Genomic DNA, 144,179 nt, shown 5'->3' on the forward strand with positions numbered 1-144,179 from the left:
CAAATCTTGCAATATATAAAATTTCAATATTTTGACTTTTATTTCTTTTAGGGGGGGGTAGAACCACACCTGGCAGTGCTCGGGGCTCACTCCTGCCTCTGTGCTCAGGGATCACTCTCAGCAGCATCAGGGGACTATATGGGGTGCCAGGGATCAAACCCAGGTCAGCTGCTTAAAAGGTAAGTGCCCTGGCCACTGTACTATCCCTCTGGCCTCTGACTTTTATATCTTTGTGGATCAGATTCAGCTTCAATCTTTTGTCAAGAATATTACAGCATTCCTATTACATCTCATCAGGCACTTGTACTTTTGTGATGTGAGTAGAGATCCTTCTCTCTGGGTGCAGATGCTGTCATCTTGACTAGTGGACTCCCAAGTTCCGGTGAGCTTCCTGTCACATTGTCATGTGAATTTGGGACATTGACAACAATCAGACCACCCAGATTTATAATTTCAATCGGTTAGCAAAATGGTGAGGTTCTATTTTTTCTTTTCTTTGGCTTTTTGGGTCACACCCATCAGTGCTCAGATTACTCCTGGCTCTGCACTCAGGAATCACTCCTGGCGGTGCTCGGGAGACCATATGGGATGCCAGGGATCGAACCTGGGTCGGCAGTGTGCAGGGCAAATGCCCTCCTCTCTGTACTATCGCTCCAGCCCCAAAATGTTGAGGTTCTAAAATCCACCATTTCTTCTTTATCAGAATTCATCTGAAAGGAACTTCCTGCCATCAAATGGTTCCTGCCATCAAATGGTTGGTTACCTTGTGGAATATTCATACAGGAAACAGTGATGAATGCTCATTTCTCTTTATTTAGCGCTTTTTAGAATAAGCCAGTTCCCTAACATCTTCTGAAGGTTTTGTTCAGAAGGTTTTGTTTTCTTCAAATCATTAATACTCCTGGATTTTTAATATATCTACTGACTTTCAATCCACTGCAGATTTATTCTTTTAAATTTGTTTGCCTTTGACCTGGAGGAGTGCAGGTCAAACACACATATCAACCATGAATATGGTTGAGTCTTTGATTGCTTTCTTTCTGACCTAAGATCTTGGAGCTTTTCTCAGTTAGATGGGGAAGCAGCCATGTTTCCAAGGAGCCCTGGTTACTTGTCATGGGGAGTGGCATTTGGAATTGCCACTCAAATGCTTATTTCTAAACTTTTACAATAGAAATACATTCTAGTTTTGATTTTGGTGCCTGGGCTTTATATATGTGAAATATGTATACTCAACCATTCAGCTATGTTTCTGGCCCCTGGAAATGATGTCTGGTGGAGGGTGAGGTGGGGCTGTTCTCAGAGCTTACTCCTGGCTCTGCACTCAGGGATCACTCCTGTTGGGGCTAGGGATGCTGGAGATCGAACTCAGGACAACCACATGAATGCAGATCCACCACGTGCAAAGTGGGTGCCCTACCTGCTGTATTATCACTCTGTCCCCAGAAATATTTTTTAAGGAAGTATTTCCTGAGCTAATAAAAAAAAAAAGATATTGGTGGGGGTGGAAGGTGAATTTTGGTCAACGCCCACATACAGAAGTGCTTGGGGCACCATGCAATGCTAGGTATCAGACTGGGGTTGGCAGAATGCAGGACCAGCTCCTGAATTGTCCTATCTCCCTGGCCCCCAGCAAGTGCTAAATGCTTTTTCTTTCGTTGTAGGCTGCTCTGTGGAAGCCCAAACCTTAATGAGCAGATTTGCCGATTTCACTCTAGATGCTTCCTCGTAGCTAGTCTCAGTCTCCCCCTGTGTCCGCATGTAGCTCTGGGAAGCAACGGTTACTGTCAGCTATCATGAGCAACCGATTTTCTGCCACAAGCAGGAGGAGACAGCAGATAGATTTGAAGAGCATGTTCTGATCAGCATGGGCTATAGGAAAGGAAGGACAGATGGATGGGATAAGGGGGAAGATTAGCAGATTGTGCTGGGTGTCCTGTGTAGGACCCTTCAGCTTCTGTCTATGCCCCAACTGCGGGTTTGATTATAGGCAGACACCAAGGAAATGAGAGGCTGAATGGAGGTGAAGATTGAATACTTCCGGGTCACTATGTTTGCTGCCACTCCACACCTGGAGCCTCCCCTCTGCTCCTGCCAAAGCAGCTCCCCCAAACAGCGACCTCTCCCTCTCCCTCTGTCCCCCCAGGCCCTGCAGGCTAATGATTCTTGCTGTAACTAGCCCCCAGGGATGCCGCCTGGTCCCTCAGCCCTGCCTTGGCTCTTTATTAACTTTTTCTCAAATTACAGTTTGTATGTGCCATCTGCTTCCTGCTGGGACCCAGGGCAATGCACAAGTGGGCCAATTAGGGCTTCAATTACTGAGAGATTTGGTCGCCTGTATTGCATGGTGGTTGTTAGGGTGGAAGGTGATGGGTGAATTTTAGGGGTGTGTATGAAGTTGATTTTCTGCATATTGGGAGAACATGGGGCTAGCAGATGTTCCTGGGAATGTATGATGTCATCAGGAAAGTTGTGGGGAGAGCCCCACTGATAGCTCAGTGGCAGAGCACCTGACATGCATGCATGAGTCCCTGAGTTCAGTCCCTGGCACCTGGCCCCTGGCACTGACTGCACCCAGGAGCACTGCTGCTGGGGATCCCCTGCACCACAAGGAAGAATGTAGTCACTGTGCTCAGCACCCACGTGTGTGTGCACATCATAACTGAACTATGTTACCCAGGTGAGCACCACAGCTAAGAGTGTGAGCACCACAGCCAAGTGTGTCATCATCACAACAGTGAAAAAAAAGAATGGGAATGATGGAAAATTTTAAAGAATTTTAAGTTGTAAAGTGTTTTGTTTGTTTTTAGGCCATACTCCACGATGCTCAGGGATTACTCAGGAATCATTCCTGGCGGTGCTTGGGAGACCATATGGGGTGCCAAGGATTGAACCCAGGTTAGCTTGTGCAAGGCAAATGCCCTACCCACTGTGCTATTTCTCCAGCCCCAAGTATTTATTTATTTTATTTATTTATTATTATTAGATCACACCTGGCTATGCACAGGGGTTACTCCTGGCTCTGTACTCAGAAATCACTCCTGGCAGTGCTCAGGGGACCATATGGGATGCTGGGAATAGAACCCAGGTCGGCCGCGTGCAAGGCAAATGCCCTACCCACTATGCTATTTCTCCAGCACCAAGTATTTTTTTATTTTATTTATTTAGTTTTTACTTTTTAGATCACACCTGGCTATGCACAGGGGTTACTCCTGGCTCTGCACTCAGGAATTACTCTTGGCAGTGCTCAGGGGACCATATGGGATGCTGGGAATAGAACCCGGGTTGGCCGCGTGCAAGGCAAATGCCCTACCCACTGTGCTATCACTCCAGCCCCAAGCATTTTTTTATTCATTATCTTTTTTATTTTAAAAAATTATTTTAAGGTGTCAGTCTATCACTTCACTTGAAAGAATAAGCATACTAGGCCAGAGTGCTAATACAGCGGGTAGGGCATTTGCCTTGTACAAAACTGACCCATGTTTGATCCCATATGGTCCCCCAAGTCCCACTAGGAGTGATTCCTGAGAACCAAGCCAGGAGTAAAACCTGAGCGTCGTCAAGTGTGACCCTAAAATAACAACCCAAAATCATATGAGAATACTAGGCCAGAAAGCTAGTACAGGGAATAAGAAACGTGCCTTGCAAATTTGCAAGTTGGTCCTCTGAGCAGTGTCAGGAGTGAGCCCTGAACACAACCACGTGTGGCCCTAAAACACAAAATATAAGAAGTATGAGCATATTCATAAACTTTGAGGTGTCCCAGCATCAAAGAAGCTGCTTCATGTGGCATAATCTAGTTCTCCCCAGAGGTATCCGGTCACACTGTCCCACCTCTCGCTTCCCCAGCCATCCAGGGAGCTCATGTTCCAAGGGGTACATCTGTGAAGAGCTGGAGAAAGGTGGGTAGGGGAGAACTTTTAAAATAATTGGTAAATATTGTGTGGAAATAAGGCAAAAATGTGCATTTGTATCAGATTTGCTGAAGAATTTTAAATTTTGTTTTGCAATTTGTGTTTGGGGAAAAAATTATTTGTCAAAAACACTTTGGCCTTAAATTGCAGATGGTCATGGTCACGGTCACGGTCCTCCCGTTGTTCATCGATTTTCTCGAGCGGACCCAGTAACGTCTCCATTGTGAGACTTGTTACTGTGTTTGGCGTATCGAATACATCATGGGTAGCTTGCCAGTCTTTGCCGTGCGGGCGAGATACTCTCAGTAGCTTTCCAGGCTCTCTGAGAGGGGCAGAGGAATCGAACTCAGGTTGGCCATGTTGGCTGCATACAAGGCAAACGCCCTACCCGCTGTGCTATCGCTCTAGCCCAAATTGCAGATACTTATTCTAAATCTCATCTTGACTTGTCTCAGAAAAAGTGTAACTGTGTAAGAGTACATGCAGGATAACTCGCTGTCCTCAGAGCTGCTGCCTTGTCTCTGGAGAACAACATCCCGTTCCCTTCAAGCAAGGAAGCCCAGTGGGAGCGATGGAGCAGGTGCATGCTAGAAAGATGATTTGCTGGGAATTAAAGATGTTTCATACAAAGTCAGCACAGGGGCCAGAGAGATAGGACAGGCGCTAAGGCACCTTGCCTTGCATGCAGCCAACCCAGGTTCAATCCTTGTACCATATATGGTACCAAAATACAAAATACAAAACAACAACAAAACCTAAAGTTATTTCACATATATCTAGAGAACAAGGACTCTGTGCCAGGCTGTTTTCACTCGGGGTACCCCAGAGGGGGCCAGGTGAGAGCTGGGTTCTGCACCCAGTTCTCACCCTGAGGTACCCAGCCCCGGCAGCCGACCTCCACCACCCAACAGCCGTGCTTCATAAGACACTTCATACCTATTTTCGAAAATTACCACACCATGTTTGGTGGAGTTCAGACAGTAGGCAACAAATCAGATATATACATATATATATATATTATATATATATGTATGTGTGTGTGTGTGTGTGTATATATATATATATATGCACTGCACTGTCCTCCCATTGTTAATCGATTTGCTCGAGCGGGCCCAGTAACATCTCCATTGTGAGACTTGTTGTTACTGTGTTTGACATATTAAATACGGCATGGGTAGCTTGCCAGGCTTTGCCGTGTGGGCGAGATACTCTCGGTAGCTTGCTGGGCTCTCTAAGAGGGGCGGAGGAATCAAACCTGGCTCTGCCAGGCAGGTCATGCGCAAGGCAAATGGCCTACTGCTGTGCTATTGCTCCATTCCCATATATATGTATATGTGTGTATATAGATAGATAGATAGATAGATAGATATAGGTATGCCTTTCAGAGAGCCTGGCAAGCTACCAAGAGTATACCGCCCGCATGGGCAGAGCCTGGCAATCTCCCCATGGCGTATTCAATATGCCAAAAACAGTAACTATAACAGGTCTCATTCCCCTGACCCTGAAAGAGCCTCCAATCATTGGAAAAAATGAGTAAAGAGAGGCTGCTAAAATCTCAGGGCTTGGACGAAGAGAGACATTACTGGCTCCCGCTCAAGTAAATCGATGAACAATGGGATGACAGTGATATCTAGAGAAAAACTTGATAGTTTTGGTTTAGCTGCTCCAGAGGATCTAAGAACTTCCTATCATTCTTTTTGTTTTGCTTTGTTTTTGTTTTGGGTCATACCCAGCAATGGTAAGGGTTACTCCTGGCTCTGCACTTGGGAATCACTCCTAGTGTGCTCAGGGGATCATATGGGATCTAAGGGATCAGACCAGGTCAACTGTATGCCGAGGAGGAGGCACCTTCTCTGCTATACTATTGCCCTGATCCCAATTTCCTATCATTGTAAACACTGAATTTTTTTAATGTGTACTTTTTTTTTATGAGCTCTACCAGGTAAGCTCAGGGCTCACTCCTGGCTCTGCACTCAGGGATCACTCCTGGTGAGGCTCAGGGGACCATCCTGGGGTGCAGGGAATCAGCCCAGGCCAGCCACATACAAGGCAAGTGCCTGCCCACTGTAGTATCACTCTGGGCCTGGCCCCATTCTTTGTGACAGTATTTCTCCAGGCTCAACTCAAAACCACCTGCATCAGAGTTGTTAAAAAGGCCGACTAATAGGGCCCTGTCCAGTCTGCATAAATCTCCATTTGTTTTTCATTTGGGGGCCACCATTGGCAGTGCTCAGGGTTTACTCGTGGCTCTGTTCTCAGGGATCATTCCTGGTGGGGCCCAGGGGACCATATTTAGTGCTGGAGATCACACCTGGGCCAACTGCATGTAAGCAAGTACACTGCCCACTGTACAATCACTCTAGCCCCATAAACCTCAATTAAAAAAAAAATTGTTTGGGGGCCAAATCTGACAATGCTCAGGGGCTACTCCTGGTTCTGCACTCAGGAATTACTCCTAGCAGTTCTCAGGGGACCATATGGGCTGCTGGGGGATCAAACCCAGGTCAGCCACGTGCAAGGCAAGCACCCTACCCGCTGAACTATCTCTCTCTGGCCTTCAATTTTTTTTTATTACATTTATTTTGCTTTTTGGGACACACCTGACAATGCACAGGGGTTACTCCTGGCTTTGCACTCAGCAGTTTTTTTTTAAAACCTCAATTTCTGAGGCCCAAAGAGACAGAGCAAAGGCTTTGTGTGTGAGAGTCTGGGTCCAATCTCCTGTACCACTTGCTTTTCTGGGCATTGTAAGCAGCTCCCAGCACCACTTGCTGTAGCAAAACGAAATAAAACAAAGCCTCAATCTTTGGAAAAGGGGGATATAGAATCTAAACAAACACCTGAATTCCAACCAAGTTGTAGACAGAGATAATGAAAATCTTAGTGAATCAGCTAGAAAGCTGGATAAAATGTAATGAAAAATTTAATGCCTAGTTGAGTTTACAAGCAAAGAAAATAATCAATTCCAGATCAAATAGTGAACTGGGGCATTTGTCTAGCTAGCGATCTAGGAGCTCCAGATTTGTTTTATTTTGTTTTTTGAATTAGAATCTGGGGCCAAAGCAATAATACAGCCAGTAGGGCATTTGCCTTGCATGCAGCTGACCCAGGTTCATTCCCCGGAATCTCATATGGTCCCCCAAGCATAGCCGGGAGTAATTCCTCAGTGAAGAGCCACAAGTAACCCCTGAGCATCGTTGGGTGTAACCCCAAAAGCAAAACAAACAAAAAATACGTAGAATTTATGCTTCATGCAGATTTCCCAGTTTTTATCGTTGATCCTTTTTCTGTTCCAGGGTCCCACTCATGTTTCATTAAGTCATCAATCTCAGCTCCTCTTGGAGGTAACAATTGACATTTGAGGGTTTCTTTTTCAAGGGATGGTGGTTGGGGTTTTTTGTTTGAGGCCATGCCTGGTAGTGGTCAGACTCTATATCTAACTCTGTGCTCAGCAGTGATCCCTGGAGGGACATGGGGACCTATATGTGATTCGAAGGGGTCAGTAAGATCAAGCCTAGCACCTTCAAGCTGTTTCTTTTTTTTTTCTTTTTTATAAATGTATTTATTGAATCACCGAGAGAGCAGTTACAAAGCTTTCGGGTTTAAGTCTCGGTCATACAATGATGAAACACCCGTCCCTTCACCAGTGCCCATTTTCCATCACCAAAACCACCAGTATACCCCCCATCTCACACCCTCCCCCTACCTGTGGGGCAGATGATTTCCACGTTACTCTCTCTCTACTTTGATTGCATTCAATATTTTGACATCAGACCCACCATTATTATTTGGGATTTTACCCTAACACACAGATCTGCTGAAAAGGCATCCATACCTCCCAGGATGGGAGATGCATGTTGAAAGTAGACTATGGATCGAACATGATTGCCACTTAATGCCTCTTTTGCAGACCATAACACCCAAAAGGAGAGAGAGAGAACAAAAGGGAATGCCCTGCCATAGAGGCAGGGTGTAATGGGGGGATGGGGGTGGGAGGGATACTGGGATCCATGATGGTAGAAAATGGGCATTGATGGAGGGATGGGTATTTGATCATTGTATAATCAAAACCCAAGCACAAAAATTTGTAAGTCTACAACTGTACCTCATGGTGTTTCACTAATAAAAATTAATTTAAAAAAAAAGAAAAGGCAACCATAGACAATAGTGGCCGAGAGACTTTGGAATTCCGAAATTTAACAATTAATTCTGGAGGGATTTCTGCCCAAACCTGCTGGGTTCCGAGATTTATTCCTGAGTCTCTGGGATTGTGCCATTAAGCAGCTTGACCAGGAGCCAGAGAGGCCGTTCGTGGGCAGCAACTCGGGGTCTCTTTGGGGTGGGGAGGAAAGGGCCGGTTTCACCCCCCATCCCGTGAGGCCCCGCGTGTCTTGACACTGGGCCCAAACCTGACTGTCCAATGGCCTCTGGAGGATGACAGCCACCGAACCGCCAGGGGGAACAGGCCAAGGCATGAAACCTATTCCCACCTGGGGTGGCCCGGTGCCAGTAGCCTACTGTGGGGACCGGATGCATTTCTGCCAAAAGCCACTGGTTTCTGAGATTTGTTTCTGAGTCTCTAGGATCATGGCCATTTAGCAGCTAGATCAGGAGCCAGAGAGGCTGTTCGTGGGTGGTGACTCACGGTCTCATTGGGGCGGGGAGGAAAGGGCCGGCTCCATCCCCAATCCGTGAGGCCCAGCGTGTCTTGACACTGCGGGCCCAAACCTGACTGTCCAATGGCCTCGAAGATGGCAGCCACCGAGCCACTAAGGGGGAACAGGTGGAGGGACAGCACCTTTTCTTCCCTGAGGTAGCCCAGCGCCGGTAACCTACTGCGGGGACCGGGTGCATTTCTGCCAAAAGCTGTTGGGTTCTGAGATTTGTTTCTGGGTCTCTGGGATCATGGCCATTAAGCAGTCCAATCAGGAACCAGAGAGGCCTTGCCTCCAATTATTTAGCTGAGCTGGAGTTGCTTTGTTGGTGTGTCTTCCACATACTTCACTTTTGGCTGTTTACTTTCTTGGTAAACTTGGCCCCAAGTTGTTGAGGTCTGGCCAAAGGCACAGCAGCAATTTTGGGGTATCTAGAAGTCTGAAGGCACCATAAGGCTGCTAATGCACTCACCTCAACAGGTACAGACTGACATGCTGGCAGCACCATACCCCACTGTTTCTATTTTTTAAGACTCAGTTGGTAGGAGATGCTGTAATGACCTGCATGAAATTGAGCCTTGGGTGTGTTGGGACAGGAATCTGCCATGGGTCTCTCTGACATTCCCGAACTTTCCACCCAGTAAAAATAGTCCCCTAAAGATGAACATGCTGTTAAAAACATGAGGGAGGGCTGAGAGATAGCAGAGCAGTTTGCAAGGAGCCTGTCCGGGTTCTATCCCTGGCATCTTATGTGGTCCCTCAAGTCCCACCAGGAGTGATCCCTGAGCACACAACCAGGAGTAAGCCCTGAGCATTGTTTGGTGTTACACCTCCCCCTAAAAATAAAAAATAGAACATTTGGGAACAGTTTAGCATGAACAGTAGATAGCAGATACAAGCAATAAAATTAGGACTCCCTGACAATGGAATATAGAACTGCATGCTTAAAAACAAATAAACAATTAGTAAAACTCAAAACATTAATTAATAAAAACATAACAGAAGTACCGGACTCTGAATAAAGAAGCAGTTTGAAAGAAAATACAACTAATAGAATTCTAGGAGGGAGAAAGTAGACTAAGCCCAATAAACAGGTTAAACCAGTATTTTTTGGGCCCCCTGTGGGGTATGAGTGGGTGCTGGTCCAAAGGTCTAACCCACTTTAAGAGGTTGAAAGTCACTGGGTGAAATAGCGCCTTCAACACAGCTGAAGAAAGAAGTTAATAAAGTAGAAGGTGGATGGGTGGCCACCACATAGACTAGCACAGAGATAGAGCAAAGACTACAAAAGGGAGGTTAGAGGACAGAAAGGGTAAAACTGCCTTTGGTAGTGCCAGGGATCAAAGCCAGGGCCCCGTGCTCCCAAAGCTCCTACTCTGATGCTGGGTCACATCCCCGGCCCAATAATGTTTTGCTTTTGTCTTTTTGTATGTTTTGGTTTGGGGGTCACACCGGGTGGTGCTCAGGAATCACTCCTTGTTGGTGCTTGGGGGACCATATGGGATGCCGGGGATGGAACCCGGGTTGGCCACATGCCAAGCAAGTGCCTTCCCTGATGTACTATCTCTCCCGTACCCTCCACCTACATACAAGCTTTGATAAATGTACCTACTTCTAAATATGTAAAGCAGAAGACAGAAGTTTTCCTTTTAGTCCTTTCCATCCCCAGAGGCAACTATTGGTAACCATATCTTAACATGTTTATAAATATTCTTCTGGTTGAGTTCCTGGTTTTTTTTAAATCCAAAGTAGCAGCACTTGAAACAAAATTGATACTGACATCTCAGTCATGAAACAGTATAGAAACACACCCCACCCACCCACAGCTGCCCCCAGCTCACTGTGGGGGTCTGGAGTGTCCAGGACCAAGGTCTTAGCATAAAAGCTTCATCTGATGGCTGGAAATCACTCTTTTGATCCAGTTACCACATCCACATTCCAGCCAGGGAGAAGGTGAAAGAGAATTTTCCTTTTCATTTAAGGGCATGGTCCAAAAGCCTGTATTGCTTCAGGTCAGACACTGCTGGCTGGAACTTGGCCACAGGGTCGCACCTACTACAAAGGAACATGGGAAAAATAGTCTTTAGCTGGGCAGCCATGGGCCCAGCTAGCTGCAGGGTTTCTTCTAATAAAGGGAGGTTAATATTGGGAGAGAATATATTTTAAAATATTTTTTTAATTTTTTATAATTTTATTTATTAAATCACCATGAGAACAATTACAAAGCTTTCGGGTCTAAGTCTCGGTCATACAATGAAACACCTGTACCTTCACCAGTGCCCATTTTCACCCCCAAAAACCCCAGTATGTCCCCATCCCACACCCTTCCCCTACCTGTGGGGCAGATGATTTCCACATTACTCTCTACTTTGATTACATTCAATATTTTGACACCAGATCCACCATTATTCTTTGGGATTTTACCCCAACACTCAGATCTGCTGAAAAGGCAACAGTAGACAATTTGTTTTCTATTGCTAGTTATGAATTACATATGATGTCCGTGGCTGAAGTAGTGGCCGTGCAATTTTGAAATTCCAAAATTTTAGCAATTAAATCTGGAGGGATTTCTGCCAAAACCTGCTGGGTTCCGAGATTTGTTCCTGAGTCTCTTGGATCATGGCTATTAAGCATAAAATATTTTTAAGGGGCTGCCCACCAAGAGCAATCTCCAAACACCATGCCCACAGTAGCACTGCTGGCTGTTGCCCAAAACCAAAAACCAAAACCAAAATTTTTGGACCTTATTTCCTGGACTGGAGGACATACTTAGCATACAGGAGGCCCGAATTCAATCCAGCATCTCATGGTGCCTGAAATATGGCAAGGAGTAACCCTTCCACCCCCAGAACTGAGTCAAGTCAGGAGTTGTGCCTGAACACAGTGCATAATAAGCACACTTTATTTCCAGAAATAAGGAACTTATACAGAGTCTTTGTCTTAATTACAAAGAGTCTATGATATCTCAAAGTTTGAAGAATACCTCAAGATGGAGACTAAAGTGAAATAAGAAATGAACTCAGAACCCAGAGAGATAATACAGCACACAGTCAACCCAGGTTCAATCCCCGCACACTTTATAGTCTCCACCCTCCAGTCCTGCCAGGAGTAAGCTCTGGGCACTGATGGGTGTGCCCCCTGAAAAAAATAAAATAAAATGAACTCATACAACAAGACAGATGACTCAAGGAACTGAAGAAAATGTGCAAAAAAAATCTATAATTGGGCTCGAGTGACAGTACGGTGGGTAGGGTGTTTGCCATGTATGCAACCGACCCAGGTTTGTTTCCCAGCATTCCACATGGTTCCTTGAGTACTGCCAGGAGTAATTACTGAGTGCAGAACCAGGAGTAACTCCTGAGCATTGCTGGGTGTGACCAAAAATAGTCATAATAATAATAATAACAAAATTAACAATGGTATTGGAAAAGAAATTTAGCAATCTGGAGAAAGCCCTTAGAGATTAAAAACGTAATTGCAAGAGCTGGAGTGATAATACAGCGGGGAGGGCATTTGCCTTGCATATGACTAGCTGGAGTTCAATCCCCAGCATCCCATATGGTCCCCCAAGCATTGCCAGGAATAATTCCTGAATGTATAGCCATGAGTAACCCTTGAGCATCTCCGGGTGTGACCCAAAAAGCAATATATGTATATATATGTTATTATATATAAACACAATAGTAATATAATTATACATTATTACTATTATATACACTATTATAACAGTAGCACTGTAGCACAAAACCCGTTGTTCATTGATTTGCTCGAGCAGGCCCAGTAATGTCTCCATTGTGAGACTTGTTACTGTGTTTGGCATATCAAATATGCCACGTTTAGCTTGCCAGGCTTTGCCATGCAGGCGAGATACTCTCGGTAGCTTGCCGGGCTCTCTGAGAGTGGTGGAGGCATCAAACCCGGCTTGGCTGGGCTGGCCATGCGCAAGGCAAATGCCCTACTGCTGTGCTATATAATAGTATAATAAGGTAAAATGTAATATAATAGTAAAATATATACACATATGTATGTAAAATAGACATAGGTCCAAAGATTGTTCAATGGACTCAAGCATGATTTTCCTGCAGTAACCCAAGTTCTATTTCTAGCACTGCATGGTCCCCTTAAGTGATGTCAGAGGTGACCCCAAAACAAAACAAAATAAAACTAAAGTTCAGCACAAAGGTTGGAGGGTAAAGTTGGGAAAAGTTATTAGGTAATAGAATGGTGACAACAAAACAGAAAGAAATAGAAAATAGAGGGGCAAGAGTGATAGAAGAGTGAGTATTGCACTTGCCTGCATGCAGTTGACCTGGGTTTCATCCCTGGCAACTCATATGGTCCCCCAAACACCACAGATGTCATCCCTGAATACAGAGCCAAGAGTAAAGCCTGAGTGCTGCTGGATGTGGCCCAAAAAGAGAAAAACGGAAAATAGGAAAAAAAGATAAGAATAAGAAAATCAGTGTAGGAAACCCATCACTAGCTAACAATTTCTGGAAAGAGAGATAAAAGAAGATAAAAAAATTATTAGAATGATAAGATAAGTTTCCCAGTATCAAAGGATAAGTTCAGTTTCCACACATACTCATTGGCAGCACAGGGAACAACAAAAGCCCCACAAAATTCTTCATCAAAAATATTAGGACATGGTAAACACTTGCATGTGTGAGGTGCAGGGTTTGATTTCCAGCACCTCAAAAACAAAAATTCTATCACAACCCTAAGCCCTCACAGGACGAAGGTGAACCACATGGGTGTGAGAGCCCAATGGGTTGGATGCAGGCTTTGCAGATGAGGGAGACCTGGGTTTGTCCTAGCACCACATGGTTCCCCGTGCACTGAGCTGGGAGTAGCCCCAGATGAGGTGAGTGTGACCACAAAACCAAAGCCAAATGAATCAAAAAACAACAGCAACAATAACAAAAGACAACCTTCAAAAGCTCAGGTCACAGAGGCTGGAGAGGTAGCACTGTGGGTCAGGTGCTTGTCTTGCATGGGAGGGTTTGATTCCTCCGCATAACTCATGGTCCCCTGAGCCCCACCAGGAGTGATCCTTGAGTACAGAGTCAGGAGTTAACCCTGAGCCCAGCCTGGTGTGGTCCCCAAACAAGTAACAACAAAAACGACCCAGGTCACAAAGGAAAGGGGAACTGGAATGTGAGTGGCCCTTTCCAGCAGTCACTCTGGAAGTGATAGGGAAGCAACAATCCTGAGATCCTGAGAGGTAAGTGAAAGGGATTTCCTGGGAAGAAGAATGATCTAGTCAAACTCTCAAGTAGAAGATGAAATTCACAAAGTCTCCAGATCCCATCTCTTCTGCATCCTACTGCTCAGGAAACTGGGTGAAGAGGTCAGAATGGGAGCAGCAGTCAGAACGGGGAAGATGGGCTGTCAGGATGGAGGAGGGGACGCGGCCAGCACTCACCCAGGACGTGGCGATGGTCAAGTGCTGCAGAGAGAACTTCCCACCCCCAAATGGATCATTCACAAGTGCAGTCACGGTCTCAGTTCTTCCAGAATTCCAGAACTACAAGTAGGGACTCCAGAAGAGGGCTGAAAATTCAAATAGAAGTCAGCTTAGGAAAGGATTTATGGTAGGTTGAGGGAAGTCTAAACAAATTAAAAATGGAGGTGATTTTTATTTTTGTACCACATCTTGGTAGTGCTCCAGGTTTACTCCTGGCTCTGCACTCAGGACTTGGTAGATGATATGGGGTGCCTGGGATGGAACCTGGATCCATCCGGTGGATGCACCTCCCACCTGGTGCAAGGCAAGCACCCTACCCCTCTGTACACAGGCCCCTGAAAGGAAGCTTTAAACTCAAGAATTCTTATTACAAAAAATGGACGCACCTAATGTTTAAGGATAAAAATGTTGAGTTTGGGGGGCTGGAGCAACAGCACAGCAGGTAGGGCGTTGGCCTTGCGCGCAGCCAACCTAGGTTCGATTCCCAGCATCCCATATGGTCCCCCCGAGCACTTCCAGGAGTAATTCCTGAGTGCATGAACCAGGAGTAACTCCTGTGCATCGCCGGGTGTGACCCAAAAAGCAAAAAAAAAAAAAAAAAAAAAAAAAGTTGAGTTTCAAATAGCTACATTGAAAGGGTGGGAGCAGGGAATATGTATTTCTGATGAGGTCAGAGTGGTGACTTCTTATTGTGACAATATGGTTCAGGAGTTGGCAACTGTGGTGACTTTCCAAATCAGTAAGGTGGGAGCATAGGAGTTTACCAGAGCCAGTGGCTGTTTCCCTGGCCTGGTTCTTCATTTCTGCACCTCCCATCTGGAGTCAGATTATTCATCCCAACAACAAGTCTTCAGGCGAATATAAGGACTTTTTATATTCCTTTTTCTCCTAGAATAAATCCTGAGAAAGGGAACCCAAATACTGAGAAACTTGTATGTGAAGCAAAACGTTCTGATACATCTAATCTTTTTTTCCTTAACACCAGACTGTGCTCAGTGGCCACTCCTGGAGGGACCCTGTGGGTTGGCTGGGAATCAAACCCAGGTTCGGTGGATGCAAGGCAGGTGCCTTCCTCGCTGTACTGGCATTCAGCCTCTGGGTGAGTCTGATGGCTGTCGTGCATGGCGTGTTGTGATCAATATCATAGACATTAATACGGGTGTTAGTATTGATACTATCAGTATCATGGATGTTGTTAAAATCGTGGGTGTTGTTAATATCATGAGCACTGTTAATATCACTTTGGGGACTCCTAGCTCCCAATTCCTTGGGTACGAGCTGCGCACGGCATCTGTGCACATCAGCACCCAGGCTGGCAGCAGCACGGGACCGCCCAGGTGGGAGCGGCCCTTGGAAGTTCGGGGGTTGGCACCTGGCAGAAGCCGGACGACGGCCGGAACCTGGAAAAGGGGCCTGGGATGGGGCGAAGAGGCCGCCAGGGCTGGCGGGGTCTCGCAGTTAGTGTGCGTCCGAAAGGAGACAGATGCCCAGCGAAGCCGTTTTCCGCGCGGGAGGAAACGGCGCGGGGTGGGGTGAGGGGAGCGCGGCCCCGTGGCCAGCCCTGAAGCCGGTCACCGTCTTGGTGGGCAGCGGGCGCGGAGGGAGGCCACGGGGGTGGCACGTCTTTCCAAAATGGTAGCGCAGGGCCGGAGAGACAGGACAGCGGGGCAGGCGTGCGCCTCGGGCTCAGGCGGCCCGCACGGTGCCCCAGCGCCGCCGGGTGTGGTCCCGGGACACGCAAACAGCTAGGAAGGGCCGGCGCGAGAGCGCAGCCGGGCGCGCTGCGACCCCCGGCTCCACACAGGCCCCCGAGCCCGGCCAGGACTGGTCCCCGAGCCAGAGCCAGGAGTCGGCTCCCGAGCACCCGCCCCTCCAAAGCACCCGAAGCCCAAACCGAGACCCCCCGAACGGACACCACGCGGCGTTAGAGCCCGGGCCCGCCTCTGCGGGGCAGCGGAACCGGCGGCGGCGGGCGCGCGCGGAGGGCGGGGCCGGCGCGCGGGGGCGGGCCTGGGCGCGTTCCCGGCCGGGCGGGCGGGCGCGCGCGCGCGGGCGCGGCGGCCGCGGCGGCTCCTCGGCCGGGTCGCGCCGGAGGACGGGCTTCGGGCTCCCGGCTCCGGGCTTCGGGCGGCGGCCGGGCGGGCGGGCGCGCGCGGACCAGCCGAGTGGGCCGAGACTCCAGGCCCCGCGGCCGCCTCTCGCTCGGCGCCCGGCGCCCGGCGCCCGCCCGCGCCATGGCCGCGTCGCCGGGCTCCGGCAGCGCCAACCCGCGGAAGTTCAGTGAGAAGATCGCGCTGCACACGCAGCGGCAGGCCGAGGAGACGCGGGCCTTCGAGCAGCTCATGACCGACCTCACCCTGTCGCGGGTGAGGGCCGGGCCGGCGCGGGCGGGCCCCGCGCGGCGGGTGAGAGGTCGCGGGCCCGGGCGGCCGCCGCGCGAGCCGCTCGCCTCGGCAGCGTCCCGGGGGCGCGGGGGAGCGCCGGAGAGGGGCCGCCCGAGCGGGGAGGCCTGAGGGGCGGCTGGCGGGGGCGGCCTGAGGGGAAGCGGCCTGAGGGGCGCGGCCTGAAGGGGGCGGCTGGAGGGGGCCGACCTGAGCGGGAGGCCGAGGGGCGGCTTGAAGGGGCGGCCTGAGGGGAGCTCTGACGGGGCGGCCCGAGGGAGCGCCCTGCTGGGGAGGGTCTGAGGAGGGCGGCCTGAGGGGGGCGACCTGAGGGGGGCGGCGGGCGCGCGGGAGGAGGAAATTGTCCCGAACCCGGAGGTGGCTGCGGCCCAGCCCGCGGGGCCGCCGAGGCGGGTTCGGGGACCAGGGCCCGGACCCCCCTCGCCCGCTTTCCTGGCAGCTCCGGCCAGTTGCGCGGGGCGAGTTGCGCAGGCCGCGGGGACTGGGGGGGTCGAGCCGCCACGCGCTCGGCCCGGCGCGGGATGGGGAAGCCGGACACCCCCTCCACCCCAGAGCTGACCTTGAAGGACCGCGCGAAGATGGGGGGCACCTGCAGATGCTCAGCCGGGGTCTCCCCGGACCCCCCAAGCTGCAGTCGCGTCGGGGGAAACTTATTGAATCTGTCGCCAGACTTTCATGACCGGGATTTCACCGAGGAGCACGATTTTCGCGTTCGTGTTTTTAAGTTTGCGTCGGAAGTGGAGGGGTTTGAAATCTACGACCCGGAGGCCGCCTCCACAGGGCAGCTCAGTTGCTGCGGGGTGGCGGCCCCGTCCAGTTGGCACCATGCCCTGTCGGGTCCCCACCTTCCCACCCTGGCCATCACTTGCCCTGTTTTCCCAGAGTGAAGTTAAGGGGGTTGTGGATGGGGGGATGTTTCTTGTATTTTTCTGTCACACGGAGAAAATTAGAGACCAAGAAGGTGGAGCAAGGTTGCAAGAGAAAAACATTTCTTGTGCCCTGAGCTTGTAGCTCTCTTCTGACTCGCATTGAAATTTGTGGTTTCTGCAAGGCTTCCCGGTGTGGAGGCCGACTGTGCTGTTATGTGTTCCACACAAATATATAGGAAGCCTGTGCTTGCACACACACATACACACACCGACTGTGCTGTTATGTGTTCCACACATAAATATATAGGAAGCCTGTGTTTGCGCGCACGCGCGCGCGCACACACACACACACACACACACACACACTTCCTCTGATGTGTACTATGCACTCTAGGTTGATCCAGCCTGATGTGCAATTCCTGAATCCCCTTTTAAAACACCTCTGAGACATGAGGCCAGTAGTAATGGCTTTCAGAAGCAGCTTTTTTTCTTCCCATAGATTTTTCACGTAAATAAATTTGATTGGGTCAGAGAGACAGTGCAGCCTTGCATGTGGCCAAGCTGGGTTTGATCCTAGCACTCCGTATGACCCTGAGCATAACTGACTGTGCCCCGCCTCGCCCCCCCCCCAAAAAACCAAAAAAGGTAAATGAGTTTGATTGTGCTGGAGAGATAGTTCAGAGGTTAATATGCGCCCCTTGCTTAGGGCTTATTTTGGATTGATCCCTAGCATCACATGGTCCCTGGAGCACTGAGCCAGGAATAACCCTGGACACTGATGGTGTGACCCAACCCTCCCAAATAAGTTTATTACAAATATGTCTGACATAAATGTTCATTTTTGCTTGAGCCTGATAGAGCCATTAACTACAACACATGCACAAAATAAGTTAAGATTTACAAGTAAAACGAATTCAAGTAAATGACATCCATTTAATGAGCATTAATAAAAATGATCCTTTGGTGAACTGAATGGGTTCTTTCCATGTGAATATAGCACTCATCTCTGATATGCTGATTCTCTTGATTTTATTAAGAAAGCCATGGCTCCTGCTCCATTTTTGTTTGTGGTTGGGGCCACACCAGCAGTGCTCAGAGCTTACTCTTTATTCTGTGCTCAAGGATTGTTCCTGGCTGTGCTTGGGGACCTTATGCAATGCTCAGTATCTAACCCTGGTTGACTGCATGCCAGGTCGAGTGCCTTGACCCCTGAACTCTCTTCCCAGTCCCAAAATCACTATTTGACCACCATTTTTCTCTATTTAAATAAATTTGATTGGGTCAGAGAGACAGTACAGCCTTGCATGTGGCCAGGCTGGGTTTGATCCTAGCACTCCGTATGATCCCCTGAGCACAACCGACTGTGCCCCCCCCCCAAAAAAAAAAGGTAAATGAGTTTGAGTGTGCTGGAGAGATAGTTCAGAGGTTAATATGCGTCCCTTGCTTAGGGCTGAAAAAGTATCACGCCACTTTCTTAAAGTTTAAGAAATCTAGGTATACAGCACATCATTTATATTTTAATTCTGCCTATTGTCATCTCTGCCCGTTGAAAGTAAAATAATAGTGTTGGCTTTATAATGTTTATAAACTCAGAAGCAAATGCTGCGTTTGCGTAGTAACTCTTCTTATTTTAAGACTTTGAGGGTTATTTTCTTAATAAAATCCTCAAACCAAAGTCATGCAAAGCTCACTTACAGATCTCCAGGCATATAATAGTTAACCTTCAAAGGGACAAAGATTCCTGATGGAAAATTGTCATTTTGTTCATTATTGGTAACCAGATAGATGGCACTTATACTGCCTGCCTGCGGCTGTCATGCATCTTGGTGGGGCAGATGAGACTTAATCAGCCTTTTCCCTCTCTGAGCCAATGTTGGCTTACTACGTCCTTCTCTACATAACTTTAAATCGGTCTTCAGAGTTGGTTTTGCCCAGTAGGTGAGAAGAACTAGATTTGGAGACTTTCACTTGAGATTTAAAGGTTCAGGCTTATCAGGAATAGTAGTAGGGACATTTTGTGAAAAGAAATGCTAGAATTGGGTCAGTGATGTTACCTGGTATGGTGAAAAGAGGGAATAAAGTGGAGGTTTAGAAGCTTTTCCTTTGTTCACTAATTTGTCAGTACTTGAGGGCCCATGTGATTAATGTATGTATTGGGAGGAGACTGAAGACATGGTATCTTGCTCCAAAGAGCTTATTAATTTGCTCTGCAAATTGGTGTGTGCCAGGGGTAAGGAGGGACACTGGGGATACAGTAGTGAATAAGCAAAACAGTATCTAGTTTTTAGAATTTAAGGGTGAAGACATTGATTTGATGTAAAAGGAGCATTTTGATGAATATTAGGAAAGAGGAAGTAGATGGTATGATGAGGTATCATCCCTCTCCTACAGGCCTAAAGAATAGGGGAGTGGAGAAGGGAAGGGAGGTGCATGCGTGTATGCTGAACACACAGGTTTTAGACACAGGGATCAGGGGTTTGTGCTGTTTGTAAAGGGATGGGAAGGTGCTTTGATTTAAGAGCAGGTGTCACAGGAATCAGATTGTAGACGCAGGATTTGGGACTTGATCCTCAGGACAATGGAGCCATTGAAGGGATTGCACTCAGGGAGATTTGTAATTTAACTGGATGCTTCTAAGTCCAAAATGGTGGAAAGAAGGATTGGAGGTGGCAGAGAAACTATGTGAAGATTCTAATAACCTGGAGATGTGATGTGGTGGTAATAACAGGGAGACAGGTAAAAAGGTTGGTACTGTTAAGATAGAAAGGAAGGACCAGACTTGTGAATGGGGGAGGTCATTGAGGGAAGATTTGAGAATGGTCCTAACTTTCATTTATTTATATTTTGGTTTGGGGTCACACCTGTGATACTCAGGGGTTATTCTGGGGTTCTGCACTCAGGAATTACTCCTGGCAGTGCTCGGGGGACCATATGGGATGCTGGGTATTGTTCTGGCATTGATTGTGTGCAAGGCAAGCGCCCTCCCCACTGTACTATTGCTCTGTTCTGATGATCTTTTAGACTTGAGCCATTTTAGGCGGGAGCACATTGGAACTGTGTTGGTAGTGCCTGTGGGGCTTGTAATTAACAGTACTGCAGATGGTGGTTTATATGTTTCTGGAGCTCCAGAGGGAAGTGTAGGCTAGTTATGTAAATCTGGACATCTTTGTGTGTAGCTGGGGGGGAGTTGATTTAACTGCTTAGGGATTGTTTCTAGAAGAGATGTTGCAAATTGATTACCTAATTTCTAACTTGTGTGGGTTTATTTTTTTGTGGGGGTAGGGGGTGGGAGGGAAGGGCAGATGTTTTTTTTTTCCAAAAACAAAAATGAATGGCCAGGGCAGGAGTGATAGTACAGTGGGTAGGACACCTACCTTGCACATGGCAGATCTGGGTTCTATCCCTGGCATCCCATATGGTCCCTCAAACCCCACTAGGAAGTCATCCCTGACTGCAGAACCAGGAGTCAGCCCTGAGCACAACTGGGTATGGCCCGAAAGCAAACAGGAAGTATGGCCAACAATGAGTATTGCAATCTTTCATTCAAATCTAGACTCTGGGACCAGAGAGAGAGTTCAACAGGTTGCAGTTCATGCTTTGCATGCAAGAAGCCATGATTTGTTCCCTGGTACCTCATGATTTCACAGCAACATCAGGAGTGTCTTGGCAGGCCCTCATACTGCTTATGGTCCCCAAGCAACACCAGCAGCAACTCTTGAGCACTGAACCAGCATTGTGCCCAAGCACTGCTGGGTGTGGCCCTCCAAAATAAAACATAGTTAGACTGGCTTTTGGGGTCGGGGAGCTGTGTCTACTCTCAGCAGTGCTCAGGGTTTACTTCAGGCTCTGTGCTTGGGAACACTCCTGGCAGAGATTGGGGAGCTACAGTATTGGGATTGACTGTGTGCCAGGCAAATGCCTTAATCCCTGTAGATAACTTTCTGCCCAGACTCTGGCTTCTTTTGAAAAATAAGACCATCTAATAACTCTCACCTCATCTCTAGTCATTTGCTTGGGGATCTGAATAGATTGGCTGCTCATACTGGGTAGGACATGCGTGTATTCTGATGCTTACTCAGTCCTCACCACTCCCTATGGTGTTCCTCGCAGCAGATCCAGGCCATTTTGCTTATTGCTTATTTTCTGTGCTTGGCACCTGTAGGCATTTGAGTTGTGACCCCTGCTAAGTGAATCATGAAGAGGGCCTAAGAAAAGCTCCAACGGCTCCACCATTCAAAGGGGAGGTAGAGGAGGAAACAGCAGAGAGTACTGAAGAGCAAGTAGTGAGGTAGGATTAGTAAGAGGAGGAAATGTCTACCAGTTGAGCCCATGCTACTGTTTGGGTCTGACAAGAGAAGGCCATGTCCTCCAGTTTATCATGTGAAGGTCATTATGAACGTTGGTGAGGGCCAGTGTTTTCACAGGGTGTTGGAAGTTGTGAGACACTGAGATCTGCAGGGGAGGAAATGAAGATTGCTTTGAGTACTTGCTAAAACGGTCAGTTTTGTTGGTTTTGGTTTTTGGGTCACACCTGGTGGTGCTCCAGTGCTACTCCCATCTCTGCTTTTGAGTTGCTTCCAGTAGTGCTTGGGGGACCATATAGTTCCAGGGATGGAACCCAAACCTCCTGTGTGAAAAGCAAGCAGTCAGTCGGTGGAGGTATTTCTCAGACTTCAGTACATTCTGCCTTGAAGGTCACCTAGTTATATTGCAACTCCACAGGACAAATTCAGAACACGAATCTGAAAATGTAAAGTTGGCTAAAATACTTGGGAATTAGTATTATTTTCGTATTAAAGGAAACATAAGTTAGTTATGGGGTACTGAGGTCTCTGAGAGAGGAGAAGGAAATGAGAAAGATTAGGTTCAGGCTAAATACTAATTTTTCTGTCTTTACCAGGCATGTTGCTGTTCTTTTTTCATGCATCACCTCATGTAGTTCTCTCAGAGACCCTACAGAATCTGTAGCTAGAAAGTTCCTTATTTTGCAGATCAGCACACTGAGGCTGAGAGGTAAACTTGTACAGTGGAATCTGAGGGTTGGGATTTGACTATGGCCCTACCATTGAATGTCTCCTTGGTCAGCTCCCTTTCTCCTTTTTTCCACATTTGTAATGGCAGCACTTGTTGAAAACACTTTGCTTTCTCCATTGAATTTCTGTGACATGTTTGTTAGAAATCAATTGGCCATAATGTATGGGTCTATTTTTGGACTCTCTTTTGTTCTATTGATCTATACTTCTCTCACTTTTGACAATAACACATGCTTGAATTACTATGACTTTTTATTGTCTTAAAATGAGGCATCTCCGTTCTCGTAACTTTTCTTATATTTTTACAAATTAAAAAAAATTTCTCCCTTTGTTGTTGATATAGCTGAGGGTCCCACGCAGTCCTGGCTGTGTTGCTTACTGGAGCTTGTACCTTTTTTGGTACTTACACAGAGCTGTCTGTGATAGAGCCAAAAACTACTTCTAGTACTGTGGATCACAGACACCAGAGTTGCCAGGATCATTCTTCATGCATATGGGGAACCAGGGATTTGAACTCATAACCATAATATGCTCGCAAGGCAGTTACTCAGAGCCACTGCACTATTTCTCTGTGGGCAACTTTCTTTCTTTTCTTTTTTCTTTTGGGCCACATCTGGAAATACTCTCTGGAATCACTCCTGGTGGGGCTCAGGGAACCATATGGAATGTGGGGGAATGAACTCTCCTTGGCCGCATGCAAGGCAAGTGCCCTATTGGCTGTACTATACTCCAGGCCACTAGAGCAACTTTCTCTTTTAAAAAATTACCTTAGGGGGCAAAAATATAGTACAAGTGATAAGGCACTTGTATCTCACTGATCCTGGTTTGAATTTCTGGTGCCACCTATGGTGCCCTGAGCATGACTAGGAATCACTCCTGAGCCTAGAGTGAGGAATAACCTGAACACCATTGAGTGTGGCCCCCAAATAAAATTAATAATAAAGTAAAAGAAAGAAAAAGTCAATTTTAACTACTTTAGTTTTCACATATTCAAGATTTTAGAATTATTTTGCCAGTTTCTTTTTCTCTTTTTTTCTTTTTTTGATCACACCTGGAAGTGCTTAGGAGTTACTCCTGGCTCTGCACTCAGGAGTTATTCCTGGCCGTGCTAAGGGGACCATATGGGATACCAGGGATTGAACCCGGGTTAGCTGAGTGCAAGGCAAACACCCTACTTGCTGTACTTTGCTCTGGTCCCAGTCTTGCCAATTTCTATGAAAAGTCATGCTGGGATTTTGTTTTATGATTGTGTTAAGTATTTAAGACTTTTTTTTTTCCTTTTTAAGGCTTTCTAAAAGGAATTAGTGATACTTAGAACCCATTACTTGGAGACACTGATGGAAATTCCACTAACATGTTGACCCAGGTTATTTGATGAGGCAAATGTGGAGGATGGATGGGATGTTAAGTGGTAGCTCATCTCACGCCAGACTGAAGGAATAATAGAATACTATATCTCTGACCCCAGTAATGTTTTGAGAAGTTGTCCAGAGCATTGCATTATACATTCCACATAGTCTCTGTTCGTTGTCTCAATCCTTAGGTGATTGTCTTGATTTTTTTTTGTCACTTGTAGTGGTGTGTGTGGGGGTCTCTTCTGGTGGTGCTCAGGATCTTGTGTTAGGGATTGAACCCAGGCCTCTTGCATGCAAAGTATGCCCATAAACATATCTATTGTTGTTTTTGGGCCACCTGGTAGTACTTAGGTCTTACTCCTGTCTCTGTACTCAGGGATCACTCCTGGCAGTGCTCAGGAGACCCTATGTGGTGCTGGGGATTGAGCTAGGGTCGGCCGCATGAAAGGCAAGTGCCTTAAATCCTGTACTATCTCTCTAGCTTCCGTGCTCAGCCCACACTGAGCTGGCTCATCATCACATTATAGTCTTTGTGAAGCTGAAGTAGACAGAAAATTTTGGGCAGCCACATGGGGGCTCCAGGTAACAAGCTCCGGTCTCTCGGTTTCAATTCCAGAGCTCTTCTGCTATAGTGCAGCAAGCTTTGAAGGCACACCTAGCTAGATTTAGAACATAACTTGTAGGGCCTGACAGTAGCTCAGAGGACGAGAGTGCATGCTCTGTATGTGGGAGCCACAGGGGCCACATGTTCCCCTGAGCACTGTTGGGAGAAACACTTGAACACTAAGATAGAAGTAGCTTCTGAGCACTGCCTCTTGTGACCCCAAAACTGAAAGAAAAAAAAAAAAGACTAGAGTGTAGCTTGTTGAAGTGTCAAGGCTTTGGGGGAGTAAGTGTGGACATCTTTGTTATAGTAGCTCTGAAGGCAAGAAACTATGACTAGTACCCATCTTAGTGAGCCAGTGCCTCTCACAGTTCTAACTACATGCAGTTGAGTTCTAATGTGAGTGAATAAATGGATATATTGATGGGGAAATCAAGCTATGGGGAGAAATCAAGGAGGCTGAAAAGCAGTGTAGAAAACTTTTAATGCTAGAAGGGCCAGAGGAATAGTATAGTGGGGATGGCATTTTTCTTGCACGTGGCCGAAATTGGGATTTCATCCCCAGCATCCCATATGGTGCATCCACCACCACCAGGCATAATTCCTTAGTGCAGAGCCAGAAGGATCTGGCCCAAAAAACAAAAAAACAAAATAAAAAAAGGAAAATGTTAAGGCTAGAGTCAAATGCTTCTGGTGAGTGTTTTGAGAAGGTTAAGATCAAAGCTGTGAGTATCCTTTTTAACTTTTTTTAATTGTTTGCACTCCTGGGGGGTGTCAAACCCTGGACCTCATATATGCAAGACATGTGCTCTACCACTGCATCACACCCCTGACCTGAGTCTTTTTCTTATAAAAGTTGATAGATTGAAAAAGGTCATCATGTTCTCCTTCACATATTTGACTCTCAGGTCTGGGTTTGGATTATGGATTATATTACTATCTACCAGAATAGTATGTTTGAGAAATTAAATACTGTGAGTAGGAAGAATCTAAGATTGCCAAAGGTTTTGTATTTTTTTCAATTTTTATATATTTTATTTTCATAAAAGTAGTTTACAGTAGTTCATTACAGATAATATTCAAACACCAATCCCACCACTGAGGACCTTCCCACCACAATAAGAGGGAAGTGTGTGAAGGTTGTTGTGTTTTATTCTGGAGCCATTTAAGCCTGTATATAAGAGAATATAAGCAAGTATGTTAAAACCAAATGTGGGTTCACAGCAATAGTACAGTGGGGAGGGCTTTTGCTTTGTATGCAATTGACCCGTGTTTGATCCCTGGCATCCCGTATCCCTGTCCTCCAAGTACTGCCAGAAGTAACTCCTGAGTGCAAAGTCAGGAGGAACCCCAGAGCATTGCTGGGTATGACCCAAAAAGAAGCAAAAGAAAACAAACAAACAAACAAATGTGTGCTACTTTTGGCATGTAAGTGGGCTAGAGTATAAGAGATCACATGGCTGCGAATGCGGCTGCGTGCTCCAGGAAATTCTGTGGTGCTCTCTTCTGAGAACTTTAGTTTATAGTCTCTGGGTCTTGGCCACTTATGAGATAACATGGCGCAGGGGGCAGTTTGTGGGTGTGACTGCCAAGCTACTGGTAAACTGGGGAGCTGGGAGGGAGGAGGCACAGTCCTGATCCTAGTGGGCTTGGAGATCTCAGTCACAGGTCCCTCATACCTGGATTTTTCTGCCGGTTCCCTCTTGGGTGAGGCTTGTTGGAGCATGTGGAGAGTGGCCTTGAGCATGGTGGCGGTTGGGTTCTGGAGGTTTTCGACTGCTGGGGTTCTACTTGGGGTGGGGAGGGAAGCTCAACCTGCCCCCCTCCAAAGTGCCCCAGTGAAGACAGCCTGACATGGGGTCAGGACATTTTCAAGGTTTTGTATTTAAAAAAAAAACTTGGGGGGGTTGTATGTCTATACCTGGTGATGGCCAGGGGTTACTCCTGGCTCTGCACTTAGGAATCACTCCTGGTGACGCTCCAGGGACTATATGGGGTCCTAGAGATGGGACTTGCTACATGCAAGGTAAGCGTCTTACCTGCTGTACTATCTCTCTGGCCCCAGGTTTTCTGTTATTTTAAAACTTCCAAATGAGTTGGAGAGAAAGCTCAGTGTACTGGAGAACATACTTTACAAGCCAGGAAAAACTTACAGCAAAAAGGCATTTTAGAATGAGGGATTTTTTAAAAAGTCTGCTTATCATTCTCTCTCTCTCTCTTTTTGCATTTTGAGTCACACCCAGCAATGCTTAGGGGTTACTCCTGGCTCTGCATTCAGGAATTACTCCTGGCGGTGCTTGGGGATGCTGGGGATTGAACCTGGGTCAGCCTTGTGCAATGCAAACACCCTACCTGCTGTACTATTGCTCCGGACCCTCATTCTCTTTCTTTACCCTAACTAACAATAATATCCAATGCCAGTGAGTTTCTTGTGAAACTGTTTTCTCATATATACTTAGATCTTTTGAAAAAAAGTTTTGGTTGCATGTGTTTAGAGCTGTTAGATGCTCAGACTTATAATCACTCTTTAGAATATGTCCTAAAGAAATAATTCAGAAGAAGAAATGTTATATGGTCAGTAAGAATTATGTTTTGTAGATAGGTTTGATATAAGCATGCAGGATTGTGCATGTGTTGTGATCACAAACGAGCAGCTTTTATACATAGATGTAAATGAAAATATGAGACTGGAAAAGAACATAAGAAAGAAAAGCATTTTATGTTAGAGTCACATCAGTCACTAAGAAATTTTTTTCTTACCATTAGAGATTATGCCTGTATGCCTACAAATATACGGTAGAAACCTGGCAAGAGATCCTTACCATCGTGTTATATGAGGCATTTGCAACATGGGCAAATTCTTTCCAAAAATAGACTAATCAAAACACAGAAAGCACCGGAAACCTGAAGGTTTTAAGTAGAGAAGAAATTGAAACTGAGACTTTCACTCTTGAACCGTTTCACTACAAAACACCATACTTTTAAGCTTCTTTCAGATCCCTTGCTGACATCTTTCAACAGTCTTGAAATCCCTTTGTTTCCAGGTTCAGTTTCAGAAACTTCAGCAGCTGCGCCTCACACAGTATCACGGAGGATCCTTACCCAATGTGAGCCAACTTCGGAGCAGTACAGCCGAGTTTCAGGTACCTTCTGATCAAGGTTTTCTTTGAATTGAGACAAATGTGAGAAGACAGGCAAGAACTAAACTTAAACAGCTCATATCTTGAAAAATAAATTGAGTCTGAGAAGAGTTCATTGCTGTTCTGTACTTTGCCTCTTTCCTGGTTTCTGCAGCACAAGCTTTTGTCATTTCACAAATGGCCTAAGGAAGCAGTTGCTAATAGAAAAGTAAGCCAGGTGCATCTGTAATGGAAACTTTTCTAGTATATTAGAAGGGGAAAGAAACAGATGCAATTAATTTTAATGCCCTGATTAGCTCAATATATCTCAAATGTCATTTCAGCCTATAGCCTGTTTGAAAAACTTAATGAGTTAGTTTATATTCTTTTGGGGGACAGATATTGAAGTCTGATGTTTTTATACTATATTTTCATTACTTTATGCCATTACACTCTTGGACAGCTGTGATCTAAGGCAGCAGTAAATGTTGTGGGTAGGATACTTTCATAATATTTGTCCCAGCTTTAATCATTTTTCTTCAAGGCAATATGAAATTAGACTGCCTTTGATATTTTAGGATCTTAAAATTAGGAGACTATCCTTCAAACAACACAATTTAAGATTTGGTGTCAAAGTTGAGATATAAACTATGATTTTTGTTTGTTTTTGTTTGGGGGCCACACCTGGCAGTGCTTAGGGATTTCTCCTGGCTCTGCACTCAGTGGGGTCACTGGGATCACACCTGGAATCACTCCTGGCAGGGCACATGAGACCTATAGGGTGCTGGGGATTGAACCCAGGTAGGCCTTCCCCCACTGTACTATTGCTCTGGCCCCTAAACTTTATGATTAGACATACATCATTTATTGGCATGCCTTGCCCCTTTAAAAGTACTGTCTCTTTGTTTGAAAATGAGGTTCACTTGTTCAATGATGTCCAAGAGACTTCCATTTGAACATGCTAATAGAACACTTTTTTTTAAAGATTTTATTTTCTTTGTTTTGTTTTGTGACCACACCTGGCAGTACTCAGGGGACCATGTGGTGCCAGGGAACATTTGCATGTCAGACTTCCTGCATGCAAACCCTGTGCTAAGTCTGTTGAGCTATCTCTCCAACCCCTGCTCCAAACATAGTGGTGTTTATAGGCCAGGGATGTAGCTCAATGGTATAGTACTTTCCTTGCATATGTATGAAGCCCTGGGCTCAAATCCTAATATCACATTAATTCCCAAGAATTGAGCTAGGAGTAGCCCTGAACAAACCAGGTTTGGCCTAAATCTAAATCCGTTCCTGTTCTCCCCCATCCCACCAAATAATAATGGTGTTTAGAGCAACCTAAACGTATTTGTGCCTTGTTGCACTTGAATACAATGTTTTCTGTAATATAATGACATTGAGAGCTCATTATACTATTGCTTATATTAGCAGTATAGTCTTCTCTTCACCAGAGAAATATCTTCTGTTAGCCTGTCAGATTCAATATACATTTGAGATAGACCTCACTTTATGCTGGATTTCAGGCTTCAGAAAAGAGCATAGTTGAAGCTTGCTGAGTTTGGGATTCTGATTTTGTGGTAGGTACCTTATGACTGAGAGGAGTACTGAAATTACCCTATGTCCCACTCATGTTGCACTGGGATGAAGTGAAGGCCTTGTTAGGATTCTTTTCCTTGAATACTATTTTTCTTTGAAAAATCACAAACTTAGAAAGAAGTTGCAAGTATAATACAAGTAACTTTTCTTCTCCTTGAAAATAAGTTTTCACCTAATGTTGTGTCAACCCCAAATATTTCATTGTGTATTTCCTATAGCACTAGCATTGTATTACATAAACAAAATAGAGCCATGAAAATTAGGAAACTAATAAGACCAGGGCACCTTGTAATCCCTGAGCAGCACCAGGTGTGTCCAGAACATACAAAAGGAAATTCACGGTGATCGTTCTAATTGGGGGTTGCTTGGTTTTTGGCCTCACCTGGAGATGCTTAGGAGTTTCTGGATCTGTGTTCAGGAGTCACTCTTGGTGGCACTCTAGTATCACTATATCACTCTAGTATCACATAGTGATACTAGATATTGAACCTGGGCTTCTCAAATGCAAAGCATGTGCTCAGTCTTTTGAGCATCTTTCCAGCCAACAGTGTTCATTCTTTGTTCATTCTTATATTTGATCCATTCAAATCTCACCAAGTCTCACCATTACTGTCCTCTGTGACACAAGGATCTGGCTCAGAATCATGTATTTAGTCAATCTCCTTAATCTCCTTCAGTCTGGGAAGAGTTTTCTTTCATTTTTGACGTCGAAAAAATTGTTGTTTATTTTTGTGACCTTTCCACTTTTGAAGATTACAGTGCAGTTATTTTTTTGGTCTTTCTCAGTTATTTAGTTTCAGATTATGCACCTTTGGCAGGAATTGTGCTGTTCCTGCTGTTACTGTATTCCATTGTGTGATTTTCATCTGTCCTGTTACAATTGCTGTTCAATAACTTAGTTAAGTTTGTCAGACTTGTCCCTTCCAAGTTACTCTTTCCCTACATAATTCATAAATATTTTGTGAGGAGATACTTTACCCTGATCAAGCATTCAATTGTTTATTCATATATAGTTTTATAGTTTATTTGATTGTTTATAATTATAATTTTTACTATTATTTTGAGCCTCATATTATCTTTGATTAGATCTAGTAGAGGCCTCTTTCCAGGATTCTTGACAAACTGAGAAGAAAAGGGAATCCCAGAATCTGCACAGGTTTTTCTTAAGGTTAATTTTTGTTTGTTTTTAGGCCACACCTGGAAGTGCTTATGTTTATTCTGGGCTCTGTGCTGAGGGATCACTCCTACTGGTCTTGGGAGACCATATGGGGTGCCAGGGATTGAACTCAGGTCAGTTGTATGCAAGGCAAGCACGCTACCCGGTGTACTATTGCTCAGATTTTTATATTAACCATTTAAGTTCAGTAGTGTAAATTACATTTACATTGCTGTTGCAAGCATTCTGAATTGTTTATCTTTTAAAACTGAAACTCTGTCCCCATTGAATAATCTTTCCATTTCCTCCTCCAGCCCCTGGCAACTCTACTGTAGATCGTCTCTATGAATATGAGGACTCTGGGGATCTCTTATAATAAGGGAAATCATACAGTACTTGTCATTTTGTAGTTGCCTTACTTCACATAGCTTAATATCCTCAAGGCTCATCCATGTTGACCTCCATGTGACAGGATTTCCTTTTTATTTTTTTAAGGATGAATAATACTCTATTGTGTGTATATGCTATGTTTTATTTCTCTCTGTATCTTTCTCCCTCCCTTCCCTTCCCTCCTCTTTCTTTCCTTTCCAGCCACACCCAGTGGTATGAGCTTATTCCCTGCTGTGTACTCAGGGATCACTCCTCATAGTGCTCCAGGTCCTGTCCTTTTATCTCTACTGCCCAACTTTTCTCTTTTTATGTATTGATAGATATTTAGGTTACTTGTACCTCCAGGGTACTGTGAATAGTGCTGTAGTGAACATGGTGTACAAATATCTCTTTGGAACATGCTTTCCTGGGGTTAGGGTTGGGCTGCTCCTGAGGGTGCTCAGGACTACTCATGGCTCTGTGCTTGGGTACCATATGTGTGTGCGGATTGATCAGCTGCATTCAAGGCAAGCACCTTCCCCCTTACACTGGCCCTCCAGCCCAAGAACGTGCTTTCTTTTCTTTTCGGGGGGGCGGGGGATGTGCGGAGAGGCTGGGAGGGGTTGGGGAGGTGAAGTGGAGATAGCTGGAAGGGGATTAGCTGCACTATGTGATAATTCAGTTTTCAGTATGTTTGAGGAGCCCCCATTCTGCTTTCCACAGCAGCTGCCCCCCTTCACACTCATACCACTGGTGTCCAGAGTTAGAATTTTGTCAACACTTGTTATTTTCTGGGGTTTTGTTGTTGTTGTTATTGTTTTGGGATCCTACCTAGTTGTATTCAGGACTTATTCCTGACTTTGTGCTCAGAGATCACTCCTAGTGGTGCCAGGAATAGAATCTGGCTTGACTCTGTGCAAGTCAAGCACAGTCTCTCTTTTTGTACTCTCTTCCCAGCCTGTATTTTTTGTTTTTGTCTTTTTTGGGGGGACTGGGGAAGGGATGCTCCCAAGCACCACTTTGGGTGATTCTTTGTCAGCTGGGCTGACAACTGCCCGAGTTGTGTTACTGCTTGGACCCTGTAGTGCTGGGGGTCACCTGGGCCATCTGGTGCTCAGGGCTTATTTATTTATTTATTTTTAGCAATCATCCTCACTATCTCATTGTGGTTCTTATTTGTATTTTCCTAGTGACTAATAGTGTTAAGCATCTTTTTATGTGCTTATGTTCTGGTGAAAAACTATTCAAATCTTTCCCCCAAATTATCGGAGGACGGTGTCTGGAAGTCAAATCCAGGAACTCATGCCTGTCTGGCAAGTGCTGTAGATGGACCACGTAGATCCCTGACTGAGTTGAGTGCTTTTACTCAATTTTTATTTATTTTATTTTTATTATTTTTTTATGTAGGAGTACTGCTATTTTTCCATCCACTGATAAGGCTGATTGAATTGTGCATGAACTCCACTACTCAATTTTTAAATCGAGTTATTCATCTTTTCATTATTGAGTGTGAGAGCTTTAAAAATATTTCGAAGTTTATTTCTCTATTTCTTGTGTGGTTCTGGGGAGGATAGGGACACACCTGGTGCTGGTGGGGCCAGGAGATGCTGGGATTAAGCTCCAAACCTCACACCTGTAGGCACCTGTGCTCTACATGATCAACACCCCAGCCCTGGAGACTGTTTCTTTCTCAGATTGTAATTTTGTAGATATTATCTCCCAGCCTGTGACTTGTCCTTTCATTTTCTTAAAGTCTCAAAGTGCAAAAGAGCAGAAAATTTTAACTTTGATGAGTTCCAGTTTATGGGTTTTATTATCTGAGATTCTTCTTTGCTTGTGTTTGGGCCACACCCAATGGTGCTCAGGGCTTACTGCTTACTCTGTGCTCAGGGATCACTCCTGGTGTTGTTTGGATTGAACCCAGTGCTTATGGTGTGCTGGGATTGAACCCAGTTTGGCTGTGTGCAAGGAAAATGACTGGATGTCTGGAGACATCTCTGTAGTAAACTAATCCATTCTGAGATTCATTTGCAAGTCTCTGGATCAAGGCCATTAATGCGCTGAAATGGCACCTGGAGGCAGTTCATGGGTGTGACAGCCAAGACCCCAAAGGGACAGGAGATGGGAAGGGACAGTCCCATTCTCTCCCCCCCCCCCTTGCATTGTTTTCAATCTCTGGTCCTGCGTACTTGGGTTTTTCTTCTGGAAGTTTGTGACTACTGCTGGTTCATTTGGAGTAGGAGTAGGCAGAGAGAGAACACCTGCTCCATCTCAGGTGCCCAGGTGAAATCGGCTCGGCAGAGGGCCCAGAGAAATCTCCATTGAGCTGCTGTCTTCCGGGGTTCACTGCTGGGTCTCTGGATCAAGGCAGTTGATGTGCTTAAAAAAATTCTCGTATCTTTTTGAATATATGTGTGTATGTATGTATATATATGTGTATGTATATATATATATATAGTAATTTCAGATCACACCAGACACTTCTCAGAGGCTGCTCCCAACTTGGTGCTTTGGGTTTGCCCTTTGAAGTGCCAGGGGACCAGGCATTCCAGGGGATTGAGCCTGGGCTTCCTGTATGCTAAGCATATACTGGAGCTCTATCTCCAGCCCAAAAGAATCTCAATCTCCTCTTTCCCTCCCTCTTTTCCCTTCCTCCCCCTTTCCCTCCTTCCCTCCCTCCTTCTCCCTCCTTATTCCTGGCTCTGCACTCAGGGATCACTCCTGATGTGCCTCGGGACCAGACCATGAGATGTCAGGGATCAAACCCACTGTCATTCTGGCCCCGTGTTTTCTATTTTTATTACTCTTAAGTTTTATACTTAGACGATTGTTAGTTGATTGTGTGTGTGTGTGTGTGTGTGTTGTCCAGTGTGGCTGAGAACTGTGTGGTGTTGTCCAGTGTGTGACGACTGTGAATTACCGTGTGAATGTTGAACTGTTGAGAGGAGTTCCTGCAGCATTGTCTTGATGCTTTTATTGAAATTCAGTTCACCTTCTGTGTGGTTGTTGATTCTGGACTTTTCCTGTTCCATTCATCTCTGTGCCTGTTATTTTGCCAGTGCCTCTCTTGATTGCTTTAGCTTTCTAGGAAGGCTTGGAATTATGGAGTGGGAGTCTTCCAACTTCTTTTTTAATAGTTGCTTTGCTTGTTCTAGTTCCTTTTTAAAATCCATAAATTTTTAGAGTCAGCTTGTTGCTTTCTGTTTTTTAAAAAGCTGCTGGGATTTTAAAATGGGTTACAATTGAGCCTGTACATTAAAGTAGAAAGAGTTGGGTCTTCCAATTCATGAACATAGTATAGAAGGACAAATTTTGAGTCAAGTTGAATCACTTATAATTGTCTATTTAAACATAATCCTTTCTTAATGTGTATTACTTGGGAGTTTATAAAACACTTTCACATAAGATTTATTTGATCTTTGCCCTAACAGTTGGCAGACATAGTACTGATGTTTATTTGTGGTGCAGGGAAATAGTACTATTTTAATATTGATTAAAGACGATTTTCTAAATTAATGTTCTCTTCCTCTAACCCATTGGTTCCTTGTTATATACAAACACAGACTTATCAGATGAGTAAACCAACTCAAACTTTTCCAAACTGCTTCTGATAATCCTTAGCAAAGGGCGGAGCAGTAATCAGGACTGGGTTACAGGCAGGGCCTGTCATATGTACAGTGAAGACAGAAGAGGAAATAGGTATTATCTTCTCTAAGAACTCAGGCTGACTCATTAGGGAAGAGCTCATCATTCTCTGGCCTGTTCCAACTATAGTACCTTGTTCACTACAAGGTTTGACTCAATTGTGAGGTAGCTGTGTAGAGAGACAGATTCTTCCTGTACATGCCTAGCTGGGTATAGTTGTAACCTTTCCTTGACTTCCTGGGGTGCTGAGGTATGACTGTAGTGCTAGGAATTGAACCCGGGGCCACCCACATTCCAGGCAGGTATTCTACCACTTGATCCACATCTGTAGCCTTACAACTGTAGGATTTTGGTTAAATTTTGGCATTCAAAATAAAAATAAAAGCGAGTGACACCATTAACAAATCAAAATAGCTAATATAAAAATATACTTTATAATTTATTCTTTAAAAATCTAAGATACATTTTGGGGACTGGAAAGATTAAGTAAGAATTAAGGCTCTTCCTTTGCATGTAGCAGACTCCAGTTCTATTCCTGACATTACATGGTCCCCTAAGCTTCCAGGAGTAACCTCTGTGCAAAGAACTGGGAAAACACTAGAGCACTGCCAGGTGTTATTCAAAAACCCAGCCCCTCCTCCAATAAAAATAAAAAAGCTACTTAAAAACTAGTAACTTTAAAAAAAAAATAAAAAAATAAAAAAGCTAAGATGCCTTTTAAACTATTCATAAACCATTTTAAAAATTGTGTGTATTTTGCTTTAGTTTGTTTTGGGCTTCACCTGGCTGTGATTGGATTTTATTCCCAGCTCTATGCTTAGAGATCACTCCTGGCGGTGCTGGGGGACTTTTTGGGCTGCTAGGGATTTAAGACAGTTCAGCCGTATGCAAGACAAATACCCTACTCACAGTACTATAGCTCCAAGTGTGTGTGTGTGTGTGTGTGTGTGTGTTGCACTGAGGATCAGACTCAGCTTTCCACATCCGCAACCTATGCTCTACCTCTGAACCACATCCTCAGCCTCATAGCAACATTTCCCCCCTATTATAAAAGTGACACTTGTATTATTATAGAAAACAGGCAACATTCTTATTCACATTTTGGCCATTTTTTTTCCCAAGAATTTTGCTGTGACTATACCTTTTTTTTTTTTTTTTGGTGATGGTGGGGGACACACCCAGCAGTGCTCAGAAGCTACTCCCAGGGAGTGTTGGGAGGGAGGTGCTCCTGATAGCCCGTGAAGGATCATTTAGTACTCAAATTCAGGTCTCCTGAGTGCCCAGTGGTCTTCATTGAATGCTGTCAGCTCTGTGCCCTGGCCTGAGCAGTTGTATGCAGTCACTGACCCCTCATTGAAGGAGGGACTGCTCTGCCCTATGCCCTGGGTGACCACAGAATCTGGGAGACTCCTGGAAGAGTCTCCTCAGAGACCTCAAACAGCCTCTTATACCATCTGTGGTCTTCAGGAACTCTGTCTCTACCTTTACCTCTGAGCTCCCCAATCCTCCTGGCCTTCCTCATCACCATCTGTTGTCTCCTGGAATTCAAGTAGCTCCTTGCTCTAGATCTGCTTCCTTTAGACCCTGCCTGGGGGTAAGGCTGCTGGTGTAATGTGAAGTGCGGCAACTTGCTCTCTTGATCTTTATCCTTAAGATTACTATGCTGATTTTTTTAAATGTAAAATAGGGTTAATATTTATCCATATGATAAACTGAGATTTTGGGAGACATAGAGACTTTGACCAAAGGATTTGGGAGCTGCAGTGAATTAAGGGATATAAGTTATAAAGATAACTGATTTCTTCCTAAGCCACTAACTAAATTTTGTTGGTATGCATTCATTCATCATAGTTAGTGGCTTTTGTGGGCATAGTCATTTACTCAAAAAAGTGAGAGGGAATTTTGTTCCAAGGTCATGACCCTTAGCCAGCCCTGCTCTTGAGTGCAGCATGCTCTTTGCCAGCCCTGAAACACTACCCTTTAATCCAAATACAGTTAGATGTGTTGAGATAGGGCAGTGACCTTGGGCTTCTGCCTGCGATTTAAAGACCACATTCACACATTCTTTCAGCATGCATTATTTTCAGGGAAGATTTTCCCTGTCTACTACTATCTTTTTGTGTTTTGTCTTAGTTTCTTTTTCAAAGAATGACTTTTCTTCTGGCCTTGTCCGTAAATTCTCTCTAGATCTGTGCCGCCCAAACTCCATGCACTTTGCATTTATTGTTCTCTGTGTTTGGTTTGCTCACTAGTCTGCCTTTGATTTTAACTTCCAGCAGCCCAAGGAAATAGTGAGAAGCACAGAAAGCTAGGAGCTTGCTTAATAGCTTTGGAATGTGCATCTGTCCTAAAATAGGAGCCATCACCCAAAATACAGTTGTCATATTTTTAATGCGTATTTGAGTTGTGCTTTTCCCCCTTCTTTTTTATCTAACCATATGTGTTGAAGAAATTAGAGAATGAAAGAGAAAAGGAAACCATCCATGATTCCTGGGAGTTGGGCACAAAGACCTTTGAAATGATAAAAGTGGCAGGGATGTATTGGCCCCACACACTGAATTAGGAACATCTGCGACCATGAAAACTTGAACAAGAGAATTGGCATCCTGCCGCTTGTATTCTTCCTTTGACATGCTACCAGTTATTCCTGCAAAAGAGGCCAGGGATAGCCTGGATACTCCAAATAGTGTTTACAAAATCAAATTGTAATCCATTCATTTAACATTTCTACAAAGGAACACTAGGAAGAGATGGGGACTTCTCTTGTAAAAACCAGTGTTATGTTTGAAAAAGAAAAACTGTGGGACTGGAGAGATAGTACTGCAGGTAGGGCACTTGCCCTGCACGTGCCTGACTGGGGTTTGATCCTCCCGCCTCCTATATGATCTACTGAGCACCTCTAGGAGTAATTATTGAGTGCAGAGCCAGGAGTAACCCCTGGGCATCATTGGTTATGGCCCAAAAACAGAAAAAGAAAAGCTGTTCAGGACAAAGGTGCCATGTTTTGCCTTAAAATAAAAGTTTGAGGGACCAGGGAGATGACTCAAAGGACTAGAGTGCATGTAGGAGGTAGGGGTCCTGAGTTTAATTCCTGGAACTGCAAGGTCCCCTGAATATCACCAGGAGTGATGTCTGAGCACTGTTCCAGGAGTATTTCCTTGAACACTGCCAGGTGTGACCGCAAAACAAAAGCAAATGAAAACAAGAAAAGCTTTAGGGCAGGGGCTGGAGTGATAGTAGAGCAGGTTGGGCATTTGCCTTGCACGTGGCCAACCCGGGTTCGATTCCCAGCATCCCATATGGTCCCCTGAGCACTGCCAGGAGTGATTCCTGAGTGCAAAGCCAGGAGTAATCCCTAAGCATCGCCAGGTGTGACCCAAAAAGCAAAAAGCAAAAAAAAAAAAAAAAAGCTTTAGGGCAATACAGAGACTGCACAGTGTGTCAGTCAAAGGCTATGCTCTGAATGCAGATCTGGTCTCTGCCATTTTCTAGTTATGGGACGTTGGGCAGAACTCATCCAGCTCTTTCCTTCCCCCATGATTTCTCACCTGGACAGTGAGGGTTGGGGCTGGGAGCAATTACATGCCCAGCATTATTATAGGGGTGCATGTTGGAGGGTTCTTCTGACTCCTATATGCTGCCACACCATATTTCTTCACCACCTCTTGCCACCATGCACATGGGGTTCTGGCGCTGTCTCTTCCACCCAACTTACCACTTGTGTCTGGAAGCCACTGCTGCACAGGCTAGAATGCAGTGGCCTCTACCAGTGGGCATGGGAAGTGCCCTGTGTAGACCTGCAGTGGCAGATACTGTGTCCGTGCTGCTCTTAAACTGAGGTGTCCCCACTGTAGTACTAAATCTCTTTTGTGGGTTGTGTCACAACAGGTTTTTCTCATGAATAGGCTACCAATGCTTAGCATTATTGTTTGCTTGCTTTTGGACCATGTTCTGGTGATTTTTAGGGCTTTCTCTTGGCTCTGTGCTCAGAGGATCATGCCTAGCAGGTTCAGGGGACTCTATGGGATGCTGGGGGTTGATCCCAAATAAGTTGTGTGCAAGGTATATGCCTTTCTTACCCACTGCTCTCTTTCTCCCATACTTACCATATTTCATTAATTAGAAATGACCATTCCATTGTTTTTTTTATTTTCATGTATTTTTCAATACAATTTTAATACAAATATAACATGCATTAGAATTTATAGTCATTTCTTACATGTTGGACATTTTTGAAGGTTCCAGTATTTCTCAGTTAAAAACAACTTAGTAAAATTACATTTATTTTTGGTGTTGGTCATCTGTGTTTCTGATCACAGATTCCATGGGTAGAATTAGTTATAGAGTAGAAATGTTTATAAGGTTATGAACACATGTGGCTTTGTTGCCTTTTAGCAAAGATTTTTTTTTTTTTTTTTTGCTTTTTGGGTCATACCCGGCGATGCTCAGGTGTCACTCCTGGCTCTGCACTCAGGAACCACTCCTGGCGGTGCTAGGGGGACCATATGGGATGCCGGGAATTGAACCCGGGTCAGCCGCGTGGAAGGCAAACGCCCTACCCGCTCTACTATCGCTCCAGCCCCTAGCAAAGATATTTAACCTAACCATTTTTAAAATTTGGCCTCTAACTGATTTGAATGTGTGTTATCTTAACTACAGGAAACCCTTAGCCTTTGCAGATCTAACATTCCAACTGTTGACTATTCAAAAATGAATCCAAAGTTCATGACATTAAGTCATTTGCATATTTACGGAAGCAGAGAATTTAATTCCGGGCTTTGAGACTGGTGTGCAAAGTTGGGTCCATCCCTGGATTGGCAGATGATGAAGGCTACTCTGCACACACATATTTCATGGCTTTCTGCAGAACTTCTCATATACTGCTTTACAGTTCTGTAGTCTTTAATGTTGAGAAAATGGGAAAGGCTGTTAGTTTAAGGTGTACAAATAAATAGAAGTGTATGACAGAGATGTGACTCAAGAAAAAAGAACATACAGATATTATATTATGAATAGATTTGCAAAGTCATGTTCTCTAATTTACTTGATAGTATGTGTTCACTTGTCATTTCTAAAATATAAACTAAAATTTTTTTAGTTCTAACTAAAGAAATTATTCTAATTATGAAATTGAAAGAGCCTCTGATGCATCACCGTTGGGAAGGATGAGCAAGGAAAGGCTACTAAAATCTCAGGGCTAGGACAAATGCAGACATTGCTGGTGCCCACTCGAGCAAATCGATGAATAACGTGGTGACAGTGATAGTGATATATATATGTGTGTGTGTATATACATATATATATATTTGTGGTTAAGTAGGATGCCTAAATATATAGAGATCATCACAGAAGGGCTACATATACTTTACTTGATTTAATTTCGTTTTTTGGCCAACCCAGTGGTACTTAGGGGTTGTTCCCAGCTCTGTGCTCAGGGCTGCCATTGGTGCTGGGGGCCTTAAGATGTAATGGATAGATAACTGGGGTTAGCTGCATGCAAGGCAAGTGCTTTGATTCTTGTATTATCTCTCCAGCCCCCCTTTTAGTTAATTTAATTGGGGGTTGGAGCCATACCCAGCAGTGCTGGGGTACTACTTCCAGCTCTGGCTAGGGTGGTGGTGGGGGTGCTTCTCGTGGGGTCCAGAGGATCCCTGAGGTTCAAACCATTGTCGGCTGTACACAGGCAAGCACCTTAACTTCTGTAGTTTTCTCTCTGACTCCTAATTTTAAAAGATCTTTGTATTTTGGTGAGAATATCTTATACTATAACTAGGAAAGAAAATATATAGAAAACAATTTGATCAGAATGTAGGTGCCTTAGAATAAACAAAACAATAGAGGCGTTGCTGAGACCACTCCCACGTTAATCTCTGCTTAGTCTTGTACTTCTAAATAGAAGCCCCCTCTTGCCAGGCAGTTCCTAACATCATAGTCTAAGAGTAGCTCCTCCCCCTTATTTTTTCCCTTTGGGAGTGGTGGGAGGAGGAGGAGGAGACCACACCTGATGGGACTCTGGGGCTACTCCCAGCTCTGCTTGCTCCCAGTAGTGCTTGGGGACCTTGTGGTGGTGGGGATTGAACCCGGGCTTCCTGTATGCATTGTGTGCTCTCAGTCCATTGAGCAATCTTTCTGGTCTCCCCCACTTGTTTGAACCATTCAGCTTGATGTTGCTTTCTCTCCTTGGGCAGCAGGGATGGTGGTAGCTGCATTTGCCTCCCATCTGTCCCCAGAATGTCTCTTGCTTTTATTTCCCAGTTCCTTGGCAAACTGTTACTTAGAGTCTAGCATCTACCCTTTTCCTCCCTCTTCACCCTGCACCCCAAATGTCAGACACAGGCAAACTGGTACTGTTCACTGGAAGGAGTTGTATTTCTGCGTGCCTGGTCCTCTTCTACAGTGCTCTGCATGTGGCCCTGTGCAGTGTGTGAGAGACAGGGAATCAGCCTTGAAGGTTCCTTTTGATGTGATTTAGGCAAACATGGGTCCGTTTGGTTTCCGCCTTCCTTTGTAGCCTCTTCCCCAAGGGCCCCACCTGCCAGCCTCTAGGACCAAACCCAATTTGAGGCAGATAGCTGAACTGCCTCACACTCTGTAATTTGGCCTCTAGTACCACTGTTGGCTTTGTGCCCTAGTGCTGATAACTGGACTCCTGTATGCCTGTGTGGTTCTTGGGTGCCAGATTTCCACGGTAACCTGCCTAATATCCCGGTGCCTTGTTTTTATCTGCCTTTCTCCCAAGGGCTGAAGTCCTGGCCTGAAACACAGTGACCAGTAGATTTTTCCTGATGACAACAATCAACTTGGCCTTTCTGATTGGGTCCCAGCGCCCTAGATTTCTCGTTGTCGGGTCTGCCACCGGGAAGCCCTTTATCTCAGTAAATGGCAACTCTGTTCCTTCAGTTACTCAGTCCAAAACCTGGAGTCCCCCTCAACTCCTCACAACTCTCACATCCCACATCTGAGCTACCACAAATTCTTGGTTCTAAATTTAAAAATGTGTCTCAAATCTTGAGGCCAGAGAGATAGTACAGCAGGATGGAGCTCACCTTGAACGCAGCTGGTCCAGGTTCTATCCCCAGCATCTCATATGGTCCCCTGTACACTCAGGAAAATTTCTGAGTGCAGAATCAGGAGTAATCTCTGAGCATTCCTGGGTGTGCCATCCCCCCAAAAGGAAAGGAAAAATATCTCAAACCTGACCACCCTAGGCTGAGCCCTACCTTCTCTGCCTGGATTCTCACAGTAACCTTCTGACTGGTCTGCTGACTTCTGTCCTTGGCCCCTTCAGTTATTTTCAGCAATGTCATCCCATTGATCCTTTTGAAGATGAGCCAGATTTGATCTCTTTTCTTTGCACGTCACTCAGTAGAAAGCATTGCCTACAGGCCCCGGTTACCTTCTACTTGCACCTGCTACCTGTCTTTGCACACTTCCTCATTTCATGCCGGCCATATTGGCCTTTTTCTCTGTTACTTTAGTCTCCTTTATAATCTTTTTCTGATAGGAACGTTCCCTACCAGATACCTGAATGTCTTGCAACCTCCCTTGTCTCTTTATCATATCTTGCCCATTAGCGAGAGATGGGAACCATTCTCCCCATTTTTCTGCTTAATTTTTTTCTCCTCCTCACTGTCTAATGTACTCCATTCTTTCTTATGTGTTTATCTTATTATATTTTCTTTTCCATTAGAATGTAAGCCCCATCGGAGCAAAGGCCCTTTGGTTCAGAGCTGAATTTTCTGTGTCTGGCACAGTGCCCGCCTGAGGTCTGAGCTCATTAAATATTTGTTGAATGAATGAATCAGATAGCTGAGTACTTGCCATGTGTCAGCCCTGCTCCAAGAATTTTATATGTCTTTTCTTGTCAACTTCTCACAATATTATCTCATTTGATGGTATTTTTTAAAAAAAAAACATTTTTTTAGTTTGGTTTTGGGTAACTTCTGGCAGTTCTCAGTACTCCTGGCTCTGTTCAGTAATCACTCCTGGTGGGCTTGGGAGATGTATGGATTGCTGAGGATTGAATTCAGGTCAGCCATGTGCATGGCAAATGCCCTGCCCACTATTCAATTGCTCCGGCCCTATTTTGATTGTATTTTTTTTCTTTTTTTTTGGGTTACACCCCGAGATGCACAGGGGTTACTCCTGGCTTATGCACTCAGGAATTACTCCTGACCGTGCTCATTGGGACCGTATGGGATGCTGGGAATCCAACCTGGGTCGGCCGCGTGCAAGGCAAATGCCCTCCCTGCTGTGCTATCACTCCAGCCCTTTGATGGTTACTTTTGACTCCTAATTTGCAGTTGAGAAAGTGTGAGTTTAGTTAGACAGATTTTAGGACTTGACCAAGAGAATCTGAGCCACCACACAAATAATTGAATCGGGGCCGTATTAGAACGACCAGAGACTTTGTTATTGGACAGATCTCTATTCTGATCTGAGCTCTTAGTATCAGTTACATGGTTGAATTAAATCTTTACAAGGCTCAGTTTTCTCAGTTTTAAAATATAAACGTGGCTGTAGCGATAAGGGCGTTTGCATTGCACACAGCTGACCCAGGTTCAATTCCCAGCATCCCATATGGTCCCCTGAGCACCGCCAGGAGTTATTCCTGAGTGCAGAGCCAGGAGTGTGAGCATCGCTTGAGTATCACTGGGTGTGACCCAAAAAAGGAAAAAAAAAATATATATATATATATGGGCTGGAGTGATAGCACAGCGGGTAGGGTGTTTTCCTTGCATGCGGCCGACCCGGATTCGATTCCCAGCATCTCATATGGTCCCCTGAGCACTGCCAGGAGTGATTCCTGAATGCAGAGCCAGGAGTAACCCCTGTGCATTGCCAGGTGTGACCCAAAAAGCAAAAATAAATAAAACATAAACGATTTGACCCTCATGGAACATCATGTGTGACATCATGCATGAGATCAGGAGTGTGTGTCTTCATGTTCATTTGCTCCAGAACTTATGCAGATGACTTGTTTCGTTTTGTTTTGGGGCCACACTTGGCAGTGCTTAGGGCTTACTCCTGGTTCTGCTCTCAGGGATCACTCCTGGTGGGCTTGGAGGACCATGTAGGGAACTCGGATCAGCCACATGCAAGGCAATACTGTACTATTACTCTGGCCTGTAAGGGGTGGCTTTTTTCTTTTTTAAAATGAAAAATGGACTATTTAGATTCTTCTAGGAATTTTCTGTTAACAGATGGACACTTTTTTTTCCTTTTTGGGTCACACCCAGCAATGCTCAGGGGCTATTCCTGGCTCATGCACTCAAGAATTACTCCTGGTGATGCTTGGGGAATCATATGGGGTGCTGGGAATTGAACCTGGGTTAGTTGCGTGCAAGGCAAATGTCCTACCCTCTGTGCTGTTCGCTCCAGCCCCAACATTTTAATATTTTTTAAAAAATTTTTTAAGTTACAAGAGTTCTTTGAACATTAGAAATCTATCTCCTTATGTGTTACTAATAGTTTTCTTTGTATTGTCTCCTGTCTTTTAATCTTATTTTTTGTTTTTATTTAAAAATCTATCCTTCTAGTTTATTAAAGGTGCGGTGTTCTGGGTTGACTAAATCAATGAGAATATATATTGGATGTTGGGGATTGAACCAGATCAGCTGCATGCAAGGCACGTGCCCTACCCACTGTGTTAATGCTGCAACTCCTGAATGCAGGTTTACTAATTCAATATATATTTACTGAGCTTTAGAATTGGTGGTTGTTCATTCTGTTGGGGCAGCTCTAGATCCTGACTTTCTGTGTCACGGATGGTCACTCTCAGCTGTGGTTTCAGCAGATTCTTGAAAAAGACTTTTCAGAGTTGAGTATACCCAAACACTTTCCAAACTTTGGCCACATAATCAGAAATTTCAAATGTGTTCTGAGATTTATAGGCCTGGCCCCAAATGATCAGACCTTGTTTCTTCTCTGTGGGCACCCTGCCTGCTTAGTCCAGCCTGAACTGGGTTGAAGATGAGCACCTCAGGTCTCTCTTGTGCAGTGAACGGCACAGTAGCGTCAGAAACTGCAGGTAGAATTCAGGTGGCCAGAGCTTGGGCATCTCATTGGCAATCCTGTGACTTCAGTTCCAGCTGTACAAATCCTCAGAGGGTGTGGTGGAGCAGGAAGAGCATGGAAGCTACTTGCTCCCTCCCTGGGTCCCGTAACATTTGAGTCTGAAAATACAAGTGGCCTTGAATGACTCACCAGTGCTTTTGTATTCACCCCACAGATTCAGATGCAGTAAGTGGAGGGTCTTAGACAAGAACTCCTTGTGTTGTTGTTGTTGTTGTTGTTGTTTGTTAAGGGGCCATGCCTAGCAGTGCTCAGGGGTTACTCCTGGCTCTGTGGTCAGAGATCACTCCTGGCGGGCTTGAAGGACCTTATGGGGTGTCAGGGAGCAAACCTAGGTTCGCTGCATGCAAGGCAGTTGTTCTACTCACTGTATGTCACTCTGGCCCCTCGGACAAGAACTCTTATACACCACCTGGTAATAGGTGCAACCAGTGAATCTCTCATGTCTACCCAAGTCTTGTTTCCAGAAAGAAGAATTGTAATTCTCCATAGGGCTCTGCTCCCTGTGTCCACTACCCCCAAGTACACAGTTCTCACACTCTGGTGTGAGTCAGCAGAATGGTCAAGAGGACAGTCCCTATGATCAGACTACTTTCCCCACTCATGGGCATTGGGACCCATACAAGATCCTTCACCTCTTCGTGCCAGAGCTCTCTCCTCATGAGAGTAGCCACAAAATAGTACCTAACAGGCACTTGTGAGGATTAAGTTGTGAATACATGTGTGTCCTTAGAACAATGCCCAGTGGAAGTTATTGCTCAATAAGTATGGCGAAGTTCCTGGTACAGACGTAGCTCCAGTTGAATAAAATACTAGAAGCTGGGTGCACTCCTCTCTAAGTGTGTTGTTCACACCTTGTAGCTATTGTTTTCCCTTCTTCCATTGGAGCTTCCCCTTCTAAGACTAGAGGAATGAGCTTTGGTTGTTTCTACAAAGGTTTTCAAATTGCAGAGCAGTTATGTCCTGCTTATTCTTCACTTGAATAGATGAAACAACTTCTCCTGGAAGTCCCATCAGCTTGTCCTGGCTCAGCCAGACAGTATGTTGACATCCCCACCCTGTTTGTTTTCCAGAAAAGCTGAGCACAGACCTGAGAGAAGCTGGTCTGGGGTGAGGGAGGGGGTGTGGTGTAGAGCCAGCCTCAGGACTGCTTCCATTTCTCTGGGTTCCTTTACCACCAGACGCCACGTGAAGCTAAAGTGAATTAGTAGGAAATAGTCTTCTTATCTTTCTCCTTGAATACAGCCTCTGCTCCAAGTCATAAGAGGGAGAAGAGGCATGTTGAAAGCACGACTGTCTCTAATGGAACTTCTGAGTTCTCACAGTTTTTGACAGTAGAGCTATCCAAAGTGTCCCAATTCCCTGAAAAATTTCACAATACTCAGGAGTAAGAATTGGTTCTTGTGTTATGAAATAACCAGTTTTTATAGTTTAAATGTTAAAATGAAGCTTGAGTTGTTTATGATTGCTTTGGACAGTTTCCAAGAGCCAGGATAACATCTGTAGAAGATTCTACACAGGCCTCAATGCCAGACACCAAAGTGGTTCCCTGTTCAAAGACATCAGTCTGTGTTTCAGGGAACTCCCTGGGTGTAGACAGCAGCCAGCTGAAGAACAGCCCAGCTCTCTCCTGTCTAAACCACAGCCTCCTGGGTGGGTGGAACTTCACAAAGCTCTCCTACCCGCTTTCCCCTGCTGCCTCTGTGGGGGTAGGCATGATGTGACCAACAAACCCAGCCATGGGAGTGTGAGGAGAAGCAGTGTGCTGTATGTCCTGTGTCTTGAACACTGCTAAGTGACTGGATTCAAACCCAGGTTTATCTTTTCCAAGCCGTTGCTCTTATTTTGTCAATTAAACAAGTCTAAGTACACAAAGTCGGTTTGTTTTCAGTTAGGAAAAGTGTATTTCTTCTTTTTCTTAGTTTAGACAGATGCCTTTTTTGCTGGTCTCCTGGGACAATCAAAAGTCCAGTTTACTGGACTTTTTACTGAGACTTTTCAACAGATTTTTTTGTTTTGTTTTTGTGTATTTGGGGTCATATCCAGCAGTGCTCAAGGCTTCCTTCTGGCTCTGTGCTCAGGGATCACTCCTGGCAGTGTTTGATATGCATTCCTGGGTATTGAAGCTAGGTTGGCTGTATACAAAGCAGACATCTTACTCTTGTACTTACTGTCTCTCTAGCCCCTCTGTAACTTTGGTTTGTGATGTTTCCTTTCATATTATACTCAGTTTCTTTATTTCCTTCACCACATGAGAAGTAGTTTTGCTAGTTCAATCCCCCTTTCAGCCACAATCAGTATTTTCTTGACTCTCTAGATGTCTATCCTTGGTTTATTCTTTTTCTTTTCTTTTTAAGTCACATACCCAGCAGTGCTCAGGGATTACTCCCGGCTCTACACTCAGGAATCACTCCTGGTGGGGTTGGGGGGTCTACCATATGAAAGGCAAGCACTCTACCCTGCTGTACTAGCACACGCCCCCCCTCCCCCCACACACACTTAGTTCACTCTTTCCTTTGAATTAAGATTTTTTACTTTGGAACTTAATCAGGAAAGACCCAGATGGAAAGGCTAGAGCCAGAGTGGCAGAGGGATCAGTTACTAAAAGGAGGAGGAAGCCGGGCTGGAGTGATAGTACAGCCGATAGGGTGCTTGTTTTGCAGGTCTTTGCCAACCTGGGTTCAGTCCCCGGCATCCCATATGGTCCCACAAGCACATCAGGAGTAATTCCTGAGTACTAAGCCAGGAGTAACCCCTGAGCATTGCCGGATGTGTCTTCCCCTCAAAAATAAAAATAATAGAAGAAGAATCAGGCCACCCCAAAGGTTGGCATGAGCAGACAGGTCATTTAGGTTGTGGTTCTCTTCCTGGGGCAGCTGAGGAGGACAACTGAGTCTGGGGATGCAATGGCCTGAGGAACCCAGAATCTGCTTTAGAAGTAGAGCCACACTTACCTCAGACTCTCTTGAGCCATCTCAGCAGTCCTGAACCAGCTCTGTCTGGGACAAGTTGTGGGAGTTGTTTAGAATTAGCATAGAACTCTTATTCAAATAACTCAGAACCGAGTGAATATTAACAAGGGACCAGTTAAAGGAAGCATAACCTAACTATGACTACCTGCTAATTATGGATGACTGTCATTTGGAATAGAGATCTTTCCTGTTTACCACCTGCGCTGGCAGATGAATCCAAGTTTTTAGGGCCAGAACAGACTTTGTCGCTCTTTTGTTTTATATTAGTATTAGAGGACAGAAAATTGAAAGCATGAAAAATTAAATGACTGGCTTATTGTTTCGCAGCTTCTAAGTGGCTGATGCTTGAGTCAGATTCCAAAGGTTTTCATCCAACCTAAAACATTGAACTCAGGCCCCTGCCCTTTGTTTCAAATGTAATGGGAAAGGACATTTTTCTCCCTGCTGCCGTCCCCTGTACCATACGTGCATCGTGATCACTGTTGCTGCAACTTCCCCATCACCACTATAGGCACAGGGGCTAGCCTAGTACCTCCTACCACCAGACCTTGTTCTGGAGCTTTTTCATGATTTGGTTTTTGTTTTGGGGCCACGTGGGGTGGCACTCAAGGTAACATGTGGTTCTGGAGATGGAGCTGAGGGCCTCCCATATGCTCAGCTCCATCTACATTTTCTGATCTTCCCAGTGACCCCAGAAGTAGATTCTGTCACTGTCTACAGGGGATGGCAGTGAGCAAGAAGGATTAAGCAGCTCTCCTAGTTCCCACGGCCATAAATGGTCAAGCCAGATTTCAAGTCAGGCTCCAATTCTGGAGTTGGCTCGTAAACTGCTGATGACCCTTCCGGCAGCCTTTTTGTTCTTTTGTTGGATTACTAAAACAGGACTGTTTTCTCGAATGGAGAAGCTGAAACCTGTTGAGGAAATTCAGCCAGGGTATTTCTTGAAGAAAAAAAAAACATTTCCTTGTTCTCCATTTGTTAATCCTGTGACATCATCAGGGCTGGTACTGACTTTGCTTCGCTTCGTGCGAATGAAGTGCAGACAGCTCATATGGGCTGTCTTTACATATAAAACTCTATATAAAGCTGTTGAAAGGACCAGAAATCTGACCCTCCTCTTGGATTCTCTGCTCTTTGATTTACCTGGTCCTATCTGCCTGTGCCATCTTCCCTCCCCACCACCACGCATAGGGAGAGACTGAGAACTCCAGGCATTCCCTGCATTATTGCAGTCTTCTCTTCTCTTCTCTTCTCTTCTCTTCTCTTCTCTTTCCTTTTTCTTTTGGATTTTGGTCCGTTCCTGGTGGTACACAGAGGCTATTTCTGGCTCAGTGTTTGGAGGTCATGCCCTCCAGTGATGCTTGGGGACCATATCTGGCAAACAAAACATGTGCTTCAACCCTTTAAACCATCTGCCCAGTCCCTGACTTCTGTTGATTATCATCTTTCATTATGTTCCCTGTCTCACCCACCATCTAAATACCTTGACTATGTAGTTAGTTTTCAAGTTAACACTTACCCTTTGGACTTGTCTTTATTTGCTATGGACAGAAAAATCAGGACATCTTTTGGGAGTATGTCTGGTTGTTCTAAATGATGACAACACATGGACCCAAACAACGAGATGCCATAACTGGAGGGGTTAGTGTCTGGACTCAGGGTTAGGCAGCTTGGGTTCAAAGCTTGTCCCCACCCTTCATGAGCCTTACATTCCAGAACTTGAAGCTTTCTAAGCCAGCCTCTATTTCCTCCTCTTCAGATGGGAGTAATCATAGTTTCTCAGATTGCTGTGAAGACTCAGTGAGATGATATGTATGAAGCATCTCATGCTATATCTGGAGCATTGCAAGTGCTAACAAAAATTACTTATTAACAAGGAAATGATTTGGGGCTAAAGCGATACTACAGCAGGTAGGGCTTTTGTCTTGCACACAGCCAGCCCGGGTTCGATTCCCAGCATCGATCCAGCCCAGCATTTGATTCCCCTGAGCACCGCCAGGAGTAATTCCTGAGTCCTGAGTGCAAAGCAGGAGTAACCTCTGTGCATTGCTGGGTGTGACCCAAAAAGCAAAAAAAAAAAAAAAATTTAAAAATAATGATTTAGTCATTCTGCGATTTAAAAGAGAAGTTTGAGTTGATACTCAAATGTTACTAGGGATAATAAAATTTGTTCTTATGTGCTCTATTAAAGACATAAATTGGTATATTTTTTTCAGAGCTACTTAGGAGTATGTATGAAATGTACTAACATATTACTATTGTTTAATGAATTATTTTGTGATACTATCCTAAGAAAAACTCAAGAGCTTGGGGCTGGAGCAGTAGTATAACAGTAGGGTGCTTGCACTTACACACTGCTGACATGGGTTCAGTCTCTGGCACCCTGTACGGCCCCCTGCACCTACCAGGAATGATCCCAGTGTGGAGAGCCAGAAGTAAGCCCTGAGTGTTGTCAGGTGTACCCCCGCCCCCCCAAAAAAGAACTCATTTGAATAAAGTAAGATATGTCTGTTCAGTATTGTTCAGTATTATTAGCACAGAATAGGAATAGCCTCTGAGCACTGCTGAAAGAGGCCTAAACCCCCTCTGAGGTAGTATGGTGACCCAGACAGGCAAGACTGCTGCTTGGTGGAACTTTAGTTCAGTGGGAGAGCCTGAGGAGAGATGTGATGAGCCCAGAGAGGAGACAGAACCCAAAGACCCTTCTCCTAACTCAAATGCACGTTGGAGGTGGAAGGCCACGAAGGCTTCCTGGATGAAGAGGTATCTGAACAGGGAACCACGGGTTCTGTGCATTAAGATTGGAGTGGGTAGTAGTTGAATAAAAGAAATAGCATTTAGCAGAGCTCGGTATGAGAGAGCATGTCCTGTTTGAGGAACTGGAAGTTTGGTGAGACTGGAACATAACTTAATCTGAGATGGGGGTGGGGAATAACAAGGCTGGAGAGGGAAGCAGGAACCAGATCACCACAGGCCTTACTTTATTATCACGGACCTTAGATTCTGTCTAAGGGCATTCTGTGAGGTATGGGAACGTATGTACTTATTTGCTTCCTTTGTTCACGTATTATTCCAAATTTATTTTTATACAAAATGTTGGTCATGTTGGGGTCAGAGCAGTAGTACAGCAGATAGAGTGTTTGCCTTGTACGTGGCAAATCCGGTTAAATTCCTGGCACCCCATATGGTCCCCTGAGCACTGCCAGGAGTGACCCCTGAGTGCAGAGAGAGCCAGAAGTATGCCCTGAGCATTGTTGGGTGTAGCCCCAATAGAACAAGAAAGCTATGCGTGTATGTCATAGAAACTCAATGGTAGAAAGCATCTCCCTCAGTCCCTCCCTCAGTCCTCATCCCTTGAGGTTCCTCCTGCTGTTTCTTTTGCACCCTTCTGGAAGTTTTATACATATATACTTTCTCTTATATGAATAGAATCCTCCCATGTGAAATAATTTCAGCCTCAAAAAATGTAAGTTGAGGGGACTGGAGAGGTAGTAAGGCATTCGCCTTGCACGTGCCTACCCTAAAGACAGATACCATTTTTTTTTTTTTGCTTTTTGGGTCACACTCAGCAATGCACAGGGGTTATTCCTGGCTTTGCACTCAGGAATTATTCCTGGCAGTGCTTAGTGGACCATATGGGATTCTGGGAATTGAACCCGGGTTAGTCTCATGAAGGTAAACACCCTACCCACTGTACTATCGCTCCAACCCCAAGACAGATGCTTTTTTAGTGGCTGCAGTACATCCCTTAAATAGTTTCCCTCCATTCACTTAATCATTTTTTTACAGAGGTGAAGTGAATAAGTTAAAAAGTGAATAAGTTTTCACTCTTAAAAGCCAGGCTCTGCAGTGACTACTGTTGGTTTATAGTTTGGGTGTTCATGTAAGGTCTCTGAAGGATGTTTCTAGGAGTAAAATAGCTGAGTGAAAGGGTTTCTACCTTTTCAAGTCAGGTAGCGGGCTAGAGAACTAATATAGGAGGTGTCCTTGCCTTGCATATAGCCAACACAGGTTTGAATCCCTGGCACCACCAAGCACTGTGAGGAGTGATTCCTGAACACCACTGGTGTGGCCCAAAAATAAAAACAAAAGATGGATGGTAAGGTAGATATTAAAAAATGAGTCCCTATGAAGACAGCTGTAGTTTTGCTTCTGTAGTAATAAAGCATTTTGATTCTTTTTGTTGTTCTTTGGCCATTTGTATTTTGTAGACTCTACTTTTAAGTCTTTTGCTTGCTTTCCTATTGAGAACTTCTTACTGGTTTCTAGAGAACTATTTAATGGATTTTAAGAACAATCATCTTTTGGGCTGTAGAGCTGTTACAGTGGGTAAAGGTGCTTGCCTTGCATGCAGCTTACCCAGGTTTGATCTCCAGCACCACTTTGATCTATTGAGCACTACCAGAAGTGATCCCTGAGCACAGAGCCAGGAGTAAGCCCTGAGCACAATGGGTGTGCGCTTCCCCCACCCCACGCCACCTCCCCCCCCCCCCCCCAGCCACCCGCCAAACAAATCACCTTTTGAGTATCTCTTCACTGTGTAACAAACTACCACAAGCCTCAAACTCAGTGGTTTAAAACAATACACATTTGAGTAGTTCTTGTGGTCAAAGTCTGATTATGGCTTATCAGTCTTCTCTGCCTCAGGATCTCAGGATGCAGTACAGATACTGGCAGAGACTGTGGTCTCATCAGAGGATGACCTGGAAATGTACTTCCCAGCTCTGGGTTGGCAGAATGAATTTCCTGTGGTTTGGGAGGGACTGAGGCAGCAGGGCCTCACCGAGACTGCGCCCAGGTCCTGCAGCCGCCACACTTCCTGGCTCTGTGGGCTCTGTAATGCAGCCACTTCCTTCATGACAGCTTATTCTTCCAGGCCAAGTGAACGTCTCTTTAGCAGCCTGCATTAAGACAGAACCTGTTACAGTCTCCTAACATCATCAGGCATCATCAAACCTATTACTGTTGCCATATCCCAGTCTTGCCCACCTTCAAGCAGAGAAATACAGAGGTGTCGAGTGCCAGAAGTTTCAGGACGTTGGGACACTAGAACGTTCATCTACCACGACCTGCTATACACATTCCAGATACTGTTTCAGTCCAGCAAAAATTATTTTTTCTTTCTAAAATTTAATTTTGGGGGCCCGGAGAGATAAAACAGTGGGTAGGGTGCTTGCCTTGAACATAGCCAACCTCAACCCAGCACCCCATGTGGTCCCCCAAGCCTGCCGGGAGTGATCCCTGAGCTCAGAGCCAGGAGTAAGCGTAAATATCTCTGAGCACTGCTGAGTGTGTCCCCCAAAGTGAAAACAACAATTTTTTTTTTAATTAAGGCACCATGATTTGCAAAGTTATTCATAGCTGAGTTTCAGGCATACATGTTCTAGCACTAATCTCATCATCAGTGTCAACTTCCCTTCACTAGTGTTCCCAGTTTTCTTTCTCTTCCCCTCCCCTGCCCCCCCCACCCCAGTCTTCCTCCTTGACAAGCATGTTTTCAAGTTTAGTTGTGGTAGTTTGGATCTCATGCTTTCAGTTTGGCTGGTTCTGTGATTCAGATATATAGATATACCACACCTCTACTACAGCGATGTGTCTAAGGTCCTGCCCTGCCCCTGTTATCTTCCAACTGTGTCTTCTAACTTCCTCCTCAGTATTTTTCCTTCCCTGTCTTCATAACTAGGGATCAGGGTAACCTTGGCACCCTTCTTTTCATACCTTGCATTCCTTGTACTATTATTCTATGTACCACAGATGAGAGACCATCTGGTATTTGACTTTCTTTTGACTTATTTTGCTTAACATGATATCCTCCAATTCCGTTTAGGTTGCAGTTAATTGCATGATTTCATCCTTCCTTGAAGCTGTATAGTATTCCATTGTGTATATCTACCACACCTTCATTATCCATCCATCTGTAATTGGGCACTTAGATAGCCTGCAATGAATAGTGGTGTACATAATGTCACTTGAAATAATATTTTTATTCCCTGAGGGTAGATACCAAGAAATGGAATTGCTGGGTCTTATGGCAGCTCTAGTCTTACTTTCTGAGAAATCCCTAAATTGTTTTCCAGAGGGATTGAGCCTGAGAGTATTTGGCCAATACAGATTGTTCTCAGTTTTTGTTTTGATGTTATGTTTTTTTGTTTTGGGGGTCACACCCGGCTATGCTCAGGTGTTACTCCTGGCTCTGCACTCAGGAATTACTACTGGTGGTGCTTGAGTTAACATAAGGGATGCCAGGGATTGAATCCAGGACTGCAACATGCAAGGCAAATACCATATCCAATGTACTATAGATCTGGCCCCATTTTGTCATTCTCACTGGTATGATACTCATCATCTTCTTGATTTGGATCTCCCTGATAATAAGTGATGATACGTACTTTTTTTTATGTGCCTGGTGGCCATTCATGTACCTTCTTCAGAGACATGTCCTTTCATTTCCTTTATCCATTTTTTTTTTTGCATTTTGGGTCACACCTGGTGATGCACAGGGGTTACTCCTGGCTCTGCACTCAGGAATTACCCCTGGCAGTGCTCAGGGAACCATATGGGATGCTGGGAATTGAACCTGGGTCAGCCACATGCAAGGCAAACGCCCTACCGTGGTGCTATTGCTCCAGCCCCATCCTTTATTCATTTTTTGTTGAGTTTTTGTTTTCTTTGAGTTTTTTATATATCTTGGATATTAATAATTTATCTGATGTGTTAAGTGCAAATATTTTCTCTCATTCAGTTGGGTGTCTTAGTTTTAGCTCATCTCTCTTTTGCCATATAGAAACTAATTTGATGGAGCCCCATTTATTTTTGTTCTGTTGCTGTTGCTAGTGGAATCATGTTACTGATGATTTGAGGTCCAGATCTTGGTGTGTTCTACCATTAATGGTGGCTGATCTGCATCAGTGGGTGTCATTCTGATCTGAGGGAGCTGATTGATCATGTCCTTTCTTCAGATTCTCACTAGTGCAGACCGATGAAGTAGCCAGTGGAGGGGTGGATTTATTACTGGCCACTCAGAATCACCAAGGCCTCATTGAGTGAGGCTCAAGGCTAAGTAAGGATGGGTTATTGCCAGCCACATGCGTACTTGTCCTGGAAGTGTTAGAAGTGGATAGCTAGCCTGGCTCATCATCCAGTTACTGGTCAGAAACTGGAGAAAAGCCCACTTTTGGTATAAGGGGAAGACCCTACCCTCGTAACAGGATGCAGTGTGAACTGACCGGCATGCTGTTGGTGGCAGCTCTCTCCAGCTTCCTTTTGTTGTTGGAGAGCAGCGGGCACACCCAGTGGTGCTTAGGGTTTATTCTCAGCTCTGTGCTCCGTGATCACTCTTGGTGGGCTCAGGAGACCACAGAGGGTACCAGGGAGCAAAACTGGTTGGCCCCATTACAATGCAGACATCCTCCCCACTATCCTATCGCTCTGGCCCTTCAGCTTCCTTTCTGAGTGGTTGTTTCTCCTGGCTGTAGTTTGAAGGTAAGAACTTGTAGATACAAAGAAAAAGCTCCTCCTCAGGAATTCTGCCAGTTTTTCTATTTGGTTGACAAGAGGAATCCAGGCTAACTCTAAGTGGGGGTTTCCAAATAAGCAGCCATTCTCATTGACAGTTTTAACTTAAGTTAGATGGTCTTGATCCCTTGGGCCTCTCTGTTCATGTTTGGTTGCTGGTTCCTCATGGAGAACAATTGGTTTTATAATGACGAATTTAAATTCGTCATCCGGACAGATTCTCCCCAAGGGCATTTTAAAGCTCAGCCTAAAGGGAACACATACCAAGAGTAGCTTTGCAGGGCAGTAGGGGGAGGGAGTAGCCTGCCTGGGAAAATGGTCGGTTCCTATCTCCAGGCCTGGTAGAGGCGGGACATCTTGGCGGGTTGCTGCTGTATTGCTGACCTGCTACAACTTTCTGACTCTCGAGACTGTGACTCCAGAGGGATGTGCTTTTTCATGAGCAAGTAGCCAGTTGAGGAAAAGTACCTTATGCTTTTTGAAATAAAAACCTTAGACTTTTTTTTAAGCGCAGTGTGTTTTAATTAGAATTGCCCTGTGTTATTATATCTAAATAAATATTTCATATTATTTTTATCACTCCCCAAAAAACATTTTCTGGGCCAGAGAGATAGTACAGTGGGTATGGCATTTGCCTTGCATGAAGCCCATCAGGTTTGATCCCTGGCACCCTTGTGGTCCCCCAAACTTCGCTAAGAGTGATCTCCATGTAGTCTGATACCTTTTCCATTTGGCCTGCAGTACCTGCCTCACCGATAAGCTAGAATTGAGTTTTCTGTGAAGAAAAAGGGTGGTTTTGTCATTCACATGTAAAACATATACAGTTTATAGATATCTTTAGTAATTACAATCTCCTTGAGTTTACAATGAGCAAATTGCCAAGTCTCACACTTAGACTCATTTCGTGACTAAATATAGGCTTAGTAGGAATATGTTTTTAGTTTATTATGACTGTGAGAGAGATTAAGGGTTTCAAATTAATCACTAACTTAATGACATATCAGTAGGATGGTATATCTGCTGAACTAGTGATACTGCAAATACCTCACAGTTAGAGATCTAGTTAGAGGAAATGATTTTCCCCCAGGAGGTAAGGAACCCTTTCAGCTGTTTAACCAGGTGCAGTTTTCAGATGTGATTTGAGGCAGGTGGCAGATACAGCAAGATACTTGAGAGAGACTTTGGCCCATGAGGGTTTGAGAGCATGGAATTCTCTGCCACTGGCTACTGGTTTCTTCCTGGAAACCCACAACTACTTCTTGGAGAAGATTTACATGTCTTATTTCATCCTAAAAGGAGTTTTGCTGGGATTGGAGTGATAGTATAGTGGAGAGGGCATTTACCTTGCACTCAGCTGACCCAGGATCAATCCCAGGCATCCCATATGGTCCCCTGAGCACTGCCAGGAGTAATTCCTATAATTCCTGAGTGCTGAGTCAGGAGCACCTCTGAGCATTGTAGCATGTGACCCAAAAAGACAAAAAAAAGAGTTTTGCTTATAATCATTAGCCATGTCACCTCACTCTATTAGCCACCCTGATACCTGCACACCCAAACTGATTTGCCAGCCAGATACTTAAGGATCAGTCAGGTGCTTACAAGCCTGAAAAATTGAGAGCTCCTGAGGGCTCCTTGAAAGTGGTCATCCAATCCCTAGTCATACCTTTTGTTTTGGATGGACCTCCTTCCTCACAAAACCCAAACACAGGAACTAGAGTTGGCTAGACAGTCTACTCACCAGCTCAGGATCACTGAAACCCTCCCACTTAGCCTCACTGTTGAAGTCCATGCTATTTACCAAAGGATGTGGTAGGATGACCTTACCTGGGTAAGGAGTTTCCTGATGCACACCTCCTGAATCCTCTTTCTCATACTTAATGGATTCCTCTGCTTTGGCAGCCTAGCGAAGTACTGCAGACTGTGGTTTAAAACAGAAACTTGGGACCAGAGAGGTAGCTCAGTGGGATGAGTGCATGCTGTGCATATGAAAGGCCCAGGTTTGATCCCTGGCACCATGTGCTTCCCCTGAGCACCATCAATAGCCCTGAGTATAGAGCTAGGATTAACTCATAAGCACTACGAGGTGTGGCTCTAAAACCTAAAAAAAAAGTAGCTGAATAAATAAGTTAATAAATGCAGAAAAACTTACTTTTTCAGAATCCTGGAAGCCAGGAGTTCTAATCCCCAGTGTTGGCGGTATTGGTTTCTGGTGAGTTAGTGTTCTTGTGCTGGCCTCGCATAGTCTTCACTGTGTGCAAGCACTCCTGGCATCTCTTTCTTTTTTTATAAGGACACCAGTTCTGTTGATTTAGGGTTCACCCTATGACCTTCCTTAGCCTTAATGACCTCCTTCAAGGCTCCATTTCCATATAAGGTCACAATGGAAATAGGGCTTCAACATAGGAATTCATGACACAAGTCATTCCCTAACATGTTGTATTCCTGGGACAAGGCAGCTTTCACATATATAATCTAATTGTGTCTTCTCTAGATGTCTGCAAGGGCACTACCAACATCATGCTCTCCATTTTCCGGAGAAGGAAAAGAAGTACCTTGTTATTAAGTGGAGGACCCAGGACTCAAACTGTTTCTCTGACTGTAAATCACATGTTCTTTGAATCACAACATGGAATGTTGGCATTACAACGTTAGAAATGAAATGCCATCTATTTATTGGACTAGTAAATGTAAGGATTATGAAATATATGGAAAATTACTTATAAAACAATGTGAAGTGTAAAAATTAATCAGACCTTGAGAGATAGAGATAGCTCAACAGACTGAACACATACTTTGCATGTAGGAGGCCATTAATAGATCCAGACTCTACTGGGGGCAGCCTGAGCACAGAGCAAGAAGTAGCCCTCAAGCACTGCCTGGTGTGACACAAAAGAAAAAAAAAAAGAGATAATCATAGAAACCTAGGTAAATTTGTGAATACAACCATGTAAGAAATTATGGATTGAAAAACTGACTGAAACTTGAAATATTAGGGGAAAATGAATTATTTATTCTTTAGGGTGGCTTTTTTTTTTTGGCTTTTTTAGAACACACCCGGTGATGCACAGGGGTTACTCTTGGCTCTGCACTCAGGAATTACTCCTGGTAGTGCTTGGGAGACCATTTGGGATGGTGGGAATTGAACCCAGGTCAGCCATGTGCAAGGCAACCCTACCCACTGTGCTATCGTTCCAGCCATGGGTGGCAAATTTTTTCCCCATTTTTTGGTGGGAATGCCCACTAGGCCAGCCTTTCTGGAAAACAATATGGACAGTCCTTCAACAACTAATATTGAGCTTCCATATGATCCCACAATACTGCTTCTGGGAATATATCCTGAGGATGCAAAAAAGCATAGTAGAAATGACATCTGTACCTGTATGTTCATTGCAGCACTGTTCACAATAGCCAAAATCTGGAAACAACCCAAGTGCCCTGGAATAGATGACTGGTTAAAGAAACTTTGGTACATCTACACAATGGAATACTATGTAGCTGTCAGAAGAGATGAAGTCATGAACTTTGCCTATAAATGGATAGACATGGAGAGTATCATGCTAAGTGAAATGAGTCAGAGAGGGACAGACATAGAAGGACTGCACTAATTTGTGTAGTATAAAACAACATAACATGAGGCTGACACCTAAGGACAGTAGATACACGGGACAGATAGATTGCTCCATAGCTGGAAGCCTGCCTCATGAGCAAAGGGGAGAAGGCAGCTGGAATAGAGAAGGGATCACTAAGAAAAAGATGGCTGGAGGAATTGGTCAGGATGGGAGATGTGTGCAGAAAGTAGATAAAGGACTAAACATGATAACCTCTCAGGGTCTGTATTGCAAACCATAATGCCCAAAAGTAGAGAGAGATTATGGGGAATCATGTCTGCCATGGAGGCAGAGGGAGGGTGGGAAAGTGGGGGTATACCAGGGATATTGGCGATAGGGAATGTGCACTGGTGGAGGGATGAGTGTTTGATCATTGTGTGATTGTAACCCAAACATGAAAGCTTATAACTATCTCACGGTGATTCAGTAAAATTTTAAAAAATCCCTTTTTTTATATTAAAGATGACTTAAGAAATATATTTTTGTTTTGTTTGTTTGGGGGACATCATACCCAGCAGAGCTAAGGGCTTACTTCTGGCTCTATGCACAGTGATCACTTATGGCAGTACTCAGGGTCCATATACAGTGTTGATAATTGAACTGGGGTTGACTATGTAACCACTCTACTATCTCTCTTGCCCGGGAATTGTATTTTTTTTCTTTTGTTTGTTTTCGGACCACATCTGAGGGTGCTCGGGGTTTGCTTCTGGCTCTGCACTCAGGGATAACTCTTGGCAATGCTTGGTGGGGACCATATCTCGTGCCAGGGATCAAACCAGGGTGCAGGTACATGTAAGGCAAACACCCTACCCACCGTACTATCTCTTTGGCCAAGAATTATATTTTTACATTACAAAATCTTAGCTTTCAGTAAGCTGGAGGTTGATAGAAACTGAAAAATCACATGTCTGTTTATGATTTGGGGGAACCCAGTGAGTTTGGCCAACTAGACAGGCTCTTTTGCCATTAAACCCACTTTCAGTCCTGAACAGTGGTTCTAACTCAGTTTCTCAACCTTTTCCCACTGTGGCCCCTTCCTAACTTGTTTCCTTCCTGTGGCCCCCGTCCTACCAGTTGACCACCTTGTCTCTTGCTATAGCCCCCATTTGTGTGATTTTCATTCGTGGTTCCCTTGGACTTTGAATCCCCCATTGAGAAACACTGTTCTAATTCACTTGATGAATAGGGCATGACTCTCTCTTGAATGGAGAAGGCCCAAGCCTGATAGAATTTGGAGTAAGAGCAAAGGCCACAGGGCCAGGGAGCTGGAGGTAGGCCAGCATGACAGTGAAACACAAATATAGATGTAAGCAAGGATTATCCCCCCTTAAACTGGCTCCCACCTCTAATGCAGGCTTGGTGCTGGTAGGGATTAATGCAGAAGTGGTAAATATAAGTAGAAGATATACATGTAACAGAAGTTTAGGATCCTTTTCAAGAGGCTCTGCTCTTAGAAACCCCTTCTGAAGACCTCCAGGTGCTGTGTTCGATTCAGACCTCTCAGAGGCAGGCCATTGGTAGCTTTGCTTCCAGCATCCAGATACATTTAATACTTTGTATTGAATATCTGATCATATTACTGAGAATCCTTGTTTGTTTTTCATCCTAAAGCCAGCTGTTATCCACCTTCTTTTGAATCATTCTGACAATAAAGTGTTCTGTGGGTCTGCATTCTCTGAATTGCAATAGATAATTTTCTTCTAGGCCCAGAAACTGTCCCTCACCAAGATACTAGGAGGTTTTAATTAAGTTTTTTCTTGAGGAGTTACAAGATTTGGATTACAAAATAAATTGGAGTTTCTGTTTATTTTTTTTTTGGCGGGGGGGGGGAGCGGGAGCCACATTTGGCAGTGTTCAGACCTTACTCCTGGCCCTGTGTTCAGGGATCACTATTAGTAGTGATCAGGGACTCAAACTTCTCTATCAGCTGCTTACAAGTCCAGTGCCTTAGCTGTTGTTGTAGCTCCCTGGTCTCAAAATTGAAACTTTTTTTAAAAATTTATTTAATTTTTATTAGGAGACACCATGAGGTATAGTTGTAGACTTATATATTTTGTTCTTGGGTTAAAATTGAAACTTTTAAACTGATTTAGGCAGGCCATTTTATCAACCCACTTAAGAGAAGTAGGAGTAACTCCAAAATCTAAGAGAAAATCAGTTTAGCAAAGAGAAATTAGCCGTCAGTTCTTACCTTAGGGAGTTCTCCTATTGAAAAAGAAAAAAAGTTCTCCTGTAGAGGATGCATTGCAAAGTAAATCAAGCACTTTATATAGAATTGAGATTTCCTAAAAAAACAAATGTTTTCATTTTGTTCACAAACAAAGCTGGCACTGTGTTGTATACACATCATCCCATTGTGTGACATATAATAGGTCATTCTAGGATTTGGTCATTGACAGTCAAAAAGATTTCATAATGCCAATATCAAAAAGGGTAAGAAAGCACCTGAGTACTCTTAGCAGGACTTTGGATTTATTGACCAGTAATTTTTTGTTTTGTTTTTGGGTCACACCTGGCGATGAACAGGGGTTACTCCTGGCTCTGCACTCAGGAGTTACTCCTGTTGGTGCTCAAGGGACCATATGGGATGCTGGGAATGGAACCTGGGTCAGCCACATGCAAGGCAAACGCCCCACCCGCTGTGCTATCTCTCCAGCCCCCTTGACCAGTATTTTTGATTTTTCTTGAATCTGTTTACACTTTGATTTATTTATTTTTGCCACATCCGTTGGTGCTCAGGGATCTGCACTCAGGGATCATTCTTGACAGGGGTCAAGAGTTCGAACCCAGATTAGCCATGTGCAAAGCAAACACCCTCTGTAACCCCCTAAAGTCATATTGTACTATCTCTCTGTCCCCTAGATCTAAATTTTTTTGTTTTGTTTTTGGGCCACAGCCAGCAATGCTCAGGAATTACTCCTGACTCTGTGCTCAGGGATCACTCGTAGAGGACTTGGGGGATCATATAGAGTGCTGGGGATTGAACTCTGGTCAGTTGTGTGCAAGGCAAACACTGTACTATCACCCAGCCCCCAGATTTGAATTTTTAAACATTGTTAAGTCAATTAAAAAGAAATTGAAAAGGCCTTGTGCAGAATGAGAAGTCCAAGTCTATGCATGCCATTTTATTTCTGCAGCCTACCTATATTTTGGGGCCAGAGCGATTGTACAGAGGGTAGAGCGTTTTCCTTGCAAGCGTTCAACATGGCCGACCCGAGTTCAATTCCTCCGCCTCTCTCGGAGAGCCTGGCAAGCTACCGAGAGTATCTTGCCTGCACAGCAAAGCCTGGCAAGCTACCCGTGATGTATTCGATATGCCAAACACAGTAACAACAAGTCTCACGATGGAGACTTTACTGGGCCAGCTCGAGCAAATCAATGAACAATGGGAGGACCGTGACTGTGACCATGACCTATATTTCTGAGTACTAAGTACTGTAGGTATAGTTTTTTGTTTTGTTTTGTGTTTTTTTAATCTAGGTACTTAAATATCTTTTAGAGCTGGAGATAGGAACTTGCTTTGCTTGTGGCTCACCTGAGTTCAATTTCTGGCATCCCATTTGTTCCCCTGAGCCCATCAGGAATGATCACTGAGCTCAGAGCTAAGCCCTGAGCACTGCTGGGTGTGGCCCCAAAACCAAAAATTTGGGGGGAAAAAGCACCTCTTTTACCTTTCAATTGTATGTTCTAGTTTCTGAGATTTGGTATTTGACTATTGTATTTCCCTGACTTCGCACCTTCTCCTTGTGACAAGTCTGTATAAATCATACTTTGAACATTCATTGTAACCCACAAAAGGCAATTTGTAATTATAGAGGAACAGTTTCATGTGCTTCATTGTTTTATTTACTTTGACTCAGAGTCATATATATACTAGTAAAATTATCAAACCAGTCTTTTCTTCTGTTGTGTTCAGCTGTACTTGCTGGTGTGTGGCAATGGTCTTGGTCACAGGTCAACTCATTTTTCTCTTTACAGCCATTTCACCAGGCAGACAGCGTGCGAGGAACCCGCCACCATGGCCTGGTGGAGAGACCATCCAGGACCCGCTTCCACCCCCTTCACCGGCGGCCTGGGGACAAGCCGGGACGACAAATATCCTTTTTCATTGTCTGAGGGAAGTATGAGTTTTAAAATGTTTGAAAGGGTTTCAGAATTTCTCTTCCCTGCAGCTCCCCTTTGACCTCAAAATCTTTGTTTTATCTGATGAATGGAGGCAATAAAAATAAGTCAATAAGAATCTAGAAACATCATGCAGCCTGAATTTGGATAGGTCACTATAGGTGGTTCCTTTAAGAAAGCATTGGTAAAACTCAGCTCAATGAAATAACCATACATAAAGAGCATGCACTTCATCCTCATGGAAAACTTTCTCAGCATTTCCCTCTAAAATTGGCAAAAAGTCAGAGTTAAATCCAGCTTGAATCAGGTAAGGAGATTTAGTCTAGCAAAAACAGATATACAAATATATGATTTATTTTTACTTCTATTCACCTACTGACCACTGTTAGAACTTACAGAAGAAATTTCATATGCTTTTCCATTTATGGAATTTCAAACTCAATAAGTGACAACTAAAATATGAAGCCGGTATTCAGGAAAGTTCTTAGACAGTGATGTACTTGTACATCAGGCCTTATGCTATTAAGTTGAAATAAAGAAAAAGAGGTTGTAAATTCATCTGACAATTTTATTCAGTGGATGCTTGTCTGGGGCCAGAAGGGTGGACTTCTGGGAGAGCAGCTCTGAGGACCAAGCCCTGAAGTCTGGTGGGAAGTCAGATGGAGAGTCACTGTGGCAGGAGGGCCTAAACTCCTGCTTCACTATTCTCTGCACACAGGGCTAAAGGGAGGGGGAGAAAGGCAGGGTGAGTCTGTCTCTAGAGCTGAATTCCTGGCAGTGATGGTGGAGTTGGCTTTTCAGGCCCAGAAACCAGGAAATAGGGGGAGGGCACTCATGTTTACTGAGTACTACCCATGCCAGGCACTGTGCTGGGCAATTTGTGTCATTGTGTCCTCAGAGCTCACACAAGTCACTTGTTTTTTCAGCTCCCATTTTCCAGTGAGAAAACTGAGTATCAAAGCAAGTGCACCAGGAACCCTCACTAAGGCTAGAAGGACCCACATCCAGCCCAGGCCCCCCAGCTGACTGCCCTGCCCTTGCTCTTCCCCTCTCGCGCCCACAGGTCCTTGGACTGAGCAAGGGAGGAAGTGCAGGGAAGCTGCTACTCTTCTTACCCTCAAGCTTCCTGCTATTATTCATCTGTTTGGATACAAGGACGGTGACCTCCACATATTTTCATTTCTCCCCTTTCCCATACCCAGGGACATACCACCCCCACCCCACACTCCCAGTTTTGTATGTTATGTGGCCATTATCAGGAGCATTTTGAGAATTCCTCTCTGGAATGTGTAATAACTTTTGTGTAGAATGCCACAGGGAAAATAGAATTGAGTAAATTCTTTAGCTAATTCACACATGTGGGTGGAGTATCCATCAAACAATTGTCTAAATTGCTTGGAATTTTCAAGCATGACTTGGGAGTCTTTGCTTCATGTAACACTATATCTTTCTCTTAATTTTTTGATTTCCCTTTTTTTATAGATTTTCTCTCTAAATACTTATTTTCTAATTATTTATACACATATGTCACCAACACAGGTTTAAATATGTGCATAGATTTAATTTTTTTTAACCAGAGGTAACTTAGAAAAGTAAGGTTTTGAAGAAAGTGACAGAATCCTTGTTTGTTTAACAGTTCAAGGAGTTAGGGATATAGGTCAGAGGCACTTGGTTTAATCCTTAGAACCCACCCCCCAAAATACAGCACTTAGGACCAGAGAAAATGCCTTTCTCTAAAAGAAGTGTGAAAGAAAAAAAATAGATGTTTAGAAAAGTTGTTGACATGTATTCTTTTATGGAGAGGAATATTTGGGGCCACACCTAGATGTGCTCAGGGATCTTCCCTGGCAGTGCTCACAGAACCATGTGGGAATTGAACGTGGCTTGGCCTTGTGTAAGGCAAGTACTTAGCAATTGTACTGTCTCTCTAGTCCCCGATACACTTTTGTTAACAAGGTAAGAGTGTGTTACACATAGGAAACCAGCTTGAACAATGCAAAGACATAACTTAAAATCTGCCCAAGTTGGGCCAGGGAGATGACTCAAAGGGCTAGAGTGCATGCTTTGCATGATGGAGACCTGATTCAGTTCCTTCGGTCCCCAAACCCCACAGGAGTAACCCCTTAGCACTGCTGAGTGTAGCTCCCCCGCCCCTTTTTTTTCTTTGAAGTGGGGAGTGGTTTGGGTCCACCTGGCAAAACTTGGGAGTTACTCCTGGCTCTACACTCAATTTGGGGAGCCATTTGGTATGCCAGAGATCAAACCCAGGCCAGCTGTGTGCAAGGCAATTGCCCACCCCACTGTAATATCTCTTCCACCACCACCACCCCTTCTTCCTTTTATTAAGCCTACCAGACAGTTAGGACTCTCCTGTTTGGAATTAGGCCTTGCTTTGAGTTTTTTCATATAGTGAGATGGAAGTTTTATTTGATCACAAAACCCAATTTTCCCTTAGTACTCAAGAGAGTTCCACTTGAAGGCCAAGGAAATGCTGGTCTCTAGGATTTAAGAGGAAAATCCCACATGAAGCCTACTAGTTTATGAACCAAGGGAATAGCATGATGTTCTCCTGTTTCAGAAATCGAAAAGATCCCACTCAGATGTCTTTAAGATATATTCTAGTGGAACTGAGTTGGTAATAAAGGGACAAAGAGGAAGTAAAGTGATGATGAAAATATGGTTGAGAAATTAGGAAGGAACCAAATTGTGATCAGTTTTTTTGTTTTCTGACTTTTTGGGTCACACCCGGAGATGCTCTGGGGTTACTTCTGCCTCTTCATTCAGGGATTACTCCTGGTGGTACTTGGGGACCATATAGGATGCTGGGAATTAAATCTGGGTAGGCCTTGTGCAAGGCAAATGCCCTCTCTGCTGTACTATCGCTCAAGCCCAAACTGTGACCAGTTTTATGTGTTAAGTCTGACCAAGGAACTTGTGTGGTAGATGGGCTCTTTAGACAGTGGTTCCATTGGCTCCATGAAGGTCTAAGTCCACCTTACAAGATTGTCCTTGGCACAACCAGAGTTCAGAGAGTGGGAGAGAAAGTGGCAGACCTCCAGTCTGCATCTAGAAAGTAGTTCCTGAGCCCTATTCCAGGTGCGGTTACAGTGAGGGAACAGGAATCCAAAGAAGAAAACCCTGGCCACAAGGCAAGCAGCTCAAAATCCAGACTGGGGAAAGTCAGATTTCTGTGGCTCAGAGGCTCCGCCCAGGTGTCCTCCCTATCAGCAGATGCTATTCCCTCATATCCTCCTGGCCTATGAGAAGAAGTAGTGGCAGGAGCAGGTGGAGGGGTCTTTCTTCTACTGAAGTGCACTCTTTCTCTCACATGCTCTCTCTCTCCCACCTCTCTCTCTTTCTCTCCCCACTCTCTCTCCCTCCTTCCCCCTTTTTCTTTCTCTTTCTCTTTCTCTCTCACCCCCTCTCTCCTCACTCTCTCCCTCCCTCCCTCCCTCCTGCTCTCCCCCCCCCCTTCTCTTGCCCTCTCTCTCACCCTCTCTCCCTCCTCATGTCTCCTGACTTTTGAATCCTTACCTACTCGTAGTTAACATTTCCGGAATTTAGTGCATTTTTGTATTATGAGTTTACACGAGAGAGGCAACACTGTTCAACAGTGCCCAGTGTTGAATATTTGAATATTTGATCTCAGAGCATGACATGGCTCTCACTGCACTTGGTTATAACTTGTATTGGCTCTTCTGGATAGTTGATTGAATAGCATGGCTTTTCAGGTGGTAGCATACTAAGATAAGTGGTAAAGCTCTGCTTCTTGGAATTCAGCATTTCTGGATGAAGATGAATCAAACTCTGTGGGAAGATCTAGGTGAGCACTGGATATGAGCCTCAGTGCTTCCTTGCAATTTCTCTGCTGACCAAAATACAGACCTGACCTCTCAGGGCCTTCCTCCATTCTCTACCTGTCAGGATGCAAGGTTCTGTCCCAGTGGAAAACCAGCAGGACTGTATTACTATAGAAAAAGGGAGACATTCACGACATTGGCAAGTATCGCCCGATCTGCCTATTGTTTGTCATCTACAAGCTGTTCACTCGAGTCATTCTGAATAGGATTGGAAGAACACTAGTTGAAGGACAACCATGCGAGCAAGCCGGGTTCCAAAAAGGATTCAGCACAGTCGACCATATCCACATGATAACCAAGCTCATTGAGGTTTCTCGGGAGTTCAAGATGCCGCTCTGTCTAACATTCATTGATTTAAAGAAGGCCTTTGATTCTGTTGAGATGGAAGTGATCATCAAAGCCCTAGCCAAGAAGGGCATTCAAACTCAATACATCAGGATCCTCTGTGAGCTGTATTACGGATTCACTACTAGGATCTCACCATTCTGCAAAGAAGTGATCGTTGATGTCAAGAGAGGAGTTCGGCAGGATGATACCATTTCACCGAAACTCTTCAGTGCCACTCTCGAGAACGTCATGCAACAACTGGAATGGGAAGGAATGGGAGTGAACTTAGACAGACGGCAACTACACCACCTCCGCTTTACTGATGACATCGTTTTAATAACACCAAACATTAGCCAAGCAGCACAAATGCTGACCGACTTTGACCGTGACTGTGGAAAGATCAGACTACAGCTGAATCTAATGAAGACAATGTTTATGAGAAACAGTCTCGTTCCTGACGTTCCATTCGCTCTCAGTGAAATGACCATCTCTGAATGCAACAGTTATGTGTACGTAGATCGACGAATGACCTGGCACCTGAGTTGTGCAGGAGGAAGAGAGTGGCTTGGAATGCCTTCAAGAGCGTCGAAGAAATAGCTAAGAGGACGAAGAACCTCCTGCTCTGGGCACATCTCTTTGATTCCACTGTTCTTCCTGCATTAACATACACCTCAGAAACCTGGGCCCTACGAAAACAGGATGAGAATGCTATTTGGGTCTCCCAAAGCGGAATCGAAAAGAGCTATGCTTGGAGTATCACGTTTCACTCAAATGAGAGAAAGAATCCGGAGTTCTGACCTCCGTTGACGGTCAAGAATCAAGGACGCTGTCTCGTTTGCCAAGGCATCAAAAATCAGATGGTCTGAACACGTAATGAGATTTGGAGACAACTGCTGGACTAGAGCTGTTACCGACTGGATTCCACAGGACGTCAAAAGACTGTATGGCTGCCCACCTACAAGATGGTCAGACTTCTTTGTCAAGACCCTGAATGATCGGTTTGAGGCTCTTCATGTTCCCAGAACGAACAGACGCCATTGGGCTACACTAGCACGTGACAGGGATGAATGGAGAAGCTACTGGCACCCGCTCGAGCAAATAGATGAGTAACGGGAAGTCAAGTGATCAAGTGAGTTCAGTGCCTAGTCCTAATGGTCCTTGGGGGTCACCAAGACCACTGCTGGTACTCAGGGGGACCATCCAGTGTCAGGAATTAGAATCAGGGACTCAGACATGCCAGGCATATGCTCTACCATTTGAGTGCTCTCCTTGGGGTCCCTTGGGACCCTTCTGACTTGGTGTTTCCTTTCATCTTTCCCTATCATTCCTCTACATCTGTAACTTTAAATCACCAAAACCTTGTCACTAATGCTGAAGAAATGCCTCTTCCGAACTTTGCTGTACAGAATCAGACTTAGCCTCTCATGCCATGCAGATAAAGCCATCTTCAAGGGTAAATCGTTGATGATGTCTCAGCATGAGAAATATCACTGTCACTGTCACTGTCCTCCCATTGTTCATCAATTTGCTTGAGCGGGCCCAGTAACATTGTGAGACTTGTTACTGTGTTTGGCATATCAAATACATCATGGGTAGCTTGCCAGGCTTTGCCATGCGGGCAAGATACTCTCGGTAACTTGCCAGGCTCTCCGAGAGGGGCAGAGAAATCGAACTTGGGTCAGTAGTGTCGGCCACGTGCAAGGCAAATGCCCTACCCACTGTTTTAAATATGCCCACATATTTTAAATATATGATTTAAAATGCTTTTAGAGGACAGTTCTTTGGGTGTCATTAGCAAACTTAACCAGCTGGTTTCTCAGCATGTAAATTGCGGTCTCATGTTGGGTTCTCTGAGCACCTGGATTCTTTTCTAAGAGTACAGAATACATTATTTGTACAGCAGAGCATGACATCACAAGAAACTTACATTTCCCACAAACTGAATGTGGTTCTCTTTTGGTTATTAGTACCAGGAACCCTTCTTGGTTGAAAAACAGGAAGTTCATTGGCTGTTGTCACTGGAATTGAGGGCTAGATCGGGGTTCATTCCCATCACTGTCATTTAGGCTTTGTATCTGCTTTGACTTCTGCACAGACAGGCTTTCACCATCTCAGAAAGGGACTTTCCTTTTATCCTCTCACAGCGTTCTCTTTGGTCCTCTGTGTCATGTGCACATTCCCAACCAATCACTGTTTCCAGAAGGATTGGGTCACTTGATTGGAAATGTGCAAAAAAAAAATGGGGGGCAGGGGATATCATATACAGTGATGTTCAGGGGTTACTACTGGCTCTGCACTCAGGGATTATTCCTGGTTGTATTTGGGGGATTGTATGGGATGCTGGGGATCGAACCTGGGTTGACCTCGTGCAAGGCAAGTGCCCTATCTGCTGTACTGTCTCTCCAGCCTCTTGATTGGAAATGTGGACTGAGGTCCAGGTAAATCCCTGATAGGTCAGGGAGGAAGGCACAAGATGACAGCCTTGTCTGGTTGGGGATGGTAGTGGGGATAGAGCTTGAAAACAGAGTGTGCAAATGGCATTATGTGTTTTATATGATCTGTATTTACCACATTGAAATAAATGACTGTAGACTCTTTAAAACTTAGACAGATGGGGCTGTAGAGATAGTATAACAGGTTCAATCCCCAGCACCCTATATGGTCCCCAAAGTCCCACCGGGAGTGATCCCTGGTCTCTGCCAGGTATGGCCCCAAAATCAAAAGTGAGAAAGGGAAGGAGAGAGGGAAAGAGAAAAGAGAGAAGGAAAGAAAAAAGGAAGAAAAGAATAGAATACACTAGGTGGGCACAAAAAAATAGGAACACTGCATTGCATGTTTCATGCAAGCCACCCTGATGAGAAGATAGAGGAATAGATACGAGAGTAAGCCCAGGAGTAAGCCCAGTAAGCATTGGGGTGGGGGGAATGAGAGCCTTCACATCATTTGCCCTATGCTTCCAGTGTCTTTCTGCTGCTCCCCCTGCCCATTGGTGTTTTCCCTTTACTGACACTTACTTCGATGGCAGCAGTCTGGGAGCCGGATACTCCTCACAGCCCCTGGATGAGAGTTGGCCCAGGTAAGAGCCATTTTTAAAAAATACCATGGGTGTGCTGTTCTCAAATAATTTCTTTTTACTCTGTCCTCTTTGAAGACTGTTCTAACATAAAGCACAGAATACCCCACTTTTTTTCCTCTTTATAAAATTTAAGTCTGTCCATCTGTTCAAATAGGCTTTTAAGGAAAGTCCAAACTGAAAAGCTGCTGAAATCTATTTCTTTTTAAAAACTAGATGTCAACTATTTGTAATACTCTGATTTGGTATTCTTCTATTTGAGACTTGGAAAAATGTGAGCCTTTTTTTACATTGTCTTAGTAAGCAATTGAGCAGACTGAACACTTTAGTAGGTTCCTAAGGTAATAATTTACAGTGTGTATTTGATTAGGGGCTCTGAGCGTTTTAAAAAATGTACAGGGTATATAAAAATAGTAATATTGATGGGCCAGAGCAGTAATAGTGTGTAAGATTCTTGACTTGCACATGGTCGACCTGGGTTCAATTCCTAGCAACCGTATGGTCCCCCAAGCACTGCCAGAAATAATTTCTGAGTACAGAGCCAGGAGTAACCGTGAGCATCTCTGGGTGTGTCTCCTCCCCCCCCCCCAACAATAGCAATATTGAATAGAGGATGATGATATAATATAAACTGAAAAAAATTGCCCCATCTATTGCATGTGGACTCTGTTCCAATCACAAAGTCAGATTAAAGAAGTTTTTCAGATGCACACTTAGAAAAAATTGGGCTCTTTCAACTGAAGGCTGCCCTGGGTCCATTCTCTGGGCAAATGCTGACAGAACACTTGATGCCAACAGTGTCACCAGGAACAGGGAAAGGTAGGTACCAAGATGGGGATCAGCTGGCCCCAGCCAGGTGGGCTTTCAACTTGGATATAGGAAACTAGGGTTGCCAGATAAATAATATTTTAAATCATGCAGAAGAAATCACCTTCTGCTTTCCAGTGCATTTGATTAGTTGGGTTCACGTTTCCCTGAGTTACCCTCTTTGTGGCGTCTCTCCAGTAATGCAGAGTTCTCTTTAGGCATGCCAGCACACACCTAAACTCTTGGGTGTGTGTTAAGAGGACATTTTTGCACATCTGAATTTTTTGGGGGTGTCACACCGAGCAATGTACAGGGGTTACTCCTGGTTCATGCACTCAGGAATTACTCCTGGCAGTGCTTGGGGGACCACATGGGATGTTGGGAATCAAACCCGGGTTGGGCCACATGCAAAGCAAATGCCCTACCCGCTGTGCTATCACTCCAGCCCCTGCACATCTGAATTAAGATCTCATGTCTTCTAAGGTTGAGTTGGAGACAATTTAAAAAGGCTATCGCGCCAGAGCCGTAGTACAGTGCGTAAGGCACTTGCCTTTCACTCAACCAACCTGGGTCCGATCCCCGACATCCCATATAGTACCCTAAGCTTCACCAGGAGTGATTCCTGTGTTCAGCGTCAGAGTAACCCCTGAGCAACACCGGGTATGCCTCCTCCCCCCACACACACACAAAAAAAAAAAGCATCCAGGAGCTGGATAGTACAGGAGGTAGGACATTTGCTTTGCATGCAATCAACCTGGGTTTGATCCCCAGCATCCCATAAGGTTTCCTGAGCCCACCAGGAGTGATCTCTGAGCTGAGAGCCAGGAGTTAGCCCCAAGCACTGCTAGGTGTGCCCCCAAAACAACAAGAGCAAAAAAAAATTTTTAAAGGCATTCAAAGGTGCTTGTTTGCTCTTTTTTTATTATTATTAGTGAATCACCCTGAGGTACAGTTACAGACTTACAGACTTTCTTGCTTGTGTTTCAGTCATACAGTGATCAAGTACCCACCCTCCACCAGTGCCCATTTTCCACCACCAATGGTCCCAGCATCCCTACCATCACCCCTATCCTGTCCCCTCTACCCCACCCCGCCTCTGTGGCAGGGCATTCCCTTTTGCTCTCTCTCCTTGTTTGCTCTTTTTTACAAACAAGGAAACTAACCAGGATACTACTAGAGAGTTAGCTCAAGATCTAGAAGCACATTCCTTGTATGCAAGAGCCTCTGGTTCCCAAGCACCATTGGAAGGGATCTCTCAATTTTAAGAGTAGACTCTGAGGAGTGCCAGGTGTGTATCATTCCCAAAGGACCAAACCAAAAAAATTAGGGTCCACAGTGGTTCAAGGATTAAGGTGCTTGTGGTGCAAGTACAGGGTCATGAGTTCAAACCTAATACTGCCATGTGCACTGAGGTGGTCAGGACAACCTCACTGTGATCTAATCTGGAGTATTCTCAGTGGCTGCAAGTGCTTATACCAGAGACAAGCATAGACGGTGATAAGCTTATAAGATTTGAAGTCCTTTGGCTTTTGAGGCCCCTCAGGTTACATATGTGTCAATGAACTGGCTCTCAAACCCTAGCGCAGGCTCTTTCTCCCCAGGAATTTAAATTTTTTTTAAATGTTTTTGTTTTTAAAGGCAGCAGCTTCCTTGGAAAGAAGAAAAACATCCTGGCTTCAGACTGACATCGGCACTTAATAGGTATGTGGACTACTTCCTAGTGAGAATTTTAAAGTGACCAATATAGTTGATTGTCTTTCTGTTGTTTATGTATTACTCAGTTATTAGAGTATGTTCATATCAGTTGTGTGTATACGAAGTGTTTAAAAAGCACGGGGCCAGTGGTACAATGGGTAGGGCTCTTGCCTTGTGCACAGCTGACATAGGTTGGATCTTCAAAACCCCATATAGTTCTCTGAGCCCACGAGGAGGGATGAATGCAGAACCAGGAGTAGCCCTTGGTCACCCCTGGGTGTGACCCCGAAACAAAACAAACCAGCAAAAAGTACTTATTGCCTGACTGCCAGGAGAGTGATCGAGTAGTCTAAGAACATGCAGTCTGGGGTTGGAAGTGCAGGCTTTGCTCCTTACCCATTGAAGGTCAGAAACTTATTTAACATCCCTATGATTCAGTTTACTCATCTGGAGAAGGGTGAATATAATAATATCAAAACTGCTTATCAGGATTGAGAAAGATACAAAGGCTACATGGGAAATGTGGGTATTCTTAGTTATTATCTTGATCACTTTGTCCTGACTTCAGAGCTAAGTGTTCTGCCTGGTCCTTTCAAATCCTGATAGTGTCTTGAAAGGATCAATGTTGTTTTCTGTTGTAAGATACTGAATGGTTTATCCAAGGCACTGTATGTAATGAAGAAAACTAGAAGATTAAAAAATGAAGAACAATGCCTTGAGCAAAATGCAAACTTCTAAAACTTACAAAAAAGAAAAAGTTCTAAGAGGCCCTAACCAGGGCATCCTTAGCAACACCTCCCACTCCTGTTTCTTCTTTCTCTACCTCCCATTCCATCCCACCACCTACCTGTTAAATACAGTATTTCACCTGTGACTATTTATAAGAGGATAGGCTATTAAAAAGAACCTTAAAGAAAACCGACAGGGCTGGAGAAGATAGCACAGCAGGTAGGGCATTTGCCTTGCACTCTGTCAACCCGGGTTCGATTCCCAGCATCCCATATGGTCCCCTGAGCACCGCCAGGAGTAACTCCTGAGTGCAGAGCCAGGAGTACTGTGCATCACCGGGTGTGACCCAAAAAGCTAAAACAAAACAAAACAAAACATTATTATACTTTTTTTTTGGGGGGGGAGTCACACCTGGCTATATAGTGCTATATTGCTCCAGCCCCACCATTAATATACTTAATAAATAAATGATAATTTTTTACTTCTCCAGTACACGGTCTGTATTCCACTTTTCCCAGTTTTTGATTACAGTTCTCTTAAGTTTCTGATGCTGTCAAGAGCTGGAATCTGAGCCCACATGTCTGTACTCCCAGACTCCTCCTGTTATATCATGCAGACTCTAAACTGTTCATAAGACTTCTCCCAAACACAGCACAACCACTGTGCTCAATCCAGCCATGCACACCTAGGATATGGGAGGCCATCACCTAGACTAGATTCAGAAGCAGCATTTAGGCTGATTTGAAGAGCCAAGGAGCCTGGGGACCCATACAGTATCTTCCTGGGTGGAGACAAGCACATGATCCTCTCTCAGAGTAGAGGCTGTTTGTCAGTTGGATTTATCTGGGAGAATTTCAGAATGTGTTATCCAGTGGTTCTCAAACTTTTTGACTTCGTGCTCTTTACAATCTTAAAAACCTTAGATGAGAGGCCTGGTTAGGGTGGTTAGGGTGCCTGCCCAGCATGTGCCTGACCTGGGTTCAGATTCCTGGTGCCACATGGTCCTCTGAGCATCCAGGACGCAGCTCTGTGAGGATGGCCTGGGTATATCTGACTGAGACAAGAGACACAAGTCTCCAAGCTAGGGACTGAGAAGTGTCACCTCCTGGTATGTACCCGTCCACTGATCTTGTGGCTAAGAATGGTCAGTGTGTCCCCAGTCTTCCTTGGCAGTGCCTGGGAAGCTGCTACCCACAAAAAAAAATTTTTAAAACATTGATGAGGTAGGACAAGGACAACACAAACGGTGTCCTTGTCAACACAAACTTGGCCAAGAGCATTGATTCATTCGAATGCCTAACAACCCGAATCGGACGTTTACATTTGAATAGATGTGGCTCACTGCCTGCAGTTTCTATCTTCGTTGTCTATGCACCAACATCTCATTATGATGAAAGAGAAATCGAGAAGTTCTACATGGAGCTAGAGAAGTTCTATAAAGAAGACCACACCTTCTACAAGATCATTGTGGGTGATTTTAATGCCAAGATAGGACCAAGAAGATCAGCTGAAGAACTTCACATCGGGACCCATGGCCTAGAATGGAACGAACAGGGTGAGAGACTGTCTGAGTTCATCATGTCGACCAAGACCATTCATGGTAACTCACAGTTCCAGAAGGCAGAATCTAAACGATGGACATGGGAGTCTCCCGGTGGACGATTCCACAATGAAATAGACCACATCATATTCAATCGACAGTTTTGCCTGACTGATGTCACTGTTGTCCCAAAATTTCGAACGGGATCGGACCACCGTCTCCTTCGTGCAAAATTCTACTTCACAGAGCGGGGAGAAAAGGCTGCAAAGTTCAAAAAGAGAACTCCCAGAATGACCACCAACTGGGAACTCTTTGGTACTATTGCGACAACATGGGAAGATGCCATTGTTGACAACATTGACGAGGAATACGATCGACTGGTTCAGCACCTCCATGAATGTGCGAGGAACGCCAAGAGAGAGATAGCCACAAAAAATCGCCTGTCTTCGAAAACTCTTGAGCTAATTCGCCAGCGTGGTTTGGCGCATGCCTCAGGCAACCGCAAGCTAACGTCCGAGCTCGCAAAGCAGTGCAGAGATGCGATCAAGGAAGACCTCAAAGAGAGAAGAGCAGAAGTACTGGTAGATGCGGCAGAAGCCGGGAAAAGTATTCGTAACGCCCGCCTGTCCTTCGCCAACTATAAGACCAAGATGACTGCCCTCCGACGTCCTGATGGATCCATCACATCCTCCAGAACGGCAATGGAGAAGATTATCCATGACTTCTACTCAAATCTCTTCGATAGCCATGTCCACTTGCCGACATACCAAATTCCACAGGATGGATATGTCGTTCCCAACATTCTCCCTTCCGAAATCCGACACGCCATTTCGTCGGTAAAGAAACAAACAGCACCCGGCCCAGACAAGGTCAGACCTGAACACCTGAAGAACCTGCCGTCAGTACTCATCAATACACTGGCTCAGCTCTTCACTCGCTACCTGTCTGAATGCAAGGTTCCGTCCCAATGGAAAACCAGCAGGACCGTACTACTGTTCAAGAAGGGAGACATCCATGACATTGGCAACTATCGCCCCATCTGCCTATTGTCTGTCATCTACAAGTTGTTCACTCGAGTCATCCTAAATAGGATTGGCAGAACACTAGATGAAGGACAACCATGCGAGCAAGCCGGGTTCTGCAAAGGATTCAGCACCATCGACCATATCCACACAATAACCAAGCTCATTGAGGTTTCTCAGGAGTTCAAGATGCCGCTCTGTTTAACGTTCATTGATTTAAAGAAGGCCTTTGATTCTGTTGAGACGGAAGCAGTCATTGAAGCCCTAGTCAATCAGGGCATTCAAGCCCAATACATCAGGATCCTCCGTGAGCTGTATTGCGGATTCACTACCAGGATCTCACCATTCTACAAAGAAGTGATCGTTGATGTCAAGAGAGGGGTGCGGCAGGGTGATACCATTTCACCGAAACTCTTCAGTGCCACCCTCGAGAATATCATGCGATGACTGGAATGGGAAGGAATGGGAGTGAAGATAGATGGTCGGCAACTACACCACCTCCGCTTTGCTGATGACATTGTTTTAATAACACCAAACATCAGCCAAGCGGCACAAATGCTGGCGGACTTTGACCGTGAGTGTGGAAAGGTAGGACTACAGCTGAATCTCACGAAGACAATGTTTATGAGAAACAGCCTTGTTCCTGACGCCCCATTCGCTCTCAATGGAACGACCATCTCCGAATGTAACAGCTATGTGTACCTAGGTCGAGAGGTCAACATGACAAATGACCTGGCACCCGAGCTGCACAGGAGGAAGAGAGCGGCTTGGAACGCCTTCAAGAACGTCGAAGAAATAGCTAAGAGGACGAAGAACCTCCGGCTCCGGGCACATCTCTTTGATTCCACTGTTCTTCCTGCATTAACATATGCCTCAGAGACCTGGGCCCTACGCAAACAAGATGAGAACGCTATTCAGGTCTCCCAAAGAAGAATAGAAAGAGCTATGCTTGGAATATCACGTTTCACTCAAATGAGAGAAAGAATCCGGAGTTCTGACATCTGTCGACGATCAAGGATCAGGGACGCTGTCTCATTTGCCAAGGTGTCGAAAATCAGATGGGCTGGTCACGTAATGAGATTTAAAGACGACCACTGGACTAGAGCTGTTACCGACTGGATTCCACGGGATGTCAAAAGACCGCGTGGCCGCCCACCTACCAGATGGTCAGACTTCTTCGTCAAGATCATGAACGATCGGTTTGAGGCCCTTCATGTTCCCCGAGCGAACAGATGCCATTGGGCTACACTAGCACGCGACAGGGACAAATGGAGACGTTACTGGCGCCCGCTCGAGCTAATCGACGACTAACGAGAAGTTAAGTGATTAAGTGATGAGGTAGGGAGGTAGTTCTGAGGGATGTAGTATGTGACTAGTATGCTCGAGGCTCCACATTTGAGAGTTTGATCCCATACACCTGGTGTAGACCGAGCAACTGACAGCATGATCAGCCTGTGAAGCACTGAACCATCCAACCCACGCCGCAGGACTAGCTCCTGGAGTTCCTAGTCCAGTGCATGAGGAGAATCCCTACTTAAAAAAGTTATAGGACCCGAGTGATAGTACAGTGGGGAGGGCGCTTACCTTGCATGCAACTGACCCAGGTTCGATCACCAGGGGTCCCCTGACCCTGCCAGGAGTGATCCCTGAGCACAGAGTTGGATGTGGCTCAAAAACAAAAATGAAAAACCATTGGTGTGGCTCTTTAAGACTGTTACCGATATGAGGGATTTGAGGTAGGTTCAAACATACCCACCCCTCAAGTTTGAGGGTTGAATCCAGCGTCTCACACATTCAAGGCAACTGCTCCACCTCTGGGCTACATCTTTGGCCCCAAACCCTTTATATCATGGAATGTTGGATATTAACCCTTAGTGTTTTAGGCTTCATCAGTGAATTGCCCCTTTTCTTCCTCTCAGTGAAGCTTACAGTGCTCTTGCAAGCATCCCTAATCCCCTGAGTTCATTTTTAACCTTTCCTTTGTGTTTTACACCTCATTGTCACAGTTCCCCAAGTCAGTCTTGGTTACTTATAAGCCAAAACTTGTTGGTAATTCTGGATTTTGTATTTGTAGTGAATTTCTTGCTTTTCTATTTCCCCTATAGCCTTTTCATCTTTTACCGTAGAGCAGTGTTCTTTGCTTAAACACTGAAGGATCTTAATATTCTGCTAATAATATGCTAATATTTGGGAGTTGATTGACTCTGAAATATATCTACTCCTGGGCATCCATCATAATTACTTAACTCAGGCTTCAGTTGCTGTAGTTCCTAACTTCCCAAAAAGGAAGTCCCGTAATGCGATTGGAATGGACCTGGGGTGAGTGGTGAAGCTACCCTGGCATTGAAATGGGACAGTCTAAAAAGCATAAATGTATGGTCTTGATGCAAGCTGTTATCACTTAAGAGACAGGACCCCCAAGGGGAAGGACAGACTGAACCAGCCTGAGGACTTTGTCTGGGATTTACAGTAAAAGCCTTGCTTGCTCTCGAAGAACTAAGTTTGGGATATTTACCTCTTACTGTATTTATCCAAACAACTGCAAGTATTGGTAAGAAGCTGACTTAATTGTTTTATTGATTGTTTGATTGTTTGACTTGCTTGATATATGTGACTAGAAGGAAAGAGAAAAGCAATACAGATATCCCTGGGAAGCAGAGCATCTCCTTGAGTTTATCTCCCCCAGAGAATTGCCTCTGCTGGAATGTTTTACCTCTGTAAATCACATGGACATGCAGTCCTATACCTCTGACCCTTCAGATGTTCTATAAATATGCTAGCAGAGCTGCATTAAACAGGCCATTTTCACTATCAGGCTGTCTTTCCTGGGCAGGCCTGGGGAGGATGGGAGATGGCTCTCGGCCACTGAACGCATGTATTGCACTGTGCTCACACATTATTTTGTGAACTCACAATGGAGGATTATAAATCAGTTACTTTTCCCTTCCCTTCTCTTTTTTTTTTTAATTTATTTTTTAATCATTTTTTTATTAGTGAAACACCATGAGGTACATTTATAGACTTATAAATTTTTGTGCTTGGGTTTCAGTTATACAATGATCAAGTACCCATCCCTCCACCAGTGCCCATCCTCCCCCACCACGGGTCCCTTCTCACCTATTAGTAATTTTCAGTAAAGAATATTGCATTTTAACTAAGGGAAAATGGATTTTCAGCCAGACTCTCTCCTTCCCCTTAGGACTAATTCCGATTCTGCTCTTCACACGAGTGCCCTGAGCACTGAACCACAGGACCCCTACGGAGGAGTGAGCCAGTCGGCGTGGCCTGCCTCGTATATGGGTAAGACACAGCCCCTGCTCCAGCGTCTGCTTCCTCCTGTCTGGGAACAGCCAAGAGGCAGGCATGCATGGTGTGCCTCTGACTCCACTTGGGAAGCTCCAGAGAAATAGCCCCTGGCAGGGTATTAGTGTACATTTGTACATGTGTGTGCGTGTGTGCTCATCTATGCTTAGAAGGACTAGGTTTGTTTGTGCACATGTGTTTACTGGGAAGGGAGTTCTGGGGTCCCCTGCTGATCTCCTGCCTGGCCCACTGCTTGTCTCCCTCTGACATGGCCCGACCTCTCCTCCCTGCTGTACTGTCCCTCTCTCCACATCACCATCTGGTACCTAGCTCCAGCCTCTTCCCAAACACTCTTTTTTCCCAACAGTGTGATACCAGGAATCGAACCCAGAGCTCCTGCAAAGCATGTGCTCCAGCCCTTTAACCTCTTTCCCCTTCCCCCAAATGCCTTCGTGTTGGATTCTCTGAAGTCCTCCTCTCCACCCAGAATCTGACCAAACATAAACAAAGCCCAAAGTGGCAGGTGGAGCTAAATGTCAGCTTTCAAACTGACAGGAGTCCAGGGCTGCCTTCAGGAGTGTGTGCCTGTAACAGCTGAACCTAGAGGGAGACTAGCAGCCTGGGCCTCCCAGGTCAGAATGGAAGGCAAAACTGAGCACAGAGGGGTTGAACTGGTGCCCTGAGTCACCTGCTCAGTCCTGCCCTATTTTGCTAGCCAGATCATCATTCTATCTTCCTGGGCCAGAGTAAGGGAGTATAGAAATCTGAAAACTCATTCACCATATCCACTTCTAGGCTGAACTCTCGTCGCAATTAGTTCATCTCCTGATATCTCTCAGGATGCCCGCTTGCCTCCCAAGAGGATCCACATCTCAGTTTAGGGTGTAAACTGAGGCTGTGTCGCTGGGTTCCTTCTCCGTTTCCTTACCAGTCTCACACCCCAAGTCAGCTCATGAGCCACTTTAGGTTCTAATTGATTTCTTCCTGTCCCCATCTCTTTCTCTCTCAATTCATTCATGCTCTACTGAACAGTCCTACTGACTCAGCTCTGTCACCCCCATCGACCAGCCAAGCACACCAGGAGCTAAGCACCCAGGTTCTTCCATGCAAGAGGCTACCTGCAAGGCTTCTGTATCTCTGACTGCTGGCCTGTGGTCAGCATTTTATTGGTCTCTGGGAATTGACACAGAAACTCCATCATGGATGAAAATGTCTAGAAAAATGATAACCATATGTGTGATGCACATTCTCTTCCTCTCCCTCTCCCTCTCCCTCTCCCTCTCCCTCTCCCTCTCCCTCTCCCCTTGACCATGACCTGCACTTGACTCTTAGTGGACCAGTGTTTGGTCTTGAAACAGGGAGTGAATTAATCTTTCACCAAGATGGTACCAGTTTTCTAGTTTTCTTTATTTTTTGGACTACTTAAAGCTTTAGTAGGCTTATTCATTCCAAGAAGAACAATCCTTGTCTTATTGCCTTGTGTAAAGTAAGAATAGGATATAGTGATTGTTGCTCTTTTTGTTGCCTTGTTCAGTTCAAAGATGACTCCGTTGTTCTAGAGCACTGTTTCCTTGTAGAGTCTGGGACCTTTTAGACTTGGTTTGGGCCATCTAGACAGATGAGAGCAGAAAAATCTGTAATGTTTGAGTCAGCCATGGCTCCACAGCTCGCTGTGTAGAGAGGCGGAATATAAGGGAATGGGGAGTAGCTCGCTCAGCAGTGGCCAGAGAACATATAAACTGCTGACCATATTTCACAGCACAGCTGCACCCTATTTTTTCAGTAATATTAGCACAGTTTTTAATAAAAAGCTTCACATAATTGGTCACATCCCACTTTTTTTGCCCCCCAAAATAGAAAGGTATAAAATATGTGATGATTATGCCATGAAATATGGCCAGGAAAGCAGAGCCTGTGGAGCACTCGGGGTGCTAGTGAGTGCAGCGATCTGAGTCTTCTTGCCCTGGGAGAGAGCAGGACTAGTCAATTTTTACTGTGGGACCTGAATAAAAATCCACCCATGCAGCACTGCCATTTCTCCATCTATGGAATCCTCTGTGCAAAGTTTCTAACTATCTAGAATGAGCCAGAGACTTTGAGAGAACCAGGAAATCACAGGAAGAAATTTAAGGAGCTTTGGAGACCTGGGTACCTCTCAAGAGAAAAGAAAATAATCCCAGATTGTTACTGAAGTCTTCATAATGAGAATGGTACAGCCTCTGAGGGAAGAGGTGAGAAATGAAGGATGAGAGCATAGAAAATGTGGGCTTCCATATAGTTCTGGAGGCCCAGCAGTAAGAAGAGCAAGAAGCCCTGGTGGAGAGTGCTTGACTGGCCTGGAAGTAATGGCAGTCTCCCTTTTTCAAGACCCACGGGTGACATGTGTCTGTTTCTGAGACTGATGAATTGTGACAACCAAGGACAGTGGGCTGACCTCCAAGTTGTGTGTCCCAGCTGGGAGGCTGCTGCTGAACGGTTGCCCTGCAGGAGAGCAGAACTCAGAAACATGCCCAAATATGGATGCACTTCCACGGAGAGCCAGAGTGTTTAGAATACTAGCCAAGTCTCCAAGGATGGGGATTATTTCTGGAGAAGGATACTTGGTGGTGGGAACTATTTTAAATGGTAATAGTCTTGTGAATCTGTAATGTTTGAGTTTAATTCACTGGAGTTTTTCGGTTTCTCCTTTCGGATTTTAAAAATATCAATCAGCTTTGCAAAAAAGGTGTTTCTTATTATAGGGTCCTTCAAATAAAGGTCATAGATGTGATGGGAAAGGGGCCCTAAAACCCTGAGTTTGCTCCATCACACACAACTCCAACTGCTGTCCCTGAGGATCTTCCGAAGCCTGATGCTGAGCTCAAATCTTTTCCCACAGTTTGGAAGGGCAGGGAGTGAACAGATAATGGGGAGGGAGGGCATCTGCTCAGTGCTTAATTACTTCATAGATAAGCCATGGTGCCTTCATGACATGAGGTTTGTACCCCAAGAAAACAGAGCCTTGATCTAATAAATGCTTAGTCGTTTCATCATAAAGTAGCCTAGTAGATGCAGATGCTGAGCCCTTAATGTGAAGGTCAGAAATAAGTGTTTCTGCAACCAAATTATATTTTACTAATTTATTTGTCGTTTGGGTTTGGGACCCCACCTGACAGTGCTCAGGGGCCACTTCCAGTTCTGTGCCCAGGTGTCATTCTCAGTATGGGACTGTGTGTGCTGGGCCTGGAACCTGGGTCGCCTGTATGCAAAGCCTGTACACAGTCTGTTGAGTGCACACTCCCTACTCCCACCCCAAACAATATTTTTGGGATTTCTCTCCTTGTTAAATTAGCCAGAGTTCTGTAAAGAGAGAGAAACATGATGTGTCTCTGGGAGTATGTGCCGTTTAATTATCATCAGTCAAGCATCAGCTTTGGAGGTGAGCTTCACCTGTCTGTGACTGGTCCTGTCCCCTATATACCCTGTGCCCATCTGAAACTGTGCTTCAGAGAGACAGCCTTGGTCACTGTGGTCCCACCTCATGGGACTGCAACAAAGACTTTTCTCTCTTTCCAGATAGCCCGTCACAACTTCAGGGAGTGGTCTGGGGCTGAGGGCAGATGAGTATGTATGGGAGGGGGAGAAGCCAGGCTCAGCCCAGCAGACCTAGCCTTGACCACCTCTCCCTCTGCTCCTCCCTGCTGCCTCTTCCTCCTTCAGCAGCCATACCCTTGCGCAGTTGAGAGGAGGACCCAAATGCAGATAACTGTGGAGATGGGAACCGGGGCTTGACTCTGAGACAGAGTGAGGACTCTAGGTGGCAAGGAGGGGCAGGGCATGAGCGCCCCAGACCTAAACAGGGTCAGAGAGAACCCGGGTGGAGTAGCTGAGGTTTGGTCTTCCATTCAGGGGTCACGTCCTGCTGTCCCTCAGTCAGCAAACCAAGGCCAGGATTATTTTGGGTTCCTGAGACCTGGGAGCAGGAGAGGGGACCTGGTCTCAGCGTGGAAGTCAGCCCTTGGTGGGCTGAGTGGCCAGTAGCCCGGGAACACAGATACAGCCTTGGTCTCTGTGGTCCCACCCCATGGGACTGGTGCAAAAGACTTTCCACTCTTTCCAGATAGCCCGTCACAACTTGTCCCTTTTTATTTTTAACCCTTTATTTATTTTTTTAACCCTTTATTTATAGATTTTTATCCAGCGGTAAAAATCCAGACTTGAATATTTGGGTTTTACGCCAGCTTAGAACGAACATAGGCTTTACTGCCACCATCATCCTTCTGTTCACCTAAACTCAAACTCTAGGATTTGTCTGTAATCTCTCTTATTCCCACATGCATCCTCTTACTCTTTGTTTTGGGGCCACAGCCAGCAGTTCTCAGAACTTACTCCTGGCTCTGTGCTCAGGAATCACTCCTGCTAAGCTTGGGGAATATATGGGGTACTGGGGATTGAACCTGGGTCAGCCGTGTGCCAGGCAAGTGCCCTCCCCACCCTCCTGTTGCTCCAGCCCTGCCTTCACCGTCTTCTCCATCCCCACAGCTCTCAGTCCTTCCTGGCCTCCCTGGCCTGCTGAATTGGTTCCCCCTGGCCCCTTTGCCCTCAGGCTTTCTTCTTGCCACCCAGCTCATATTCTGCTGCATGTCTTTCTAAAGCTTTGTGGCAGGCATGTTACTTCTCTTCCCACACCAAGCCAAGTTTTCTGGCTAGTACCTCCAATCCAACCTCCTCTCCCCTCTTCCTGACTGTTCCTCAGCCCAGCTATACCCGCTCAGCCCAGCTATACCTGCTCAGCCCTACCACTGTCTTTCCTCTGAGGCCTCCCTACATACCCTTCACCTTCACACCTCAAGGCCTGAACCTCCCTCAGTGCGGCAAGTTGGTCATTCTGAAGGTACACAGGTCAGCAGTCTAGTCTGGAACTTTCTATTGTGTGGTCCTTGGGGTGTCAGTCGTGCCTGCCTGGATTGTTGTTGAAGGGGTGAACCCATCTGTGTGAGGGCCTGGCATACAGACAGTCTGCAGAGGACCAGGTGTCACTTTCCTCCTTGATGTAGAGGGTGGACTGATGGGAAGTGGTCAGGGTCACTGGGCTGGCTGGTGCCTGTGCAGGTGTGGGGCCCCCGCCCTTGAGCTCTCCTGCTCCAGGCAGGTTGTCTTATTGATTAAACTGAAAACTGGGCGCGTTTATTAATACCAGAGAACTTGACTTCTGGATGATGGTGAGGCACTTCAGCCTCACGCACCAGGCTGTCATATCAAAGGGGGTTTTTACTGCTATATTTGTGGTCAGAACTGCTAAACTCTCCACCCTCTCCCACTGTAAAGCATGTTGGGAAGCCATTGAATACAAACTCTGTCTTTCCGCCGACAATGAAACTGTGGGACTATACCTGTTTCTCAGCACCTTTTTTGCTAACCTGCTCATACTCCCTTCCTTCCCCTGACATACTAGGTAATGGTGCTGCCTAGCCCAGGCCTCTGGAAGACAGACCCTGTAGTGAGGGTCTCCAGGGTGAATATGACAAGTGATCCCTGGGCCTATTTTCTGACTTTCAGACTTTTGCACATGGGACCATGACTTGATTTCAGCTTAGAGCACTGGGAAAGACTATCACGTGCAGTGTATTTTTTCAGATTAAAAAATATTTTGTTCATGGGGGTGAAAGGGATACTGGGACCCGTGGTGGTAGAAAATGGGCACTGGTGGAGGGATGGGTGTTTGATCATTGTATAATTGAAACCCAAGCACAAAAATTTGTAAATCTGCAACTGTACCTCATGGTATTTCACTAATAAAAATTTTTTTAAAAAAAGACCATGCTATGGACAAAGAAGGAACAATCAATCCTCCAGTGTCTCTCATGGATTTATGCTTTTTGTTCCAAGATCAGGTTGCAATGTCTAAAAGAACAGAATGTCATTTGTATCAGTTGCTCTTAACTTTGTGAGACTCATAACCTTTGAACAAAAGAACAGAATACCAAGAAAATAAATAAATAAATAAATAAAAACTGATTACCTGAGGGGTATGGTGGTGGGTATGCGGCACATTAGGCTGTGCTCGGAGCTGAGACCTGACTTCATACTCAGGAGGGTCACTCCTGGATGTGCCTAGGGGCACCTTATGTGGTGTCAGGGGTTAAAATTAAGTCTGCTCATGAAAAGCAAATGTCTTCCTGTTCTACCTCTCTGGACCTTTTAAAACTGATTATTTAGTGTTTATTTTAATCATGTTTTCTCATGACTTCATGTACATTTTAATAACACCATTAGGAGTCTTTTTGACATCAACCAATAAAAATTTAACATAGTAAAAAAATATTCAGCCAGAATTTATTCCAAATCCAATTTTTATAGCTCTGTAAGGAAGTTAGATATCTGCCATTGGATTGGCTGGGGTTCCATTGAATTGTTTTTGGTTTGGGGGCCACAACCACCAGTGTTCAGAAACTACTCAAAGCTCTGTGCTCAGGCCATATGTGGTGCTCTGGACTCAAACCTCAGAATCATGATGCCAAGACCACATGTGAGGCAAATTCCTTACCTCTTATTCTGTCTCTCCAGCCCCTTAGGCTGAGATAATTTTAAAGGAAAAGTAAATAGGAGCCATCTTTAGACCACAGCTCATACCTAGTTTTAGTATAAATACTGTGGTACTTTGGATTGGGATGAACATTAGAGTACCAGCATGGTCTTTTCAAAATTTTATTTCAGGGGCCAAAGGATAATACAGCGGGGAGGGCATTTGCCTTGCATCTGACTGACCCAGGTTTGATCCCTGTCACCCTGTATGGTCCCCTGAGCACCACCAGGAGTGATTCCTGAGTGCAGAGCCAGAAGTAACCCCTGAGTATCACTGGGTAGCACTGTAGCACTGTCATCCTGTTGTTCATCGATTTGCTCGAACAGGCACCAGTAACGTCTCCATTGTGAGACTTGTTACTGTTTTTGGCATATCGAATACACCACAGAGGGCTTGTCAGGCTCTGCCATGCAGGTAAGATACTCTCGGTAGCTTACTGGGCTCCCCGAGAGGGGCAGAGGAATCAAACCCAGGTCGGCCACGTGCAAGGCAAAAGCCCTACCCGCTGTGCTATCACTCTAGCCCATCACTAGGTATAGCCCCCAAATTAAAACAAATTATTTCAAATTATTTTAAAAAATACTAACTTATGAATCGAAGCCTACCTCATGAAAGTTTTTGTTTCTTTCCCATAGGTTTCTGTGATGGTGAGAATGATGCACATGGGGAAGGTATGGACCATTCTCTCCTACTGTGCTAACTGTAAAGCTTTCTGTGCAGACCACGTAGGACCCTCTTTCGTCTTATGGACTAATTAACACTCAGGGTTCCAGGACTCCCCCAAATGGCACAATCACTAACTGGTTTGATTTTTCTGAGTTACTCCACAGAATAAACCTTTAACAGCCTTTAGAGTTCTGGGGATTCCCAGCATCTCTGATGTTGCTCCCCTCATTCCTGGGGACTTCCCCTATCTGCTGGGCTGAAGTTCCCTGAGGACCAAATCCATGCCCTGTTCATCTCTGCAACCCCACAACAAGGCTCAAATGCCTATTCTTCTAGACTGGCAGTGAATATTGGTTGCATCTTTTGGTTACTAGGATACCTTCTTTAGCTTAAGGTGGGATGACTGCTTCCTAATGTAGTGATGTGATGCTTTCTCTCCTTTAGTGTCTTTCCCTGGCCCATTGAAAGAAGAAAATCTGTTGAATGTTCCCAAACCACTGCCTAAACAATTATGGGAGACCAAGGAGGTAGGTGAATGGACTCAACTATATTTGTTGTCATTGAACATTTGAGTTTGGGAGGTCATTGTAAAATCCTGCAGGGGAGGGGCTAGATAGTGTAGTTGGTAGGGTGTTGGCCTTGCATGTGGTCAACCCTCAGTTTTCCCTCCAGTCCTGGCACTGCATATGGTTCAAAACAAACACTGTCCTCCCGTTGTTAATTGATTTGCTCGAGCGGGCCCAGTAACATCTCCATTTTGTTGAGACTTGTTGTTACTGTGTTTGTCATATTGAATACGTCCCAGGGAGCTTGCCAGGTTTTGCTGTGCGGGCGAGATACTCTCGGTAGCTTGCCGGGCTCTCCAAGAGAGGCGGAGGAATTGAACCCGGCTCGGCCAGACTGGCTGTGTGCAAGGAAAACGCCCTACCATTCTGTTATCGCTCCAGCCCCATGGTTCACCTAGTACCATCAGGAGTGACCCCTGAGCACAGAGCCAGGAGTAAGTAAGTCCTGAGCACTGCTGGGTGTGGCCCCTCTCAAAAAAAAAACCAAAAGTCCTGTAGGAGAGATTATAAGATAAATTGGAGAGAAAAGTAGAGAGGATATGAGGGCAGAGATAAGAATAATTCATCAAGGAATGATTGTTCAAATAAATTTATCCCAGTTGTATTGATTAATTAGTGTAACAATCTCTTCTCATTTTACTCATTTAAAAAAAAAAACAACCTATATCTCCCTTTATCGTATGCTGCTGTTGCAGGCGCAGAAGACCATCACAGGTCACAGACAGATTTTCCTCTGTGTGTCCAGCACTGTCTGACTTCATCAACCTCTGTCTAGAAGTGCTGTTGGACTGGTCCCTCTCCCCTTCTCTAGCAGTCACTGGACAGGAGTCCTCTTATTGGTAATCTCTTATAGATTACCAATATGTTGTTAGGGGTTGAGCCTTGTGTGCTATATGTGTGTGTGTGTGTGTGTGTGTGTGTGTGTGTGTGTGTGTGTGTGTGTAAATATATATTTCTCTCTAAAATTTGTTGCCTTCTACTGTAAAACCCCATCAAATGTGGTGTGCTATTCTTGGAGTGATGTGAGGTATGAGATGTCCAGGGATAAGTTTACTCATGGGTGAGGCTCTGCCCAAGCATGAGGAGATCATTTGGTGGTAGACTTCTGGAGGTTTTCGGCTGCTGGGACTGGGTCCCTTGGGGCAGGGAGGGTCCTCACCTGCCCCCCTCTGAGGTGCCCCAAATAAAAACAGCCTGTCACTGGGTCCAGCGGCATGGCTATGGTGTGTCGTTTTATGTTCTCTTCTGAGAGAGGACAATGAGTCTCTGGATCATGGTCGTTGATGAGATTATCTGGCACCAATCAGGGGTGGCTCGTGGGTGTGACTGTCAAGTTGCTAGAAACAGGGTGGGGTGAGGGGGAGGTCACCCATTCCTGGTTCCCAGTCAGCAACAATTTTTTAAAAGGAAACAAGATAGTGCAAGGATTGGAGCTCATGCCTGATGTGTATATGAGGCCCTAAGTTCAGTCCCTAGCATTTCATGGTGCCCAGGCACTTCTGAGAGCACCCATGTAAGAAAACAAGGCTTCTGCCCTATGGAGCTTATCTTCTAGTTCAACTACTTGCTTTCTTCTGAGTTTAATTATCTCTTTATTTTCCTGTGTATTTTTTAATTTTCAGGGTTTATATATATATATGTTTATATATATATATCTCTGTGTGTATACACACAGATATATATAAACACATATATATTTTTTTCAGTTTTCTATTTTTTTATATTTTTAAGAATTTTATTTTTTAAGATTTTATTATTGAATCACTGTGAGATAGATCTTTACAAAGCAATTCATAATTAGGTTTCAGCCATACAGTGTTCCAATACCCATCCCTCCGTCAGTGTACATTTCCTAGCACCATTATCCCCAGTTTTCCTCCCATCACCTCCCCTCATTTTTTTTCTTCTTATACCAATTGAAAAATGAATTTTGTGAGGGCGACACACTCAGCAATGCTCAGGGTCTGCTCCTGGCTCTCTGTTTGGGGGTTGCTCTGGGCAGTGCTTGACTGACCAAACTTGGGCTTCCTGTATGCAAAGTATTTGCTCCAGTCCTTTGCACCAGATTGAAATTTTAAATATTCCTTTTCCAGGTACTGGGGCAGTAACTAAAAGGGATGAGCCTCCTTTGCCTGCAGAAAGCCTGACTCCATCCCTGGCATGCCTGGACCCCTGAGCACCTCCAGGAACAACCCCCAAGTACAGAGCCAAGAGTAGACCTCCAGGTACTACTGGGTGTGACCCAAAAACAAAAACCAAGCTCTCTCTGTAAAGCATATTTTTGTTTGGTTTTTGGCCACACCCAGAAGTGCTCAGGGGTTACTTCTGGCTCTGCACTCAGGAATCATTCCTGGCAGTGCACAGGGGACCATATGGGATCTAGAGATCAAATCCAGGTCAGCTGCATGCAAGGCAAGCACCCTACCCACTGTACTGTCACTCCAGCTCCTATACAGTTTTCTTGAAAGAAATAATATTCTTCTAGAAGACAAAGAGTATAAATTTTAAGAAAATTTGTTAGTGTTAAACCTCCTTCAACCTGGTAGAATCTAGTCAACACATAAGTGGCTGCTGTAAGGACTTGGCATTTATGTGTGAACTGTTCCTATACTGACAGGGATCCTGAGATACTTATGAAGACACCTTTTAAAAACCTGAATTTGGCTGTATAGATAAGTCTTTCTCTGTCTTTCCAGATTCAATCCCTGTCAGGACGCCCTCGATCCTGTGATGTTGGAGGTGGCAAGTAAGTAATATTTATTCTGCTCAGCTTGTTGAAGAACTCTTAGAAAATTTCACTTGTCATGTCTAAATGGAAAGTCAACTGAATTTACATGAATGCCACAGTTCTCAGTATTCAGCTTTCAGGTAAATGATACAGCTGCATTAACAGACACTGTCACAGGTATGTTTGAGAATAACACAACCTGGTAAATGCAGAAATTGCTTGGTAGAGGCCAAACCTACGGGCACAGAGAGGGACCTGCTGACCTTGCACCCTGGCTGGCCCCTGCATGTGGTTACTTGGTGACTTAGAAGTTAATGAAGAGTGGAACTGGGGAGGTGGCTCAGTGGTAGAGCACTTCCCTGGCCTGTGTGAGACCCTGGGTTCACTCACCAGCACGTATGGTCCCCGAGCACTCCTAAGAATGCTTTCTGCACCAGGCAGGGAGTATGCTCCTGAGCAAAGCTAAGGTGGACCCAAAATGAGAACAAAACAAAGAGAAAGTTGCATTCTTGCTTTGATGTGAGCGTTTGAACTCCACTGATGGGCTTCTGTGGGTATTTATTGACACTCCCCCACCCCAAATTCTATGCTCTGAGGTAAAGCGTAAATAGTCTGTGTCTATATTTCCCTGCTTTCATAGAGCTGCAGAGCAGATAGTACGAGCCCCAGCAGCCCCAGCAGTGAAGCACATGCCATGTGCGGGTAAATGCAGAGATAAGAAAGAAAGCAAAGTGGCAGCCGTGAGATCAGGAAATCCTTTCTGATTAGATGATTTGTGCCCAGTACTTGCAAGAAGAGTCGGGAAGGGGTTTCCTCATAGATGACAGCCAGTGCAAAGGCCCTGAGGTAGGAGTATGTTGTTGGGATGGCAGAGCCTGGAGCACATTGCCTGCCTTCCCCAGATCCTGGGAATGACTTCAGTTGGTGCCAGCCACATCCATAAACTGCAGCCTGTCTCTCTCAGTGGGAGAGGTCACTAATGCTGGCTGCCCTGGAGATTGCTGGCCCCATGGCCATGACTTAGTCTCCGAACACACACTATCTTGTCCTTGGAAAAGCCGTCCCTTGCCCACCTGTTCTGCCCTGACAGACAGCTCCTACTCTTCTGTTCCTGCCTCTCTTGCACTTGTCATTTCCTCAGCCCACCCCTCTAGTCTGTGATGGCAAGCTTTGCAGTCTGACACCCCCATCTGCCTGGAACTCCAGAAGCAACAGTGCCCCCCGGACTTTGGCTGTGAGGCTCCTGGCTAGACCCCACTTCCACAGGGATGAAGACATGCCACGTGGCCTGAGCAGTGGTCCCAGCAAAATTTCTTGACCTGTTCCCAGCCATGAGCCCTCCCAACCTTGTCTCCTTCCTCTGGTCTCCCTGCCCTACCTCTTGCCATCCTTGTCTCAGGCCGTGATCCCCATTGAGGCTGGGTTCACCTGAGGTCCTTGGAAGATCCTGGGACCCACAGGGAGCCATGTGGCCTCCATTTGAGAGGTGCTTGCCTGCAGTGCTGCTGGCTATGAAGCACATTCTGCTGTCACCATCACCCCTTACAGGGAGCCTGGGGCGTGGCATAAGGGACCCACCAACAACTTTTAATCAATGAGCAGTTAACATTTATTTCTCACTTCAAGATTTATTATTTTTAAAAAAGGTAAATTTCCAGAGGGGAGATGAGTGATATTTTTTCTGAAAGAGGGGTGGGAGGGAAACCAGAGAGATAGTATAGGAGTACTCACCTTGTACCAGGCCTGTTAGATCCCTGGTACAGCATATGGTCCTCCGAGCACTATCAGGAGTCACTCCTGAGCACAGAGCCAGAAAAAGCTCTCAAGCACTGCCAGGTGTGGCCCAAAAACCAAAGGAAAAAATAAGAAAAGGTAGTGGTAGGCAAAATAAGTCTGTGAATGTCTTAGATCCTTGTTCCCTGTCTGCTGCTTTTATTTGACAGAAAATGTATCCTGTATGTCCTGTTTTCTGACAGCTATGTGTCTTAGAAAGATGCTTCTTTTTCTTTTCAGCACTTTCCCACACAATGGTCAAAACCTGGGCCTCTCACCATTTCTGGGGGCCCTGAACACCGGGGGATCATTACCGGATCTGACCAACCTCCACTATTCAGCACCCCTGCCAGCCTCCCTAGACACTGGGGACCACCTCTTTGGAAGTATGAGTGTAGGGAATAGTGTGGGGAACCTCCCAGCTGCTATGACTCATCTGGGCATAAGAAGCTCTTCTGGTAAGTGCCCCCACTTGGTAAGGATCTTGCCTATGTCCCTATGACTTAATTGTTGGTGGTCCATGGTTACGTGGCCTGTGAGTCCTGAATGAGACTGGGTTGAGGTAACAGTCACACATACCTGTTCTGTTAGCTATTTTCATGCTGGCTTCTCATGTTTCTGTTTCTGCTAAGTCTGAGTTCTGGGCAGCTCAGCTACTCCCCACTCTTTATCATCCCCACTAGTCCAGGTGCCGGCACCTGAAAGCATAATCTGAAGGTTCAGAAGTCAGTGTCCATGTTAGTCTCTGTCATTCAAACAATATTTTATATATATACATATATATATATATACACACACACATACACACATATATATAAATGTGTATATGTATATACGTGTGTGTGTGTGTGTGTGTGTGTGTGTGTGCACGCACGTACTTAATAGGTCTGTGTCAAATAGTACTCTGCTACAGAAAAGCTCATCTCTGTGATGAGAGATAGTATAGCTTGGGGGACTATGTGGGGTTTGATCCATGGCACCTCATATGATCCCCCAAGCCCCCAAGCATGTCAGAAAATTACCTGAGTGCAGAACCAGGAATAAGCCCTGAGCATGGCTGAGTGTGATCCAAAATCCAAAAAAGAAAAAAGAAAAGGAGAGCAAAGCTCATCTTGTGCTGGTGTTATCACTTTGGTGAGGCATCTGTCCTTCCCTGCCAGTTCTCATCTGCTCAGTTTCCTGCAGGACAGGAATCCAGGGGCTCCTGTACCTGTTAGAGCATCTTCATCAAATAGGGCTAGTGGAGTTTGCTTTCTTATGTGAGAAACATTAAAAAAATTAAAGATAGTAAAATTGCAACAATAGTAACCTGTGAGTTTGTTGTCTTCCAGGCCTACAGAGTTCTCGGAGCAACCCCTCCATCCAGGCCACGCTCAATAAGACGGCACTGTCCTCTTCCCTCAACAGCCACCCGCAGACGTCTGCTCCTGGAGCCACTGCCCTGCACCCCTCACTTCGGCTCTTTTCCCTCAGCAACCCTTCCCTCTCTACCACAAACATCAGCGGCCCCTCTCGGCGTCGGCAGCCCCCTGTCAGTCCTCTCACGCTCTCGCCAGGCCCCGAAGCACACCAAGGGTTCACCAGACAGCTTTCTTCCACAAGCCCCCTGAACCCCTACCCTGCCTCACAGGTAAAAAGAGAGATTATGAGATAGACAGAAGTGTGAAGGAACTGCCTTCCTCTGGGTTATTCTGAATGAGGTCTCCTACACCAGTGTCTTACAAGCTTCACTTCCTCTGAATCCACAGCAACAATGTGAATAATTAGAATGCATTCATGGGCCGTAGGGTTGGGCACTTGCCTTGCAGGTTCTATCCACAGCACCATATGGGTTCTTTGAACATCTCCAAGAGTAATCACTGAGCACAGAATCAAGAGCACAGTCCTGAGTCCAACCAGTTGGGGCCCAAGCACACACACAAGCATGCACATGCGTGCGCGCGCGCACACACACACACGCACACACACCACTGCATTTATGACTTTCTAGTAACACATTCTTGTGTTAATTCCTCTTTTCTTGAGAGGAATGTCATTTTTATTAAAAGGGACCACACTTGCTGTGCTAGGTGGCCACGTGGTGGAACTCAGGGCCTTGCACTTCCACACATGTGTTCTACCACTTGAATCTACCACCCCAAACCCATGTTAATGGTTCTTAAGCAAATACTGAACATTTTGCAGCTTGTGTTTTCTTAAGGTTTGGGGGAAAAGAACCAAATGCTGAGAAGGATCAAGATGTGCCTAAGATACTAAAGGAAACCAGACCAGAGTTTTAAAATTACTGTGGCGAATCAGTAATTGGCTCATGTCAGTATTTTAGCCACAGGGAAAAGCCAAAAAAACACTTTTGAAGCTTTGATATTGGATTAGATCCCCCCCTTAATTTTGACTACAGATTTGAGAAACAGTGCTTTGGTTGTTCATGAATCACTAGATAAAATAAAACCATATCATGAAAAGGCTCAAAGCAGTTTGTTTAGAAAAAGGCATATTTCCAAGTCGTGAGCCCACTCTAGAAATCCGGGAATTAAAAGGCCTAATCTTGAATTAGCGCCTTTGTTTTTATTCTAAACTCTCAGGGTGGTTCTCTTGCCATAAACATCAATGAATATATTTTTGACCAGTTGTCCCTCCCTAGGCACATTATAACATTACTTACTCACCACTTCATAAATGAGTCATCCAGGAGGAGCTGACAGATGCAGTGATTAGTCACTCTCTACCAATTACTAGCGATGGGGTCTTGATTACATGAGTGATTCCTCTAGGGAGAGAAGGAGATGATGTTTCATAACGGGGTTTAATGGTTCTTTTTATTGGCTTGCCTTTCAGTCTATTTATTAAGCTTATTTTATAGGATATAAAAATGTTACTCTTGCTTTCCAACTATATTTTGAGGAGACTACAGATAAAGCATTCTCCTTTAACTTTTTTTTTAATTTGCTTAGCATTTAGCTTTTTAAAGTCAAATTTATTCATGCACATAGTTAAAAATTGGCTAACTCTAAAGAGCTTGATATGGAATGGCAGTGTCTTCCCTTCCCAACTCACCATTCATCTTACTGCCTGCTCTTCCACATGCTACTTGCAATTATTTTAGCTAATCTGTGTGCTGTGGCCATGTTATTTCATTCTCACTCTGTTCCAGATTTGTAGTGTTAGGTAACATTTATTAATACACCCTATCAAAGGTGGTTAGGGATTTGTTCTCTCTCCTTCCAGTCAGTCAGTCTCCCACCCACATCACACCCAGACACATACACATGTTGGTACTCCGTTTTTAGTATGTTGTAATTATAATGTATGTTTGGGTTTTGTTTTGTTTTGTTTTTTGCTTTGGGGCCTCATCTGACATGTTCAGAGGTTATTCCTGGTTTTACACTCAGGAACTACTTCTGTTACTCCTGAAGGGCTTGGGGAACCATATGGGCAGGGATTGATTGAACCTAGGTCGGCAACATGCAAGGCAAGTGCCCTACCCGCTATACTATTGCTCTGCTCTGTAATCATAATGTAGCGCTTGTTGCTTCATTTATGGAATACTATGAAGTGACAAAATGTTTTTCTCCTGGGAGTTAAATGTCTTGTTTCTCTCTCTCTCTCTCTCTCTCTCTCTCTCTCTCTCTCTCTCTCTCTCTCTCTCTCTCTCTCTCCCCCATCTCTTTTCCTCTCCCTTTCCCTCTCTCTCCCTCCCTTCTTCCTTCCCTTGCTCCCTCCCTCCCTGAGCCAACTGTGCTCAGGGCTTTTCTCCTGGCTCCATGAGCAGAGGGATCACTCCTGGTGGGCTCAGGGTCCATATGTGGTGCCAAGGATTGAACCCGGTTGGCCATGTGCAAGGCAGACACTCACTATATTATCACTCCAGCCCCAGTATTATTTTGTTTACTTGTATTACTAAATCAGTCCCGAACTAAGATCTGGGTCAATCTCTTCTCATTTAAAAACAAATTCTTGGACTCTAGAACCCTACAGCCCTTGCATGTGTGAGGCCTTAGGTTTGATCCCTGCCTGATTCCCCTACATACACACAAAGAACACACATGTTTATGGTAGTTTTAATTTCCTAGTAGCTCTATATGAAAGAGTATGGTGCACTGGCATAGATTAGACTTGCTTTCGCAAGTGTCCTGTTCACTCTCTTTGCTATCTTTCCAGCCTTTTAGTTTGTAGAGTTTCTTTTACTTTGAATGAAATCTCATTTCTCCCCTAGAACTTTTAGATTTTTTTTTTGCCCCCTAAGGTTTTGAAACTTTTATTTAAAGTGACTTGGCATGAGTCTGTATATTTGGTGGCAACTTCTCTGTGGAGACTCTTGTCCTTCATTTGGGGGATATTTTCTCAGTTTCCTTGGTGATTTCATTCCTCCCATTTTTGCTGTTCTCTGTATTTCTGGTTCTCCTGCCATTGGATATTGGACATCCTGTACTTTTCTTCCAATTTTCTTCCTTTCTTCTCTTCTCTCTTGTCTTTTCATTCCACTTTCTGGGAAGTTCTCTCAACTTTATCTTCCGACTCTTCTGTTGAGCTTTTCTTTCTTTTTTTTTTTTAATTTTTTATTGAATCACCATGAGATACAGAGTTACAAAGCTATTCATGGTCAGGTTTCAGTCATACAGAGTTCCAACACCCATCCCTCCACCAGTGTACATTTCCCATCACCAGTGTCCCCAGTTTTCCTCCCACTACCCTTACCCCAGCCTGTTTCTCTGGTAGGTTCTCTTCCTATCCCTCTCCCTCTTCTCTTTCTATGATTCTCCCTCTTCTACGGTTCTCCCTCTCCATCTATGAAAAAAAGAGTCCCATTCTCCCTGCATCCACACCAACATTGGTGCTCTTGTTCCTTTTGATGTGTGCTAGTCTTTGTGGTTTGAGATGATGTCTCATTGTTGTTTTGATTTCTATCTCCCTGATGATTAGCAATGCGGAGCATTTTTTCATTGTCTTTTGGCCATTTGTATTTCTTCGAGGACATTTCTGTTCATTTTTTCTCCCCATTTTTTGATGGGGTTCTATAGAGTTTTTCATTTCTGTATTCATACTTTTGAATTTCCAAAAATGTTCCTGAATACAGCATTCAGGAATAGTAAACTCTTACACTTTGTAGCATCATACTTACTCTTCAAATGCAGTATCTGTCTGAAGTGTGTTTTGTTTACTATATTTTGGTATCACACTCTGCAGTGTGCAAAGCTCCAAGCTTACTCTTTACTCAGATACCACTCTTGAAGAGGCTCGGGGGATTATATGGGTTGCTGGGGATTGAGCCCAGGTTGGCAATGTGCAAGACAAATGCCCTGTGCATGGAGAGATAATCTCTCTTGCACCTAATAATTTAACATGTGTTTCTAACAATGATTTAGAATTTTGTTGTTTAATTTATTTACTTATTTTCTTATGTTTTCAGGGATTGAATCCATGGCTTCATATATGCAGAGCATGTTCTTTACCTCCTTAGCCTTAGAGCTAAAGACTTTTAATAGCCTAAATGTTACCACAGTACTTTTGTGTTTGTTTACATGACTGCTGCTTCCTGCACAAATTTTCTGACTCTTTTCTCCATATCTGTGTTTCCAGTTATCAGTCTGGTACTTTCGTCCTCATTTGGTTATCTTCAGTGCCCTGCTTAGATTTAGGGATAGGACTTGCAAAGTGGATTGAATGTACAGATGGGCGGGTTTGTGCAGCTCAGTCACCATTGGAGGGTTCTCTGGCTTGGCTGTTTCCTGGACAACCTCTTCTGTTGTGAGTTTCAGGGTTTCTTTCAGGCCAGTCCAATTCCTGCCAAGGACATTGTTCCAGCCTGGCAGTGGGGCCTGTGCTGGGATTCCCGTTCACAGAGCCAAGTCGAGGAGAAAAGGGCAAGAGTCTTCATTTCTAATGACCTGAATGGCTAATGGCTAATGACACTAATGGCTATGTGCATTAGTGTCTGGGGTGTCCTGTCCAGACACGCATAGTCAGACCCTCTGTTGAGGGCTTCATCCTCTGACCCTGCTCCTTGCTACCCCAGTTCCTCCCTCTTTGGGGACCTCATGACATAAAGTCAGATTGCCTCTTAGTTTGTCTCCTCCACCATCTCAGCATTTGGCTTCCTCAGCTCATCACAGCTGGTTGCCACTTGTCCATCTGCTTTTCATTTTCCAATTTGTGGTGCTATTTCCTTCTCTCCTTTATCTTTGTCCTTATATTTATTATCACTGGGGTATTATTTTTTTTTCAGGTTTGTTTATTACAGTGTTTTGTTGTTAAATGTTATTTTAGGGTGATTTGTCAAGTTTTGGGACATAGCAGAACCAAGTATGTTCTTCAGTTTTTCAGAAGTGAGGACTTTATATTTTATTTATACATTTATTGATTCTTGGGCCTCACCCAGTGGTACTGGAGAGCTACTCCCAGCTTGAGCCTTGGGTAATTGTGTGGTCCCAGGAATAGAATACAGGCCTCCTGCATGCTAAGCATGCGCTCAGCCTTTTGAACGATTTCTCCAGCCTGAAATTGAGGACTTTAACAGGCATGACTTTCACTCAGAGAACGGGTTCTGTTATTTCATTTTGGTTTCTTTCGTGCCTGTGTGTTATGCATAACCATAACTCCTGGTTCACAGAGTTATGGTTATGCTCAGGTGACCTCCCACAAGCACGTGTGGACTTTGTTCTTTTGCACTGTCTCCCCTTGTTTTGCTTGCTTTTGAAGACAACAAAAATTGTCATTGAAAGGGAGCTACTTTGTGGGGAAATACGGTTTGAGGATGGCTCAACAGGACCAGTGACAGACTTATGGGTCCTATTCCAAAACAGCAGGCTAAGGAACTTTCAGGTTTTTTTTTTCCAGAGACTCACTGCTAACAGCGCAGACACTCACAAGTGCCCTTTTTTTTCATAGATGGTGCCTTCAGATCAAAGCCCGCTGTCCTTCCTGCCCTCAGAAGCTCAAGTGTCCCCACCACCCCCTTATCCCACAACCCAGGAGCTCCCACAGCCTCTCCTGCAGCCCCACACCCAGGAGTCTCCTGTGCAGCAGCCTCAGGTGGCCTCGACACTGCCCCGTTCAGATTTCCACCTCCTCACGGCCCAGGTAAGCTTTCCAGGAGCAGCTGTGGGGAGGAAGCTCTGCTGTGGCCTGACATCCATGCTGAATAGTCTATTCTTGTTCCCTGAAGGACTCTTCTTTGAGCAACTTTTTCCCAGATGTCAGCTTTGACCAGCAGTCCCTGAGGCCAGGCCCAGCCTTCCCTCCACAGGTGAGTGATAACTAGGCCTGCATCCCCGATGAGTTCCTTCTGGGACTCCAGACCCTCAATTTCAAATGTCTGTGGAGAGCCTGGGACTCCCAGAGGTCTGGTACCCACTGCTTTATTGGTGTCAAGGTTCTGCAGAGGAGCTGCATGACTTGGGGGGCGGGGCGGGGGGGGAGTGGGTAGAGACACTCAGCTGTAGTCAGTGATGCCAGTAAGGACAAAAGGAGCTTAGTGTCTCCTGGTGGAGAAAACTAGGCACAGGCAAGAATCCAAACCAGCGTGTGACCTCCAGGAATACATGGTCTGGCAGATGCCAGGGCTTTTCCCTGGGATGTTTTCATTTACTTGTTTTCTTCCTAACACTGACTGAGGTCGGCATTCATAGGTTTTACAGTGTTGGTAAGGCTATGGCAGGCTCTACAGTGACTGAGGAGAGAAGGAAGGACTAAGTGCTGCTGTCTAAAACCTAGGAACAATAATGACAGTAAGGAGCTAGGTAGATGACTCAAAGGGCCAGAGCATATGCTCTGTACATGGGAAGCCCAGACTTGATCCTCAGCATTACCTGGTCCTCTAAGCTCCACCATGTGTGACCCCAAGTACCATGCTGGGAGCGCACCAAAAGAAAAAAATAGTAACAGTAAGAGAAAGTGAGGTATGTCCTAACTAGGCCCCTGTGAAGAACCAATAGTCTCCCACCTGTTTCCCTAAGAAGCCATTTTCATCAGTGTCTTCTGGAAAATGATTGAGATGCCTGCTTTGGAGCAATTTGAGAAAATCATTCTGAAAACAAGTTTTGGGAAAGGCACCTCAAATAAACCCCAATTGCAAGTGTGCTTCCCAAAGGCTTTCTTGGAGAAGATCTCACCTGATAATCCTCCCCAAGTATGAGAAGTGGGGGCCTGGATCCCATTTTCTTGTTTTTCTAAAAACCAAAGAGGAAAGGAGCTCATTGCTCCCTGGGTTACAAATAGAACCTTTGAAGGTTCCCATGGAAGTTAGTTTACAAAGGCCTCAGGGTGTCTGGGAAAGGGGGCTCTCTGAGACTGAATACTCTGGAACTCTGATAGTGGGATCTCCTGGGGGTCTTTGTAGGCCCACCGTATGACAGGACAAGTCACCTCAGTGTGGTCCATGGGCTCCTGCACCAGCATCTGCTGTTTGGCAGGGGCCACAGGCTCTGAGGCAGGTTTGCTCGCTGCAGGAAGCAAGGCCTGCTCCATACACAGTGATCTTTGATGCTTCCAGGTGTCCCTGGTGCCACAGGGTCCCCAGGAACCCCAGGACCCATTTCATTTGAGACCAAACCTGTATTCCAACTGCGGGAACTTTCCGAACACCATCCTGACGGGTGAGTGGGGCCAGCTCTCAGCTTCTTGAACTCTTGACTTTGCTGTATTTTGACAGAGGCTGCTGTAAAAGAGCCTAAACAATGACATAAGCAAAAAGTAAAGGGCCAGCCCTCTTGACTTTTTGAGATGCGGGTCTCCTGTCCCAGAGACTGTGAGACAGTGAGCTTGATTCTGGTGACATAAGGAGTTTCTGAGATTCTGAAAACTTAAAACTTAGTTTTAAGTGAATGATAGTGGCTCAGAGGGAAAGAGCCTACAGAGATGGAGGCTATGGAACTACTGAGGAGAATCCAGATCCCGGGTAGACCCACAGGTGTGGGCATGGAGGCACAGTAGCCTCTGTGGGTGGGGAAGGCAATGTGGGGTTTGTCATCAGCTGTCCCTCTCAGTATCCCAGAGCCCTCACACCCCCTAACCCATACTGTCTTCCCCTCTGCTGCTCCTTCCAGAAGACTCAAGCTCCAGCCTATTCAAAGATCTCAGCAGTGCACTGGCAGGCATGCCCGAGGTCAGTCTGAATGTGGACACTCCATTTCCATTGGAAGAAGAGCTCCAGATCGAACCCCTGAGCCTAGATGGACTCAACATGTTAAGTGACTCCAGCATGGGCCTGCTCGACCCCTCTGTTGAAGAAACATTTCGAGCTGACCGACTGTGAACAGAAAGGGACAGGAGGGTTTCTTTGTGAAAGAGCTGAAATAGAAGGGAGCCGGCTGCCGCCCACATGGGTTGTATTTCTCTCAGGCTTCTGACCTGGAAGGAACCCATTCATGGCTCCTAGCTTCCCCATGAGCTCCTGTCTCCTACACTGTGGCTTATTCTAGACCACAGAGCTTTGCACTGCCTCTCAGGCCCAAGGCACAGACTTGCTGCAAAAAGGCTGCTTTGGAGCTTTCATTGGACTGGTCCTGACTGTTACATCTTTTTCTTGGCCATCTAGCTTGTTGGTGTGTAAAAGCAGAACCTCCCAGGTCCTAGGGTTCTCCATAGATCGCCTTGTAAATAGTGCTCAGAATCCCAGTTCTCAGTCCATGCTGAAAAAGGGACTTGGAATGGCTGCGGTGAGGGTCAGAGACCTTGGGAGCTGACTCGGCAGCAATAACGGTACCCCAGCACCTCAACGCCTTCTCTGATCCATCCGTGGGACTGTTCTGCCAGCCTCTGGCAGGGAAGCTCCAGGGCAGAGTAGAGCCATGGTGCTCTCAGATGCCTTAATCCTGAAATGAAGAATTTCTGCCAGTCTTGACTTCTGCAAACATACTGCTACTATGTTTTCTCTGCTCTGGACCCTCTCCTGTTGCTTCAATGACCCTTTTCCTGGGATCAGCAGAAAAGGAAGGCTGTCTTGTGCTGTCACTGGGATGTGTTCCCCAGGAATGGAGGAGCCTGAAAAGCGCAGCACTGCTCCCCGGAGGCTGAGGCAGAAGGGAAAAGGGGCTGCAGCATCAGCGCAAGGAATGGCTGCTGGGCCAGGTCAGGCCAGCCAGCCACAGTGCCACAGCAAAGGGAGGTGCACTGTGGACTGGGAATGTGACATTTCCCTGCTTGACTGGTTGCTCCTTGAGAGCAGAGACTAGGCCTTACTCACACTGGGCCCTCGTGCGAGCAGCTTGAAGGAAAGAAAGGAGAGTCTGATCTTCAGCTGACCCTAGCCCTTGCCAAATCTCAGAGCCTTTGCTTTTCTAGCCCTTGTGCCTTGCTGATGCTGAGCCTGCACTTTATAATGCCCATCATGCTAGGTGACCAAATCCACATTCACAGGGGTATTTCCTCTTCCTTGGGGGTGCACTCTATAGTGAGCCTGGGGAAACTCCTGTGAGTGCAACCATAGCAGCTGAAGAGCTCTAGGGGAGCCAGCCAGGCTTCCGCCTCCAGAGAAACCTTTCCTGTCACATCCAGCTCTGTTCGAAATGCTTGAAAGTCCTTCCTTGTGGGTAAAAGTGTCGTCTGCAGTGAGTGAAGTCTCCTCATTAGTCCTCAGTGCCTTACTTAGCATAAATAGCATCCCCAGGGCACCAGCACTGCCACTAGCCACTGCCTCTAACACAGTTAGAACAACAGTACTAGGCATAGTGGAATACAAGAACAATAAAGGGCACCTGTGGGATACAGAGGCCCAGCCCAACTAGCCGCCACCCTTGCAGAAGCAGCAGAAAGGGGGCTAGAGCCACTGCTCACAGAGAAGCGAGACTGTGCCTTACGCGAGAGGACTGCTGTAGCCTCTCTGACTGTCTTGACTCTCGGGCCTCTGCTCTGACAGCTGACCCTGCAGACGCTCAGCTCCCTCCAGCTCCCTCGTGTCAAGTCTTCCTGTTTCTCAGTGTTCTGTTGCCCCATCCCTGCTGTGAACCCCAGTCCCCTCCCTGAACCCTGGCTGGGGACAGGGCAGCTGCTTCTGCTTTCCAAACATTCTGCCCATTTGGTTTTCAGAGCCCTTGACGCTTGAGATCTCAGAGGGGTGTCTTTTGTTTTAATGGTACACTGCACCCCAGCATGCCGAATGAAGCCAGCTCTCTGCTGCATTCCCCAAGTCAAAGGCCCTGATCTGATCCAGCCTTTCAGACAGGGAATGGTGCTGATGTCCCCAGAGGTGTTTGGAAAACTTGGAGTCCCAGAAAAAAACCCTCTGCATAGTGCCTTTCCCAGGCCCACCATTGTCATGGGCCCAGCTGTCTCGTGCCCTGGACCCACACTTACTGATGGAAGCCCCTGGATCTGTTGTGTGTCTCCTGGGAAAACGCTTCGGGCATTGTTGTCCTCCTGCTTTCCCACGATGGCACCATGCACCAGCTCTATCTCTCCAAACTTGGAGCGAGCTCAGAGCTTGGCCATGCACTTCGAAAGCCTGTTTCATCATGTAGTTCCATCATGAGATCTCACTGGTCCTTCTTCTCTCATTCACAGCCGCTAAAGAGCCCAGGGGGGTGTGAGCCCTCCATGCATCCTCCCTCCCTACACCACCATGCGTGTTTGCATGCAGAGCTGGGAGAACATGTCCTTAATGGCGTCAATACCAGCATCAGTTCTCCTTTGTCCAGGTTCATTCCTCCTAAGTCTACTGTACCTGACCTGAGCTGACACGTCCATTCCTCTCCACGCACACCAGAAGACAGTTCCGGCCCATGCCTTGCCAGTCCCTGTTCACACACAGGTGGTCTGCCAGGTGGAACCATCAGAGCAACTAATCAGATTTCCCGCCAGTGTCCTCGCCCCTTGGCCCCTGTCAAACCATATTTAAAGATTGGAATGTGTATAAAGTCGCTTCCAAGTTTTATAATGCATCATTTTACATCTTTCATAATTAAAAGCAGCACAATAAGGTTGTATCTGCATTTGGTGTTTCTCTTTAGTGTCTGGTGGGTGAACTGGGCAGGGGTATCAGGTGTGGGGAACCTTCTTCTCACCACACCTGGCAGTTGAGCATGCACTCAGCTCTCTGATCTTTGAACCACATCCAACTTCACCCACTCCTGAGGGAGTTTCAGAAATGGAGTGCATGGGGTTCCTCTGCAGTCTTGGATGCCAGGTGCAGAGGGCATCATTATCCACTGACAGATCTTGTCCTACCACACAGGGCCGCACGCCATCTCTTCACCCCTGCCTAGCAGTCCTCCCAGCTCCCCTGGCCTGGCCAGGCTTCTTTGGGCCCCTCTCTGCAGAGTCCCAGGTCTCCTCCCTCTCCTGTGCGGGCCCCTCTTTGACCTACTTGTCCCTTCCTCACAGCTGAGAGCCTCTGTATCAGGCCATGCTCGCCTTTCTTGCCCGATAGCCCAGGCTTCTGTGTCTCTGCCTGGTCTTTGACCAGCAAGCTTCCTCATCACTCTTGAACTTCCACCTGCCACACTTCTGCATCTCTGCAGACAGCCATTAGCCCTCTCTCGGGTCACAGTCTCTGTTCGGCTTTGCAGGCCTCTCCCACCCAGCCCAGCTCTCTCTCCCTCTCCCACGGGCTCTGCCTCCTTCTGCCCCAGATGGTGCCACTAACTACCCTCAGAAATGAACAGAGTGTTGGGCTGGAACAATAGTACAGAGGATAGGGCTTTTGCCTTGCACGTGGCCAACCCAGGTTTGATTCCCAGCATCCCATATGGTCCCCTGAGCACTGCCAGGAGTAATTCCTGAGTGCAAAGCCAGGAGTAACCCCTGTGTATGACCCAAAAAGCCAAAAAAAAAATAAAGAAGAAAGAAGAAATGAGCAGAGTGTTGAGGTTTTTTGTCTTTGTATTCCTCAGTGTTCCTTTTCTTTTTTTGGGGGGGGGGGGGGTCACCCAGCGATGCTCAGGGGTTACTCCTGGCTCTGCACTCAGAAATTACTCCTGGCCATGCTCAGTGCCCATATGGAATGCCTGGGATCAAACGGATGGGTTACATGCAAGGCAAATGCCCAACCTGCTATACTATTGCTCAAGCCCCTCCTCAGTGTGATTTAAAATGAGAAAATAAACACCCTCTTTTCATAGCATTGTGCAAAGGAACTCTGTCAGTCCTCGTAAGATTGGCCCTGCGCAGAGCAGACACTCAGTAAGTGTCCCTTGTTAGAAGTGTTATCTGTTGCAGAGATGTGCTGCCCGTTCACAGGCTGGGAAACGTCGAATCTCAAGTCTGGATGAACGTTTTACATTGATTGTATTCAGGGAGATTCATAAACCAGCGGTGTAGGCTGTGTCCCCAAGTGGACACTAGATGGAGCTGAGGTCCTGGGAGCAGCAGGCGACCAGAGCAGCAGGGTATTGCTTGACCCGCACGTGTACCCTGGCGGGGGTGGGGAGGGGGTGTGGGGAGGCTTGGCTCTGTATCAGACTTGAGTTTCATGCTGAGTCTCTCATGGCCACTCAGCTGTTCGTGTCTCATGTCTCCCTTAGGGTGGCTGTCAGACACCAAGCCAACATGGGGTACAGGCTGTGCACCAGGTTACTGGACTCCAAAGTCCGCTACCCCTAGTGCTCAGCCCTGATCCCCGGTTCAGAAGTGCAGCGGAGCTCAGGACATGCAGCCTCATGCTCAGGCACTGCCACTCCCCCGACCTCCATAGCCCCTCCACCCCACCCACCCTGGAATCCTCCCCTTGGGAAGGGACATGGTAAGCACCCCAGGGAGAAGAGAGAAGAGGGAGGGAAGTGAGGGGGCAGAGTGAGAGCCCAAATGGAGCTCTGGTGATAGGATCGTAGGTTTGTTTCTCTTTCAGAAGTATATTTTGACTTTTTAAGAAATACAGGCTCAGCTTTTATAATAGTAGTATATGCTTCTTATAAGAAATTATTTTGAACCGGAGAGAGATTATAGGACGCAGAGCTCTTGCCTTGCACGTGACCGACCTGGGTTTGATCCCCAGCACTCTATATGGTTCCCAGAGTCCTGCCAGGAGTGATCCATGAGCACCGAGCCAGGAGTAAGTCAGCACCATTGTGTGTGGCCAAAAGTAAACAAAAATCATATAATAAAGTAAAAAATAGAAATATTTAAGGGATCTAGAAAATTAGCACCCCTAGAAACTGGGACTCAATACGCATAATTCAAAGAAGAGGACAGGTGGACGGGTGGAAATTTTTACCAACAAGAGCTCACGTGGTGTGTTCTCTTTTTGGAAGGAGTGCTTAAATTTAACAACAATAGGAAGCCGAAATGTAACTAAGGAAATGGCAGGGCTGCAAATAAGCATGCTTCTTAGGTTTCTAAAATATTTCTCTAAAAGGAAAGAGAAACAGCCAGAGGCTGGATTCATGCTCAAATCCCATTTCAGCAGGCGATGGCATCTCCTGCCAGCCTGTGATGTGGATGAGGAAATGAGCTCACCCGCTTCCCTGCTCCTCCCCCAGCCCACTTGGGAGTTCTCCTCTTTCCATTGTGGGGGTTGCACTGTTGGCATCCTGTCTCAGGGCATCCTTCCCACCATTGTTCAGCCCAGGGTCCTATAAGCTGCTGTCTGTGAGAGTGGCCCCACTCGTCCTTCTTTCCCTCTTTATTTTGATTTCACCTGGTCTCTGTCTTGACCTTATCACTGCAGTCTATTCCAGAAGGGCTGTGCTGGTTACAGCCACAGGGCCAAAGCTCTGAATGGGGTGGGTAGGCTGTGGATGTGTGTGTGCCCTGTGAGAGTGGCCTGAAACCCTAGGTCCTGCGATAGGATATCCTGCTGCAAACGAAGTCGTGATCGATGACACATTAGTATTTGGGAATAAAGAAAATGACAGGGGAAAGGAACCAGAGAGGGTGTGGTCAATAAAATCAAATACAAGCTTCTGACTCAGGAGTCCTCTGCGACCCAACCCTAATCCACACATGCAGGCACACACACCTAAGAGTGTGTGTGTGTGTGTGTGTGTGTGTGTGTACACACACATGCATGCATGTACATATCCAAATGCATATGCTTACAGTCACATGCATACACATGCACATTTACATGTACATATGTGTCCATGAGCATGTGCATGCACAATCCATTCCTTTGACGACGACAGTGCCTTCTCCCATTTTCACTCGGAAAAAAAAAATCCAGCTTTTTTCACACCTGGGTCAGGTAACGGATTCTGTGAAGTCTTCACTGAGGTTTGTGTTCTCATTTAGCAAAGATTTGCAGTTTGCCTCCAACCCCCTGCCCTGAAGCTCTTCTGTGTGACTTGCTTTGACCAAGAACTGTGTCTAATTGCTTATCACATGAGACCCTATGTCATCCTCTCCTGGACACTGCCATCTCTGCTCCCAGAATTTACCTCTCAGTGCGGACTAGAAGGTCCCAAAGCTCTGAGCTGGGAAAATGCTCAACCCGGTCCTCCCCTGGAGCACCAGGAGGGCAGCAGCTGCCTTCCTGGCCAAGTCCTGCTGATACAGAAAAGTAACTGGAAAGGGTGGGAGCTTCTGCAAAGTCCCTGAGTCTTGGGCACAGCATGGCAGACCTGCCCAGGGGAAGGAGCGTGGGGAACCTGAATTCTGGAGCACTGAGGGGCAGCTGCAGGTTGGGTTTTTCAAACTCTGCCCAGCACCCTCTTGCTAATCATCTAAGTTCCATCTAGCCTGGTTTCCTTAAAAAGCATCATGTGGGAGTGGAGCAATAGCACAGTGGGTAGGGCATTTACTTTGCACACGGCCGACCCGGGTTCGATTCCCAGCATCCTATGTGGTCCCCTGAGAGCACCACCAGGGGTAATTCCTGAGCACAGAGCCAGGAGTAACCCCTGTGCATCACTGGGTGTGACCCAGAAAGCAAAAAAATGCATCATGTGACCCAGTCTACTTGAATGGAAGGGAAGGTGTTGGTAATTAAGAGGGACTTGAGGGACATATGGCTGCTTTGCATAGGAGCAAAGCTGGTGACAGTACTACCTGGGGCCAAGCACCTGGGAGCTAGAGACCTGGGTTCCAATCTTATGGCTGCAACCAGGCGTGGAGCCAAGACAGGCCAACTACCTCATTTTAAAGTGGGGGAGGTGAGTCCTAACTCACAGCATATGCCTGCCCTAACAAGTATGTCCTGCACTAGCAAGTACGTCTACAAAGTTAACCAGCCTCTCTGCTGAGAATTCCTTGGCTATCTGTCTCTTTGTGTGTTTCTGACAGGAGAAGGGATCAAACTCATAGCCTTATACACATGAAGCACTCTCCCTTCTACTTAGCTCCACCCCAGTCCTTCATCCTTTCTATTAAGTGGCTCCTTTGTTGCTGTTCCAGGGCACCTGCACCTCCTAAGCCTTGGCCTTTGGGACACTCAGCTCAGCTCCCCCAGACCAGGAGTCTCAGAAGAACCCTAAGATGCTCTCATCCTGGCCTCGTAAATAACTGTTCCGCACCTCATCCCTTCCAGACCTTGGTCTCCCTGCAGCAAGCCCTGGTGGGCCAGAGACCTGCTTCCTGAGGCCGCAGCCCTCATCTCCCAGAGGCAGACTCAGTTTTCTGCCATGCTGGCTTGTTCCCCTTAGCCAATCTAATTTTGACTCCCAGCCTCAATGGCCACACAGGGTTGGGTAATCATTGAAATGCAACTGTTCCATTTCCTTCATAAAAGGCCCCTCATGCCCTGTGCCTTTGTCCTGCCACTGAGAGGACTGGTTGTCACCCTACTAGCTTTCTTATGTACCTAAGCAAGAGTTGCTTTAGCTCAGTTTGCAAAGATGTGATCCAGGCTCAGCTGGGGACAGCTGGGTCTGGTGACTGGATTTCCACAAGGCACATGGCACAGAGGCTTAGGAGTTGGTGAAACATGCCACCTTCTGCTCCAAGCTCACAGCTTGGCTCTCCCTGGCCTCGCTTAGGGAAGCAGGGAGACCCCACTCAGCCACTATTATTCATCTCTAGTCACTACAAAATCTCTCCTTACCATCCCCTGACCCTGACACAGGTCCCCGGAAGCCACTCTCCTACAACCAATGATATGGAGATTGTGCTCAGGGTACAAATAAGGGGTGCAAACATCTGTGCTCATAAAGCTCCAGGTTCTGGCCACCTGCAGGACAGTAAAGAAAGGTACTCACCAAAGGATCCTCCCAAGCCCGGGTCCATGAGGCTGACATGGCAGTTAGTCTTTCTCAAAGTCCTTCGAGTTCTTTTAGGGCCATCTTATGAGGCCCCTGTTCTGTGGAATGTCAGAGACAGGTGTGGAAACAGGAGATGATAGAGGGGGCAGCAGAACTGATGAAAGGACCAGAGGAGGGAGTAGGACCCGAGAGAAAGATGAGTGGGGTCAGGAAAGATGAGTGGGGTCAGGAATTTCCAATATGCAGGCCCAGATTCAGGAAAGCCCAAGAGGGGCCCTTCCCCAGTTGGCTGTCCATTACCTCAGTCTCCCTGAGGAGACTGGTAACTATCCAGAGAAGAGACCTCTGCAGTCTGGGGTGTGCTTCAGGGACACCTAGTCCATTATGCCTGCTGACCAGCAGCCTCTGGTGACAAGTGTGGAGGGTTATTGTTTGTTTTTTCAAGTAAAAATGACTGTTTCAAAGGGTAAAAGAGATAGCTCAAGGGGCTAGAATACATGCTTTGCGTGTGAGAAGCCCAGGTTGGATTCCTGGCACCATATGATCGCCTAACACTGCTGGGAGTGACCCTGCACACCAATATGTATGGCCCAAAACAAAACAAACCAAAAAAAAAAATGTTAAGTCCACATGTGGGCCAGAAAGATAGCATGCAGCCTATTTCTGGCTTGATCCCCAGTACCACATATGACCTCCCAAGCATCACAACCAGTGTTCCCTGTGCACAGACCCAGCAGTAAGCTCTAAGCACCAGTGAGTACAGCTCAAAAAAATAAATAAAAAAAAAAATCCATCTGACCATCTGGTTCAATGGTGCAAGCTTACTAAAGTCTGGTCAGGTGATGGTTATTTGCAGATGACATGATCCTAGAGCAGAAAGCTTGGAGAAAATACAGTCTGAGACCACAAGAATAAGAGAAGTCTTCTCTAAGACTGCATAATAATATAAAGTGAATCAGATCAGAGGGATACTTGTTTCAACTTCCCGTTCCAGGAGCCCTGGGAGAAAAGGCAAGTGACAGAGTACTGCCCAGCATGTTGTGACTTCTGCCTCCACCACCACATGGCACTCTGGTGTGGCGCCTGTTAAAAAAATATGAATAAGAACTAACCATTTCAACACAAGCTTCTCCAAAAAGAGAGCTAGGGAATCTGAGAAATACTATAGGGGTTGAGACGTTTGCTTTGTATGTGACCAACCTCCAGTTTGATCCCCAGCATTGTGTATGGCTCCCCAACAACCACGAGCGATCTCTCTTGAGTACAGAGTTAGAAATAACCCCTGAGCACTGCTAGTGGTGTGGCAAAAAAATCACCCCCCCTCTCCATTTTGCAATTTAAAAATTAAAAATGTGTTTTACCAAAGGCTAGAGTGATCATACAACAGGGAGGGTGTTTTCCTGGCATGCAGCCGACCCAGAACCCCAGATTGTCTCCCTGGCTCTGCACTCAGGAATAACCCCTGAACATTGCTGGGTGTGACCCAAAAACAGAGAGACAGAGACAAGGGACAGTTCACTTCACTCAGAGACAGAGAAGAGAGTGGATAGGGTTTGTGGTCGCTGCTGATGGTTGGGTGGTGGATGGGGTGTAGCAACCTTTGTGGAGAACAAAGCAATCAAACAATTTTTGAAGTTCCAACAGAAAACGTGATGAAAATTTTTCTGTTCTTGGAGTAAGGAAAACCTAAGCCAAAAAAGAAAATTGAAAAAGCCCTACAAGAAAAAGTATGGATAGATTTGACCTCATAAAAGTTTTAAACTTCAGTAGGGTTGGAGATCATATTAGAGATACGGAGACAGGAAATGTAGTAAAATGCTAACCGTAGAAGGCTAAGAGTCCTTCCTAGCAAAGATAAAGCCTTTTCTCTCTTTTTGTTTGCTTTTTGAGCCATACTAGCAATACTCAGGGGTAACTCCTGACTCTGCACTCAAAAATCACTCCTAGCAGTGCATGGGGGACCATTTGAGGTACTGGGATTTGAACCCGGTTTGGCCACATGAAAGGCAAATGCCCTATCCACTGTGCTGTTTCTCCATCCCCAGTAAAGCATTATATTCTAATCAATCAGTCATCAGAGGACAGGAACAGGCTGTTTGCAGCAGGAACAATTCAAGTGGCCACCAGCTGAGCAGGAACAGTTTGGCGCTGTAGGAATGACAGCGGCGAAGCAAGATGGCCCCATCTCAGGCAGCCCAAGGAAAGCGGTTTCTAAGAACAGGTCCGCACCTCAGTCAGCCCTCAGAAGGACCTGCCAACACAGGGATGTGCAGAGACGTGCCAACAGAATTCCTTTGAAAATACCTGGGAACAAGCACCTCATGGAACTGTGTTAGAGAAAAACGAGATGGTGTAATCATCCAAGTGGAAAGAGAAAGGCGAGTTCACTTTTGATGGCTTTTGTATTGTTTTGACTTTTTCCTGTTTAGCGTTTTTCATGGAGCCGTCTCCAGCGGTGCTTGGGGAGTCATGTCATGCCCAGGATTGAACTTGAGCCTCACACATGCCAGACACGTGCTCCACCCCTTTTGAGTTCTCACCCCTGCCCCTCTGTTGAATGTTTTTTTAGATTAATGCCACAGCAGGGAGAAACTCTGTGCCTGATTTTCAGGAATTTCCACAGCGTGGTGGCAGCTTCCCCACAGGGGGAGGATCAGCAGAGCAAGCCGCCAGAGCCAGGGAGCCAGCGCTGACACCTCCTCTCACTGCTGACTTGGCTTTCATGCTTTCTCTTGTCTACCAAGAGTCTGGGCAAGTGGCTCTCAGCAGGGAATGGGCATCACAGGGAAATTTCCAGAAGGGAACTCTCAGGGCATGGAAGAGCACGCCGTGGTTTGGGGAATCCAGCATGGGTTGACAGCCAACACTCTGTAGCCTGACCCTTTCTTCCTAACCCCAGCTTACAACCACCAAAAGACCCCTGCCCTGAAAGAAAAGAATTTGCTTGCAGGAGGAGCCCGTGACTGTGTTCCAGAGCTCCAGGGCTTTCTCTGCTTTTCTCTTGCTGCCCACCTTGTGTCGTTATGTACTGCTTACTCAGCCCTAGAGCCCAGCCCCCTTCATCTCTGGCTTTGGTGCCCAGAACAGTGCCTGGCATATCATGGGCGCTGGGCGGATGTTATTGAACTGTGGTCACGGGGTCCTTTCCCTACATGGTGGGGCTAACTGGGTAACCAGCAGGTTTCTGCAGTGATGCCAATGGAACAGTAAAGCTATGTCTCAGTCTCCATGACCTGTGACTTGTTCCACTTTCAGATCCTGCAGAGGAGGCTCATCTTTCAGTGTCACAGACCCTTAGGGGAGCCTGGCCGTGGGTATTAGGAGACACTATGGCTGACATGTCAGTGAGGGTTGATTCCAGACTTTCTAGATAAGACTTCATCCCACGGGGTCAGAGATGCTCAGGAAAAACCCTTAATGCTCCCACAGATTTGCACCCCACACAACATACCTATCCAAGGTCTCCCTGTCAAAGTGGGAACAGATGGTCGTGTCTGTGATTGAGCCCCAGATGAAATGAGTGGTCTGCCTTATGGGCCTAGTATGAAAATAACATCTTTAGGCATTAGTCATGCTGCTCACGACAGTGCTGTTGGTGGAAGAGACACAGGGATCTCGTACCATTGGGGAAGCCACTGAGCCCTTGTGCATCTCTGATCCCTGCTGGCCATGAACTCTGAGTGCTGCTGTGGCTACAGCACCTTTGGTGCCACTGACACACAGACACACCCTCCCCCCCCACACACACACACAATCACACCCCTCCTCTTCCCACTCCTCCTTTTTTATATACTGACACTCCAAGCTTTAGTTTTCTTTTAAAATCCTTTTGTTCTTACTGGGTTTACATGTGAATTGCAATGAAGTCTGAACACAGAAGGAAAAAAATACAACTGATCTCAGGGAGAAAGCCCTGAGAACAGAAGTAAAATGAATGAAATCATATTAATAATCTTACTCCCTGAAATATATCTCTCACAAAAAATGTGAGAAGATTTTAGAAAACATCTAAAACCAAGTGTCAGGGGGATTAGAGAGATCCTGAGGGTTTCTGAAAGCTGCTGTGAATAGGGTTACTGGAGATTGGACTATTGAGTAGACCAGAAATCTTTGTGGCGAGTGGGGGAATTAATAGAGAGGTGGAAAGAAAGCTCGGGGAAATGCTGTGTTTTGATAAAGTGCGATAGAATGTGGGGGAACATCCCTAAAGTTTCTGAATCAAGTGGGACAGAATCAACAGCCAACCCCCCTCTTTCTTTTTCTCTCTCCCTCTCCCCTCTTTCCTCTCTCCTCTCTTCTCCCACCACCCCCCTCTCTCTTCTCCTCAGACCCCTAAATAGCACAAGTAAGTACTTGGTAGTTGTTACGTAACAACTTCTAGTGTCCACAGGGTCTTAGCAGACTGTCTCTCCAGATACCACCCGAGGCCAAGGTACCTGCAGTGTTCAGGGGAGCTTGGCTTGGAAGCCTGCGGCTGCCTGTGTCATTCCTCCACCTGTTTATCACCTGACCACCCTGACTGGGACCTCAAGCTGGAAGGAAGAGCTGGCAAGCTGGAAGGAGACCCCAAATTGTCAACAAGACAAGAACTGAACGGTCATCTTGTACCAATTAAACCTAGAACTCAACGGTCATCTTGTACCAATTAAAATGAGAAACCCAGCCTTTTTTTTTTCTTTTTTGGGTCATACCCAGCAATGCACAGGGGTTACTCCTAGCTCTGCATTCAGGACTTACTCCTGGCAGTGCTTTAGGGGACCTTATGGCATGCTGGGAATCGAACCCAAGTTGGCCGAGTGCAAGGCAAATGCCCTACCCACTGTGCTATGCCTCCAGACCCCAGAAATTCCTTAATTTGATGCCAAATGAAGACTTCTGTCACCTTTCAAGCAGGAAAAAGCTAAGATAAAGGACATGCGCAGGACCCCGGGAGTTTGGTTCCTGGCATTTTACAGTCCCCTGAGCACGTGCTAGAAGTGTGTTGCCCCCCCCCCCCCCCCCCCCGCCAAATCCATGGTCCTAGTGCTATTCCAGATCAACCACTGCCTGAGCACAGAATCCCTGGGGAACAGTGCCACCTGGGCCTCCTGAGGCTGGAGGACGCTGGTGGGAGGCCAGAACCCAGCATCTCAGGGAACTCCAGTGCAGGCAAAAGGACCCTGGAAAAGGAGGGGGAACTACCTGCTTCTGTTGACAATTTGGAGTCTCCTTCCAGCTTGCCAGCTCTTCCCTCCAGCCTGAAGTCCCAGTCAGGGTGGTCAGGTGATAAACAGGTGGAGGAATGACACAGGCAGCCGCAGGCTTCCAAGCCAAGCTCCCCTGAACACTGCAGGTACCTTGGCCTCGGGTGGTATCTGGAGAGACAGTCTGCTAAGACCCTGTGGACACTAGAAGCTAGGTGGGTTTGGTTTGGGCACCCCTCAACACCCCTGGCCCCCCTAAGCATAATGTGACAGGACCATGAAGCCAGGGAGAATTAATGACAGTGACAATATCCAGTAGCCTAATGATATGGGAGGACAGCTGTTGTCCCTCCCCACGTCCCCAACTCTTGAGCCTGGGGCAGTCTTGGTCCTTCGAGGAAAATGAACAGTGCCAAGCCCCTACTGTCAACCTCCTCCTTGAGCCTCTACCTCCCAGGGCAGCACAGTGGGAATCCTCCTACCTTGGTCCAGGCAGTATCACAGCACCCCCACAGGAGAGCTGCCCCCCACCACACACACACACACACACACACACACACACACACACACACACACAACTCTCCTGTCTTCTGCTCCTCTCCCAGGGCCACCTGCAAACGTTTGCATGACCCTGGTCTTGTCTCCCAGCAGGTGGATAGAATGGTCTGGAAACCCACTGTGGTGGGGTCTTTGTGCTCCAGAGATGACTAATGCGGGTCTCTGCATGAGTCAGTTGTTCTGAGTTTCTCTGAATGTTCCAGAACAATCACCTTGGACACGTCGCCCAACCTGAGCACAGTAAGAAAGTAAGCAGTACTTTTTGTACCTTAGGGACAAAAATAAAACCCAGGCTCTTACGTGTCACTCCTACAACAGCACTGACTGGAGACAAAAAAAAAAAATAACACACCATTGTCTGAACAAAGACCCACTCAGCGAGCTCTGTCAGACTGGCTGCGCCACGCAAGGATTAAAACCAGTTACCAAGACAGACACAAAACTCCCTTTGCCACAAACACAGGTCTGGTTACTCCCCAGAGACAGAGTCCCTTCCTCCTGGTTAAGAGGACACCTTGAAGGGCCGGAGGGACAGGTCAGAAGGGAGGGTGTTTGCTTTCCACATGGCCAATCCGAGTTTGATCTCTGGCATCTTCCCAAGCACTGCCAGGAGTGATTGCTCAGTGCAGAGCCAGGAGAAACCCCTGAGCACTGCTGGGCGTAGCCCAAAACACAAAATAGAAACTGTGAGAGGTCAGAGAGAAGCATGGGAGCACGTTGCATGTAGGGGCTTTTTATTTGACCCCCACCACTTCAGGAACCCCCAAGCATCACCTCGTGTTGCCCTCCCCCACAAAAAAGAAGCCTCATTGATTGCTGTGTTAGGGCAGGCGGCCAACAGTGTATTGGAGCCCAACTCTCGGTTCCTCTGCATTTCAGTGGAGCTTCCTCTCACTGACTCCCCATGTCTCTGTCCTCAAATCTCCCCATTGCTTGGCCTCCCCAATACCCCTCTGAAGGCTCTGCCTTGCCCAGTACAAAGCTCTCCCAGATCTGCTTCCCCACGGCCTGCTTTATCCTTCCTCCCTCTCTACAGACTGGCTTTTCTCATCTCTGCTGAGACACCCCATCTTTTCATGACCCTGAACATGTGGGGGCCTACTCACTGACCCTTAGTCTAGGCGTCCCAATTCCAAATCCCTAGTGCTGCCATCCCCACTGATCTCTGTGTGTGTTAGAGTGTGTGTGAATGTGTGTGAGTGTGTGTGTATGTATACGAGTGTGAGTGTGTGAGTATGTGTGACATGCACACACTGGGGGACAGCTGTGCATGTGAGAACTCCTAGGTAAAGGCAGACCCTGGGAGCACACCTTGATACTGGCACCTGAGCCCCAACTCTACAGAAAGAGATTTTCCTGGAAATGAGTACAGTTGATCCCTCATGGACTGCTCCGATTTTATAAATATGTACAAATTCCTAACATCAAAAAAAAAAAGAGAAGATATATATTTCACATGCGACTGTGAAATAAGATAGTGAAAATGTGCCCCTGTTTCTCATTATTTGGACTGAAAGGTTTTTCTAAAGGCAGGATGTTGCCTTGGCATCTTTGCAAGCGTTTTCTGAATTTAAAGATACGATAATTATAGAGCTCACATTGACATTGCTGAAAATCTGTTCAAAACTTGGCCCAGGGAGGGCCTACCAAAATGCACAGTTTCTTTGATTAAAATGGCCAGAATTGCATCTGAATATGCCTGCTCGAGACCAGCTTGTCCATGTGGTTTCATCAGCCCCTTCCCCTGTGTCCCAGTGAAGGACCTGGGAGGCACTCCGGCAAGAAATCAGCCTCTCAAATCTAGGGTGCAGGAGGACAGTCTGGGGTGAGGGGGCATACTTCTAGGTTCTGGAGTCTGAGTAAGCCCACAGAGGAGACATCTGCATCACTAGGGAAAATGGGACGCTGCAAGTGTCCCTCCTGAATCGGAGGGAGACTGATCGCCCATTTCCTGGCACTGCTTGCAGCCAAACTTTGTTTCCATCTGTGCTGAGAGATTCATAGGAATGGTCTAGGGCCAGGCTCTGCTCTTCTAACCCAAGCAGAGCAACTCTGAATCGATATTTTGCTTATTTTATTTACTTGGGGCTTTGGTGCCACCTGCGGTGTTTTCTGAGACTACTCCCAGCTCTGCTCAGGAGTCACTCTAGGCAGTGCTCAGGGCACCATGGGGTACCAGGAATCAGGGTCAGCCTCCAGCAAGGCATTTATCTTAACCCCTGTATTATCTCTCCAACCCCCTTAATTTCTTTAATATTTATTTTCCATTGTGGGGGGTCATACCTAGCTCATGGTTTAACCATAGCTACATTGGCAGTGCTCATGGTTCACCATAGCTGCAGCCAGTGGATTGGGACAGGGAAGGTAGACTGTGGTACAGCAACTGATCCCACACCCTCACAGTCACAACTTTCCTCCTCATCTGCTCAAGAGAGTTATCGCGTAGTTTGAAATGAGCTAACTTTGTTTATCACTTTTGAACCATAGAAGAGACTGGAACCAATGATGCGAAGACAAAGCATGCCCAGGCACAAAACTCTGCCAAGCTGGGGTCAACTAACTTCTTGCCTGATTGGCATGTTGTGACACCAATCAGAACTTGACTGATTTCTCATCTAATTTGCATAATGGTTCACCCACTGAACTGTGATGGAATTCTAACCCTGACTTTTGCAGCAGACCAGAGTGAGAACTGTCCTTCCTTTTCTCTTTCGTCTACCATGATGTGGCCATAAGTCCCATCCCTGTCAGGGAACATGGAACATAACTCCAAGTTTCGAATTGTCTCCCCAACTATGGTTCGACTAAAACCAAAAATTAATGCTTACCTCTTGCTTCCCCCAGACATCCATTCAGGGGCAAGAGATGCAGTCTGGACCCACAGGGAAGAGCCAGTTTGATTCCCTCTGGATAGGGCTGAGATGCTAGTGGTGGGGTAGGGGTCGATCGGGTCAGGGGCAAGATGGAGGGATGAGTGTTTTCTCCCTGGTCACCTCTGGAATTTCTGCTAGGAATTCTGTCATTTGCTGGTTTTAGAAGGTGAGATTCCTGCTCCCCAGGATCTGTGTCCCTGATGGCAAGACTCTGAGGGGACCAGGCTGAGGAGAGGAGTAGGCTTTGGTGCTGCCCTGGCAAAGTGAGTGGCGAAGAGGGCTTGAAGTTGAGATGGCAGGAAAGAAGATGGCAGGAGTGGGTGTTTACAGACAAGACAGACACACTTTTTAAAATTGTTATTGAAGTAAAAACAGGTTTTTATTTAGAAATTTTGAGGAAGGGGAGGGAGGGAGAGAAAGAGTAACATGCTCAAGAGAGAACGTGGGCTTCTCCAAAGGCAGAGAGAGCCAGACATGCTTTTTTTATCCAAAATCCTAAAAAAAAAGTGACATAATTTTTAAAATATCTGTTTGAGGTCAGAGAGAGAGAGAGAGAGAACAGGAGGGAAGGCACTAATCTTACATGTGGTCAAAATGGCTGTGCCTAGGTTTGATCCCTGGCACCACATATAGGCTCCCTGAGCACTGCCAGAGGTCATTCTGAGCATAGAGCCAGGAACAGCCTCTGACAACCACCAGGCGTGGCCTCTAAACCCAAACCAGACAAATGAAAGATCTGTTTAGCTTATGCCTGATCTGGAGTCCTTTCATTAGAGATGAGAGCAGTTTCTCAGCACTGGTGACACGGGTCGGGGGGTGAGGGCCTTAAGACACTGTTTGTTGCAGACACTGTCCCAATTCCGTAGGAAACAGAACTGATGCCCTGGCCTCCGCCCTCTAGGTGCCAGGAGCACGTGGCAGTGCCATTTTCACAGCTGGCACTGTCTCCAGACACTGCTGAATGCCTCTGGAGGTGGCAAAATGACCCCCCAGTAATAACCACACAGTGGCCACTGGGGTTCTGTGGACACTTCCCTGAAATGTGACGCAACTACGCCCGCGCTGCTTCCCGCCTGTGCTGCCCTGAGTCTGACTGGGAAAATGGCTCCCGGCAGAAACCACACATTCTGAGCAGCCATGTGACCCGCATGGAGTCACGGCCGAAAGTGAGAAACAGACATTACGTCATGGGCAGGCGGAGCGCAAGTGGCTTCGTGCTAAGTCAGCTGAGACTGTGCCTCATCCAACTGGACTGACTCAAGCCGGGGATGCTGCTCAAGCTCTGTCCTCCCCGACCAGGCCTCTCTCGTGTCAGTCAGCTTGACAAGCTCCCATTTTACCATCACCAAGAGAAAGCCCCGCTTAATTGGTACCAGATGTCGAGTGAGCTGTTGCGAATCAATAAAGCATCGTCCAAAAACCACCAAAATGAATCATAAGGACAAACAGGACTTTTTCTCCCTGCGAAACGGTGACTAAAATAGTGCCTTGCCCTTTCAGAGAAAGTTTTACAAGGTCCGGGCCAGACTTGGGGCCCGGCTGTGTCAGCCACGTGTCAGTGGGCGGGAAACCAGGAACCGGCAGTCCTGGCCAGCCCATGTTGGGGCCCGGCAGACAGACTTCTAGATCCGGATCTGGACTGGGGTCCAGAGATGCCCTCAGACTGTTATGCAACCTCTGTTTCTGTCCGAGTTGCAAGAGCATCTGAGAGCAAGAGTCATTTAGGAGCTTCTGTCCTGCAAGAAGCGCTTCTGGGAAAAGACTTTCCTAAATGAGTCCAGGTAACACAGAGAAGAGGTGTGCCCCTTTTCTCAACCATGCCTCTGCTTCCCCTCACATCATCCCCTCCAGGAGAAGTCTCACATGACTTCAGGGGTCAGTCCTGGACTGAAAGGGTGCTGAGCCCTGTGAGGACAGAGAGAGGCGGTGGGGACGGACATAGCCCTGTCGTGGGACTGGGTGGTGGCCTCTAATCATTTCCTGCTCACTTCCGGCTTGGCGTCCCTGAGGCGCCTGGTGGCTGCCCTTTTTCAGCCCTGGTGTCTTAGCAGGCCCCATGGAGGAGGAAACTGCATGTCCTCTCAATGTGGTCAGGACTGGACTTAAACGTCCACTGCACCTGGCTGCTGGGAGTATGGGGGAGCTGATCACTGTGCATCACTGAGGAGCAAGTGTGTAGGTGGCCCCTGAAAAAGTGAAATAGGAATGAGCCACCTGAGCACAGTGCCAGCACTCCCCCGGGACCTAGCTCCTGCACTGGCCATGAGCCCCTCATCAACAGTACAGACAATGGTCTACCCCCAGGAGCTGACTTCCACGACTGAGACAGGATTAGAATCATAAAAATGAGCAGTGATGGGGGCAAAGACATAGTACAGTGGGCAGAGAGCTTGCCCTGCACACAGATGACCTAGTTTCAATCCAGGATCCCTTGAGCACCACTAGGGCTTCTTTGAGTTGTCTCAGGGGCTCATAACCCCATCCTTCCATTCACGTGAACTCACCTTATTAAAATCTATAGGAAAATGATACCTTTGGCTTTAAAAATGTAACCAGTCTGTAGTCTTTCATTGCTTAGTGTTTCCAGGGCAAAGAAGATTTACCTAAACTCAGGGAAGTGGGAGTTGCAGGAAGTCATATGCTATGAAACATTCAACTGCACTGAAGTAACAAATGAATTATTTTCCTTTGTGCCATGTTCTTTGTTCTTCTAAGTGGTGTGTGTGTGTGTGTGTGTGTGTGTGTGTGTGTGTGTGTGTGTGTTCTCAGAATTGTTGAGTCAGGAGGAAGTGTTTCAATCTGCTTGTTTCTGAGCAGCTGTTGGATTTTAGGCTAAAGAGGAACAGCCTCATTTCTGATTCAAACGCAGTCTGAGACCTGCTTTCATCCACCACGTGTCAATTGAAATGTCCATCTTCTCCTGTAAAACTTAACCCTCTTCTTCCATCATGTTATAGAAAAGAATTAGCTTCCCATGCTGTCTACTTTCGAGCTGTGGAAGGAGTTTCGGTGTAGAGTACGAGAGACAACCAGGAGAGAGTACAGATTGGCATGGAAAGCTGACATGGCCCAGAAAACTGCTGAAACTCCCTGCCTCTGCCAGCTAGAAAGGCACGTGGGGGCTGCTCAGTCAAGGGCATCCATCACCTCCCCTTCCTTCAGCCCCGACTTTGATTCCTTCCTACTCTCTCCTCTCCCACCCTCGTTTCAGCAGAAAAAGACTCTCTCTCTCTCTCTCTCTCTCTCTCTCTCTCTCTCTCTCTCAACCAAAGTTCGAGACATTCAGAAGTGCTCGGCTGCCTATGTCCCCCACTTTAAAGTTTTGTTTTGATCAATATTCAGGCACATTAAAAACCTGTGACATCAGACAAAAGAACCACAGTGTAACATGTCCCCTTAATCTCCCTTTATTTTCTTTCTCTTCCTTGCTAAGTCTTGCTGGTTTGATTAGTTTCATTAACATTTTTTTCCCTAGTCATACCCATGGATGCTCAGGGGTTACTCCTGGCTCTGTGCTCAGGGATCACTTTTGGTGGGTTCCAGGAACCATATGGGATGCACAGGATCAAACCTGGATGGACCATGTGCAAGGCAAAAACCCTGTCTGCTGTACTATTGCTGCCGCCCCTCATTAATCTTTTTTTTTTGGCTTTGTGGGTCACACCCGGCGATGCTCAGGGGTTACTCCTGGCTTTGTACTCAGGAATTACCCCTGGCGGTGCTCGGGGGACCATATGGGATGCTGGGAATTGAACCCGGGTCAGCCATGTGCAAGGCAAACGCCCTATCCACTGTGCTATTGCTCCAGGCTCTCATTAATCTTTTTAAAGAAACCAGTTTTGGGGGTCTGGAGAAATCACCAGAGCATATGCTTTGCTTGCAGGGAATATCATAGGATAGCCTCAAGCACCATTGAGAGGGAACCCCAATACCACGGGTGTGGTTCGAAAACAAAAGAAAATTGCATAATTGATTCAGAGAATCTTTCCCCCAGTAATATAAACATTTAAAGGGGCACATCTTTCTCAAACAGCTTTAAGTGATTTTTTTTACACTTCTGTTTTGAGGTGGGGGGACTCCAGAGTGATCGCAGTGTTCAGGACCTCCTTAGTTGTATCCAGGACTATGTAATGCTGGGAAACTGTTGGCAAGGCAACCTTAACCCCTGCACTGCGTCTCTGACACTTGTCTCTTTCACTCTCCTTGTTTCTCAGTTTAAGCTAACTCAAATTCTCCCTCATTATTGCTTCTTTGACTCATGACTTACTGAAATGTGTTGCTGCATTCTATACATTTTTGGCTTTTCCAGATTTTGGTCTGTTATTGTAATTTAATTATATTGTTTTCCAGGAATATGCTTATAATATGGCAAGTCCTTATGCTTATTAATTTATTCTGTGGTCTAGATACAGTCTATTTAGGGGAAAGTTCCATGTGTCATTGAAAAAAAACCACCCATGTATTCTGCAATCATTAGGTAAGTGTTCTAGATACAGCCACAGACAGAGGGAAGAAGGCAGGGAGGGAGAAGCCGACCTCAGAGGGCATCATCATCCCTCCAAGCCATGAGAAAAAGCCTTTTCTGGGGTTTCAGCCCATATGGTGAACTGGGCGTGTATCGGATGGTTCGGTCTTCTTGATGAATTGTCTCTTTAATTATTACGCACAGTAGTTCTGGCCTGAAGGCCTCTTTGTCTAATATTATGTGGCCTCACAAGTTTTCTTAGGTGTTACTTGTATATTTCTTTTGCTCTGGGCTGTTATGCCTACAACACATATATCTTTTTTGCTGCATATCTAAAGATTTCCCACAAAGAAATTCTTTGTGGGAACAGAGGAAGGTGAAGTGATATACACAGATTGGAAAATGGAAAGAGACCCTGAAACTGGCCAATTTTTGCATAAGCTTTAGCAATAGCTTCATTTTGAAAGAGTTCATTTTTTACGAAGTTCTGAGAACCCTGACCTTGCCAACAGGAGGAAGGTACGTGAGATTCTGAATATACATTTGTTATGCCTGGTGAGGAGTAGTATAATTGTCACTTGGAAACTTATTAGGAATTGAGAACATGGGTCTTACCTAAACCTACTGAATTTGATCAGGATTTATCTCATCTGTGGAGAAGAAATAGAATTAATCAATGCACCTAGGTGAGATCACTAGCACAGTGGGTAGGGCGTTTGCCTTGCACTCAGCCAACCCGGCCGACCCAGGTTCGATTCCTCCGCCCCTCTCTGAGAGTCTGGCAAGCTACTGAGAGTATCTTGCCCCCATGGCAAAGCCTGGCAAGCTACCCGTGACATATTCGATATGCCAAACACAGTAACAAGTGTCACAATGGAGATGTTACTGGGCCCGCTCGAGCAAATCGATGAACAGCGGGAGGACAGTGACAGTGATCTAAAGATTTCAAGTATGCATTTTGACACATAACCCTAACAAAGGCAGATGGACAAGACATCTGAAACAAGGGCACAGAAGCTGGAGGAGGCCAGGACAGAGAGGATGAAAGGAATTGTGAAGCTAATTTGTGCTGAGAAATAGGGGCTGGGGCCGAGGGTATGGCTCAGAGGTCGTATGCTTACCCATGAGGCTTTGGGTTCCATCCCTGGCATCCTCCCTCTCTCTATATATATTGATTTGCTCAAGCAGGCACAGTAACATCTCGCAACAAATTGTGAGACTTGTAGTTACTGTTTTTGGCATATTGAATACATCACAGGTACATAGCACAGCGGTAGGGCGTTTGCCTTGCACGCAGCCAACAAGGCTGACCCGAGTTCGATTCCTCCGCCTCTCTCCGAGAGCCCGGCAAGCTACCGGGAGTATCTCGCCCGCACAGCAGAGCCTGGCAAGCCCCCCGTGACGTATTCGATATGCGAAACACAGTAACAACAAAGTCTCCAATGGAGACGTTACTGGGCCCGCTCGAGCAAATCGACGAACAACGGGAGGGCCTTTACCTTTTACCTTACAGATACCTTGCCAGACTTTGCCGTGCGGGCGAGATACTCAGATACTCTTGGTAGCTTGCTGGGGGCGGAGGAATCGAACCTGGGTCAGCCAGGTCAGCTGTGTGAAAGGCAAATGCCTTAGCCACTGTGCTATCGCTCCATTATTATATTATATCTTATTTATATTTTATATGTATATATTATATTATTTATATTTTATATATTATATTTTATTATATATTAAATGTACATTTTTTATGTAGGAGTACTGCTATTTATTCAGTCACTGATTAGGCTGATTGATTTGTGCATGAACTCCACTAAATGTACATTTAATATACATTTGTGTGCATCTTTGTCCCTGTTCCTGGCACAGCACTCCTAAAATCCCTTTGGGAAGCATAAAGGCATTAATGAGTTAAATTGAGAAGCCCCTAGGTCATCTAGAGTGGACTGGTTGCCAGGGGAAACCACCATGAGATTAATGGGTGAAAAAATTCAAGTAACACACAGTGCTGGGGAGTGAGTAGGAGCAGGAGATTGAGTTCAGATACTAGCAGTCATGCCTGTGTGATGAAGCCCTGATGGGGGACCCAGGACAGGGTCCAGGTAACTGCTTGCTTGTGCAGATCTGGAAGTTTGAGGGGGAATGGCTCACCAGGAGAGGGCGTGGAAACTGCACACCTGGCCAACTTGACGCAGCCGTGCCTGTGTTTGTCTTGGTGATAACCGCCCCATCCAGACATGAAAATGCTCCCCCCCCCCATCCCCTCTCCCAGCTCTGTGAATAATTCTCAGGAATCCATCCAATCCAAGGAGGAGGTTGTTAGAATCTTCAATCTAGAGCTGGTGACAACCTGAACATATGATTGGCATATGAGGGCAGGGAGTGGGGGACTCTGGGACTGAGCCCCAACCTATGGGTCAGGAATGAGTGAATAGGCCACATGGTGGCGCTGGCAGGTGACTGTTTGGAGTAAGGGAGGGGGGCGGGGCTGGTGTCCAGGGATTTTCCTGACAGCACTTGCTAAGGCAGACACTGGATGAGAGGCCTTGGCATATATATTTTTGAAATGCTTGGCACAACTTGAGTAGAATGTCATTTAAGGACTTCTTTTAAGTGGGTGTCTCTGGGACTACCTACAGTGGGAAGTTGCATGGCCCAAACCATGAATATTTCAAGATGAGAAAGCCTTCTCTTTTTAGATTCTCTCTCTCTCCCTCTCTCTTGGTCTCCCCTCCTTCCCCACTCCCCTTCATTCTTTCTGTTGCTGACTTCACAATGCCGGGGGGGGGGGGGGGGTGTCCCACACGTCTGGCTATACTGCTCATTTTCAGTTGTGCTTGCCTGGGTCATGCACTGGGCTGTGCCTGTGGCATGTGCCTGCTGCCTGTCCGCCACCCTTAGTCTCGTGCCAGCATCCCGCAGGACGCGATGGTGCTCACACATGCTCCTATGTGCTGGCACTTCCAGGCGGTAACACATGTGCGCAGTTTTGTGGCAGGGCTCGCTGAGGGCTGTGCCCCCATTTGGGGTGCTGACTGGCTTACCTGGTTCTTACCTGACTGTGGTGTGCCCAGACACAGAGTTTAGGCAGCAGAGCTGCCAGAACCTTGCTTGGCGCATGTGGAACTCAAGACTTGAACTTCTGACATGCAAAGAAGGGGCTTTCTTTTTTTTTTCTTTTTTAATTTGTATTAGTGAAACACCATGAGGTACAGTTGTAGACTTACAAATTTTTGTGCTTGGGTTTCAGTTATACAACGATCGAGTACCCACCCCTCTACCCAGTGCCCATTTTCCACCACCACGGGTCCCAGTATCCTTCCCACCTCCATCCCCCCCATCCCACTGTGCCTCTGTGGCAGGGCATTCCCTTTTGTTCTCTCTCTCCTTTTGGGTGTTGTGGTTTGCAAAAGAGGCATCGAGTGGCAGTCATGTTTGGTCTATAGTCTACTTTCAGCATGCTTCTCCCATCCTGGGAGGATCCTCCCAACACCCTTTATTTGGTGCTCCCTTCTCTATCTGAGCTGCCTTTTCCCCTAGCACATGTGGCTGGCCTCCAAGCCATGGAGCAAAATTTCTGGTACTAATATCAGTCACTCTTGGGTGTTAGTCTCCTGTTTTGTTACTGTGTAACTCTTCCAGGCCCAGACTCACCTCTGATAGCTACCCTTCACATACTGGCATGGACTGAAGACAGGACCTTGGACCACTGATGTTTAGTTTTCAGAATCCTGTCAGGTCATTTTGCAGCCCCAAACTGAGCCTGAATGACGACTTCTTGCTTTTTCTGAGGCCCCACAGACTTCCTTCCTGCTACTTCCCATACTCTCTGTGCCCCATTGTACTGAAGGACGAGGCTGCTTTATTTGTTTGTTTGTTTGCTTTTTGGGTCACACCCGGCAATGCACAGGGGTTACTCCTGGCTCATGCACTCAGGAATCACTCCTGGCAGTGCTCAGGGGACCATATGGGATGCTGGGAATCGAACCTGGGTCGGCCGTGTGCAAGGCGTCCTACCCACTCTGAAGACGAGGCTGCTTTGAATGTGAGCATGAAAGCTATTCTATGTCTATTTTGCATATGGCGCTATTCTTTATATCCTATGGACACACACTTCTATTTGTGTGATCAGAATTTCTCTGTCCGGGTGAAATTAAATATTGTCCAACCATGCCCAGTGCCCTGCAGTTCTGTGCTTTTAACAACCAGCAGGCGTAGCAGTTCGTGTTCCACAGTGGGACACACTAGAATAATGGAGCAGCCTTATTTTCTCTCCTGTGCCCACATGGACCACCCCACAGACCCATCACATGAGGAGGAAGCGAGGCGAAGATTTTAGGGTGCTACCGAGTGGCCATCTGGAGAATACCATCACCTTGGACATATCCTGTCCCCTCCCGTGACACGCCCCCAATACCCCACCCCCTTGCCTCTGGCCTCCCAGCCTCTGAGCCCTGGTTTTGAGCCGAGCAAGATTTAAGAACATGTCAGCATTGCTTCTCTGGTGGGTGAAGAGAACAAAGCCCGTGACCTGAGAAGAGAGGATACAGTTGTGGCCAGAGCACTTCCAGCTGAAGCATCTCATGTGGCTTCTGTCAGAGATGATTATAAGTCATGAAACTAAGGCAGCTGGAAACTTATTTCTTTTCCCTGTATCCCCAGTGGTCCATAAATATGAGCAGCCCCAAAGGCATAGCTGGAATCAATAAAAATATGGGCAGATTTATTTGAAGGGTACGTGTTTGGACAAAAGCAGTCCGTCTTGAGCCCGTACAGATGTCAGACATCAAAGGGACACTTACGCCTGCCTGAAAACCTGGACTACAGACCTAAGCCAGGATCTTTGAGGACCCCTCACCCCCATCCCCAAGGCTCGAACAGGTGGTCTGTCACTGTGCTGCAATTGAAAATCTTATTTTGGTAGAGTCTTAGAGGAAAAGAGGTGGCAGAGACCAAGTTTGAGAGGGGCGGGTGTGTGTGTGTGCATTTCAGAAGGGCTCTTGAAGAAATTACTTTAAAAAGTAGGGACAGGGTTTAGGAACTCCACAGGGCAGGGAACTGGCCCCTGGGGAGGCTTTTGTCCTTTGTGAGAGGCAAAGGGAGAGAGAGGCTAGTAGAACTTTGGTAAAGAATGTAGGTAGGGGTGGGAGAGGTGGGGGGTAACACAGAGTGATAATATAGTGGGTGGGGTGCTTGCCCTGTATACAGCAAACCCAGGTTCAATTCCTAACACCCCATCATTATCACTATCACCCTGTTGTTCATCAATTTGCTCAAGCGGGCACCAGTAATGTCTCCATTTGTCCCTGTCACATGCTAGTGTAGCCCAATGGCATACTGGGGGCTCTTTCAGGGTCAGGGGAATGAGGACCATCATTGTTACTGTTTTTGGCATACAGAGTATGCCACAGGTAGCTTGCCAGGCTCTCTGAGAGGGATGGAGGCTTTTGGGGCAGCCTCTAATCACCTTTACAGGTGTTCCCCATATGGTCCCCCAAACACCACCAGAAGTGATTCCTGAGCACAGTCAGGAGTATACCCTGAGAACTGCCAAGCGAGAGGCAGTTGAACCCCCACCTCGCACGTGGGAACTCTGTAATTCCCAGCATGTTGACTGATAGAGGGGCTGCACGTCAGAGCCACAGAGCAAGGGATGACCCACTTCTGATGCGACCAGCCACAGGTAGGTGACTTCCCTGAAAGAAAGTGTCTCTCTTAGACCGATGCTTCACAACTAGTAATGTGCTCAGGAGAAGCACCACTGTCACTTATTGTAGAAGCTCTGTGGACTTGTAGGGCACAGGAGAGAGAGAGATTCAGAATCTTACTTGCGGCCTTCTACTGAGGAGGAGGCCAACAGAAGGCGGGTAACATATTGCGTGAGAACACAGTTTCCAGGAAATGTTATGCTATTTGAATCATTTTTGCAGAATCAGTACAGGAATTCTTCCTCTTTTTTGGGGTGTTTTTTTTTTTTGGTTTTTGGGCCACAGTGCTCAAGGTTTACTTCTAGCTCTTTGCTCAGGGATCACTCTTTGCAGGGCTTGGGGGACCATATGGACTTCTGGGGAACAAACCCAGGTTAGCCACACGCAAGGCGAGTGTATGACAGCTGTACTATCACTCTGGCCCCAAGATTCATTCTCTATTATTTTGGTTTGTTTTGGGGCCACACCCATGACACTCAGGGGCTACTCCTGACTCTGCATTCAGTAGCCACTCCTTAGAGGTGTTCAGGGGAATCATATGGGATGCCAGGGATGAAAGCTGGGTCCGCTGCATGAAGCAAGCTCTCTACCACCTGTACTATTTCTCCAGCCCTGAATTATTCTCTTTAAAGCCCCTTCCTAAAACCATATTTTGAAAGCTACAAAAATATGGGGCTGGGGATTGGTGGGGTGTGGCTTAGTGACAGAGCACATGCCACAGGGCTGGGTCCCCTCAACACCAGCATGGCATCACCCAAACCAAGCCAGAAAACCCACAAGAAAGAGAGAAGAGAAACATTTTGGGGAAGTTAGAGTGCAGAAGAGGAGGATAGTAGACTTTGCCTAACGGGGGGTGAAAATGGAAATCAACTCAGCCTAGACCACAGAATTGTAAAAAGGCTAGAACACTGGGCGGAACTATGCTGGTGTGGATGAGGCTGGAGAGAGAGTACAATGGGTAAGGTGCTTGCTTTGCATATGGTTGACCTGGGTTTGATCCCCAGCACCCCCTATGGCTCCCTAAGCACTGCCAGGAATGACCCCTGAGTGTAGAACCAAGAGTAAGCCATGCATAGTAAGCCCACTTGCATATACCTTGGATGAGATTCCCCTACAAAAGAAAAAAGAGAGAAAGGAAGATGCTTGCATTTTGTTCGCAACCATAGCAAAAGGCAATCTTTCATTTTAAGTAAAGCGACCCCTAGCTCTGGCCTTTGGGAAGGAACCCTGGAGTGGAAAAGAGGAATCTCTCTGCTTTCTTTCTTTCTTTTTCTTTTTTAATTGCTACTTATTTATTTTTTTATTGATTCACCGTGAGGTACAGTAACAAAGCTTTCATGTTTGAACTTCGATCACACAGTCATCAAACACCCATCCTTCCACCGGTGCATGTTTTCCACCACCAAAATCCCCAATATCCGCCCCCCCCCCCATTCCACATCTCCCCCTGCCTGTGTGGCAGACAATTTGCACAAAAGTCTCTTTCTCTACTTTAGTTGCCTTTGATATTTTGAGACCAGTCCCACCACCACTCATACCTACCGAAAAGGCAATACTAGACAATTTTGTGTTTTGTATTGCTTGTTAGGGATACACTATAATGTCGTGCGGCCGCTCTAGAAATTCTAAAATTTTAATAATTAGGGTCTGAAGAGATCGCTGCAGCAAGTTGCTCGGGTCCAAGATTCATTTGTGTGTCTCTGGATCATGGTCATGTGAGAGCTTAAGTAGATGGTGGCCGGTTGTGGCGTCATCTCTGAGTCCCGTCGAGGTGGGGGGAAGGAGAAGGGCTCACTCCTCCCCTGTCTCATGAGGCCTGGTGTTTGCCGCCACCGGCACTTGTACCTGGAGCTTGTTGCTGACTTCTAGAAAATGGGGGGCCGCTGGGGATTCTAGAGGGTAGGCGCAGGGATGGCACCTGCCCCCATCTGGAGTAGCCCAGTGGAAACGGTCTATTGCAAAGTCCAGGGCCATCTGTGCAGCAAGTTGCTCGGGTCCGAGATTCGTTTGTGTGTCCTTCTCTGGTTTCTTAGCTTCTATCTCCACTGGCACATTGTCCGTGGAGCGAAACTACATCCCAAATTATTTGCCTCTCCCATGATAATCCTGCTTTCTTAAGCAGAGGAAGTCATAGGCTCCCCAGCCAATCCCAAATTCATGCCCACAGCTGTCTTTTTCAGGGCCCCAGATGGAGCCGTCTTTTTCAGGGCCCCAGATGGAGCCCTGTGGCAGGTTTCCCCTGCGGGAAATTAGCTCAGGCCAGTAGGCCCCAAAGCCTGCTGAAATTATTCAGACCAGAAGCTTTTTGAGGGGGGAGGAAATGGGAATAGGGGTGGGAATGGTCTAAATCACTTGAAGTAAGTGAGCAGTGAAAAACAGGAAAAACTTTCCCCACCTAGAGAGTCAGCTACTCAGCGTTTGTTAAGAGAAAGAAAGGGTGCTGGGAGGGACAGATTAGACTCAGGACAGAGAGACTGCCTGGAAGCTCTGAGCCCTCTCTCCACTTATCTGCCAGAGACAGAAACATGGCTTGGGGCAACTGGCTGTAAGCCTGCAGCAGGAGAAAAAGGAGGATAGGAGAGAAAAATAAACTAAAAAGAACCCTAGGCATAGAGGGGAGAGAACTAAATTATATGCATAGATATTATATAGTATGTATTATGTAATTTGCTCGAGCGGGCCCAGTAACGTCTCCATTGGAGACTTTGTTGTTACTGTGTCTGGCATATCGAATACTCTCGGTAGCTTGCCGGGTATTATGTAATAATAGATATGAAAGGTAACTAAATTATATATAATTATATAAATATATATATTTGGGAGTCCACATCCAATGCTCTGGACTTGCTTCTGGCTCTCTTCCAGGGATTGAGCCCAGTGGGCTACATGCAAGGCAAGCACCTTACCCTCTGTACAATCTCTCTGGCCTAAGTTATATATTTAACATGAACATACTGTCCATACATTAGACAGCTGATCTAGTGAAATTAAAGCAAATGTCCTTAATTTGACCCAAGGAAATCCAAAATTGACTGACAAAAAATGTATACACAAATTTGTATTACCAATATGAAAAGGTTGCTGATCACCTGTGGTGCATCTACCCCAGTTTTTTTTTTCTTAATAAGTACATTATTGAGTACTTTTTATTTCTTCTTCTTCTTATTATTATTGGGCTTTGGGGATCACACCTGGCAGTGCACAGGGGTTACTCCTGACTCTGCACTCAGGAATTACTCCTGGCGGTACTTGGAGCAGCATACAGGATGCTGGGGATCGAACCTGGGTTGACTGCATGCAAGGCAAATGCCCCACCCGCCTTACTATCGCCCAGGGCCCCTACTCCAGGTTTTAATGAAATAAACTGCAACCATTAACAAAGCTTTATGAGCTTATTCTGGGGCTTATTCTGGGGTCCAAATTATACTTATTCATGAAGATCCTACTAAACTTAATATTGTGCCTTTCCAGTGGTCTTGGGGAACTAAGAAAACTAAGAAAAAGAGGAAAAATAAGAATGCCACATTAACTATAGCCTTGCCTAAGTTTCCTATATTCTTAGAAATATTTCATGTTTGGCCCATACAGTCTAATATGATGAATAATAAAGTAAAATAAAAGCTCTAGCACTTACAATTTGGGTTGTTACAATGCGACTCCATGAACTCCTGCTTCTATAACCCACTGAAAGTTAAAGAACCTTCTAGGATTAAGGCCAATTATGTAAAACCTAATTAATATATGAGCTGCCACTGTTTCCATGTGGGAGCCCAGTTTCACCTATTCTCAAATCTGGGGAAAACAAAAGGTATTTTAATAGATAGCACAGGCTGTAATTAAAAAAGAACACACATGGACCAGGTGTTCTAATACTCAGGAATGTACTTTCTCATAGTTGGAAGACTGGAAGTGCAAGATCCCAGTGCTGGGAGACCCTGTCCTGGAAATTCTCTTTCTCCTGATGGTTTTCCATGGCAGCCTTGATTCTCACGTGGCCTTCCCTTCAATGGCACAGAGCTCCTTCTGTCCTACAAAGCTGTCAGAATGGATGGATCAGGGAGCCATCTTTATAGGGACACATATAGGGACACAGTGCTCAGGGGCCATTCCCAGCACAGTGCTTAGGGACTGCTTTTTATCATTGCTTAGGGGATTATACAGTGTCAGGGCCTGAACCTGGGCTCTCATGTGCAACACACACTCCTAGCCATTGGACCATCTCCCTGGCCCTTACATGCCTGTTCAAAGACCTCTAGCTCCAGATGTAGCCCTCCTGGGGATTGTGACTTCACCATGTAAATTTGGGGAAGACACAAACACTTAGTCCCTAATGGGTGCCTCATGGTAGATTAGGTCATTAGTGCTCTTGTTCCATCCCTGAGAACTTCCATATCCAATATTCTTTATTGTGAAAATGACAAACTCTAGCCAATCAACATCCTGTGAAAAAAACAGGCTACATATAGAGACAAGAATATAGCAGGGAGGGCATCTACCTTGCAAACAGCTGACCTGGGTTGATCCCCAACAACCCATATGGTCCACTGAGAACTGCCAGGAGTAATTCCTGAGTGCAGAACCCAGAGTTACTCCTGAGCACTGCTTGATGTGGCCCAAAACCAAGCCCCTAAATTGGGCTAATCTGTTCTGTTGAATGTCAATTTCAGGAGCCTCTCAGTGGCAACTTACCTTCCCCTCCAGAGGGACACAAGATGACCTTCGCGTGGCAAGGGGTACCTCCTGACAGCTTTTCTTTTTTCTTTTGTTTTCTGCTTTTTGAGTCACACCGGCGTTGCACAGGGTTACTCCTGGCTCATGCACTCAGAAATTACTTCTGGCATTTGGACCTTATGGTATGCTGGGAATCAAACCCAGGTCTGCTGCATGCAGGGCAAACACCCTACTTGCTGTGCTACTGCTCCAGCTCCACCTGACAGCTTTTCTATGCTGCCATATGTGAACTTTGTGGACAGGGTCTTTGCTGCCTTCACTTGGCCTCAGGAGCACAGGTATGACACAATAGTGTCATTCTCCTCCTCAAAGGAGACACATTTGAAGTGTTCAGTACAGACACCTGATTTCAAAATCCTTCATTCCTCTCTGTATCTGGTGGAAGCGTATTCCTGACCAGCTTTACTTCCAGTTGAGAAATAAGAAGGCAACTCCCACCAGTTTCCTCAGAAGCCCATTGTGGAGTCTTCTGGAAATGGAGGCTTTCCTAGACCCAGAGTCTCTGTTCCTCCACTTTTAGCTGCCAACAGGTGACTCTGCCTACCTAATAATGATTCCTGGGGCCTGAGAGATAGCACAATGGGTAGGGCACTTGCCTTGCATGTGGCCCACGGGGGTTCGATCCCCTGTACCTGGATGGTCCCCTGAGCACCACCAGGAGTGATCCCTAAGCACAGAGCTAGGAGTAAGGCCTGAATCCACCAGGTGTGACTCAAAACCCCTTTCAAACTAATAATAATAAAAATAATTGAGTGCCCATTGCACGCCCCACCCCCAGTCTTGAAAACTACTATTCTCTCTATATCTCTGAATTCTAGGCATCTTATATAAGTGGAACCAGAAAATATTTTCCCTTCGTGACTGGCTAGTTTAGTATATAGGCCATTTTAAATTTAAGTATAATCATGACTCATTGTGATTAGGTAAACATGAGTCAAAGATTCTGTTTAATTCTTTAATGAGTGGTCCAGAAAGATACCATAAAGAGAATAAAATATGATGCAGATATAGCCTGCTGATTGGAGAGAAAACACAGAGGCAGTACAGCAGCAGGCTGCCTTCTGAGGCAGAAATAGACCCCACAGGGTTCTTCTGGGATGCTGGAGTGGTCTAGGGCTTCACCTGGCAGGTGAACACACCCTCCTGTACATGTTTATATCACACACACCCATGTACACATTTATGTCACGTCATTGATTTTCCTTGAGACGAGCCACAAGCCTCTTCCTATTCAATTTCCCCAAACCCCAACAACTGCCATTGAGGTTCAAACAGGTCTGATCCCTCTTCTCTGTCCTGTCACCTCCCTCTGTCCTCTATCTTTCTGATGTTTCCACAAAAGCACTTCGCATGATCTTTCTGGTTTCCTGAATTTTATCTCCAAGTCACACCTCTTAAAATAATATTTTATTAAAAAATTTTTTGTGGGGGGGCCCACACCTGGCAGTGCTCAGGGCTTATTCCTGGCTTCGCACTCAGGGATCACTCCTTGGCAGGGCTCAGGGGACCATATGTGATGCCAGGAATTAAACCCGGGTCAGTCCTATGCAAGGCAAGTGCCCTATCTATCGTACTATCACTCCAGCCCACTTTATTTACAATTTTTACAGGTTGTTGTTTTTTTTAAAAAACATTTTTTCAGTTAACATGTGCATAATAGGAATTTAAAAAACATAAGCAGAAAGGACAAAGTCCTACAATTAGAAGCAGATATGTGTGACGTGTCCTACTAGGTCCTGTTTAAATACCTACACAACCTAATATCCATTATGTTATTAAGATCATAAGATTATGTATCATGCTTCTTTACACACCATGAATATTTGCCATTTCAAAGTCCCAAAGCTATATGAGCATTTTGATAAACAAGAATATACCAAACCAACTCAATCTGGAAGAAAAAAAATTAATCCCACCTTTCTTGGCAACAAAATTTCTTAAAAGACAAAAGTGGTAATAAGCCTCTAGATAAGGAAATTGGCATAGTTACAATTAAAAACTGCATTTCCTTAATGCTCCAGTTTAAAATGAGATAGAGAATTAGAGTACACAAAAAATAATGCTTCTAAGATAATTCATACTCCAATCTATACTAGGAAAATTGTAATGGAAGTATTGGTTGTACCATGAACACACTGTAATTTTTAACAGGATAAAATGTTTATTGAAACATTGTATATTAAATACATTCAAACTACCAGTAAATTTTCCCTCTCATTAACATCCCACATAAAACTCCCAGTTAAGACATAGTCTGACAGGAACCTGGACACAACTTCTGTGCTTCACCACTTTTTTTTTTTTTCCCTTTTATTTTATTTTATTTTTTTTAAAGTTGTAGATTTACAATTTTTTGTGCTTTGGTTTCAATTATACAATGATCAGATACCCATCCCTCCACCAGTGCCCATTTTCCACCACCATGGATAATATCCCTCCCACCCCCATCCCCCCATCCCCCCGTCTCTGTGGCAGGGCAATCCCCTGTGTTCTCTCTCTCCTTTTGGGTGTTGTGGTCTGCAAACCACTTTTTTTTTTTTTTTTAATGTAGGAGTACTGCCATTTATTCAGCCACTGATTAGCTGATTGATTTGGGCATGAACTCCACCTTACTTTTTTTTCATAGTTTTATTTATTTATTTTTCTTCTTATATCTATTTATTGAATAAATAAAATATTTATTAAAATACTTATTGGGAAAAGTCACTAAGCTTTCAGGTTTAAGTCTCGGTCATACAATGATCTAACATCTCTCCCTTCACCAGTACTCATTTTCCACCACCAAGAACCCCAATATACCCCCCTCCCACCCCTCCCAATGCCTGTGAGGCAGATGATTTCCACTTAACTCTTCTCTACATTGATTACATTCTTTATTTTGATAAAAGATGCACCATTATTATTTAGAATTTCTCTCCCAACAATCAGAATTGCTGAAGAGGCATTGTGAAATACTTTGTTTTCTATAGCTGGCTATGAGAATCATATGATTTTGGATTTCTGCAAAGAGCCAGATAATTACGAGATTGGTTTCTGTGCGTCTGGTGTTATGGCTGTGCCGGAGAGCCCCTCGTGGGGGGCAACTCGTGACCTCAGTAGGGCATGAAGAACGAGCCGGTACCACCCTCCTTCCCATGAGACTGCAGTTGCCCCGTCACCACTGGCTCATACCTGGCTTTCCTATAAACTCTGAGGTGGCGGCCACCTTGCTGCGGGGAGGGGCGGGGGGAGGCGGAAGAGAGCAACACCCTTTCCCTCCCGGGGAGGCTTGGCACCAAGTTTAACGCATGGTCCATTCACTTTTCTGCTGCAAACTGCCGGGCTCTGGACTAAGTCGTTTTGCCTCTGGAGCCATGGCCGTGCCGGAGAGCCACTTGTGGGGGGCAACTCGTGACCTCGGTAGGATGTGAAGGACGAGCCGGTACTGTCCCCCTTCCCATGAGACTGCAGTTGCCCAGTCACCACTTGCTCATTCCAGGCTTTCCAATAAGCTCTGAGACGGCGGACACCATGTATGCAGTCCAGATGCATTTCTGCCAAAAGCCGCTGGGTTTCGAGATTTGTTTCCGAGTGTCTGGAATCATGGCTGTTAATCAGCTTGATCAGGAGCCAGAGAGGCTGTTTGTAGGCGGTGACGGTGACTCGGGGTCTTGCTGGGATGGGGAAGAAAGGGCTGGCTCCACCCCCATCTGGTGAGGCCCTGCGTGTCTCATCACTGCAGGCCCAAACCTGACTGTCCACTGGCCTCTGGAGGATGGCAGTCTCCGGGCCGCCAAGGGGAACAGGCCAAGGCACCAAACCTATTGCCACCTGGAGTGGCCCAGCCCCAGTAACCAACTGCAGGAACAGGACGCATTTCTGCCAAAAGCCTTTGGGTTCTGAGATTCGTTTCTGAGTCTCTGGGATCATGGCCGTTAAGCAGTTCAATCAGGAACCAGAGAGGTCATGCCTCCAATTATATAGCTGAGCCAGAGGTGGTTTGTGGGTGTGTCTCCCACATACCTAACTTTTGGCCATTTACTTTCTTGGTAAATTTTGCCCCAAGTTTTTGGGGTCTGGCCAAAGGCACAGCAGCAATTTGGGGGTATCTGAAAGTCTGACGATGCCATCGGGCTGCTGATGCACTTGCCTCACAGGTACAGACTGACCTACTGGCGGCACCATACCCCGTTGTGCTTCACCACTTTGATTCTGTCCTTCACCACCACTTGATTGATTCACCATTTTGAACAGCCAGAACACAGATTGGGACAAGATTCAACAATGTCCAAAGGTAAAGGTAAAGGTAAAGGCCCTCCCGTTGATCGTCGATTTGCTCGAGCGGGCCCAGTAACGTCTCCATTGGAGACTTTGTTGTTACTGTGTCTGGCATATCGAATACTCTCGGTAGCTTGCCGGGCTCTCCAAGAGGGGCGGAGGAATCGAACTCGGGTCGGCCATGTTGGCCGCTTGTAAGGCGAACGCCCTACCCGCTGTGCTATCGCTCCACCCGACAATCCCATTGAAATCTCACAAGCCCAAAGGTTAAATAATATTTACCCTGTTCATTAGTTCAAATCTAAAATTCACATTCTAGCAAATAATAACCTCGTGAATCACCTGCTGCTCCCCCAAGAATAAATATTATGAACAAAATAAGGGTAAGACTTGGGCTTTAAGGGCTGGAGAGATGGAGGGTAGGATGTTTGCCTTGCACATGGTCCAGTTGACCCAGGCTCTTTCTCAGGCATCCCATATGGTCCCCATGAGCACTGCCAGAAGTCATCACTGAGTGCAGAGTCAAGAAAATTTCTGGGTGTGGAACAAAACACGAAACAAAAGCAAAGAGTGGGCTTTTAACTGTACTACATTTGTTACCATACATTTTCTTTTTAAAAACTGATTAGCCAGGGGCTAATAGTGCAGCAGTTTCGCACACGGCCAACCTGGGTTTGCTCCCCGGCATCCCATGTGGTCACCCAAACACTGCCAAGAGTGATCCCTGAGCTCACAGCCAGGAGTAAGCCCTGAGCATCGCCGGGTATGCTCTAAAACAAAAACAAAACCTGATCAAGCAGCCACAGGCATGCAAAAGTCCTCTTCTGAGTGAACTTTTTCTAAATGAACTCTTTCTACATGCCTTGGATCTCTTAGTAAGTCCATTAAAAAGGAACTTTGAAGGTGTGTGTGATACAGCAGGGGTAGAGAAGTTAAGATGATAATTAAAGATTCCACCTTTAATTACCATCTTAATTGCAGAAAATCTCTAAAAATAAAACCAAATGCACCATCATGCCTCTGGTGAGTCTAAAGGACCACAACGCCACCTCCTTCTATTTGAAAATTAGTCCCCTGGGGAATGTTTGAGCCTTTGTAGGCCAGATTACAAGATCCACCACAGCCTAGAACAGTTGCACCCAGAAAGCCTTCTTTGCAGCTCATTGGTGGATTCTTGGACCCCCCATCCTGTCAGCAGAGAGGTCAGTGACTGTCCTTCTGACCCACTGGGCCTGCAGCAGTTATGGATGGAATGATCAGACTCTTCCTTTCTTTGTTTCAGCCTGACATCTAACTTCAGCATCCTCCACTTGCCAGGGCTAAGGAAGGCATTTCCTAGAGGGCAGGAAGCAAATTATCCCTGCTGACTTCCACTCCACCCACCTCTTACCCATCTCTCCGGTGAGGGCTCTTCTCAAAGCCTTAACAGTACCAGTCAGGTCTGTGTCCCTTGTATGAGTTCCCATAACAGAGCCAACAGTCCATGGTTTTTGTTGACATTACTAGTGTCTAAGGGTCTGCCTCCTCCAAAGTAAACTGAACTCTCCTGAGCTCCAGGAGGAAGCTCTTCAGGGTCTGGCACAAAGGCTGGCACTGGTGAAGAGTACAAACCTGAAAGGCAATGAAGGGCAAAGGGAAAGGAGAATTCAGACCATGTAAGGCACCAGCAATTTCAGCTGGGTTCCCAAGAGAAGCTTAATGACGCTTTTGAATTTTATTAGGGGCTTGATTCCCTTGATAGATCTAGCATACCTGGCAGTTGGTATCCCCTTGATAGATCTAGCATACCTAGTACTTTCCATCCTGTTTTCTCTTTGGCAAAAGCGGTATCAAAGAAACTGCTTGATTTAGCTTCTGCTTTTTCTACAAACTAACTTAACTGTATTTTTGTGGGCTGCAGTTTTTCGTTGAGTTCCCAGTGGCTGCGGGTGGGTGAGTGGCGCATGTGGAACACCGTATGCGGTCCAGAGACTCGAACCTATCTGTCCCGGCTCTGTAACATTTAAATTCCAGCATATTTTACCCATAAAAGAGAAAAGGGAGGAAGGCAAGAGTTAAGATTTAAGGACTAGGGATGTGGGTCAGCATTGAGAGTGGCTTAAAGCACTTGCTCTGCATATGTGAGGCCCTTCGGTTTCCTCTCCAGAATCACACACATTCATACAACTAAGTTCTGACCCAATTGGGGTGGAACATGTCTTGAAAGTAGGCGTCGCAGGTTTCAGCTAGTCACTGCCAGGGTAGCACTGCGCCCCTGGGTGTGAACCCCGGCCCCCAAACGCAAACAAGATCTGGTACCGCAGGACCCCACTGTCGCGAGGAAAACAGCTGGGCCCTCGCCTGGCCTCTCAGATGCGCGTCCCTGGTGGCGCTGAGGGCGCGGGCCTCGGGGGTCAGCAGCGAGAGATGCTGAGTAGCGGAAGGCTGGGAAGAGGTCACTGGCACTGGGGCTGCAGAGGAGACCGCTTACGGCTCACAGAGCACGATCCGGACCAAAGGGCGGCTCGCAGAGCCTGGGCCGAGTTGGCTGGGCCTTCTCCCATTCCCGAGTCCTGGATTCTCCCACAGACCCAGCCTGAGCCGCACATCAAAGACGCGGTAACACCACGGAGTAATCCAAAACAAAGGTCAGGAAACGGGCCGGAAGCGCGGGGGCGGAGCCAGCTGCAGTCACCTGACCGGCTCTGCGCACACCGATTGGACTACGCGTACCCGTGTCCCGCCCGGCGTCGGTCCCCGCGGCCGCGCGGCGACGGCATTGGTCAACCGCCTCGGGACGCAGCCAATGGGGAGCTGCCGGCCTCGGGCGCCGAGTGATGTGGCGCGCACGCCGACGCTGTGTAGGCGGCGCGCGGAGTTTGGATCCCGCGCCTGGTCGCCGTGAAGGAAGCGAGTGCGGCGCGCAGGGTCCTCGGGGCGGCGAGACCCTCCGCGGCGGCCGGGTCCGCTGCGGCTTCTGCCGAGTGCCCGTGAGGAGTGCGGGGCCGGGGCGCGGCAGCGCGTGAGGGGCGCGGGTCGAGGCGTGGTGGTGGCGGCCGAGAGGCCCGTGAGGGGCGCCGGGTCGGGGCGCGGCGGCGGCCGTCGAGGGGCCCGTGCGGGGCGCGGGGTCGTGCGCGGCGGCGGCCGTCGAGGGGCCCACGAGGCGCGCGGAGTCTGGGTCAGGATCGGGGTCGCCCGGCCTAGTCCTGTAGCGCCCAGACTCCCGGGGCCCCCCGCGACTTTTGTGGCCCGAGCCGGGAGGCAGCGCGGGGGAAGCACCCGGGGTCCACCCCAGCACCGTGCGCCGCGGCCCCCAACACCTACCCGGCTTAGTTCGTCAGGAGGAAAGGGTACTGAGGGTCTTTCCTTTTTTTTCTTTAAGGGCTCAGGCTTTTGCTTTTTGCTGTTGTTGTTGTAGTTGTTTGTTTATTTTTTGTGGGGCCCATACCTGCCAATGCCAGTAGCCCTGTCATTGCTCAGGGTTATTCCTGGCTCTCCGCCCAGGGATCCCCGCTGGTGAAGGCCGTGGGGACATTGGGGTGCTGGGGGTAGAACCCGGGTGGACCACACGCCAGGCAAGCACCCTTCCCGCTGACTGTCTCTCCAGCTCCTGTTTCCGTGCGTGTCCCGTGGCCCCGGCCCCGGCAGATCCAGCTCTCCCTGCGGCTGGCAGAGCATGTGCCTTCAGCGGCGGAGGGAGAAGCCTCGAACCCGAAGTTCAGGTCGAGACCCATGTGGCCGCTGACCGAAGGGCGCTGCGGAGGGTCCTGCTCGGGCGAGGAGTGAGGGGAAGGAAGAGGGAGCGAGTGGGGCCGAGGTCTCTTCTCCCTCTGTTTGAATGACTTAGAATCCGCTGCAAGTCGTCGCTCTCCCTAAAGTGAAGCGTTCTTCTCCTTCCTTCCTGGGGTCTTCCCCTGGGCCTTCTGCTTTCTCCTGCATCCTGATTTTCCTGCCAGTACAACTTTTGTTGTTACAGTTTTGGGATAGATTCTGTGTCTTAAACTCCTACTGGTCCTAAAATTATTTTTTGGGGAGCTGGAGCGATAGCACAGCGGGTGGGGCGTTTGCGTTACACGTGGCTGACTGGGGTTTGTTTCCCAGCATCCCATAAGGTCCCCGTGCACCTCCAGGAGTAAATCCTGAGTAAAGAGCCAGGAGAAACCCCAGTGCATTGCCAGGTGTGACTAAAAAAAAAAAAGCTTAAAAAAAGTTTTTTGTTTTGTTGTTGAGCCACAACCATCAGAATTTCTTGGTGAAGTGAAGCCTCTGTATCTGCATTGGTAATTGAGCTGTAAGAACCCTACATACTCCAATTTTTTGGGGGGGGAGTGGCACACTCAGTGGTGCTGAGGAATTACTCCTGGCTCTGCACTAAGGAATATTTCTGGTGGGCTCAGGGCGTATGGGATGCCCGAGATGGAATCCAGGTGAACTACATGCAAAGCAAGCACCCTACCCGCTATACTAGTGCTCCAGCTCAATTTTTTTTTAAATCCTTTATTTCTTTATTGTTTTGTAGTGATGGAATAATGCTGGGGTTTAGTGCTTACACGCTTTTTAGTTGTGGTTGCAGTGCTTGCACTCAGCATGTCTGCTTGCACTCAGCATGTCTGCTTGCCATGGGTTGCACTCCTTTAGTTGTGCCTGCACACATGCTTAGGGGGCAGGGGGAAGGGGGGTCTTTTTAATTTGACATTCACACACATTGTCTAGTACTCACTGTGGGTCACCTGGTGCTTTTGGACATATTGACTGGTATCCTTGGTCGTGATGCTCACAAGTTTTTCTGTACATCAGGAAATTGTGACAGTACTGACAAACTTCAACAGTAGAATTACCAGGAGTGTACTTGATGCATGCATGCACACTGGAGATCAAACTCAAGACCATATACTTTTGGAACTGGAATGATAGGACAGTAGATAAGGGGCTTATCTTGCACATTGCTGACCTGGGTTCAATCCCCAGCATCCCATATGGTTCTCCAGATGACTCCTTGTGAAAACACAAATAGGGCAGTGGCGCTCTGTCTCCCGCTGCCCGCGTTCAGTAGTCTCAAGCTGCTTCCCTCAACCTGGGGGGGCCGATGGCGATGGGCAGGTGAAGGAAGAAATGAGGGCCAGGCTGATTGGTGTCAGTTGCAGTTTGTTCCATTCCCATCTCCATTCTCTGATTCTCCTGCTTCTTCTCCCCCATACTACTTCATTCTCCATTTCGATCATGATCATCCTATTGTTTGTTGATTGCCTCGAGCAGGCACCAGTAACGTCTCCTTCGTCTTAGCCCTGAGATTTTAAAAAGTGCCATATTCAAGGCTCTTGCGGAGTTAGGAGAATGAGACCCATCATTGTTACTGGTATTTGGCATATTGGGTACGCCACGGGGACTTTGTCAGACTCTGCTGTGTGGGCAGGTTACATCTGGTAGCCTGCCAGGTTGTCCAAAGTAAGAATGAGATAATAAGATCTTCCAGGAGCTGAGTTTTATAGTTTCTGGGTCTTGGCCATTGATGGGATTACACGGCCGCTGGGGGTCAGTTGGTGAGTGTGCCCCCTGCCTACGGGAAGATGGAGTATCTGGGTGGAGGATGCTCAGCCCCGATCTGAGCAGGCTTGGAGATCTCAGCCCCCGGACCTGCATGCCTTTGTTCCTCTGCCAGTACCTTCATGCGTGTGGAGATCCTTCTCGATCCCCCTTCAATCTCCTTCTGGCTCTGGATCCCCCAGCCCCCTCTTACTGCCTGTTAAATCCCAAAGCATGAGGGATTGGGGCTTACACATAGATGTGGTCACAATCAGTGGGAGTTAAGTTTTTTCCCTCAGGGATAGCCTCTTCTAGGGCAGATTTAGCAGGACGACCTACCCTAGAGTGGAATTCCTTGGGTGTGTTTCTCCTTTCCTTGTCCAACAAACATATAAGCATTCATAATATTAACATTTTGTATGGACACAGTCACAGTCACGGTCATGGTCCTCCCGTTGTTCATTGATTTGCTCGAGCGGGCCCAGTAACGGCTCCATCATGAGACTTGTTGTTACTGTGTCTGGCATATTGAATATGTCACGGGGAGCTTGCCAGGCTCTGCCGTGTGGGCGAGATACTCTCGGTAGCTTGCCAGGCTCTCCGAGAGGGGCGGAGGAATCGAACTCGGGTCGGCCCTATTGGCCACTTGTAAGGCAAACGCCCTACCGCTGTGCTATCGCTCCAGATACATTAAGCTTATAGAATTGCTCTCCTGGGGTCATCTCAATCTCAGACTACAGTGCTCAGGCCAGATTAGTCTTTCCTATCCCTAGCAGGGTCCTAGTCTTATCCTTACTTTTGGATCATGACAGCATTTGTCCATGATCAAGCTCTTAACTCATAGTTGAGTATCGTGGCACTTTGGCCTGACCCATTTCAATGCCAGGTAGCTTACATCTTGCCCTGGGTCCATTCAGTCCCTCGTCAGGACCCTGCTTTTGGGGTGCTAGGAACTAAGAGCAACTGAGGCTTAAGTCGAGAAAGCAGATTCCCAGGAGTGGAATAATATTTGAAGCCAATTAAATCCCAAGTTATAAAAGCATAATATTAACTGTCTTCCTGTGTCTATACAAAAAGGACTTTGCTTTAAGCTATTCAGAAGACATAAGGAGAGGAGAAAGGCAATATATAACTTACAATACAAGTTCCATGTCGAGAAGGATCTGACCTTACAAATTAACAGATTCTGATTAGGGGGGAAAGCTGATTAACTGGTTGGGGAAGAGAGCACAGAGAAATTACGATAAGCACAGACGAATTGGAGTGACTCAGGAGCACTATGATGGGTGTAACCTGATAAACCTAAGCCCCCTGTGGTAAGGGAGAAAGGACTAATCAGTGTTATCCTACAACTCCTGAGCACCGTCAGGAGTGATTTCTGAGCACGGAACCAGGAGTAACCCCTGAGCATTGTTAGGTGTGACCCCAAATCTCGCCCCCCCCCAAAAAAAAAGACCAGTTACTTGCAAAGGAAAGTGTTCCAAGCCACTAAGTCATTACTCTGAGCCCCTGCACCTTGAAATGAACATTGTTTATACAGTTGTATAATAATTAAAACTATATTGAGTTTCTACCTAAAATCAGTGTTCTTTCCTGCATGCTTGATCACAGTAGGAACATTTTAAAATCTATTGATCGTATTGATTTTTCTTTAATGGTTAAAATAGTGTGTTTCCCTAGGGCAGAGAATTCACTTATTTGTTCATTTCTTTTGGTTTTCAGTTTGTGTTGGTTGTTTTCCCCACCTTACTTCTGGTCCAGCTTCCATTTATTTCTCGAACCTATAGAGGCTACCTTTTTTGCAAGCCCCGTTCTAAAAATCCCTTCCCAGATGTCCTTTGTGCTTATTTTAGCACTGAGGGAAATCAGTTCATTTTGCTATTTTTGTTAGTTTGGGGGTCACCCACCTGTGCTCAGGCTTTACTCCTGGCTCTGCACTCAAGGATCCTGCTAGCAGGGCTCAGAAGACCATATGGGATGCTAGGGATCAAGCCCAGGTCGGCTGCATACAAGGCAAACACCCTTTACCTGTTGTATTATTGCTTCTGCCCTCCTTTTGTTATTTAAGTGAGCCTGCTATTCAGAGTGTATTTTTCTAGCACTGTAGAGATAGTAGAGGTAGGCCTTCCACATGGCCAGCCTTGGTTCAAGTCCTGGTATGGTTCAAATATATCCTCTCCCTCGTTTTGATTATTTATTTATTTATTTATAATTTTATTTTCCCTTTATAATTTTACAGTTTTACAAAGTTGTTCATGATGATTTGTTACAGACATTCAATTATACCAACACTAGTCCCACCACCATTGCATCGTTCCACCACCAATATCTCCAGTTTTCCCAACCACCCATTAAACTTGATCCATAACAGGCCCTCAGTAATTTATTTTATATTATTTGTTATAATTTTCTAAAAGAATGATCAAAAAAATGTTTCCTCAGAAAAAAGTTAGTGAAGATTATTGTCTCTCACCATGAAGCCATTAAGCCTTTGTATAAGCGATTACTACCATGTTAAGATTAAGCCTTCTGTGTTGGTATTTTGTTAATCGAAATTGAATGTCTTCTACATTACATCCCAGTCTGGTGTTGTACTCCTGGTTTATCAGTGTTGTAGTGTTGTTGTGTAGCCACGCGCTTCAGGAAGTTCAAAATTTTTAACAGATGATTCAGCTGGAGTTAAATTTTTAACTAAGTGGCAGATTTGGGGCTT

At 46.2% G+C, this 144,179-nt stretch overlaps 1 protein-coding gene across 1 annotated transcript; it reads left to right on the forward strand.

Moving 5' to 3' along the window:
- Positions 1 to 16,091: 16,091 nt before the first annotated feature.
- Positions 16,092 to 103,336, forward strand: CRTC3 (CREB regulated transcription coactivator 3). Its single transcript, XM_056124524.1, has 15 exons — positions 16,092 to 16,402; positions 27,344 to 27,442; positions 62,332 to 62,448; positions 69,677 to 69,738; positions 72,181 to 72,243; positions 78,728 to 78,828; positions 86,032 to 86,067; positions 86,507 to 86,589; positions 89,325 to 89,374; positions 91,370 to 91,587; positions 92,461 to 92,759; positions 98,015 to 98,206; positions 98,292 to 98,372; positions 99,618 to 99,720; positions 100,174 to 103,336. The coding sequence occupies exons 1-15, from the start codon at positions 16,271 to 16,273 to the stop codon at positions 100,377 to 100,379; spliced, it is 1,842 nt and encodes a 613-aa protein (XP_055980499.1). The 5' UTR covers positions 16,092 to 16,270; the 3' UTR covers positions 100,380 to 103,336.
- Positions 103,337 to 144,179: the final 40,843 nt, after the last annotated feature.

Source organism: Sorex fumeus, unplaced genomic scaffold (genome assembly GCF_029834395.1).
Source record: "Sorex fumeus unplaced genomic scaffold, SorFum_2.1 ptg000051l, whole genome shotgun sequence".
Classification (NCBI taxonomy): domain Eukaryota; kingdom Metazoa; phylum Chordata; class Mammalia; order Eulipotyphla; family Soricidae; genus Sorex; species Sorex fumeus.

Bases quoted from the DNA above. Each gene is read 5' to 3' on its own strand.
- CRTC3 (XM_056124524.1), top strand. From the start codon at position 16,271: ATGGCCGCGTCGCCGGGCTCCGGCAGCGCCAACCCGCGGAAGTTCAGT. The intron at 78,829-86,031 runs GTAAGACACAGC...TCTTTCCCATAG, and splicing joins GTGGCCTGCCTCGTATATGG to GTTTCTGTGATGGTGAGAAT. The intron at 99,721-100,173 runs GTGAGTGGGGCC...TCCTTCCAGAAG, and splicing joins TCCGAACACCATCCTGACGG to ACTCAAGCTCCAGCCTATTC.